The sequence below is a fragment of the Nicotiana tomentosiformis genome, chromosome 2 (genome assembly GCF_000390325.3).
Source record: "Nicotiana tomentosiformis chromosome 2, ASM39032v3, whole genome shotgun sequence".
In the NCBI taxonomy this organism is placed as follows: Eukaryota; Viridiplantae; Streptophyta; class Magnoliopsida; order Solanales; family Solanaceae; genus Nicotiana; species Nicotiana tomentosiformis.
The window spans coordinates 142653369-142797547 of record NC_090813.1 but is presented as its reverse complement, the minus strand read 5'-3'; the positions used below and the strand labels follow the sequence as shown (position 1 = coordinate 142797547).

The 144179-nt window shown below is 37.7% G+C and overlaps 7 protein-coding genes and 1 long non-coding RNA gene across 10 annotated transcripts in view; 1 reads left to right on the top strand and 7 right to left on the bottom strand.

Moving 5' to 3' along the window:
* Positions 1 to 41057: 41057 nt before the first annotated feature.
* On the bottom strand, positions 41058 to 50674 carry LOC104085644 (uncharacterized). The gene is made up of 7 exons (XM_009589735.4): positions 50513 to 50674; positions 42980 to 43289; positions 42414 to 42581; positions 42196 to 42327; positions 42030 to 42111; positions 41845 to 41958; positions 41058 to 41742 (listed from the first exon to the last, which is right to left on the bottom strand). The coding sequence occupies exons 1-7, from the start codon at positions 50574 to 50576 to the stop codon at positions 41614 to 41616; spliced, it is 999 nt and encodes a 332-aa protein (XP_009588030.1). The 5' UTR covers positions 50577 to 50674; the 3' UTR covers positions 41058 to 41613.
* On the bottom strand, positions 46566 to 50506 carry LOC117274061 (uncharacterized). Its single transcript, XR_004504127.2, has 2 exons — positions 49058 to 50506; positions 46566 to 48965 (listed from the first exon to the last, which is right to left on the bottom strand). It is a non-coding gene; the product is annotated as an uncharacterized lncRNA (long non-coding RNA).
* A 4926-nt stretch (positions 50675 to 55600) lies between the features above and the next one.
* Positions 55601 to 60706, bottom strand: LOC104085643 (eukaryotic translation initiation factor 6-2). The gene is made up of 8 exons (XM_009589733.4): positions 60614 to 60706; positions 59832 to 59882; positions 59658 to 59754; positions 59205 to 59290; positions 59059 to 59103; positions 57086 to 57216; positions 56388 to 56498; positions 55601 to 56060 (listed from the first exon to the last, which is right to left on the bottom strand). The coding sequence occupies exons 2-8, from the start codon at positions 59839 to 59841 to the stop codon at positions 55803 to 55805; spliced, it is 738 nt and encodes a 245-aa protein (XP_009588028.1). The 5' UTR covers positions 59842 to 59882; positions 60614 to 60706; the 3' UTR covers positions 55601 to 55802.
* Positions 60707 to 70478: 9772 nt separating this feature from the next.
* On the bottom strand, positions 70479 to 74391 carry LOC104118229 (plant intracellular Ras-group-related LRR protein 4-like). 2 transcript variants are annotated; one of them, XM_009629440.4, is made up of 4 exons: positions 73263 to 74391; positions 71968 to 72881; positions 71655 to 71846; positions 70479 to 70960 (listed from the first exon to the last, which is right to left on the bottom strand). In XM_009629440.4, the coding sequence occupies exons 1-3, from the start codon at positions 73915 to 73917 to the stop codon at positions 71700 to 71702; spliced, it is 1716 nt and encodes a 571-aa protein (XP_009627735.1). In that variant the 5' UTR covers positions 73918 to 74391; the 3' UTR covers positions 70479 to 70960; positions 71655 to 71699. The 2 variants fall into 2 exon arrangements, with proteins under 2 accessions (XP_009627735.1, XP_009627734.1); XM_009629439.4 differs by having other exon boundaries at positions 70479 to 70855.
* Positions 74392 to 86642: 12251 nt separating this feature from the next.
* On the top strand, positions 86643 to 87839 carry LOC138905762 (uncharacterized). The gene is made up of 2 exons (XM_070194284.1): positions 86643 to 86798; positions 86973 to 87839. The coding sequence occupies exons 1-2, from the start codon at positions 86643 to 86645 to the stop codon at positions 87837 to 87839; spliced, it is 1023 nt and encodes a 340-aa protein (XP_070050385.1).
* A 35466-nt stretch (positions 87840 to 123305) lies between these two features.
* Positions 123306 to 129131, bottom strand: LOC104094570 (AT-hook motif nuclear-localized protein 10-like). 2 transcript variants are annotated; one of them, XM_009600531.4, is made up of 5 exons: positions 128499 to 129131; positions 126492 to 126550; positions 124378 to 124509; positions 123857 to 124018; positions 123306 to 123693 (listed from the first exon to the last, which is right to left on the bottom strand). In XM_009600531.4, the coding sequence occupies exons 1-5, from the start codon at positions 128911 to 128913 to the stop codon at positions 123463 to 123465; spliced, it is 999 nt and encodes a 332-aa protein (XP_009598826.1). In that variant the 5' UTR covers positions 128914 to 129131; the 3' UTR covers positions 123306 to 123462. The 2 variants fall into 2 exon arrangements, with proteins under 2 accessions (XP_009598826.1, XP_018625747.1); XM_018770231.3 differs by having other exon boundaries at positions 128508 to 129131.
* Positions 129132 to 129636: 505 nt separating this feature from the next.
* On the bottom strand, positions 129637 to 135487 carry LOC138905761 (zinc finger BED domain-containing protein RICESLEEPER 2-like). Its single transcript, XM_070194283.1, has 5 exons — positions 135312 to 135487; positions 131386 to 131685; positions 131185 to 131285; positions 130706 to 131055; positions 129637 to 129747 (listed from the first exon to the last, which is right to left on the bottom strand). The coding sequence occupies exons 1-5, from the start codon at positions 135485 to 135487 to the stop codon at positions 129637 to 129639; spliced, it is 1038 nt and encodes a 345-aa protein (XP_070050384.1).
* A 5544-nt stretch (positions 135488 to 141031) lies between these two features.
* LOC138905760 (uncharacterized) overlaps positions 141032 to 144179 on the bottom strand; it is a 10332-nt gene continuing 7184 nt past the window's right edge. The window contains exons 4-6 of the mRNA XM_070194282.1: positions 142938 to 143073; positions 142834 to 142843; positions 141032 to 141319 (exon numbers count right to left, since the gene is read on the bottom strand). Of these exons, the coding sequence (XP_070050383.1) occupies positions 141032 to 141319; positions 142834 to 142843; positions 142938 to 143073 (434 nt within the window). The remainder of the gene's footprint in view (positions 141320 to 142833; positions 142844 to 142937; positions 143074 to 144179) is intronic.

The following is a 144179-nucleotide window of genomic DNA, read 5'->3' as shown; positions in this document are numbered from 1 at the left end:
GTCCATGCTCTTAAGATATAGAGGCATTATCTGTATGGGGAGTCATGTGAGGTTTATACTAATCACCGCAGCTTGCAGCACTTGTTCAAGCAAAGGGATCTCAATTTGAGGTAGCGCAGATGGCTTGAGTTACTGAAAGACTATGACATCACTATTCTTTATCATCCGGGCAAGGCGAATGTAGTCGCGGATGCCTTGAGCAGGAAGACAGAGAGTATGGGTAGCTTGGCATTCATTCCAGCAGAGGAGAGGCCACTAGCTTTGGACATTTAGTCCTTGGCTAGCAGACTGGTGAGGTTGGATGTTTTGGAGCTCAGCCGAGTCCTTGCATGTGTGGTTGCCAATCTTCATTATTAGAGTTGATCAAGGCTCGACAGTTTGAGGATCCGCACTTCGTAGTTAGATTGTCGCGGACTTTGCGGAAGTTCGATGCAGTTTGGGTCATTGTTGACAGGTTGACCAAGTCGGCACACTTCATTCCAGTTGCCACTACTTATACTTCATAGAGGTTGGCCCAGATTTATATTTGGGAGATAGACCGGTTAAATGATGTGCCTGTTTCCATCATATCAGATAGAGGCCCTCAGTTCACTTTGCATTTTTGGAGAGTCGTACAGAGTGAGTTGGGTACCCGTGTAGAGCTCAGCACTACGTTTCATCCTCAGACCAACGGGCAGTCAGAGCGGACAGTCTGGATCTTGGAGGACATGCTCAGAACATGTGTGATTGACGTTAGGGGCTAGTGGGATTAGTTCTTGCCTTTGGCCAGTTTTCTTACAACAATAGTTATCAGTCCAGCATTGAGATGGCTCCATTTGAGGCTTTATATGGTCGACGGTGTTGTTCTCCCATCGGGTGGTTTGAGCCCGGCGAGGCTAAGTTATATGGTACTGATTTGGTAAAAGATGCCTTGGAAAAGGTAAAGTTGATTCAGGAGCGACTTCGCACAGCACAGTCCAGACAGAAATGTTACGCTGATCAGAAGGCGCGCGATGTATCATTTATGGTCGGCGAGAAGGTTCTCTTGAAGGTCTCGCCGATGAAGGGTATTATGAGATTCGGAAAGAAGGGCAAGTTGAGCCCAAGGTTTATAGGCCCATTTGAGGTGTTGACGCGAGTTGGGGAGGTTGCTTATGAGCTTGCTTTACCTCCCAGCCTATCAGGGGTTCATCCGGTTTTTCACGTGTCTATGCTCTCGAGGTATCATGCCGACTTGTCACATGTGTTAGATTTCAGCACTATTCAGTTAGATGAGAGCTTGGGTTATAAAGAGGAGCCAATTGCTATTGTTGCTAAACAGGACTGCCAGTTGAGATCCAAGAGGATTTTCACGGTAAAGGTTCAGTGGAGGGGCCAACTAGTTGATGAGGCGACCTAGGAGTCCGAGGAGGACATGCGGAGCAGATATCCACACTTATTCAGCACCTCAGGTATGAATCTAAACTCGTTCGAGGACGAACGTTTGTTTAAGAGGTGGAGAATGTAACGACCCGGCCGTTATTTTTATTCTTAGAACCCTGTTCCCCTAAATAAGAATTCCCGTACTTGCTTTTACTGATTTATGACTTGCGGGAATGGTTGGTTCGGGATTTAGAAGAGTTTGGGTTGAAATCGAAACACTTGGTTCCTTAAAGTTGGCTTGAAAGGCCAAGTTTGACTTCGGTCAACATTTTGAGTAAATGACCACGGAATCGGGATTTGATGGTTTCAATAGGTTCGTATGGTAATTTCAGACTTGGGCGTATGTTCGAATTGGGTTTTGGATGACTCGGGAGCGTTTTGGTGCCTAATAGTGAAAGTTGGTTCTTGAAGGTTTTAGAAGTTCTATAAATTTAGTTTGGAGTAGATTTTGGTGATATCGAGGTCCAAACGGAATTCTAAGACTGGGAATAGCTCCGAAATGTAATTTAAGACCTGCACGCAAAGTTTGGTGTCAATCTGAGTAGTCTAAGTACGTTTCGGCGCATTTTGAGTGAATATAAGAACTTGAAGTTCATAAGTTTGATTCAATTGGTTTTGGGGTGTGATTCTTAGTTTTAATATTGTTTCGGGCGTTCCTAGAGTTCGAGCGAGTCCGTTTTATGATTCCAAACTTGTTGATATGTTCGGGCAGTGCCCGAGTGCCCCGAGTATCGATCGGACGAGGCTCGAACCATTTCGGGAGCTGAAGCTCCCCAGTTCTGTCATAACCGCACCTGCGGTTGGCCAGCCGCAGGTGCGAGCTCGCGGGTGCGAACCTAGCCTCGCAGATGCGGCCCAAGGAAGGCAGCCCAGTTTAGCAGGCACAGCCACTTTTCCACAGAAGCGGGAGCCCGTCCGCATAAGCGACCCCAGCCGGCCTAGTCAATTCCGCATAAGCGGACCCTTCTTCCGCAGAAGCGGGATCTGCAGATGCGGCCAATGCACCGCATATGCGAAAATTGTCGGGGCAGTGTCTTCATTTAATACGGGACTTGAGCATGTTTTCTCCCATTCTTTACTCACTTGGACGATTTTAGAGCTTCAAAATGGAGAGATTTCAACTTGGCTATTGAGGGTAAGTAATTTCTACCTTGATGTGAGTTTAATACATAGATTATGGGTAGATTTCAACATGAAAATTTGGTAGAAATTATGGGTTTAGGTGAGGAACCTAGGGTTTAATAAAAATGGGATTTTACCACGAAAATGATTATGAAACTTAGAGAAAACCATATATTATGTACTTAAGGTCATGGGTAACAACTTTCTTCAAAATAATTTCCGAAATCCGGGCGTGTGGACCCGGGGTGAATTTTAGGAATCTTAAAAATTGGATTGGGTAATCACTTTGATAGTGGAGATATAAACTTTTGAGCATAGATTGATCGATTTATGTAATGTTTGGCTAGTTCCGAGTCATTTGGCATCAATTTCGGAGGTTCGAGCGCATTCTTGAATTTGGAAAGTAGGCTTGAGACGAGGTAAGTCTCTTTTCTAACCTTGTGAGAGGGAATTTACCCTATAGGTGAACTCAATTAATATGTGTTTTTATTTGTGTGGGCTACATTCGCATGACGTGACGAGAGTCCGTACGTAGCTACTATCCCTGTTTATGTCCGGGTAGTTCTAGGTTTATACCATGTTCTGTGGACACCGTTATTTGATAATATTTGTTAATTGTATCGAATGAAACTAAGTCAAGGATTTCTAAGGATTTAAAAGCTTCTATGTAAAATTGTCTTTATTTTGAAAAGAATCAAGAAAGGGTTATGATTTATTGATAATTTATAATTGACCGCGTCGCAAGTATATTTTGCGAGCGGTGTAATTCTTTCTACTACTCTCATGGGAGCGGGTCGTTCGCCTCGGCAGGTTAATAGATGCATCTATGGTTCGAACCGTTTGACCCTCGGCAGTGCACAGTTTATATTTATGTTGGATCGGGCCGAACGTCCTTAGTGGAATTTTGTACGTGATAATAGGAATGAAAGTCCCTTTTTTTCTAATCGGTGCCAATTTCATTATTCGAAAGATTTATTGTTTTAAATGAAGGAAGTGATTTGAGCTCTTAAATATGGTGACGAATTTTTCGGTTATTTATTATTTCTCAGTTTCATTGTTATACATCATGTTTAATTAGAATTTCATATTATCTTATTGTTGGCCTTAGTAAATGTCGGAGTCGACCCCTCGTCACTACTTCTTCGAGGTTAGACTAGATACTTACTGGGTACATATTGTTTATGTACGCACGCTATACTTCTGTACTTAATTGTACAGGATCGGAGGCAGGTGCATCTGGTTACCAGTCTGGTGCGCAGTTTTGATACCCATCTCGAGACTTCATTGTGAGCTGCCTTCCAAGTTATTCTGCAGCAGTCAGGGTCTCTCTTATGCTCTATTTTTCTGTCTATTTCCTTTCAGACAGTAGGCTAGTACTCTTTTGTATATTCTACTATATTGCCCACATACTTGTGACACCAGGTCTTGGCACGTACTCTAGTAGACTTATGATTTTGGATTTGTTTACTTGAGTTTCATTAGTACTTGTTATTCCTGTTTAATTATGTCCCATTTGCAAATTTCTAAATCTTTTCAACAAATAAGGAAATGTATCCACTTAGTAAATTTATTTAAACGGGAAACCACTATTTTGATCAATGTCGGCTTGCCTGACAATGGTGTTGGGCGCCATCACGGCCTAAATTGGAATTGGGTCTTGACACCACCTGTATCACTCCATACATTCAACAATAGTAAGATTCCACCCTTATGCCTCACATGAAAACAACAATGGTGAAATGCCGCCCTTATGCCCCGCATAACAACAACAACAACAACAACAACAACAACAGTGAATTACCGCCCTTATACTCCGCACAACAACAATGGTGAAATGCCACCCTTATACTCCGCATAACAACAACCAAACCACACAATAATTCACATGTGTTATCATTACAACAACACAACACAATAACTCGTATCACAATTTCCCCTAGGCCACAACCTTTCCAAGGATTCAACGATATCAATATTTTCACAACAAATAGCCCACGGCTCAACACAATGTATATAGAATCTTAATAATAACAAAATGAATGAAAGTAACTCAACAAGGAATAACACCCCTTTTTAGACACAACTTCGATTAGAATAGATTAATAACTCTCGCAAACTTCAATTCCAATTAATTATTTACGGATAACCTCGATGGTGATAGTACTTCCATGGAATGGCAAACTTCAGACTCTAATGTATGAAGTAGGCTGACAATGAGAGAGATGACACGAACTAGTACTACGTCTATATGCATGGAAACAACCCGGCAACCAAAGATATCATGTGATAACAATTTCAACTAAGAGTAGCTCAACAATAAAAGAAATCACATACTAAAACAAAGTGATAACAACTCCAAATAAAGCATATAGAAGAAAACTCGACAACTAAAGAATGTGGCATGTAACGACAACTTCAAATAAAGCATGTGATAGTAGACATGACGAATAAAAGATATAACATGTGCTAAAAATTCCAATTAATTACATAAAGATGCCTAAGAGTCTAGACAAGTCAATTTCCACATATAAGCTCGAGTAAGTACTCGTCACCTCGCGTACACGGCTTTCACAAGACACAGATAGCACAAACGACCCAAGCCCTAAGGGATAGTTCCCCCACACAAAGTTAGGCAAGATACGTACCTCAAAGAAGTTAGACCGATACTCTAAAATGACCTCCTCGAGTGAAACAACCTCCGGACGGCTCAAATCTAGCCAAAACAACATCAAATCATAAATAAAACTCATAGGAAATAATTCCGGATACTAAAGTTTTGATCTTTAATTAAAACTAAAAAGTCAACCCTCGGGCCCGCACCTCGAAACTCGATAAAATTTACAAAACCCGAACACCCATTTCGATACGAGTCCAACCATATCAAAATTATCAAATCCCGATATCAATTCGTCCCTCAAATCATCATTTTAAATTTTGAAAATTTTTTACAAAGTTTTCCCTTTTCCTCAACTCAAACCACTAATTTAATGATAAAAATAAAGATGGAATCATGAAATATAATAAATTCCAGGTGAAGAAAACTTACCCCACGAGAAATCGCTCAAATCTGAGGTCAACAACTCAAGATACGATAAAAATGGCCAAACTCTCGATTTGGAAAAATATATTCTGCTGCCCAGGTATTTGCACACCGCGATCGCGGAAGAAATAAAGTGATCGCAAAGAAGAAACAAAAACTGCCAAAAACAATGCACTACGTGATCGCGTAAATCGCAGTGCGATCGCAGAAGCCAACGAACCAAAGCAGCACGAACGCACAACACCTTATGCGAACGCGTAAGCCAGCTAGCCATGCCTCTTCCCACAGCACTACGTGATCACGTTCTTCATGATGCGAACGCGGCTTACAACCAAGTCAAGCATCGCGAACGCGGAAGGAGTTATGCGAATGCGAAGAAGAACCATGCCCAGCTCCCACAACACATCGTGATTGCGACAGTAAACATACGATCGCATAGAGTACCTGCAGCATCAGAAAACCAGCAACTCTAAAACAAAACGAAATGGCCCGTAGCCTATCCGAAATACACTCGGGGCCCCCGGACCCCGTCCGAATATACCAACAAGTTTCATAACATAACGCGGACCTGATCGAGGCCTCAAATCACATCAAACAATATCGAAACTACAAATCGCACCTCGAATCAAACTTATGAATTTTCAAATCTTTCAACTTCCAAAACTCGTACTGAAACATATCAAATCAACCCGGAATGACGTCAAGTTTTGTATGCAAGTCCCAAATGACATAACGGAGCTAATCCAACTCTCAAAATCGCAATTCGAGCCCGATATCAACAAAGTCAACTCCTCGTCAAACCTCTGAACCTTCCAAAACTTCAACTTTTCATTTTTTGTCGAAATGCTTTAATTTACTCTATGGACCTTCAAATCCAAATCCGGACGCATGCCTAAGTCCAAATCACCATACGAAATTATTGAAATAATCAAAATGCCATTTCGGAATCATCTACACAAAAGTCAAACTCCGGTCAACTCTTACCGCATAAACTTCTAAAACAAGAATCCTTCTTCTAAATTGATCCCGAAGCATCCGAAATTTGAACTCGACTACACACGCACATCATAACACATAATACGAAGCTGCTTGAGACCTTAAACCGCCAAACGGGATGCTAATTCTCAAAACGAATGGTCGGGTCATTACAGATATCGGGTGTGGTAAAGCGACGCAACTCGAGCCAAGAATGAGTTCTAAGACTTCGAAAAATACGGTGAACGGTTACGTATAAAGGGCCATGATATTCGCATCCAACCGAATATCACCGTGCGGATCCCGCTCGATGTCGATTATGGATCAGTAATTACTAGGAAGGGAAGATTTTTACCTTTTTTAGATTTATACTATAGATGAAACTCCCCTACTATATCAAGAGGAAGTTTTCTTTTGTAAAACATATTATAACACACGAAACAAAGCAATACAAGTTTAGTTTATGCCTTTTAGCTATTGTTAAAGTTTTGCTCATTTGTTCTGTTCTTCATTCACGACCAGGCTTGAACCGAGGGTCTGACCGAGGACGAGGTCATTCATCAATCTAAGTTCAGGGTTGATCATAGTGTTGCAACTGGTTTGAACGTTTATTTCACTCCTAACTCATTTATTTGATATTCTTAATTGTTCATGTTAAATTAAATCACATATCCTTAAAACCACATACAAATTCAATTGTTACCCAATTTTGGGGTAAACAGTAGTGTTAGAAAATAATGGGATAAAATAAGCAAGGATAATAGCAGTCAGGATTTTACAAAGCTACTGAAATTCGAATATCAGTAATTATCGAATTTCCCACAAGAACAGAATATATGTAAGTTGTATAAATAAGTCTAAAAGAAAGAGATAGAAATCTAGAGTTAGTTTTGCGTTTTGGATATGATACTAATATTTATAATACCTCTAGGAGTCTGTTGGAATTAACAAACACATCCTATCACAAACATACACCTTTTAAAAATCAATAATCGCCTATTTTGAATTTTTTTTTAAAATATTAAAATCGTTTTGTGAAATTAATTTTAAAATATTTTTAATTAGTAATTAGTAAAATAATAGTTGACCAAACTATTAATTTCGGGTTACTTAATTAGCTCAAGTGCCCAATCTTATGACTATTAATAACATAGTCAAATTCTAGTTTCCCTCCAAAATATCTTTTAAAATATTCAAACTATATAAGACAAAAAAATACTTTTAAACACTTCTTTCTTTTTTATTACTTTTAATGAGGAATAAAATATCCTCTTCTCAAATACTCCATCAAACAATAACTAATCCAGCCGTTAGTTTTTGCTACAGTAGATTTAGTTGGTTATAAAATTAAATATCTAGACATAACATAATTAGTAATTGAAAGTGTATTTTTTTTAGCGCTTATATTGTTGATGAGATGGTCAAAGTTCAATATAGTATTAGAGCGAATAAGAACTCTTGGATTTAAATAACACAATTCAACATTAAGACATAATATTACGTGCGTAGTTAAGGCCGGTAAGTGGGCCAGTTCAGGTCCGGGACCGGCTCGAGACCACAGACCAAATGGACCTAACGGGCCAGGACCGTTAAGACTGACTTTAGTGGGTCAGGGCCGGTGGCCGGTCCTATGCTTTGGGCCTGCCAGGACCGGGACCATTTGGCCCGCCAGGACCCGGGACCGGTTCCTTCGCGGGCCAAACGGTCCCAACGGTCAACTTTTAAATAAAAAAAAATTAAATTTAAAAAATAGCCATTTAAATTTATATATATGTGTGTGTATGTATTTTTTTTTTAATTAGTTATATATTGGTGTGTGTGTTTTAATTACTTATAATAATATAATAATATCACCCCTTTATTCTCCCTTACTTTTTGTCCCCTTTATATAATAAAATAACCCATTTATTCTCCATTACTTCTTGTCCCCTTTATATAATAATATAATAAAATAACCCCTTTATTCTCCATTACTTTTTCTCCCATTTATATAATAATATAATAAGATAATAAGATAACCCATATTTAATTTTTTTTTTTAAAATTTGGTGGGTCGACTTAGCCCATTTAGCCCGCGGGACGGGACCGTTTAGCCCGGGACTAAACGGTTTTGTTTCCTAAAAAAGACCGTTTAGTCCGGGCCCGTTTGGCCCGTTTAATTTGGGACCGGCCCGGGACCGGGCCCGAGACCGTTTGGACCTGCCCACTTGTCCCGTTTAGGCTCGGGACCGGCCCACTTGCCACCCTTATGCGTAGTAGGTGTTATTTTTTTGATCGAAATATTGGTTGTAGTTAGATATATTTGTGTCTTTGTTTTCTTCTTATCCTGGGTTGAAGGTTAATACGTTCATTTTAGAGGAACTAGATTTAGTGTATGTGCGTTGCACGTGTGTTTTGTGTCTATCAATGAAAAAATATATAATATATAATATAGAGTAAGGATGAATTATAGATAATATTAGTTGTTGTCGAAATAAACGTAATATTCATTTAAATGGTAAAATGAGTATTACGTTAAAAATTAGCCAACCTCACTTATGAATTTCAAAATATCCCCACTAGTGAATTTTAAAATATCCCAGTCAAATATCTTCTATTTTTTTAATTTACCTTTTTCCCATCTTTTTCTTTCCACCACCTTTCCGCCATCAAAATCAATCTCAAGACTTGACAGTTTATTGTTTTTAACATTTTATTGTTTTTAACATCTTAATTTTCGTCTGATACTTTGGATCAATACATTTAGATACTGGTCAAAAAATCAAGAAAATATCATAATATTCACCAACTCAATAGAAGGAAAAAAAAATCAAGCTTGGAAAGAAGATAGAAAATATAGAGCCAAAGTTGATGTAAGAAGAAAACAGGAGTTGAGTCGTCAGAAATAGGGACCTAGTCGTAACTTTTAGATTTCAATTTTTAGCCAATATGTAAGTGTTATGTGTTAGTCCCGCCAATATTGCTGTTTATGTAAATAATAATTCTGCAAAATATAAGTTATCGTAATGAAACAATAAATAATTCGAGCCCACTGAATTCACAGTGTTTCCTTAAGGAATTTAATCCCCTCCTAGTACCCAATGTAATGGATTATTTCCTCCCAGGATAGAACGAATCACACACTGGTGTAGCGGTACTTCAAACCCCAGTGTTTAAGCGAACACAAAGTTCGGTAGCAAATCACACTTACAGTTGCTTTGTTTGAAGTTAAAACAATGCAGAACGAAGGAGTAGAAACTCAGAAAATCGTATGGAAATGCTGAGAGGAAGGAGTGCAATGTATAGCCAAATCTGTTGAGCGATTTCAGTTTGTATCTTGTGTGTTGTGTGTGTCTTTCTTCAACGGCTGCTGCACATATATATAGCAGTCAGTGTTGAAGAAGAACAATCGTCCACCCTCCATGGTGGAGCAAGCATTAGCTTGTTTGTGGAGCAAGCACAATCATGGTGGGAAGAGCATTAGGCGGCTGCCTTGTGGTCAATATACAAATTGAAAAATATCCGTTACAAATGCGGATAATCTTACGTTAATATTTACTATTAACAAATAAATTTGGTCCAAAAAATTAATCAATCAATCGATCATTTGACCAAATCCAAATCCAAATCCAAATCCAAATCCAAATCCGAATCCGAATCCGAAACCGAAGCCGAAGCCGAAGCCGAAACCGTAGCCGTAGCCGAGCCGAGCGAGCGACGACGACGACGGCACGAGGCTTGCTTTCTTCTTAACTCTTTAAGAGCTACAAGAAGAGCAATTATATATATACCCACCAAAAATCTCTTCCTCTTCCAATATGGGACAATGTCTCATTGTCAAGAGGGGGAAACTTAAAATTTTACTCAAAAATTTTATTTTCCCTCTATTTCCCATTCACCCTCATTTTAAGACTATTTCATCTTAAAAATAAAAACCTCAACAATCCCCCACATGAATGGGGAATGGCTATATCACGGAAGTATGCATGAAAAAACTGTGTGATTTGCAAGCAAGGATTAATCGCATCTGGATAAGTAGGTTTCCCTTTGAACTTTCCGTAGTAAACTTATGTCGGATATACTCGGTCAATCGGTAGATTTGATATCTTTGAACCGTCGATCTTTGGTGTATACATAGACAACCATAAGTCACACAATCATCCCTTAACCGTCTTTGGTTCTCATTGTTGTGTTCGTTTCAGCCATGAACACCGCCTGGTTTCATAAGTGCGTAGAGAACTGGCCTTACAAAGTTCTCCTTGAAGCGGCTAACACTTCACACTTACATAGGTGATTCCTAAACGTGTCATCCTGTAGATACACTATTTGATATACCCCGTATCAAATTTAGAAATCATTAAAAAGCCTTAATGCTTTATCCTTGGTACTGAACATTGTCTCATCACGAGAACGGACTAAAATTTTATTTGACAATGTTGAACCGTCATTAATGACTTTGTTTGATCTCCTTGAACCTAGATCTTGGGATCTCCAGTCTTCTAGGTAGAGTTACCGCCACAATGACTTGTTCTCGGCCATAGCCCCATTCCCCTTGATGATTTCTCAACTACCTCTCTAGTTAGGCCTTTTGTAAGTGGATCCGACACATTATCACTTGACTTTACATAGTCAATCGTGATAATTCCTCTAGAGAGTAATTGCCTAACGATTTTATGTCTTCGTCATATATGACGAGATTTACCGTTATACATAACGCTCCCAGCCCTTCCAATTGCCGCTTGACTATCACAATGTATGCATATTGGTGCCAACGGTTTGGGCCAAAATGGAATGTCTTCTAAGAAATTCCGGAGCCATTCAACTTCTTCACCGGCTTTATCTAAGGCTATGAATTCAGCCTCCATTGTAGAGCGGGCAATACATGTTTGTTTGGACGACTTCCAAGATACCTCTCCTCCACCAATAGTGAATACATATCCACTCGTGGACTTAGAATCAGTTGAACCGGTGATCCAATTTGCATCACAGTATCCCTCAATCACCGCAGGGAATTTACTGTAGTGCAAGTCAAAGTTCTGTGTATGTTCTAAATATCCCAAAACTCGTTTCATTACCATCCAATGAGATTGGCCTAGATTGCTCGTATATCGACTCAGTTTACTTATAGCACAAGCTATATCTGGTCGTGTACAATTCATGATATACATTAAGCATCCCAACACACGAGTATAATCCAATTGTGATATGCTTTGGCCTTTATTCTTTGCTAATGCAAGATTCACGTCAATTGGAGTCTTTGCAACTTTAAAGCCCAAGTGCTTGAATTTTTCAAGTACTGTCTTAATATAATGAGATTGTGACAATGCCAGACCTTGAAGAGTCTTATGGATCTTAATTCCCAGAATTAAATCAGCAACTCCCAAGTCTTTCATATCAAACTTGCTATTGAGCATATGCTTAGTAGCATTTATGTTGGCAATGTCATTACTCATTATCAGCATATCATCCACATATAGGCAAACAATGACTATGTGATTTGGAACATTTTTAATGTACACACATTTATCACATTCATTTATCTTAAAATCATTTGACAACATTGTTTGGTCAAATTTCGCATGCCATTGTTTGGGTGCTTGTTTTAGTCCGTAAAGAGACTTAACAAGTCTACATACCTTCTTTTCTTTACCTGGAACCACAAACCCTTCAGGTTGTTCCATGTAAATTTCTTCCTCCAACTCTCCATTTAAGAAGGCCGTCTTAACATCCATTTGATAAATTTCAAGACCATACACTGCAGCTAATGCTACTAATATCCGTATGGACGTAATTCTTGTAACTGGAGAGTATGTATCAAAGTAGTCTAGACCTTCTCGTTGTCTATACCCTTTGACTACGAGTCTTGCCTTGAATTTATCAATAGTGCCATCATCTTTGATTTTTCTCTTAAAAATCCATTTAGAACCCAAAGGTTTATTTCCAGGAGGAAAATCAACCAATTCTCATGTATGGTTGTTTAATATGGATTCTATTTCACTATTGACTGCCTCTTTCAAAAAACAATAATTTCGAAGAAGTCATAGCTTCTTTAAATATTTGAGGATCATTTTCCAATAAGAAAGTTGCAAAATCTGGTCCAAATAAAGTAGACGTTCTTTGACGTTTACTACGTCTTGGATCCTCCTGATTATATGTACTTTCTTTTGTTTCTTCCCGAGGTCGTTTAGATCCTTCACCAAACGACTCACATTCCTTTTTATACGGATATATATTTTTAAAAAACTCAGCATTATCTGATTCTATAACCGTATTATTATGAATGTCGGGATTTTCTGATTTATGAACCAGAAATCGATATGCTTTACTATTTGTCGCATATCCTATGAAAATACAATCAACGGTTTTCGGTCCTATCTTTACCCTTTTGGGTTTAGGAACTTGCACTTTTGCCAAACACCCCCACACTTTAAAATAATTCAAGTTGGGCTTCCTTCCTTTCCATTTTTCATATGGAATGGATTGTGTTTTGCTATGGGGCACTCGATTTAATATTCGATTAGCCGTAAGAATGGCTTCCCCCCACAAGTTCTGTGGCAAACCAGAACTTATCAACAATGCATTCATCATCTCCTTTAATGTGCGATTCTTTCTTTCCGCAATCCCATTAGATTGGGACGTGTAGGGGGCTATTGTTTGATGAATAATTCCATATTCTAAACATATTTCTTCAAAAAGAGATTCATATTCACCACCCCTATCACTTCTTATCATTTTTACTTTCTTGTTAAGTTGCGTTTCAACTTCATTTTTGTATTGCCTGAATGCGTCTATTGCTTCATCTTTACTATTCAGTAAGTAAACATAGCAATATCGAGTACCATCGTCAATAAAAGTTATGAAATACTTCTTTCCACCGCGAGATGGTATTGACTTCATGTCACAAATATCTGTGTGAATTAAGTCTAAAGGATTTGAATTCCTTTCAACTGACTTATAAGGATGTTTAACATACTTAGATTCCACACATGTTTGACATTTTGATTTTTCGCATTCAAACTTGGGCAGTACTTCCAAGTTAATCATTTTCCGCAAGGTTTTATAATTGACATGACCCAAACGTACATGCCATAAATCATTTGACTCAAGTAAGTAAGAAGAAGCTGAAATATTATTATTGTTTTCCACAACCATTGCATTCAGATTGAAAAGGCCCTCAGTGAGGTAACCTTTTCCTACAAATATTTTATTCTTATTAATGACAACCTTGTTGGACACAAAAATGCACTTAAAATTGTGCTTAACAAGAAGTCCAGTAGAGACTAAATTCTTTCTCATTTCGGGAACATGAAGGACATTGTTCAAAGTCATGACCTTGCCAGAAGTCATTTTCAGAAATATCTTCCCATATCCTTCAACTTTTGCTGTTGAAGCATTTTCCATATAAACTGTCTCTCCGGGTCCAGCAGGAGCATAAGTAGCAAAAGCTTCTTTAACTGCACAAACATGGCGAGTGGCTCCTGAATCAAACCACCACAGTTTAGGATTTCCCACCAAGTTACATTCAGAAAGCATGGCACGCAAGTTATCAATATCATCATGGTTTACTACCATGTTTGCTTGACCCCTTTTCTTGTCTTTCTTCGGAGCACGACACTCCGTAGATTTGTGTCCGGTTTTCCCACAGTTGTAGCAGTTTTCACTGAACCGCTTCTTGCTTGGGTTGTATTTCGGACCAGAAGCCTTCTTCCTCTTTTTGTTATCTTCAACAATATTTGCTCCCATTATTTGCAGAATAATAAGAATAATACAAATATAGAAATAAATATTAAATTCCTTAAGATTATTAGTCCCGCCAATATTGCTGTATATGTAAATAATAATTCTGCAAAATATAAGTTATCGTAATGAAACAATAAATAATTCGAGCCCACTGAATTCACAGTGTTTCCTTAAGGAATTTAATCCCCTCCTAGTACTCAAGGTAATGGATTATTTCCTCCCAGGATAGAACGAATCACACACTGGTGTAGCGGTACTTCAAACCCCAGTGTTTAAGCGAACACAAAGTTCGGTAGCAAATCACACTTACAGTTGCTTTGTTTGAAGTTAAAACAATACAGAACGAAGGAATAGAAACTCAAAAAATTATATGGAAATGCTGAGAGGAAGGAGTGCAATGTATAGCCAAATCTGTTGAGCGATTTCAGTTTGTGTCTTGTGTCTTGTGTGTTGTGTGTTGTGTGTGTCTTTCTTCAACAGCTGCTGCACATATATATAGTAGCCAGTGTTGAAGAAGAACAATCGTTCACCCTCCATGGTGGAGCAATATTTACTATTAACAAATAAATTTAGTCCAAAAAATTAATCAATCAATCGTTTGACCGAAGCCGAAGCCGTAGCCGTAGCCGAAGCCGAGCGAGCGACGACGACGACGGCGCGAGGCTTGCTTTCTTCTTAACTCTTTAAGAGCTACAAGAAGAGCAATTATATATATACCCACTAAAAATCTCTTCCTCTTCCAATATGGGACAATATCTCATTGTCAAGAGGGGGAAACTTAAAATTTTACTCAAAAATTTTATTTTCCCTCCATTTCCTATTCACCCTCATTTTAAGACTATTTTATCTTAAAAACAAAAATCTCAACATTATGTTCTATTCAAGTTTTAATAATTTAACTTTACAAGTCCTAATCCTAACCAAAGAAAAACTTAAAGAATCCTAAACCTAAATGCACGATAATTTTTTATATTTTCCCAAAATTAAAATTTATTTGTGATCACAATTATAATTATATCCAACTTAGAATGCACATAATACGGGCTAAAAGGCGAACAACATTTCGATAGAGGCTTCGTGTTGTGCGTGCCCACTATCTCAACGCGTAAATATTTTTTTTAAAAAAATCATATAAATATTATATCATAATATTATGTTTGAATTATAAAATAAAAGTATATGTATTCTTAAAATGATGAATGTTAATCCTATATACCCAATCCAATGAAAGAAGAAAATGTCCATAGTATCTCTCAGTCACCAGTCGATATATTCAACTAAAAGTTTGTTCCAGTTTTATAATTTCATTACTTCAAATTAAAATGTGTCTTTTAATCATATTTTCCTTGAATCTTTTTATCATATTGATATGAGAAGAATTGCTACTTATAACACTTTTCATATAATTTTTGAATATTTAAATTTAAAATTTTAAAATATTGAGTTGATCTAATCCAGTTTAGCTTTACAAATTGGTTAAATTGACTCCCGAAAAGCAAAAGTGTCGCATAAAATGAGATAGATGGAATACTTTTTTTCTCTCACGAGTATAATACAAATTGTTCTATTTAATTAATTACTAATAAATAATACATGAATTATCTCCAACATATTAGAAAAATAATAAATTATTATTGCTCGTTTTGTATAATCAAATTACAAATATACGAAGAAAAGGAGTTATGAAAAATAAAAGATCTACTTAAACTAAAATTTTAACCAAAATATTACTCGTAAGCATTCCTAAAAGTGTGAAAGAAAAAGGGAAACACGGACACCCTAAACAAAAAACTTTATACAGAAAAACTAATACTCGTAAACTTAAAAAATACTCGTAATATATATTATATTAAAAGTACGAAGACCCTTAGCGAAATGTCGTTCACATTTTTTACCCTTTAAAAATAGAGCTCACATTGAATAAAATAGTCATTTTATTAATTTTCTAATATCTAGGATTTTGAAATCAACTAAAACTTTATTTATTATAGTAGGAAATCACAATATTTAGGACATTTGAATAAACTAGAATTTTCCTTTTATAATTCAAAATCCTAATATTTAGGAATCAAATATAAGAACTATTTTTTTACGTTAAAATACATTTTAGGAATTCAAATTTCAAAGTTTAAATATCTTACCACTAAGCGTTAGATTTGGGTTCAAGACATACTAGTACTTTTTAATTTAAAGTATTGATTCGTCCATTTATTGTTTTTTGTCCAGTACTATTAATTATTCTAAAAGTAAAGCTAGACGAGGAATTAGAGTTAAAATAAGTCAATATACGACTAATATAAGGGAATTAATTTCTGCTTCTTCTGTCTCAAATTATTTATCGTAATTTCTAAAAATAGATAATTCAAATTATTTGTCATTTTAAAGGTTCAAGATAAAATTAATTAATTTTTTCCCATTTTATCCTTAGTAGTAATTTTTCTTGAAGATGGAGATGGCACATAAATAAAGTAAATGTTCAATGAAGAGAGGTTATATTAAAGGCATAAATAAGGATAAAATAATCAAATTCCTTCTAACTAATTTTTTTAAGGGCATATCAAATAGAAATACGACAAATAATTTAAGATGGTTGAAATATGTATTAGTAATCAAGAGCCTTTAAATAGGTAGAAAGATATTGAGTTTGTTAATGTTATGAAAGATTCATTTTAACAATAAGAACGTAACACCAACCAAACAAATAATTGGTCAATGGCAGAAATCTCATCAATTGATAAATGATGATGAACGATTAAAATTACAGATTTATTAGTACAGAAGTTGCACTCATCTACAATGTCATTCGTCTTTTTTACCTTTTAAAAATAAAATTTCGCATTGGACAAATATGTAATTTAAGTTACTTTTCCAATATTTAGGACTTTAAAATCAAGTATTTTTTTTAATCATTGCCTAATATTTAGGAGTTTGAGATCAACTAAATAAGAATAAAATATATTAATAAAAAATAAGAGAATATAAAAAGTAAAAAGTAAGTTTCTTTTCAACGAAGGACAAAATATATTATATATTCATGTAAAGTTTTGTGCCTATATTGTATAAGGAAAATTTTATCGTGCAAGATCAATTTTGATCCTTTATTTTTCTTTCCATAAAAAAATATTTTCTTGATTGTTTAAATTATATTTTATTAAATTGTTTCACACCTATAATTATTTCATGTGTTAATTTTCCTAATATTTACCTATTTAGGATTTTCAAATCAGTTTTATTTATCGAATATGTATTATTTGAACCATGTCAGAAGTCTTAATATGTAAAATTTAACATCAATTAAAATTGCTATTTTGATATAAATTTCTATTTTTTTAATAATTTATTCTTCTTACATATAAATATATTTATTAATTGACGCGGCACACACGTGCAACACATGTACACTAAAACTAGTTCTAAAAAATGGAGTAATAGTGAAGACTCCTAAAACCGGAAGGGAATTGAAAAAATTCGAATCAATAATATGATTTTTCATGTCAAAATCCTAAATATTAGGCAAAATAATGAAATGCTCACTCCTAAATTAGGAAAATAATTAAATAACAATTTTTTTATATTAGAAAAATCACTTAAATTACTATTTTATCCAATGTGAAATGTGTTTTTAAAGGGTAAAAAGGCAAACGACATTTCGCTAAGGGCGTTCGTGCTTTTAATATAGTATATATTTACATAGAATACAACCTTTTAAAGGCTTTTTTATATCTCCTACAACTACTTTTACAAAAATATTTTTTGTAGAATTTTTTTTAAAATCTTACGTTTTTAATTAAATTATGTACAATTTTTTATATCCTAAAATCTCTCCCTTGAGATTCTCTCTCACTTACAAGATATCTCTTTCTGATTATCTCTCACCTAAAGTATCTATCACTATCAATTTCCCCCCAATTCCTTCAGTAAAAGATATTCATGTATATCACACGCGTCTATCCCCTTTTCTTCGTCCCATATATTCTGTGTAGGTCAAAATGCATAAAAAAAGCTGAACTAGATCATCTCTCTGTATCATTTCCATCACAATTTCTCAAGCCACCATCTTTTCACAAAAACAATCAGAAGAAGAGCAAAATCAAGAAGGACAATGAAGAGGAAGAAGAATACCTCGAACTAGAAGGCAGAAGAGAAGTAGAAAGTTATTGTCCAACAATAGTGGGAGTTAATATCCACTGATTTAAAATTTAACTTTACTGTCATGTTAAAGCATTTTAAAATGGTGCAAAGTATTCGCTTCCAAGAACCTGCTTTTCCCCAAGTTCAGAAAAGATTCTTGAAGTGACCTCACAAGCATTTTTGTTTTAAATTCGTCCTAAGAAACAATGAATCTAAGCTCATTTAGTTTAAACTACAAATATACGATATATTAATTATTCTACAAATTAATTAACTTAAGTGCATCCCGTAAATAGATGGTTTTTCCACTTCCCATATCATTTGACGTTATTTTAAGATTTATTTTGCATACGGATGAAGATCGAATCCATCATCACCAACAGCGCCTATGATTTGGGTTAAAAAGGAAAAGAAGGTTAATGCTACAGTGTATAAGAATAATGCGAATTAAATATCGACTTGAAACAGAAACTATGATATTTGATTATCCTCATATGCCTAGTATACTAGCGCTCTTGATAAGTAATTGAGAAAAATATCCACTAGAACAACCAAATAGTAGTTAGTTTATCAAAAAGGTTTCGGAAAATCTCTCGTATCCATGATAGGAAAAAGTGCATAAATTTTTTCGCTTTTCACGTAATTAAATTGTAACAACTCGATCGGTCGTTTTGAGCTCTAGCGCATCATTCAGCGGTTTGAGACCCTGAGCAGCTTCACGGCAGGTATTATGACTTGTGCGTATGGTCGGAATTGAATTACGGGAAGTTCGGAGTTAGTTTGGGAAGAAAATTCTAAATTAGGAAGCTTTAAGAATTGACTAAAGTGTGATTGTGAGTAAACGACCTCGGAATCGGGATTTGAGGGTTCCAACAGGTTCGTATGATGATTTTGGACTTGGGCGTATGTCCGAATCGGGTTTTGGATGGCCCAGGAGCGTTTCAACGCCTATTGTGGAAGGTTGGCATTTTGAAAGAATTTCGTAAATTAGGGTTTAAGTGTATTTCAATGTTATCGATGTCCGTTTGGGATTTCGAGTCTGGAAATAGTTCCGTATGGTAATTCTGGTATTGGGAGCGCGCCCGGAAGTGGATTCGGAGGTCCGTAGGTCATTTTGGGATCATTTGGCGGAAGTTAGAAATTTGAAGGTTTTTGAGAAGTTTGACCGGGAGTGGACTTTTTGATATCGAGGTCGTATTCTGATTCCGGAAGTTGGAACAGGTCCTTAATGTCGAATGTGACTTGTGTGCAAAATTTGAGGTCAATCGGACGTGATTTGATAGGTTTCGACATCGAATGTAAAAGTTTGAATTCTAAAGTTCATTATGCTTGAATTGGGATGCGATTCATGATTTCGATATTGTTTGATGTGATTTGAGGCCTCGAGTAGGTCTGTGTTATGTTATGGGACTTGTTTGTGTGATTGGACGGGGTCCAGGGGGGCCTCGGGTGTGTTTCGGGGTGGTTTCGGACCAAATTGGAGCTGTATTGGACTGTTGTTGCTGGTGTCTGGTTTCCTTCTTCGCGAACGCGAAAGAAGTCCCACGTTCACAAAGAGGAATTTATGGGGCTGCTGGGTTTGGCCTTCCCGAATGCGAACCAGTGGACGCGAACGCGAGGTAAGAGCTGGGCAAGCCTTCGCGAATGCGGCCAAGGCGACGCGAACATGAAGAGGAAAGGAGGGAGCTGGGCCTAAGGCCATTTGGCCTACGCGAACGCTTAGAGGGGTACGCGAACGCGAAGGGGCAGGTCAGCTGGCCTTCGCGAACACGTTCAAAGGGTCGCAAACGCGAAGAGAGATTTTTGGGCAGTGAGTTATTTTAAAACGGGATTTTGGCCATTTTCACTTTATTTCCTCCATGGGAGCCGTTCTTGGAGCGATTTTGGAGCTCCATCATCATCATCTATATCAAGGTAAATGATTCCCACCTATTGCAAGTTAAATATTTGGATTAAATATGGATTTAGACATGAAAATTTGTAGAAATTTGAGATTTTGAAGAAAAACCTAGAAATTGGTATTCTTGGAATTTGATCACGAATTTGGGCATGAAATTGAGAATAAATTATATATTTGAGTTTATCGTGCTATGGGTAAGGTTTATCTTCGAAAATTTTTGAACTCCGGGCACGTGGGCCCGAAGGTGATTTTATCGACTTTTCAAGCGGAATTAGGAATTGTTATAACTTGGATTATAATAAGTATTAGATTATTTATTTATGGATTTGCATGTTTATTAACTAGTTTTGGAGCGTTGGGCATCGGTTTGAGTTATTGGAAGGGCTTGAGAGCCAGTGATGGAACTTCGGAGCGACGTAAGTCTCTTTTCTAACCTTGTAAGAGGGAATTTACCCCATATGTAGAGTTAATTAATATGTGTTGTTATTTGTGGGGGCTACATACGCACGAAGTGACGAGAGTCCGTACGTAGCAACTATCCATGTTTATGTCCGGGTAGTTTTAGGTTTACGCCATGCTTTGTGGACATCGTTATTTGATTATATTTGTTAATTATATCAAATGGAACTAAGTCAAAGATTTTAAAGATTTAAAAGCTTCAAGTTGAATTGTCTTTATTTTGAAAAGAATCAAGAAAGAGTTATAATTTATTGATAATTTATATTTGACCGCGTCGCATGTATGATTCGCGAGCGGGGTATTTCTTCTACTACTCTCATGGGAGCGGGTCGTTCGCCTCGGTAGGTTAATAGATGCATCTATGGTTCGCGCAGTTCGACCCTCGGCAATGCACATTTTACATTTATGTTGGATCGGGCCGAACGTCCTCGGTGGTATTCGTGTGTGATAATAGAACTGGAAGTTCCTTTTATAATTGGTATAAACCATTATTTGAAAGACTATTTGTTTTAAATGAAGGAAATGAGGGAGTCTACAAGACGTGTCTAGTAGAGTCTTGTTTATAGGTGTGTTGTGCACCACACTTATAAGTCGGAGGCTACGGGGCATTTAGGACTATCACTCTTTCTTTTTACTGTAGATCGTTTGGTAGAGCTCAGTTGTAAGAAATTCAAACTCCTAAGTTCTATTTTATTCGTTATACAACGACATCTACATCCAGAAAGACAGTTGGTAAGAGATTAAATGTGGCTACGGAAGAGTTGAGTCAGAGGAACTCGATTTTGCATCATGCTTATGATGAGTAAATGTGAGGTTTTCAGCAGATTATGTGTGTACTAATATGTATAAGCTTTTTTATAAGGAGCCCTAAGGCATGAATATCTATCTACCACTATGGTAAAAAGTAACGAGAGAATCAGAAGGTAGGTACAAGTTTCAACAAGTAAAAGAAGCTAGGTGAAGAAGGATCCCAGTTAGTGAAGATTATCTGTATTTACAATTCAGGCAGAGAAATATAAGCATTCCGAGTTACTTTCAACAATAAAAAAATATATTCACTTGACAACACCCATTTCAGTTATGCCCCGTGGGAGCTAACAAATATAATTTAAGAGAAGGATGGGATATCAACATCCAGCTAGGGTTAGAGTAACCCAAAATTGTGGACGGATTATTATCATTAGCTCATAAATCTGAAGTATATTGCAAACGTGGTAATGGTTCTCCTTGTGTGACACCCAGATGGTGCACTCTAGAATAGTACAATCGGATATGAATACTAGAATGTTCAGAAATTTCAGAAGATTGGTATTGGAATCCTAGAAGGGATAAATATTTACCTGTGTATGGCTCGTCCCTAATAAAGAGAGAGTGTTAGGCGACCCGACGTGCCAGTGGGTTGAATCAAGGGGGGCTAAAAGTGAAAGAATGTTTTGAAGAAGTTTTCATAATAAGGAGATAGACGGAAATATTAGCAGGAGAATAAGAAGAAAGTAAATGAAGCATTATGAGTAAGATGTGATAAATGGATGATAACGGTAAATCAAAATATGACAGGACTACAGATTATATAGTCAAGTGAAGGAAAAGACAAGAAGTTACAAGCCTTGAGACAATAAAAGAGTATAAGCCATAAAGTCATGTCCCCATTTCGAGAAATGAGTTGGTGACTCATACATGATTACCAGAAGGAAAAGTTAGACCCCCGGAGTAATAGAAATTAGTATGGGCTAGTGAATAAGATAAACTGAATATGAATTCGGGACCAAAAGATTTGATAATAGTTGACATTGTGAGAATTTCAGAGATCGCGTTCCGGGAGATAATTGAATGGACAATAGAACAATAACTTTTAAAGGTCATTTAGGAAGACGTTTCCCTAAAACAAGCGCTGTGAGCAGAGTTAAGCTTAAGAGACTAAGTGTGCGAGTTACACTAGGTGTCACCTTTATGTGTAAGAAATTAAATTATCTCTGGTACATAAGGGTTAACGCAAGGCAAGTAAGAGTTCGTGAAGATGTGAAAAGACGCCAAATATGAAGAGGTGAAACATTTATAGGTAAATCTTCATATCAATAAATGTTAGTACTCACCTAAAGGGGGTAAGATGGTGTGATATGGTATTAAGTCAGAGTTATGTGGTTAAAGTAACTATGGAATAGTAAAGTAAGAATGTGGTAGAAAGGCAAAAGGAATGAGATTGCATTTATTCAGATCCTACGGATATGATACGACTCCAAAACATTATGTAAGCATGACGATGGGGAGAGGCAGTAAGGGTTCCATCACTAGATGTTATTGATAAATAAGTGCAAATGAACACTGGATACATAAGGAGCCAGTGTGTGGGATAAGTTAAGACAAAGGATATAACCCAAGAGAGATTACGTAGAATATAGATATGAGAATGGACTAACGTGTAGTTAGTAATTGATTCAGGAAGAGCCTAGCCAAGGCTAAACAAGAGGATATAGACAAATCAGCAGGTTGTGCAAGATAAACATAGTGAAACCCAATATAGGGAATTCAGTCTCGCAAATATGATAACATCGTAATCCTTGAGAAATATTCATATAGGAGTTGGTGTTGTTAAAGGTACCGTATAAGTGTTACGAAAAAAATGGTGCCACTGAGAAGACAGTCAAAACTTTCAGTTCAGAATCAACCTTACGAGCTCAAGGGCGTGGAGGTAAGTAATTAAGGATAATTATAGGTGAGTAAGAACATCAAAAATTCTTTCGGGTATACGATGTAATAAGCTCGCAGCTTTACAGGAGTCAAAGGATCTCTCTTAAGTACTACAAAGAAAAACTAAGTGAGGGAATAAGGAAGAAGGCTTCAACTTAAGCATAGTGACATAAGGAAGAAATGGTCTTGTAACAACAGTCTCACAACATTGTATGCACTCCATAAGAAAGTGGCACCTATCGTGGCCAGTGAACGAAAAAAAAAATCAATCAAAAGATGATATTTGACATCATATGAGTTACAGAAAATTCCAGTATTTGTGGTCAATGAGATAAGCCATGTATTCATGCAACAAGTGGAAGAACGACCATGAAAAGTAATTGCTTAGGTTTAAAGACAACTAAGAAAGCACGAGAAGAATTATCCTACCCACGATTTAGAGTTAGCCGCGGCGATTAATACACTAAAGATGTGGAGGCACTATTTGTATGGCATTCATGTTGATATCTATACGGATCATAAACGCCTTCAATATAGCTTCAATCAAAAGGAATTGAATTTTCGCCAAAGGAGATGGTTGGGGCTACTAAAAGTCTACGACGTTGATATTTTATACCATCCGGGGAAGGCGAATGTAGTAGTCGACGCCCTCAGCCTACATCTATGGGTAGCCTGTCATATTTACAGCTAGAGAAGTGTGGGATAGCCCATGAGATTCATCAGCAAGCTAGTCTTGGAGTTCGATTACTGGACTCAGGTGATACCGGAGTTACTATTTAGGACACGGCAATATCCCCTTTAGTAACTGAAGTAAAGGAACGCCAGTATGAGAATCCTGTGCTAGCTCATTACAGAGATACATCCCCTCAAAAGGAGAATACACCATTTAAAATTACAGGAGATGGAGTGCTCAGATATCGAGGTCGATTATGTGTTCATAATGTAGTAGGGTTGCGCCAGCAGGTTATGGGAGAAGCTCACTATTCTCGTTATTCCATTCATGCAGGAGCGACGAAGATGTATCATGATATCAGGGGAATATACTGGTGGGACGGAATGAAGAAGGATATAGCAGAGTTTGTTTCTCAGTGCCCTAATTGTCAGCAGGTTAAGATTGAGCATCAGAAACTCGGTGGATTATTACACGCTATAAATATTCCGACTTGGAAATGGGAAGTGATTAATATGGATTTCATCATAGGCTTACCTCGTACCCAACGTAAGTTCAATTCTATATGGGTTATTGTCACTATACTTAAAAAAGTAATCATTGTTTGGTTGTCAGGACTACTTACTCAACAGAGGATTATGCAAGGCTTTACATTAGGCAGATAGTACGACTTCATGGTGTCCCTATATCTATTATCTCAGATAGAGGTGCTCAATTTACAGCTAATTTCTGGAGGTCCTTTCAAAAAGGATTGGGGACTCAAATAAGTCTTAGTACAATATTTCATCCCCAAACAGACGGTCAGGATGAGCGTACTATTCAGATACTAGAGGATATGCTACGGGCTTGTGTGATGGACTTCATGGGTAACTGGGATGATCATTTTCCACTTATTGAGTTCGCATATAATAATAGTTATCATTCCACATTCGGATGGCTCCATACGAAGCTCTTTACAGATGAAAGTATAGGTCACCTATCGGATGGTTCGAGGTTGGGGAAACTAAGTTAGTAGGACCAGAGTTGGTACAACAGGCAGTTGATAAGATTAAGCTTATACGGGAAAGGCTATTAGTATCTCAGAGTCGTCAGAAGTCATATGCAGATAATCGACAACGAGACTTGGAGTTTCAGGTAGATGACTGGGTATTCCTAAAGGTATCACCGATGAAAGGCATTATGAGATTCGGTAAGAAAGGAAAGCTTAGCCCTCGGTACATTGGACCTTATAAGATCATACGTCGAGTAGGCCAGGTAGCATATGAGTTAGACTTGCCTTCCAAATTGGAGTATGTACATCCAGCCTTTCATATGTCTATGCTCCGTAGGTGTATTGGAGATCCCTCTAAAGTCATTCTAGTTAATAATGTTCAGGTTACAGAGTAGCTATCATATGAGGAAGCTCCCATTTCTATACTAGATAGACAAGTTCGGAGATTAAGAACTAATGATGTAGATTCGGTTAAAGTACTTTGGATTAACAATAATGTGGAGGAGATGACTTGGGAAGCTGAAGAAGAAATGAAGACTGGGTATCCTCATTTTTTTTTGCCACTTCCGGAGGAGGATCAGACTGAGACATCACAGCCATTAGGTAAGCATATAGTACTTGATTCTTATGTTAGTTACTGTTATTGGTCGTGTGAGGCCATTGGTGTTATTGATGATTGTGGCCCTGTGTGGCTTTGTATTATTGGGTTTTCTGTGTGTCAAGTTGGTAGTAGTAACATTACAGAGGAGATTCTACCAAAATTTCTATAGATTTCTGGGAGTTTAACATTCGAGGACGAATGTTTCTAGGGGGAAGATTGTTACACCCTGTGCGTCCCAAGGTGACGTAATGAATATGAGACTTGTTAATCATGATTTAAATGATTTTAAAGTCATAATATGGCTATATATGATGTTTGGATAGAAAATATGAAGTTTGAGAAAAATCAGATTAAAGTTGCAGAAACACCGACTAAGGATTTGTCATGTAATAGAATTTTCTGAAAAATATATTTCGTGTGCTATATGAGGTATTTTTGGTACATATTATATATCACATTGAAGGTCTTGGAATTTAGTTTCCAATGCACTTAACCGTTCATTCATACGACACCCGGATAAAAGGTTATAAGCATTGGAAGAAGGGCCAATTAAAGGGTGCCAAGTATCACCTTTATGACTTTTAAAACAATTGGGATATTTGCATCCCATATCGTCTCTTTCTCCAATTTTCCAGAGAGCTCGCCCAAATAACACCCCTAACTTTACTCTTAAGCTCTCTATAAGAGCTTCAAACAATATTATCATCCTGGGTACGGAATCAAGAAGCGATAACATTAAAACGATCCCTACGGTGTAAGTATCGCTATATCGGCTCTCTTTTTCTTTGTGGTTTGAGTTTTGGAAGGTACTTCATAGTTAATAAAACGTGTACTTTCTGTATTTAAGTGTTTAAATATTAATGAAGGTTGATAAATTCATTTCCTAATAGTTAGAACTCACGGGACGCTGATCGGAAGCCGTGAGTTCGAGTTATTTAACTTGTAGTACTGTTTTGTGGGCTGTTTCGTGTTGCCTTTGGGATGTATATTTTTCTACTGTTTAATGGAGTTTTGGAGGATAAATTGTGTGGAGAGACACCACATAATGACGGAATGGTGGGCTGGTCATTCATCGTTACATTATTTTAAGTTGTTTGACACTACTTTGGTTGTCGTTTTATGTATGAAGTGATTAGGGTGTGTGGGCTGTTTTGTAGTATATTATGACGGTGATAAGGTTGGAAAATGATGCTCACATGTTGTTATTGTTGTGTTCTTCTTGTTGTTGGTATATGGTATTGGAGGAGGGCATAGTTACAGGGGAGATGCTGCCCAAATTTAGGTAAACGAACTACTAGTTTAAGATGCGGATTTAGCCTTTACTCAGCATTGATTTTGAATCTCCTTATGATGTGGTAAATTGAATTGAGTTGTTTGAAGAATTTCTTGGAAGGTATTAAGGACTCAGCGGAGTTAAGGTGTGTTAAGGCTATCCCCTCTTTCTTTTTGGAATGATCCAAATGATACAAACGAAATGAGCAAAATACGCAACTTTCATAAATGACTCTATTCATAGAAATATTAGGGGTGTCTATATTCTTGATTCCCTATGTGAATTATTATTATATCCTCTATTCATGGGTCTCAAAAAAATACGTATTTGATAAAGTTTGTCCGAAAGACATATTAATTTTATGATATTCGAGAAATCTTATTAACGTATTTCTTATGCATTTCATGAATTTATACATGTACATTGACCCATGACCAGAAGGCGTTATATACGCATATATTATATGTATATGGGATATGGGAAAAGGTTAAGGCGTTATATACGCACCACCACCTGATATGCTGGTATACGTTGATGATTTTGCCCACGGTGGTCGAGATGATATGATGGGATGCCCTCAGAGGCTTGATGATGTTATGCACGCATATACCTATGAATGGTATGACATTTATACGCACATGCATGACATTATAAATTTTCATGATTCACAGAGCTATTCAGAATTTTAGGTTAAGTTCTTTACTCCATGTTTCTTTCATGTCTTTTATATACTACTGTCATGCCTTACATACTCGGTACTTTATTTGTACTGACGTCCCTTTTGCCTGGGGACGCTGCGTTTCATGCCCGCAGGTACTGATAGACAGGTTGAGAGTTCTCCAAGTAGGCTATCAGCTCAGCGGAAGATGTTGGTGCGCTCCATTTGCTCCGGAGTTGCCTATTTGGTCAGTATGATTTGAATATGTATTGATTGGTATGGCGGGGCTCTGTCCCAACCTTTATGATAATTATGTACTCTTAGAGGCTTGTAGATAGATGTCATGTATACGGATACCGGTATGGCCTTATAGGCCAGTACGTCATATGTATAAGTCAGTATATCAAGTTCGGTCACTCTATATTGAGTATTTCCTAATGTTTTATTCTACTTATCTCATGACAGCCTCTCCAGCTCAGTTATCTATGATAGTATGATACGAAAAGATACGTCATGTTGGTACTCGGTTGAGTAAGGTACCGAGTGCCCATCGTAGCCCATCAGTTTGGGTCGTGACAACAAGTAATAGTCTGAAAGGAATACAATTGTTTGAATGAAAGAAAATAGTAGGACATAAAATATAGACGGAGACTTCAAGGTCTGTGAACACCGGCAAATCTACCTTGAGTCTCCGGACAGCGGACCAGTAGAAAATCTCGATCAACCTGAGCCGGTATCAAAATCTGCACAAAAAGTGCAGAGTGCAGCATCAGTACAACCGACCCCATGTACTGGTAAGTATCGAGCCTAACCTCGGTGAAGTAGTGACGAGGCTAGGACAAGACTCCCACATATAACCTGAACAGTATAATCATGCTAGTGGCAACAACAGTAAGTAAAGTAATAACGCAGAAATAATGGGAAGGGAACATACAGTGGGGGAATACAACATAAAGAGTGAGAATAATGAAAAGATAAAATTAAACAGAAAATCCGTAAATGAATTAAGCAATTGAAACAGCAAAAGAAAATTGCACGGCATCACCCTTCGTGCTTTTACTCTCAATCTCACCAAATAAATAAATAGAACAGCACGGCATTACCCTTCGTGCTTTTAAACCTCTTATAATATACACGGCATCACCTTTCGTTCTTTACACTCTTCCTCACAATATAAATAATGCATGCACGGCATCACCCTTTGTGCTTTACACTCCTCCTCACAAATCACAGAATCAATAACAACAGATAGATAAGAGTATCACAAAGAAACCAGTATTTTTCCCATAATCAATAGCACAATGTAATCTCAACCTCGAATCAATATTCGAAAGTTACCAAATATGAGTCACCCAACATTTCCAATAACCCTCTAAGCATGGATAGTTGGATTTAAGGCTAAAAAATAGACAAGAATAGAATTTCACTCGCATGCTATGACTCGACAATGACGCATAGATGCTCGTCACCTCACCTATACATCGCATTTAACAACCAATCACGTAGCAAATGAACACATAATACCTATTCCCTCAAGCCAAAGTTAGACATGGCACTTACCTCGCTTTGAAGGCCACTTAATTCTCAATCACCGCTTTTCCTTTGGAATTCACCTCTAAACCACTCGTATCTATTCAAAAATGACTCAATAATATCAAACATTGCTAAAGGAATCAATTATATTTCATAAATTAAACTTCCCAAATTTTTCTCCAAAAAGTCGGAAAAATAAAATCGACCCCGGGCCTGCTTGGTCAAAATCCGAGGTTCGGACCAAATCGACAGGGCACCCTTCTGGGTCAATCTGGTCAACGGGGCTGCTATGGATGAAAACCTCTCCACAAATCGACGGTAATAGCCCGCCAAACCCAGGAAACTACGGATCTTTGTAGCTGATGTGGATTCAGGCTAGTTCTGGACTGCCTCAATCTTCTTAAGATCCACCTGAATACCCTCTACTGATACAACGTGACCCAAGAAAGCAACTGAAGTCAACCAAAATTTGTATTTTGAGAACTTAGCATATAACCGGCTGTCTTTCAGAGTCTGAAGAACGATCCGAAGGTGCTGCTCATGCTCCTCTCGACTCTGGGAGGAGATCGAGATATCATCAATAAACACAACCACAAAGGACTCCAGGTAGGTTTTGAACACCCGGTTCATCAAATCCATGAATGTTGCTGGGGCATTTGTCAGCCCAAGTGACATCACTAGAAACTCATAATGCCCATATCAAGTCCGAAAAGCTGTCTTAGGAACATCGGATGCCCTAATCCTAAACTGATGGTAGCCAGATCTCAAATCAATCTTTGAAAACACCTTGTCACCCTAAAGCTGATCAAATAAATCATCAATCCTCGGCAATGGATATTTGCTCTTGATGGTGGCTTTACCCAACTGCCGATAATCTATACACATCCTCATCGATCCATCTTTCTTCTTCACAAACAACACAGGTACACCCAAGGTGAGACACTAGGTCTAATGAAGCCCTTATCAAGCAAATCTTGCAACTGCTCCTTCAATTCTTTCAACTCTGGCGGGGCCATGCGATATGGCAGAATGGAAATAGGCTGAGTTCCAAGAGCCAAATCAATGCAGAAATCAATATCACTGTCGGGTGGCATCCCCGGCAGGTCTACAGGAAACACCTCTGGAAACTCACGAACAACTGGCACTGAATCTATGGAAGAAACCTTCGCACTAGAATCGCGGACATAAGCCAAATAAGCTAGACACCCCTTCTCGACCATATGCCGAGCCTTTACATAAGAGATAACATTGTTGGCAGAATGGCCAAGATTCCCTCTCCTCTCTAATCGAGGCAACCCCTGCAAGGCTAAGGTCACTGTCTTGGCATGACAATCTAATTATAGCATGATAAGGTAATAGCCAATCTATACCCAGTATGATATCAAAATTAACCATGCCAAGAAGTAGGAGATATATACGAGTCTCAAGACTCCCAATGGTGACCACACATGAACGATAAACACAATTTACAACAATAGCATCTCCCACTGGTGTGGACACATACACAGGAGCATTCAAAAAATCACGGAGCACAACCAAATAGGAAGCAAAATAGGATGACACATAGGAGTAAGTAGATCCCGGATCAAACAAAACTGAAGCATCTCTATTGCAAACTGTAACAGTACCTGTGATAACAGCGTCAGATGACTCAGCCTCAGGCCTGGCTGGGAAAGTATAACACCTGGGCTGGGGCCCACCACCCTGAACTACGTCCCTGGGACGGCCTCTAACTGGCTGGTCTCCACCTCTAACGGCCTGACCTCCACCTCTAACAGTCTGGCCTCTACCTTTGGCTGCCTGACCCCTGCCTCTGGCTGGCTGAGCAGGTGGTGCAACAACTGGTGCCGGAACCATGGCACGAGAACTCTGATGCTGTGAGCTGCCCGTTTCCCGAGGGAAAAATCTAGCAATGTGCCTCAGATCACTACAAGTATAACATAACCTCGGTTGTTGTGACTGTTGGCCCTAAAACTGACCCTGTCGACCTGAATAGCCACCCAGATAACTCTAGAGTGGAGGTGCACTAATAGGAGCTGGTGGTGCACTGTAGGCTAGCTGGTCGGAATAATGCATCTGAGGGCCACGACGACCTAAGGCACCGTGGATGTCTGGAGCGCTGAATGAAACGGCCTAGGAGGATGGCCTCTACCAAGTGTACTCCTGCCTCTAGATGAAGCACCGCTGAACTCACCGGAATGACGAGGTCTCTTGTCAGACCCCTGACCTCCTTGAGTAAGAACCAGTTCGACTCATCTAGCGACATTAGCATCCGCCTGAAAGGAAATCTCACTCACAGTCTCCTTAGCCATCTGCAATTAGATAGGCTGAGCAAGTCCATCAATGAACCTCCTCACCCTCTCTCTCTCTCTCTCTCTCTCTCTCTCTCTCTCTCTCTCTCTCTCTCTCTCTCTCTCTCTCTCTCTCTCTCTCTCTCTCGGTGGGAAGCAGAATAATAGGATGACGGGCCAAATCCACAAAACGGGTCTCATACTAAGTAACAGTCATACTACCATGCTAGAGATGCTCAAACTGACGGCGATGTTCCTCTCTCAATGTGATTGGCAGAAACTTCTCTATGAAGAGCTGAGAGAACTGGTCCCAAGTAAGAGCAGGCGACCCAGTTGGTCTGGTCAACAAGTAATATCTCCACCATTTCTTGGCGGAACTAGTCATCTGAAATGCAGCAAAATCGACCACATTGGTCTCCACTATACCCATATTCCGTAGAACCTCGTGACAGCTATACTATTCTATACTATTAACTATTCTATACTATATATACATCTTATATATATCCTTTAACTTCGTCGTTTATGGAAAAACATTGTTACCCATAATATAATGTACAGTGAAAAGGAATAAGAACAACACAGTAACATGATTTAATACAGTTAAAATATATTATTTTTATAATTTCTATTAAAAAGAAGGTCAAACATATAGGCAGCCCCTTAAAGTTGACTCTAATTTTTATTTAGATACTTTAACTAGGACCTGTATTATTGAGCACTCCAACCCTAACAAAATTGTGCCAATTGAACACAATAGGCTGACATGGCAAAAAGAGTGCATTTCACATCTCTTGCGCGCGTGAATTGATCCAAAAACATATCATTCTTTATTTTCCTACATATCACTTTTTAAAACTATATCACCGCCTTAGCTTTTTTATCTGAAAATCTCCAAGCCACCTCAACCATCGCCGGAAAAATCACACACCACCTCATGAGAGCCATTGCATACAACTACTGTCAGCTAGCAAAGTAATATTCATCTTGATCTCAACTTGTATGGTTTAGCTCTAACAACCTTTACACAAATTGAAAACCACTCATTTCATCTTCAGCGATGCACCTTTATCCATTCACCACCATCTTTAACCAACTTTATACACCGGCAGACTACTCAACCCCAAAACGACACATTTAACCAGCTTTTTACACTAGCGTCCAAGTCAACTCTGTATAGTGGAACCACACCAGTTATTTCCCATCCTATGAAGTATTTATTCTTTACATTAATTTCAGGTATTCACAGTAGTTTTAGAGGCCTTACAGTGAATTCGTAATTCCTCATCGTGGTATTTACAGATATTATTTAGTATTGCTATCATCATCTCACCACCAATAAAATTTCTCTTTTAAATACTGAAGATTAAAAAAACACCATCCATCAATGGTGCCCACTTCATTCTCCATTCTTGGCTATCCAAATACTCCACAATAGTGGCCCTTATACTCTATATTGTGACATCAGATTATTGAATTAAATACAACAAGAATTTAAAGATTCCATTGCCTCAGATAATGAAGGTGATTAGGTGAAGAAAAAGGGTAACAAGTGTTATGTGATGTGAAATAAATTTTAGAAGACAAAAGAAAGCAGGTAAAGTTATAGGTTTTGGATAGAGATTTAGAAGAAGAGGGGGGAAAGATGAAATGAAGGAGAGGAAGAAAGAAGAAAAAGAAAAGGCAGAAGAGTAAAGGAAAGCAACGAAGAAGATAGATGAACGGCGGGGAAGGATATCCAATGTGGAGAAAAAGCTTTTTTTTTTACTTCCACGTGGCTATCATTTATTTGTCTGATTTGCCACATCGGAAGCAATTGTTGTCACGCGCCTAACTTATTCATACATATTGTCTGTGGTGCTCAATAGGCACAATTTTGTTAAGGTTGGAGTGCTCAATAAGTACAAGTGCTAGTTAGAGTATCTAAATAGAAATTAGAGCAAAACTTTAAGGGGCTGCATATGTATTTGGCCTAAAAAGAATAAAAATTTTATACAACTTGACCTAATTGAAGATAAAGACGCACACTTCCTATTCGGCAAAGAAACAAATGCCAAAACAAAGAAGCCAAACAATTTATAGATTATTATAAAATAACAAAGTTAGAATAAAATATCAATCTCCCTCTATACTTGTCTTCAATTTATTTCTTTTGTAATCTTTATTTTATAACACGTTATCAGCATGAGACTCTGCCATTTTGAGCACTTACATCGAATTTAATTTCTATTTCAGTGTTCATCTCCGATGTAAGGCGACACTCTTATGTCCGTGGTCAGATCTTGTTCATTCCGAGATCATAAGGCACATTATATCCTTGAGGTGGTGAGTTTTTCTTCTTGGTAGTAGTGATGTAGATATCACTTATATATGGAGTGGCCAAATTTGCGTAATTTAATTTGAGCATTTTGCTTATATTTTAATATCTTTATCATCGCTTGCTTGGTTATATGTTACGTATACAGTACCTATTTTGGTATTTGTTTTCATACTTATTATCTTAATAAAGGATTACAAAGTGGATATCATTGTTAGATCCACTTAAACTCCAGCAGAGTTTGGAAGAAATATACAATCACCAGAAGTGGTTATATTTCGTATATCTCATTGTAACTAAATTTTGTTAACCACGAGAAGTGGTATATGCCTATGACCACCAGAAGTGATAATTTAGACTTTCTATGGTTACAATTAAAGATAAGCTAGAGAAATATTCTCTATATTACATGCACGCCTCGATTTGCTCCTGAAGTAGTAAATATTTTAAAAGAGGTTGAAGCATCACAATTTGATGTGATTAACGCGCGTTCAGATAATCATGTTCGATTTCCTGAAGGGTGAGAAATTTCAATAAATATTAATCTATTCCCTGAAGTGAATGTGATAATATTAATAAAGTCATAAATATGAACGCGCTCTTATTGTAAATATATTACAATTCACCTCTAGAAGAGTTAATATGATTGAGAGAATATATACTCAATATTTCATATTTTTAATTTGCTCCTGAAGAAGTAACACAATTGAAATTTCCTCATGAAGTAGGAAAATATTTTGAAGCAGTATCTTTATGTGCTTAAACAAAATAATGAGCTATTCAAAGTTATTTTTGAAGCACATTTTTATTCCCTGGAGTGAATGAAGAAACACCACAACTCACATCCTAGAGAGGTAGAATAATAGAGGATACAAATATTATTTATATAGCATAAAGATCATTGGCACATGTACTTGTTGTACGTAAAATATCCTGGATAATTTTATTAAGTATCATTCTAAGGCAAAAGCATTCTTGTAGAATACTTTCTACTACAACCACATTAATATATTATGATTAGTTATTGAGTTCCCCGAAGGAAATAACAACTCGTGTATCTTTCCTTAAAAGATGCAATGACTATGTAGTTGCCGTATTGATACAAAATATTCAGATGTTAATGATATTTCTCCTTGAAGGAGATATTTGTCACAAAGTTAGTGGTAGAAATATTAAAATTCTTAATTTTCGTCATTTATAAATTTAGAATTAGCTTTATATTGTTCATTTGATTATGATTTTCTCTCATGACACCAGAAGTGTCTGAGCAATATTTAGTAGTACAACAAAAGCTCCTGAAGAGCTAACTGTTTGTCTAGAAGACACATGACACAAGTAGTGTCTGAATAATATTTGATTGTGGACAATAAATGAAAAGCTCCCGAAAAGCTTATTTGTCATTATTGTGGTCAAAACATATGTTATGATAAACCGAAGTTTACTAATACACATGACTATCATACTGAGACTACAAATGATTGAAAGATTGAAAATCTTCATGTTTCCACAATCATATTGGGTAAAATATGTATATGAGAAGATACCTACCTTATTTTTCAAATTCGTACTACATCATGTATTACAATATACCATAAGTTTACAAATGCAAAAGCAGTCACAGTAAATTAGAAATTTACCGATACAAAAGTAGCTACAGTAAATCAGAAGTTTACTGATGCAAAAGTTTATGCCATAGTAAACCAGAAGTTTACTTAGAGATAGCACATGCCATGATAAACTTGAAGTTTTCATTTGCTTAAATGAGCTATTTGAGAATTCAGATAAACATATACTGAAAAACTAGAAGATTCTTCAAGAATTCTCTTGTATTGCTTGTTCTCATAATAACTTGATTATACCAGTTAAAGTTGGGACTAAAATCCCCGAATTCTCGAATATATAAAAGGTGAATATGGGCTCATTCACCTATCTTGTAAACCACTTATAGATGCATATATAAGATGGTTACATGTATGTTTATTGTCAACTTGCAGTTTGGCATTTGAAATTGTCTTTCTCAATTAAGAGCATAATTTTCAGATTATGAAATCAAGATAGTTCATCTTGATGATGCTGGTTTATATCCAAGCTAGTTTAGCATTGAATACCTCCTATTAATAGCTAAAATATTGCTTATGAGAACAAAGCCTCATGTGTTAGTCTAAGATTTTCTAAACTGTATACATCATCACTTGTATGCATCAGACCAACAAAATATGATAAGTCCCCCCCTCACAATTGGTTTAGGATCAAAACCCAAATATTTTTACTATCTAATAACTTTTGATATGTGATATATGATTAATTTCTCTACCACAATGCACAAAAATATATTTTCTAAAGAAGATTGGGGATATGAGTTAGTTTTTCTAACATTTGGGGGATGGAATAAAACAGCCAAAAAATATGCTATATGAATCAAATTATCATTAATATGATCCTCACTTAGAAGATAATTCAAGTCAAATGCCAGAAGCATTTGCTGATCCAAAATTAAATATCATATTTCAGCTGCAAATGCTCCTATTAAAATTAAAGTCCCTGAAGGATAGAGTTAACTGTACGCATGAAGCGTGGTAGACCAATCGGTTCCAAATGTAACAATCCTTGAAAAGAATAGGAGCAAATGATCAAAATGAAGGAGGAAATAAGCTCTGGAAGAGCCCATGACATAACATTTCATGAAACTCCAGAAGAAGTTCAGGTACCTGAAAATAAAGAAAGTGATGAGATCTCAACAAGTTATGTCGCTTGCGAACTGATACGAAATGATCGTCGACGATATATTTGATACAATATAGTGCACAATATTATAAAAGATTGTGAGGATATGACCTATAGTCCAGACACTTGAAGATGTCATACCATTTAAGTGTAAGTCATAACCTATATGACTCATTTGATTAATTCTATATGAAGATCACTGAAGGATTTAAAATGCCTGAAGCAAATTCAAAATCTCGGGAAATGTATTCAATCAGATTACAAAGATATTTGTACGGTTTAAAGCAATCTGAGCGCATGTGGTATAATCGCCTTAGTGAATATTTGTTGAAAGAAGGTTACATAAATGATGTTATTTGTCCATTTATTTTTATAAAGAAAATGGCATCAGAATTTGTTATACTTGATGTTTATGTTGATGACATAAATCTTGTTGGAACTCCAGAAGAGCTCCAAAAGGTAATTAAATATCTTAAGAAAGAATTTGAGATGAAAGATCTTGGAAAGATAAAACTTTGTCTTGGTCTGCAAATTCAATATTTAGCAGACGGAATCTTTATCCATCAATCTGTCTATACATAAAGGGTCTTAAAACGCTTTTACATGGATAAAGCGCACCCATTGAGTACACCAATGATTGTTCGATCACTTGAAGTGAATAAGGACCTGTTCCGACCTCCAGAAGAGGATGAGGAACTCCTTGGTCCTGAAACACCCTATCTCAGTGCAATTGGTGCACTTATGTATCTTGCTAATACTACAAGGCTTGACATAGCATTTTCTGTTAATTTACTAGCAAGATATAGCTCTTCTCCTACACGGAGACATTGGAATGAGATTAAGCATATATTGCGATATTTAAAGGGAACTCTTGATATGGGTTTGTTTTATGCTAACAAAGGTAGTGCAGATCTTGTTGGTTATGCAAATGCATGTTATTTATCTGATCCCATAAAGCTAGATCTCAAACCGGCTACGTGTTTACATGTGGAGGTACTATCATATCATGATACTCCACAAAGTAATCTATTGTTGCTACTTCTTCAAATCATGTTGAGATAATAGCTATTCACGAAGCAAGTAGGGAATGTGTATGGTTGAGATTAGTGATTCATTTCATTCGAGAAAAATGTGGTTTGGAATGTGATAAAAGATCCACAATTTTATACGAAGACAATATTGCATGCATAACCCAATGAAAGGGAGGATTTATAAAAGGAGATAAAACGAAACATATTTTACCAAAATTATTCTACACACATGATCTTCAGAAAAATGGTGACATTGATGTGCAACAAATCCGTTCAAGTGACAATCCGGCAGATTTGTTCACTAAGTTTTTGCCAACTTCAACTTTTGAGAAGGTGGTATACAAGATTGGAATGCGGAGACTCAAATATTTGAAATAAGTTTTTCATCAGGGGGAGTGAAATACACACTGTACTCTTTTTTTCTTACTAAAGTTTTTTCCCATTGGATTTTTCTTGTAAGGTTTTTAATGAGGCGGCTAAAAATGCGTATTACTAAATATGTGTACTCTTTTTCCTTCATTAGGATTTTTCCCACTGGGTTTTTTCTAGTAAGGTTTTAACGAGGCACATTATCTTTTAATGAACATCCAAGGGGGAGTGTTATGAAAATATTATATTGTGGATGTCCATTCGTTACTCCGCTATAGATAATCTTTCTGAAGAAGATTATCCATTTAGTACTCTGTTGAAATTTATTTGCAAGCAGCTGATGCAGGCAGGTTGCAAGCAACTCAATGAAATGATTTGCAGCAGCTTCTTATTAAACAGGCAGGTTGCAAGAAGCTCATGCAGACAGTTTACAAGTAGCTAAAGAAAAGCCTTGCATCTGCTTCCTGAAAAGTCTCGCAGTTGCTTCCTTTCTTCTATAAATAGAGGAGTTTTCAGTTCATTATGAACATAATTTTGAAAGTTGAATAAAATATCAATCTCCCTCTATAGTTATCTTCAACTTATTTCTTTTATAGTCTTTATTTTATAACATCGACTAATTTGAGAGAATTCTAACTTGCAAAAAAATTTGAAGAGACCGACTAAAAATCAAGTTGAGGTCCTTGCTGTACTTTGTCGGATTACCTTCACAAAGAGTAAAGAAACACATAAATTGCTAGAATTAGCACATGTTCTTGCCTATATTTGGTAGTTTGCGGAAGATGAGAGCCGTTTGGTTTTGTTTTTGTGCTCTCAAAATTTAGAAAAGGAAGCCAATTCGGAACATAGCTAACTTATATGACCTTCAATTAAGTGTGTTGTTTTGATTCTCCGTGGCAGAGCGAAGAGGGAGGGAACATTATCATGGGGAAAACAAATCTAAAGAAGATGATGTTTGAGGAAGTTTTCCGCGACACAAATATGTAGTTTTTTTTATTAAAAAAAACATTTAATTAGACAAGGATAATTTCGTAATTTAATTTTTAACTTAATATAATATATTGTAGATTACTTTATTTACACGCGATCAATTACCTAAATACGTCATTTTCGTGTTTGTATTCAATGTTGATACTTTCAAAAAACATATTTATCAATAGTTTTCGACCAATCGATTATGCCTATGATTTCTTCGTTGAATAATGCAAAGTATTAAACTATACTAATTATACTTAATTTGTGGTTGAGCTTGTATTGCTACTGTGGGCAACATAGAATGCACTTTTTTTTCTTTAGTTGAACGAATGCACTTCAAATAGGAGTAGGCATAATAATTAGAGTTTTAATTAATGTCTTGCAATTATAGAATATTTTTTTCATGATTTTGACAATTTTAAATCCCTAAATATTAGGAGCTCAGTAGTTCAAATAAGGAGAGGAGTTAAATTTTTAGTTGATTTTAAAATCTTAAATATTAAGAAAATTATAAATGACTATTTTGTCCAATATAAACTCTATTTTAAAATGGTAAAAAAGGCGAACGACATTTCGTAAGGGCCTTCGGGCTTTTAATATAACCAGTATCTGGACACGCGCGTTGCGCGTATATCCTATATCGATTAGTAAATAATTTAAAATATCACACAAATATTAATATAAAAATAAATATTTGAGTTATAAAATAAAAGTTTAAAAAATATAAAGAAAGAAACCTTGCTCCACAAAAGTGCTTAGATGTTTTATTGCTTGAACTTTCATTAAGGATAAACTTAGATTATTATGCTGATGTTCCATTTAGCTATTTTAGACAGATCTAATCAGTCTCGAATTTGCATGCAGATAAATCAAAGCAGACTTTCATTTGTTATATATGAGGTGAAACTGCTACTTGGATTGTGCAATTAGTAAAAACAAAAAGAAATAATAATGATACAAATTTTCTATAGTCATGGCAAAATGGTTAAAAATAAATCGTAGCTACTCGGCAGCTTGATCATGTGCAAAGTAAAGTTATTTCATATCAGAAGGAAAATCTATCAGATAACTCAGTTAGCTAATTTTTAGGTACAAGATTTCACCTCAAATGATGTTAGAACTTAGGTCTCAGAATCCATATGTAAATTTCTTGAAATTATAGGTAGAAGCATAATCTCATGTATAAGTTGGACATATTCATCTAAGATAAGAAAATAATTGTGTCATTTAAAAAGGAAAAAAATGTACTATGAGATCAAACCAATAAAGTTATCTCAAGATGACTAAAAAGTAGCAAGTATAGAGTGAGTTCAAATATCTAAAGAAAAAAAGGCTCCAAAACAGCTAAAACAAACCGCACATATATATATATATATATATATATATAAATCACATTCTCGATCAAAGCGAATACATGTCGATCAAATAGTCATCATGTTAGCAATAATTTTAGTAGTAAATCCGCATACCTCATTATTAAGTGAAAATAGGTCTAAAATCTTAATGACCATAATGATTGCTTGAGGCCAAGACAATTGGATTTTGTATAAGAAGATAGCAGGTTGTTTCTTTAGCATCTGTCATGGCAAAAGCTGGTAATTACTAGTATTTTGTATTATGTTTTAATTGAAATTATTCAAAGGGGTAATTTACTTTAGATACCTACTTTATTTGTTTTCAAAGGGGTAATTTACTATTTTGTATTATGTTTTAATTGAAATTATTCACTTGTATAGGAACTCTTGTAAAAATTAGATTGAGTTTAAAGGATAAGATAATCGTTCAGTTTTTGATGGGTATTTTGGTAACTCAATTCTCAACGTTGGATTTCACACTTATAATATAGTATGATATGATATAAATATAGATAGATACTTCTTGCTATGTAGGTTAATTGTCTTCTAACTGTTTTACACTGAAATATTCAAAGAAAATTTATAATATTCCAACCAGTAAATTCCCACTATATATTGCTCCACTAAGTAAAGACCTAAAAGGACACAAGCTTCTCTCTTACTCATATGAAAATGATAGCAAACATTTAGAATTGACCAGAAATCCAAATATGAAGGTTACTTGAATCATCTCTCATCTTGCTTCTACCAACTACAGACTATACAGTACACCATTTAAGCAAATGCAAAACTGCCTCTTCTCTTTCACCATCAAGAAATAATAGAAAGAGAATCTGCGCATAAAATGACAGCCATGCCATGCCTTTTAGTTTTTACGAAATCATCATCAGTCAACTCCTAATCAGAATCGTTAAGAATTCTTAAAATAATAGGAGTACTAGATAAGAGACGAAAAAACAACCCAAAAACTCCTAATCAGTACTAAATCATTACAGAGCAGCTTTAAAAAAATAATAACTAAGAATTCTTAAAATAATACTACTAGTAAAATCTCACTCCATAAAAAACAGAAGTAGCAGCAGCTAGCTTCATACCCCTACTAAGCGAAGGCGCAAATGATAGCAGCAACTGATCCAAAGGCCATATAGGTGTTAAAGTTCAATGAACCAGCACTGGTGCAGGCTCCGCCTCTGGATACAGAATTGAACAAGGAGGGGTAGCAAGAGCTTCAGCTTCTGGAACTGGAGGAGAATGATCCATATTTGTACCCATTTTATCCTATTTTTATAGAATGATCCATATTTGACCCAGTTTAAAATTTAAATAAATCAATTATCCAACCCGTTTTTAATTGGGAGGGTTGGACGGATACTTGCTTATTTTCCCAGCACTATTCCAGACACACTACATCTCCGTCATCTAGGAGGCATTCATCAGAATCGGAAGTACTCATAATAGTAGATTGCAGTTCTTGGCAAAAGCATTCCAACCGTTCAACAGTAAACCAGTCTTCTGTCATCTATAAAGCAACACCAAATTGCAAAAAGCATCCAGCCACAACAAGGATTACATAATTTCTAGAAATGTAACAAGTATGAAACTTTCACAGTGAGGAACTTACGAAGTAAGGGTAACCCTTCGAAATGCTAAAATTTTCTGGAGCACTCTCTAAGAAGAGGTTTATGTAGTACAAAACAAAATTGCCACAGTCTTCATCATTTCTCTGCTGCGGAACCTGAAACCTTTTATATGAGCATTGGCATTGCAAAAGCACCGAGATTAAACAACGACACAAAATATTGTCACCTTTGGAATCATTAGAGGGATTTTCCTGATCTGGTCCTTGGTTTCTGGCCTCTGCTCTGCTTTGAATAAGTCTATAACAAATCTGCAACGAAAACACTGCTATATTAATGGATTATCATTTCAAAGTAAGCCCAGACTGGAACGGTAGGCTGAGAGAAAGAAATACTTTCTGATCCCAGGTTCAAGTCTCTCAGGGTTTGCCATCTGCAAAGAATCAAGTAACAACATGCAAGGACTTCTTGCTTTAGATTGTAAACTTTCATCAAGGTGACAAAAGATCAGGAGACTCCAGTGGCCCCTGGCAATGTGGGAACTCAGTCTATAGAGACATATCTAAAATGTAGAATTCTACATAATCATACAGCAAGTACATGAAATACTTACCACAGAACAATGGGAACAAAAACATACTTTTTCGAGAATATGTTCTTTTTCGTAATCCAATTCAACACCTTAGATTTGTAAAAACGTTCTGAGTACAAGGAGAACCACAAGCTGTCAAGGTAAGTAAATGAGTCCTTCCTATCTTCTGGATGCCATTTCCATATGCTCCTACAAACAAACCCCAAAAGTTAGGCTCACAACAGAAATTGATAAGTTTTGGGGTTCTTACACTCTGTTTGGTTCCATAAAGCTGAGGAGAGGGTAAAGGAGAGAAAGTTCTTTGGTAATAGTATTCACCATTTACTTCTGGTTGTTTGAAACAGATGGAAAGGAACTAATATACTTCCTCCTTAACGTCCAATCTTGGAGGGGATAAAAAAAGCTGACTTGGAGGGGCGCCGACCTCTCTATATTTACTTCTTTTCATCTTTTACTTCCTTACCAAACATGAGAAATAACCTTTTTAACCTCAATTTTTACTTTTACCCTTCATCAACCTTTCTCACCCCAATCAAACATAGTGTTAAATTAGGATATTTAAGAGAAAAAAAGTCATAAAAACTTACTCCAAGTACCGCTCAAACTTCCATGAGCCTAACCCCTTTTGACTGTTGTTCCTCCTTGATTGACCATGAAAACGAGAAGTATGCTGTGGGATAACCTCAGAATGCCTTGTATCAGCTGTTATCTTACTTTTCCGTCCTTTTCGTGAACGTGCTCGTGGTTTGAACTGCGAACAACAAGAAGCTTGCTCTGGGATAACCTCAGAATGACTTGTATCAGCTGTCACCTTACTTTTTCGTGTTAGTGCACGTGATCGTGGTCTGATCTGTGACGTACTTGGGAGTTCCGTATTAATCCTTTCCTGATAAGTTGCTGGGGTGGCAAATTAAGATATCAGCTTTGCAACTTTGAAATAATTAGCACAACATTGATTTCCATGTTCTAGGAGGGGGGAGCAATGGTGCTCCTTCCCACTTTCTTTTTCTTTGATCAGGTAAAGTTAGACATCATAAAATAAGCATCCAAGGGATGCAACAGTACAAAAAAAAAAGTTAGCTCCTGTACATTCCTGTAACTCCTATCTAAAAATTCAATACTCCTTCCCACTCTCACAAAACTGAATATGGAAAAACTGGGCAAACATATATGCGACTTTCAAGGTTAGAATGAACTATATCATTGGTCAGTAGCTAAATCATTGCTTTGAGTGCAATTGAAGAGCAACAGCTTGCCATATCACCCACCCCCACAACCCCCCCCCCCCCCAAATCCCCCTCTCTGTGTAGAATCTGCAAGGTTGACAGAAGGTTTCTTATCTTCTTCATTAAATGGTTTGTTATCTAATACCTTGGTTTCATTATTTTGATATCTTATGATTTTCTTAAGTAATTTATTCTTATGTAAAAGAAAAATGGTTCTGTAAAAATTAGGATAGAACTCAGTGATCTATGACAGTAGCAAGCAAACAGACAATATACGGTATTAATGTGCCAAGAAATCGTACGGGTGAAAAGGTGAAAATTACAAAATTATGAGGATAGAATGTACCTTACCCAGAAAACACAGAGAATCTTACACCAGAAATCCTAATTTAACACTCTGTTAGATTAACCTTCTTGTCCCAAACTTATATCAAATGCAAGGTCTTATTTAAGTCTTGATCTGACTTTGAAGAAAACTAATCTTCCATCAAATTAAATAGACAACATGAAATGAATAAAGGCGCAGACAAATGTTTATTCCAATGTTAAAGGACTTATGTAATTAGAGATAAAGATGCACAATTCAGCAAGCTGATAAAAAAATATCTAAGGTTGCAAGGTATTAGTAATACCAGAAGTTTGTAGTCTCCCCTTTGATCTTTGCCGTCGAGGGACATTTTTAAGCAATGAGCCGTTTTGATTGAAGCTACTTGTTTATAGGGTGATATAACTGTCCTTTAACTTGATTGCTTTTGACGGACTAAATTGGCAACTTTCCTCCAAATGAAGTTTCATGTATTTAGTGCATTTGCAACAACATAAGGAATGTATTCAGAATTAAGTTATATTTTCTATCAATCAATCAACTAAGCCACTTCAAACTAGTCAGTGTCGATTATACAATGAATCTTTAATATCCATAATGTTCCATTCATTCCAGTACTCAAGAATTTGTCTCAAATTGAGACAAATTAGGAATTTTCAAATACTAAGTTTTTTTTCAAATCTCACCCTTATCCTACACTACACTGACATTCAAATCTTTAATTAAACTAAAAATTCTCCGTAAAGCATGAAACTTAATGTAAGTGTAACAACAACTGAGTCCTATTTTTAATTAAATGGTACTCCTCCCGTCCCAACTTATGTGATACTCTTACTTTTTTAGACTGTCGCAAAAAAAAAAAATACCTTTCTACATTTGGAAAACGATCTAACTTTAAACTTCTCATTTTATCCTTAATGAGATGACTTATAAACACAAGAAAAAAAAAGAAAAAAAAAAGAAAAAAAATATATATATATATATATATATATATATATATATTATAAAAGTACGAATAATTTATGCTAAATGTTGAACGACAAGAGTGGGTTGCTCTAGTGATAAGCACCCTCCACTTCCAACCAAGAGGTTGTGAGTTCGAGTCACCCCAAGAGCAAGGTGGAGAGTTCTTGGAGGGAAGGAGCCGAGGGTCTATCGGAAACAGCATCTCTACCCCAAGGTAGGGGGTAAGGTCTGCGTACACACTACCCTCCCCAGACCCCACTAGTGGGATTATACTGGGTTGTTGTTGAACGACTAAAATATCCTTGAAACTTTAATAGACTTTTATGCCCTTAAAATTTTGAGTTAAAGATGGGTTTAATTGTAATATTCCAAATATTACCCCAAGAATGGAATTCTTTCCGGATTAAAACTCCACATCCGACATCAAATTCCTACTCTACCAATATCTAGAACTTCTAATACAACTACAAATTGGTAACGTTGGAAATAATTATGAATTGGATAAACTACTAATATATTTATACTATCCTATACTATATTTGTATAGATTATACTATACAAATTCTAATTTTATATATATATATATATATATATATATATATATATTATAAAAATACAAATGTTAAGACACAAAATATTGATTGATAAAAATATCAACACCCGCACATACAAACTTTAGAGTTGCATGGTAAGCATGAATAGGTTTAAATATGAGTGTTTGCCTAACAGAATGAATTTTATTCCTTCCAATAAATTATCACTGAGTTTTCACTCTATATCTAAGATAAATAGTTAAAAAGAAACATTTACAAGTCAACAGCAAGGATATGACGTTTGGTTTGGTAGGTATGACGATCTTTTAATATATATATACGCCAATTTGCAACTCAGAGACGCTAAATCTCAATTGGTGACTACTCCTAATAAATCAATCACTTTCAAAAATAGATATACTAAGTTACATCTCAAGGTTCTCTATGACGATTGGTTTGAATGGAATGATAAGAATAAGGGTTGAATAATTTCCTAGCGATAACTTTTGTATAATATGATTTCTTCAGTATAATAAAAGAAATGTGTTTTCAATGTGTGGCTAAGAATTTAAAATTTTTAGATATAAAAATGTGTAATAATTGAAACAGAATAACGTCCAACAAAAAAAAGTGTCATGAAAGACAGTGATAACTAAATGACTTTTAAGCTTAGTTTTCTCCATTATCAATATATTTTTATCTTGAGATATATGTTAGACGTCATATACCTAAAGGCTTAACTAAAGTAAATCATAACTTCACATAAAATAGTAAATAATAGTGCATTTGTTATATTACAACTTCAATCACATAACTTTGTGACTCCAGAATATTTAGTTTTAATTTGTTCTCTATATTATGTCAAAACACTATTTATGACTTGGTTTGTCTAATAAATTATATTTTTTATTTATTTAAGGAATTGATTTCATATTGTATACATATACAATTGAAAGTTAACTACTGTCAATACACATTCTCGTGCAACGCACGATCATAGAGGCTAGTATATATATATATATATATATATATATATATATATTATTTTTTTTTTTAATTATTATTATTATTATTATTTTTTATAATGGTAACATGTATATTAATAAATAAAAACAACACTAGGGCAGTGCCAAGCCATATTTACAAAGAAAACAAAAACCAGTTATATCCACCTAAGATTACAGTGCACCTATAAGGTCTACTAGAGATTATGCCTCCTCTACACAGCTTTCTTTACACCAGAAATGAAACAAAAGAAAACACTTCATCTTGATGTTCTGTAAAGAATTGCTTGTCTTCAAAAGTTCTTCATTTTCTCTCCTTCCAGATTGTCCACCATATGCACGCAGGAATCAATCTCCACCATTTCTTCTGTCTCACTATACCCCCATTATAATTCCAACACTTCAGCAGAACACAAGTGTTTGCTGGCATGCTCCATTTAAGTCCCGCAATATTAAGAAAGAGCTGCCACAATTGGTCAGTAAAAGGACAATGAAGAAACGAATGGCTATTAGTTTCTATAGTTGTACCACATAATAGGCACCTTGAGCATAGCTAAAAACCTCTTCTTCTCAAGTTCTCTTGGGTTAGACAAGCCTTTCTTGCGACTAATCATGAAAAGCATACTACCATGAGAGGTGCCTAGACTTTCCAAACATACCTCCAAGCCAATGTTCTAACTTTGGTTTGGAGTAGAAATTAAGGTATATGCAGATTTGAATGTAAATTTTCCATTCCTGCAAAGGTTCCAACAAAGTTTATCTTCAGTTTCTCCGAGACCATGAAATTCTTCCAAGATATTAAAGAAATTCACAACCCTCTCTAATTCCCGGTCATTCAAGGCCCTCCTAAAAGTAACATTCCATCCTTGTTGTCCCCAGCAGTGTCTAAAGTGGTTGTAGGTGATGTTGCAATGCTGAAAAAATCAGGGAATAGTTCTTTGAGAGGGCTATATCCTAACCAGTTATCACTCCAGAAAAGTGTTTTCCTTCCATTACCTACCTTTATGGTGGTATTATCAACCAAAGTATTCCAGTGAAGTCTGATTGACTTCCATAACCCAACCCCATATGGACTATTAACAATGTTAGAGTACCATTGTCCATTTTGTCCATACTTGTCGCAGATGACCTTTCTCCACAAAGCATTAACCTCCAGATTATACCTCCGAAGCCACTTCAAGAGTAAACTTTGATTGTAATGCGCCAGACCAGACCGCCTAACCAGTTGAACCGTTCTCTTATAGAACGGGTAAGCCGTCAAGTCAAAGTACGTATTTGAGGATTGCCTCTCTTGCTTTAAGGTTCCTAACCCCATGTCTTTGCTTGTGATAAGGGAATTCCATTTAACCAGATGAATAGCTTCCTTCTCGCTGTTTCCTTGCATATAAAGTTCCTTCTTAATATATTCTTTTCCTCACCTTACTTGGTAAAGGAAACAAAGACATTACATATGTCGGAAGTGCATCCAAGACACTATTAACCAATACCACCTTCCACCCAAGGATAAATACTGGCTCTTCCAGATTGATAGCCTTTTTCACATCTTTCAAGAAACCCATTCCATATTTCCTGAGCTTTATTCTTGGAGCCTAGAGATAAACTCAAATATATAGTTGGTAGAGAACCCACCTCACATCCCAGTATAGCTGCTAGGACCTGGATATTATCCACTTCTTTAACTGGGAACAACATGCTCTTCCTCCAATTTACATGCAACACTGAAACTGTTTCAAATATAACAAGAATAACTCTTAGGTATTTTAGTTGATCTGCTTTGCCTCACAAAAACTAAAGAATCATCAGCATTTAGAAGATGGGTGATCTCCACACTATCTCCTTCCCTGTTGAAGTATTAAAATCTTTCAGCCAACCATTGTTGTTTGCATTTCTTAACATTTGATTCAGTCCCTCCATAGCAAAGAGGAAAAGAAAAGGTGATAAGGGGTCCCCTTGTCTCAAGCCTCTTTCAGAAGGAATAAAGCCTCCTCTGGAGAAATTCACCAATATGGAAAATCTGACTGTTTTGGTGCAGAAAGATATCCAGTTAATCCACTTCCTACCCAAAACCATATCCTGAAGAACTTTGAGTAAGAAGTTCCAATTAACATGATCATAGGCCTTCTCAATATCAAGCTTACAAAGTATTCCTGGGACCTGCCCTTTAAGTCTAGAGTCCACACATTCATTTGCAATCAAAGAAGCACCCATGATTTGTCTGCCTCTTATGAAGGCCATTTCATGCTCATTTACTAGCTTGTCCACCACTTTCTTGAGCCTCTCTGTCAACAATTTGGAAATGATTGATCTTGTATATGCTTCTTATTAGACCAATAGGTCTAAAGTCCTTAAGTTCCTTTGCACCATTCTTCTTAGGAATAAGGGCTATGTAAGAAGCATTGAAACTCTTCTCAAAATACTCATTGTTGTGAAAGTCCTGATGGTATGTATGATATCTTCTTTCACAATCTCCCAACAATTATGGAAAAACCCCATAGAGAAACCATCAGGTGCCTTGTCAGCTGCAGAACAAATATATTTTTTTATAAGGATAATAAACACACAAAAACAAATTTTTCGAGAATATGTTCTTTTTCTTGATCCAATTCAACACCTTAGATTTGTGAGAACGTTCTGAGTACAAGTAGAACCGCAAACTGTCAAGGTATTGTAAATGAGTTCTTCCTATCTTCTGGATGCCATTTCCATATGCTCCTATAAAAAAAACCAAAAGTTAGGCTCACAAGAGAAATTGATAAGTCTTGGGTTCTTACGCTCTGTTTGGTTCCATAAAGTTGAGGAGAGGGTAAAGGAGAGAAAGTTCATTTAGTAGTATTCAGCATTTCTTCTTTTCCGTCCAATCTTGGAGGGGCTAAAAAAGGTTGACTTGGAGGGGAGCCGACCTCTCTACATTTACTTCTGTTCATATTTTACTTCCTTGCCAAACAAGAGAAATAACCTTTTTAACCTAAATTTTTACTTACCCTTCACCAACCTTTCCTCACCCCAACCAAACGTAGAGTTAGAGCAGAAAAGTACTCTAAGTAACGCTCGAATTTCCATGAGCCTAACCCCTTTAAACTATTGTTCCTCCTTGAACCACGACAGCAAGAAGTAGGCAGTGGGATAACTTCAGAATGCCTCGTATCAGCTGTTATCTTACTTTACGTCTTTGACGTGAACATGGTTGTGTTTTGAACTGCGAACAACAAGAAGCTTGCGTGGCATAACCTCAGAGTGGCTTGTATCAGCTGTCACCTTATTTTTTCATGTTAGTGCACGTGATCGTGGTTTGAACTGTGACATACTTGGGGATTCCATATTAATCCTTTCCTGATCAGTTGCTGTGGTGGAAAATTACGATATCAGCTTTGCACCTTTGAAACTATTAGCACAATGTTGATTTCCGTGCTCTAGGAAGGGGAAGCAACATTGCTCCTTCCCACTCTTTTTCTTTGATCAGGTAAAGTTAGGTTTCATTCAATAAGCATCGCGGGGATACTGAGTACAAAAAAGAGGCTAGCTCCTGTACATTCCATTAACTCCTATCTAAAAACTCATTGCTCCTTCCCGCTCACAAATCTTGATATGGAAAATCTGAGTAAACAGATATATGACCTTCAAGGTTAGAATGGACTATAGCATTGGTCAGTAGCTTAATCATTGCTTTGACAGCAATTGAAGAGAAACAGCCTGCCACATCACCCACCCCCCAACAAGAGAACCCAACCCTCTGTATAGAAGCTGCAAGGTTGATGGAAAGTTTCTTATCTTCCTTATCAAGTGGTTTATTATCTGATACATCGGTTTCATTATTTTGATCCATTATGTTTTCTAATTTGTTCTTATCTAAAAGGAAAAAGTAAAAGAAAAAAAAAAGTTCTACTAAAATTAGGATAGAACTCAGTGAATCTACGATAGCAGCAGCGCCAATAAATGTGATTCCGATCAAGCCCTAGTTTACCCTATAATTGAGAGAAGAAATATTTTTTTCAAAAAACAACTACAAGGTTGAAATTAAAACCTTCTCACTGGACGATAGAAGAAGAAGATTGAGTAAAGAGGTAACCTGAAGGGTTAAGAAGGGAGCTGTTAATGCTCTTTACCGTCCCTCGACGCTTGCGCTTCGACATTGTTGTTATACTATTATTCGCACTGGCTTTCACCGGGCTTTCGATGAAGGAAAGACCAAATACCTTAGGAGTGTCAAATGCACAAATTGTATTCAATTTAGAGGACCATTGGCTTCTGTAGACTGTTTTACCCTCTCTCATTGCTTATTCAGAGCCAATTTGGATTAATTGGGCCATGTGTGGTGATCCGTCATGTCATCCTGCCACATAGGAGCTATTTGACATATATTAATGTCACGTGGAAGCTTACATAAGAGTAAGGCTACCATTTGCGAGAAAATTTAGATAAGTATGGACATTTAAGGATCTGCTATGAAAGTCCTTGAAATCTTCTAGTAGGCTTGTAGAGAATTCTAGAAAACACTTTTATCTTGTAAATATTAAGTACTTGTGTAACAGTTAATATTTACACACTAGCCCCTAGGAGACTAGTATATAAAGGAGACCATTCATTTGTATTTTACCAAGCAAATAATTCAAATTCTCTCTAATACAAAGATTCCTTTAACAATTTTCTTGTGTTCTTTCTAACAATCTCTTAGCTATCTTGAGTGTAGTAAGGTTGATTTGGCATAGCAAGAACGTGAGTAAGTTGTGCAAGATCATGAACAAATTGTCAAGTGTCGCACGTGTACTTAGTTAACGACTAAGGACGTGACAACGTGGTATCAGGGCAAAGGTTGCAACTAAGGGAATGACGAACGACGGAGAAATTAACGCTGGCAATACCTAAGCCAGCGTCATCCAAGATGTTGCTGGCAAAAGTGGCCGTAACAAAATGAGGAATGCCACCAACAAGATCCAGGAGGTGCCATCCGAGGCTGTGTCAAACGAAGGGCTTACATCCCAAGAATCATTTGCCACTGAGGCGAGCGAGGATGAAGTGGAGGTCCTGCCCGAGGACGTCTCGCTCGGTAAATAGTGGGTGATGAAGATGAATGCGGGGATAGACGTCGTGGAGATCTTTGGCCAACGCTTGGGGAAGGTGGAAGGCACTCTTAGCGTTCTTGAGGGGCACACTCTTGAAGAGATTGAGAGTATCCGAAATTACTTGGAGGGACGTACACAGACCGAGATGGAACTGAGGTAAACCATCACTGCTTTCATGGAGGCTTTAAGTACTATCGATGCTATGAAGGCAAAGATAGAGTCACTTGAGGAGCATATTAGTGTTGGCGTGACCGAGGTAGCCAGCAATGTTGTGGTGACAAGGGAGGCCAAGATCGAGGCTCCCAAACCCCCCGTGTTCAAAGGTGTTCGTGATGCACAATAAGTGTAAAACTTCCTTTAGCACTTGGAGATCTACTTCAAGCACGGCAAAGTGAGGGACGACGAGGCCATGATCAACACTGCACAGTTGTACCTCTCAGAGACTGCCATGCTATGGTGGAGAAGGAAGATGGCCGGCGTGGATAAAGGTCTATGTACTATTAGCACGTGAAATTAGTTCAAAGCCGAGTTCAAGCGACAGTTCTTTCCAAACAATCTATATCCCGTGCTGAATTGATTATTTACAATGACATGTATTTTATTCTTTTCTATATCATTATTAACTCAAATCTTTATTTTAATACTATTGATATTATTTTATAAAAGTGTGCATTTCATGACTCGCATACATGTGCAACGCACGTGGCGAGAAACTAGTATTAAAAAATGCACGAAATCCCTTAGCGAAAGACTTTACACTAGATAAAATAGTCATTTAATTATTTTCTTAATATTTAATAATAATAATTTAATTTTTTTTTTTTACATTCAGAAAATAGCCATTTAGTTATTTTTTAATATTTAGGGCATTTAGTTATTTTTTAATAATATGATTTTGATATAAGAAAATTGAAATGCAAAAGGTATGCATAACTTACGTCTCTAATTGAATGAGTTTATCTTAGTAAAAGTTTAAAAAAAAATAGAAGACTATGTATGAAAAATATGTCTGATTCTATAAGGGTACAATAGTATTTCCATTACCCTTTAATCAAATAAACCTTCTATAATATTTATGTACCAAAATATAAATACATATTCTAATAATATTAAATTATCATATATTATTATGATTTCTTTAACCCAACATCAAATTTTAGAAATATTTCCAAACTAACATTTAAAAAGCACGTTAAGTATACATAGTTTAATAGTATTTAATAATTTTTTAAAAGTTTATACTTATTGAATGGGATACACGCGCAAAGTATGTACCTTAAACTAGTATATCTATATCTATATCTATATTATTATAAAAGCACGAATGTTGCACGCTAAATGTTGAATGGCAAAAATATCCTTGACATATTGATCGACTCTTTTAACCTTAAAAAATTAAATTAAGCTTCATTGCATCTAGGATAAAATAGTAACAATCGCTAATTGAATTCCTAATATTTATGGTCTTTGAATTAAGGCAAGTATGATTCAATTTGCACGGGATTCTAACACCAATCAAGTGTCCTACCTATTAGCGAAGACACACAAATCTCACGCCATTAAACCACTATATAAAGTGATATGAATTACATTTCTCTTGTAGTTTTATATGGTGCAAGCTGTAACGATCTCTCCCCCAATTTATACGAGACCAAAGAAGTAGTTTATGTAGTGTTATAACTAAACTTCATATTATGTCCTGTTATCTAAAACTTTCTTTCTATTGATGCTGCTAATTATAGCTACTTATGAGATTGTACTATGTTGTTGTTATTATTGTTGATACTGCTAATCATAGTCCCTTGTCACTTTATTATTATTTTTATTTAACTAATTTTTGTTAGAGTATTTGGGACTTGAAGAACTTCTTCAATTGTTCACGGCCAAAATAACTTTAGCAATAAACACGTCGTATAGCAACGGAAAAATCAATCTCTAAATAAATAAACTTCCAAAGTTACTATTCATATGTATAATTACATTACCAATTTTGTCTTCATAGAAGTAGTATTTTTTAATAAATTCACGTAATCAAACTGTCTTCGCAGAGAGTACTAGAATAAAAATTACTATAATCACAAAATGGAATGAAAGGTCAAAACAGTACATTGACCTCTTTATAGTATAGTCTAAACTCTAAAGTAATAGACAGAAAGAAAAACTTAAAATTACTTCGGATGAAAAAACCAAGCTCTACAGGGCAACGATTTTGACGGGACTCTTTTTGTAGAGTCACTATTTTTCGTTCTCTTATTTATATTTAGGAGCAAATATTTGCCTTTCTTTATTTGTTATGTTCTTAGGAATGGAACAAAATTGATTCTTTCTTAAGAAGGTAATTTCCTCTTTTATTTGCATTACGAATAAGAATTCTCGGAATTGAAAATATTTGATTCCTTCGTTAAAAATACATTTTCCTTTTTATTTGAGTTAGAAATTTTAGGGATGCTTTTAAAACCTTTTTATTCAGTTTAGGTTAGGAATTTTAGGAATGTATTTTCTTACTTTAAACACAATTTAATTCCTTCTTGAAAAATGCTACTTTATTAAAAAAAAAATCTTCTGCGAGTTTGCCTTTAAATATCCAAGATTAATTTATCTTTTTATATAATTTTGTGCTACCTAAAATTTAATATTACTTGATCATTGCATGTTTTTAAAGTAAATAAATATATTAAATAAGATATGACCATATTGCATATTTCTACACTATCAATAAATATAAATACTATCTAACTTGATTAAATTGATTATATATGCAAGTTTAGACGATGTTTGATTTTTTCCCCCCATGTAATGACAATGATTTTTTGCATTTAAAAGATTTTATTATTTTTTCCATATTAATTGCTTTACAACAATCCATATATACATCTTTTATAGAAAATAATGCTTGTATTAGGGTAGATTGTCTACATCACACCCGTTGAGGTGCGATCCTTTTCTGGACCTTGCGTGAATGCGGAATACCTTATGCACTGAGCTACCCTTTAATTGATTAAATATTTACGTGCAACGCACGTACATAGAGATTAGTTATATTAAAAGTACGAATGCCCTTAACGAAATGTCGTTCGCCTTTTTTACCCTTTAAAAATAAATTTAGCATTGGACATAATATAATAGTAATTTAATTATTTTCCTAATATTTAGGAATTTGAATTCAAGTAAAATATTACATATTAAAACCTTCCTTATTTAACATACTATATATGGAATATAATATTTAGAACTTTAAAATTAATTAATTTTACCTAATAAAAACCTTTTCAAATGTGAACTATTACATGAAACCTTAAATCATTAACGTGGTGGTAAACAAAAGCACTTTTTTCAGCTGTATTTTGAATTCAAGTTTATGTGACATTCAAATATTCAATCAGATAATAAATAATTGATTTTATTCGGTTGAATATTTCAATGATTCGTAGGCACAACAGTAGCACTTTGGTCCAAACTATAATATGTTGAGCTTTGTCGTAAGTTTACTCATTCATATAATATTTATTTTACAAATTAAAATTAGAATCTATAGCTCATTATTCATTTTCTAGTATTCTTATGAAGGATACAAGGAAATCAAGGTTCAATATATGTGTTTTTTTGCTTTAAATTTATCATTCATATTTTCGTTCAATTGTTTGTGTTTATTTTATTAATTAAGTTGACGTGTATACATATGTTTGAGTACTATATATTTCTCTACAATTATGATGTTCGTCTAATTTTTTTATAGTATAGGTGTTGTTGGATCAAATTAATATTAAGAAAAAGATTGGATGATGAGAAGAAAGACAACCCAAAAAAAAAAAGTAGAGTTAGAATCAAGCAACCAAGAGTTGTGGTTTCATGGATTAATTATTTTACGTATACTGAATAAATGTAGAAAAGACTTAATGAAAGTGAATAATCAAAATGATTGAATTATCTCACAATTGTTTGAACGACTTAATGATTGATAATAACAACAACGTTTTGAATTTATTAAATACCACCCGAAGTTAGTATTATAGCGTTCAATTTCCCCCTCTGTAAAACTTATGCAAAATCTAATACCAAGTACGAAGATTAAGTTAGTTATTGCAAAAACCAAATGCTGTATAAATAACGAAATTTTATAAGGAAATTAAACTCCACATCAAACATTATACACTTGAAAATTGGAAATCGCAATTAAGATTAACCATAAATCTGTGCTTTATCAAGACAGACCTTTTAACACAGGAAACACAAAATTAAAGCAGTAGGTCATACTGTCACACAACTCCATAGTACATGCAACTTGAACCATATAACTCAAACGTAACTGTCGATCAATGACTTCCTCATCTCATCAACAATAGCACTAGGTTGAGCCTCTCTCAACTTGAATACGCTTTCAATAACGGACAACTCTGTAGCAGTAGTGTCTGAGCCACAAAAGGCAGTCCAGTCATTGACAGTCAATCCAGCACCTATCACTTCACTACCGCGGTTCACTGTTCCCGCAACAAGAGGAACCTGAAGGAGAGTTGAAAGTTCGTCCAAGTCTTCAATGGACGTATGAGGATGTACCTGCTCCAGCACGACGTTTTAGCAAAATGAGGCAACAAAACAACACATTTCTAGTTTAGCCCCCAGACCTGTAACAAGCAGCAGTCATCACATGGGCAAATACTACCAACACCCGATGTTTACACTAAACCAGATTAATTTATCATGGGTAAGCGACAAACTGAGGTGAGAATGCACATCAATTAAATATGGCTTAATGATACAAGTGTATGTTAACACATGTTACTCATTCATTGGTGTATAAGCCGTGTATGTTCAAACGTCACCCATTCCCATTATTTAAGAATGTAAACTTTTTTGACAAGGCTTTAAAGAATGTATACTTACCAAGCCTCCCCTGTTTGAGAAAGAACAAAAGCTGCCAACAAGAATATTCCCTGCTATTGTCTGCCTAAAAACTTCCACACCAAGAACATCAGCGATCATCTCTTCAGTTTCCTGATAAAAATAACATTTGACAATCTTAGGTGACCGTACCCCATTAATCAATAATAATAAGAGTAAATGCAACAACTAAAGCTCTATGACAATAATGTAGTGAGTCTGCGTTGGTTGAGGTAAAACAATAGGATAGAAGAAGGAAAAGTAAAGGATGAGGGTTTAGCGCTAATATGAGGACGATAACACTTGATTAGGAGTAAATAAACAAGTACCTTTTTCCATAAACAAAGTTTAGCACAATATAAATAAGGCCAAGAAACTCTACAGATAGTGTAAACTGTACTGCAGTAATAGGATATAATATGTAAGAAAATTCTCCTGTTGCACATTCATGAACATTGAAACAACTCACTGATGCAGTATTACATGACGAGGATTAACTTGCTTAAACTCAAGAGAGTTGTTCAGTTCTCTACATAAAACAAACTATAGACAAGACGCCAAGGAATGGATAACCACGTGCTTCCAAAAGATATAAAGTTCACTTATGCCTTGTCATTTATAAACAGGGAGGGGAATAAATATCAGAGATCTATACAACATCATACCAATTTGTAGCGGAAAGTAGCCAACGGATTGATTACCTTGTCAAGGTCTGTATGCGTAAGAGCCACATGATCATTGCATGCTATGCAGTTCCCCAGGGCCGACAATCGCTCGTCAATGCGCTGAACCACAACTCCATCCGGCAGACTGTTCCTCAAGTGCTGAAGTTCTTCCAGCAGAAACATAAACAAAAAGGCAGAACCAAAGTCAAAGATGTGAGCAGAGTCAATTCAACTTTAGTGGGGGAAGCACTGTATATCACAAAACACTTCTGTCCCACTAATGAGCATGGGATTATCGAGTGATAATTAAACGCTGGTCTGTTGAAATTTCTTTTTACGCATTTTTATCTTTACTATTGTCGTTGATCAACTATTATTTAAAGGAATAATAATCACACGATCATCTTCCATCATACATCATTAGAAATGCTCGCACTACCTCCCAAGTAACTAAAACAGAAATAGTTGCCTTTCCTGGTGAATCTAGCCAACTGTTACGATCCCAAAAACACTTGTTTCGCGCATCCTAGAACCACAGTAGGGGCAACTAGAAAGGGAATCCCAGAATGAGCTAATATGTAATTATTATCTCAGGTTACCCCTTAGTGCGGGTATGGGGCACTTCGTCAGCAGTGGTTCGTTTAGCAAGCAGTCTTATTGCTAGAAAGCACACACAGCAAACAGTAGGAGAGTTCGAGTGTGAATAACAGGTCCTAAAAACTACTCCCAGAATGTACATTGATATGGATTCAAATAATGAAGTTAAAAATAACTTATCAAGGCAGTTTTTCTGATAGGCAACTTATCAGGGCAGTATTGTTTGCCCAAAGATAAGTTACAACTTACAACTCAAAGTAAATAGCTAAATTGGTATCATTTGCACAAAGATGAGTTACACATTGTTTAAACTGTTTGTAGTTAATATGATTTTTGCAGTCATCAGACAGGCTCAAGCCTAGTGCAAGAGTTCAAGGCCTGCGGTGCTGTAGCCAAAACTTCCTTAATACTCTTTTCCTTCCTAACCCGCATAATTGGATGTAACATGTGACATAATAAAATTTCTCAAAGGCTCAGTTTGAACAAAGTGATTCAAAACAAATCCATTTGCACAAATCACAATAAGTTGCAACTTTAATAGTCAAGACAGAAGCATATTTACCATATTTAATGGGTTCATATTTCCTTCAATTTAGGTGGGTATCTGAAACCCTTTTTTAGATATAAAACTTTTACATATTGCAAGGTTAACATAGGCATTGATTTTGGCATGATGATGATATGAGTTGAGCTTAAAGAAAGAAATGAGGATTCATATCGCCGATCCTAATTCTGTTTGGGACTGAGGCGTTGTTGTAGTTGTTGTTTAACATAGGCATCAAAGTTGTTATTAAATTCTCCAATTTGAAATCAGCTGATCCAAAATGACCCAAGTCCTCATCATAAACCCAAATGCAAGACAAATAAGTCAAGAAAGGTACATACATAAGATGAAAAAATATAGGTACTAAATACTAAAACATATGTAGGTGACATATGTGTAAGAGATGATTAAACCACAAGAAGAAGCTCCAGAAGTGGCAATCTAAGACATGCCAGCATAACCAACAATGATACAACACACAAAGGCACCCAAAGGTGTTGCCTAATGCCTAGTGGTCAATGAAGTGGATGCGAACCTCTGAGACAAAGGTTCAAATCTCAGATGGGACAAAAACACAAAACACTAGCTGATTTCTTCCCATGTGCCTAAGCCTTGGTGGGTAGACTTACCCGTTACCTGTGCTAGCAGGATATGACAGGTACCTAGTGGAATAATAATGGAGGTGTGCGTAAGCTAGCCCAGTCACCACCATTCCAAATAAAACAAGGATTTCTATATTGGAACACTCGTCCAATTACAAATGTCTAACTCAAGGATTTACAAATGAAAAACTTGCTCAAATATATGGTTAATCACAGTATAGTGAGTAAGGAAGATGTATCTACAGCATGGTTGATTATATAATTACCTTGATCTGTAGTAGTGTGAGGCAAGAGAAGCCCATTTTTGTTTCCTGCACAAGATCAGAAAAGTGAGGAACTTAATTATTCCAATAAAGATCAGTTGGCAACAGGACCTTAAAGTTCCAAGATAGCTAGAGTTGTTGCCACGTACCAGCACAGAGTCTTCCAATTATCCTCGTTCCTCCAATGGAGGTTTTGATCACTGGGATGATGCCTGCTAACTCCGACTCAAACGTGCTGGAAAAAAATACAGATCACATCATTTTCACTGAGTTCAGAACCTGGAAACTAGATTAAAACATTGAGGTACAGCTTTTATTTTTGTGATAAAGACATAGGTCAATTTTCAAAGGTGCTAAATTGGGAAGAAGGAAAAATTCAGGAAGAGGGCACACAAATCCTTTCCCTTTTCCCACTTTCTTCATTGCCATTCTCCACACTCCTCACTTAAGTATATATTCAATCATTCTCTTGTTTCCGCTGTTTTCACTAGGAAATTCTGAAAGCGCAGCTCCAGTATTTTCTTTTTCAAATCTTTTAGTTTCAAACTACATAATTTTCCAATATTAAGCAACAGATGATTCGAAGAGCCAAAAAAAGGAACCTGTAGAAGTTCTCAGAACCCCCAATAGCTACCAAGCAATATGCATTGGTCAGCTTTGAGAAAACTCCAATTTCACATGAATTTTCAAACTGAAGCCCTGCAATCATATTAAAATCATTACAAAAATAACCTAATAAATAAATTATCCAATTTGACAATCGACTAATTACTCACTAGTAGCCATTGCTAGCTGGAAAATACAGAATCGCTAGGAAATTAGAAGACCTGTCAATAGCCAAAATGACACACACATATGTTAACAAAGAAAAATAAAGATAGCTACACACAATTCTCCAATAATACATGCTATTCAATTAATCGACTATGCTGTGTTCAGCTTTATGAATCCTCTATAACCATTCCCTGTGTATTTTACTAAAGTTGAAAATATTCAATATCAAGTTCTTTGATTGCTAATATGATCTATGCATACTTGATTAGATTAATTTGAACCCAACTTGCAATCTCAAACCAACTCTGGCAAAACCGACGTTTGGATAAATAAGAATCACAAACTCAATAGATATTAACGTGCCAAGACCTAAATAAATATTTCATCTTTGACCTCAATATTTTCTATGTTTTTTATTCATTCGAAAAGTAAGCACTTTTACTAATAACCAGACAACAAAATCATCTAATTAGGAATCAGAAAATCATCATATATTTACGTGCCTGCTAGGATGTAAATAAAAATTCATCTTTGAACTTAATCTTCTTTTCTTTTGTTCATTCATTCGAAAAATAATTAATAACCATTAATACTAATCACCACTCCAGACAACAAAAAATCATCACAATAAAGGAGATACTAGAAGAATGCAAATTAATATGTTAAATACTTCCGTATGTAGTAGGAGCAGACACAAAACCCTAATCATAGTTCGTATACTACAACTAAAAAATCAGGATTAGGTTTTTGCGGCGTGATAAAGAGAGAAAGAGGGGAACTTTACAATTGGATTGCGCCGAACAGAGAGATATTTTGCAGGAGAACTCGGCGGCTGAAGAGAGGTTCGTAGCTGCCTGTGATTTTATTGGCACTGAAGAAATAGACACTTTATTTCAAGGTGGGCCGAAATTAATATCATCTAATAGAGTATTAAAAAGGTTTGGGCCTGGGCCCAAATGAAATAGAATGGAAAAACAAGAAAGATTTATCCTAAATAGCCACACAACCGGTTGCTTAAACTAAAAATAGCCGGCGTGTGTATAATATATGTATATAATCATATATAATTAGTATATAATATGTATATAAATTAGGAAAAATAAATAACGAATCTTACCTGCTATTTGTATGAAGATTCCAAAAAACAAACCAGTGACCCCAGCCTGATGGTATTTACCCGATGTCTGGTCTCTATATATGGGAAAATAATGTAATATTACTTGAAGCCCAAGTAATTCTTAGATTTCTTAATCAACTGAAATTTGCTTATCAAGAAAAGTGAGGCTAATTTTGTCAACCGCATGAGAGAACTTGCCGAGAAAGAGAAGCAGTGCAGCCTAAAAAGGTCCGATTAGTAAACTTCAATATCAAAGTGAATATTGCACAACTAAAAAACAAAAATATAGAGGATTGACTTAACAAAAAATCGCTAGAAGGGGATGCTTTAACAAAATGAACCAGTTTTGAACATAACCCCTCCTATTTTTCATATCCAAAGTTACTTTTTGGTAGTCGTACAGACTCATACTAAATTAACACTCTAATTAAATTGCACATGGAGGTAATGCTCAAGTTTATGTCATGGAGTTTAAATTGCAGTAAAAAACTGTTTGTCACTAGCTATTTTTATCTGTGACAACTGATCGTTTATATTGGACTTACAACATGCTTTTAGTTTAAATAATCAAAGTGAAAATCTCATCACAGGTCTTTTGCTCTTCTTGTAAACTAGTAGTCGTACCCACGCGATGCACGGTCGATATTAAAAAATATTAATAAAAATAAATTATAACCGGGCTTGTTTGAACATATTAGATCATATTACTATAATAAATTTTAATTTTCATCTTATTTGTCAATACGATATACCCAATAATAAATCTCTATTAAATTAAAAGAAACTTATATAATTATCGAATAACTTTTTTGTTATGTATTTTTTTAATTATATTATCCAATCTTTAGTATTATTATTACATTATTAATAGAAATTTTTATTAGCATATTACTTTATTTAATATTTTTGTCTGCTACTCTCATTCTAATATAATAGAAGATATATTTTTATTACTCTTGAAATATTTTTTTATTTTAAATTATTCTATTGTTCTCAATAATATTGTCTGAATTTTAATGAATAAATATATTTTTTATTGTAAAAAAAAAGAAAATGATTTTAAAAAATAAAAAATTAACTAACATAAACCAACCTTCACCCACATTTGAGTAGTTAATTTTAGGTAAGTCAATTGCTTTGTGTCATTTTTTTTTTCTTTTCTTTTTTTTAAAATAAAAAGTGTACTTATCTGTTAAAATCCTAGTTCCACGTGAAAACTACCCACAAAGTTGCACTGAATTAATATGCTCGAGTTACTAGTAAGATGAAGGGAGGACCAAACAAAAATAAAATGAACGTACTTTTAATATGAAATATTTTCTAAGTTACTAAACATGTATCCAATTACCAAAATTTTAGTAGATATAATCAGTTTTTAATATTAATTGCATTAAAATTTTATTAAAAAGATAGCCAAATGCTGCAAAAAATAAGTTAGTCCATATTTATCAATTACCAAAATTTTAGGAGATGAAATCAGTTACCACAATCTTAGGAGATATAATTTAATTTTTAATTTTATGGCATTAAAAATCAATTAAAAAGATAGCCAAAATCTATGGGGGAAAAAAAGCTATCACATATGTATCAGTTGCCAAAATTAAAGGAGATATAATTAATTTTTGTTATAAAATAAAAGCAACTTAGTAAAACATGAACAAGACATGTTGTTATGAAATAAAAGCAATTTAGTAAAACATGAACAAGAAATTGAGATAGAGAGAAGGAAGAGATTTTCTTCTTCAATTGTGTGTATTTTCCTATCTATTACAAGGCCTTTATATAGGCATGAAAAGTGAAGAAAAATATGTCATTGAATATGTCATTAAGCATAGAAATATGTCATTGAATATGTCATTAAGCATTTGAGAAGATCATGGAGGAAGAGTAGACATCCACCATAATTTGATTTTTCTTATAACACTCCCCCTTGGATGTCCATAGACAATGTACCTCGTTAAAACCTTATTAGAAAAAAAAACCCTATGCGAAAAAAAATTCCTAGTGAGGGAAAAAGAGTACACATATTTAGAAATACGCCTTTTGGTTGCCTCGTTAAAAACCTTGCAAGGAAAACCCAGTGGGACAAAACCTTGTAAGGAAAAAAGAGTACAACGCATATTAACTCCCCCTGATGAGAGTATCAATTCACATCCTTGAGCCTTCGCATCCCAATCTTGTACACTAGTTTCTTGAAGGTTGACGTCGGTAGAGATTTGGTGAACAAATCAGCCATATTATCACTTGAACAGATCTATTGCATATTAATATCACCATTCTTTTGAAGATCATGTGTAAAAAAATAACTTTGGTAAAATGTGCTTTGTCCTATCCCATTTTATGAATCCTCCCTTCAACTGGGATATGCATGTTGCATTGTCTTCATACAAAATTGTGGGTGGTTTGTCACACTTCAAACCATATTTGTCTCGAATAAAGTGTATTATAGACCTCAACCATACACATTCTCGACTTGCTTCATAAATAGCAATTATCTCATCATGATTAGATGAAGTAGTCACGATTGATTGCTTAGTCGATCTCCAATATATGTCAGTGCCTCCATATGTAAACACATAGCCTGTTTGAGATCGAACCTTTTGTGGGTCATATAAATACCCAACATCGGCATAACCAACAAGATCGGGACTGCAATTATTTTCATAAAATAATCCCATACCGATAGTCCCTTTTAGATACCGCAATATGTGTTTGATTCCATTCCAATGTCTCCTTGTAGGAGCAGAGCTATATCTTGTTAAGACATTAACTGAAAAAGTTATGTCAGACCTTGTAATGTTAGAAAGATACATTAGTGCACCAATTGCACTAAGATATGGTACGTTGGGACCAAGAAGCTCTTCATTATTTTTATGAGGTCGGAATGGATGTGCTTTATCCATATAAAATCGCTTTAAAATCATTTTAGTGTATGTTGATTGATGGACAAAAATTTCATCTTTCATATACTCAATTTGTAGACCAAGACAAAATTTTGTCTTTCCAAGATTTCATTCCAAATTCTTTCTTTAGATAGTCTACTACTTTAGGAAGCTCTACTGCTTTAGAAAGCTCCCTAGGAGTTCCAATGTTAAATCATCAACATACACGGTGATTATAACAAATTTAGATCCAGATCTTTTTATAAAGACACAAGGACAAATTGAATCATTCTTGTACCCTTCTTTCAACAGGTACTCACTCAGGCGATTATACCACATGTGCCCTAATTATTTCAATCCGTATAAGGATTTTTGAAGCTTTATTTAATAAATTACTTGGAAACCTTAATATGCTTCAGAACAATTTAAATCCTTCAATGATTTCCATTATACGCATATCATGTTTTTCTTGTATTGCCAGATTAAAACCTAAAATGGCGACATCCACCACAGGAGAACATGTCTCTATATAATCAATGCCAGGATATTTGCAAATCTTCTTGTGGCACAAGTCGTCTTTATGTCTATCGACTTGACCTTTTTTTTTTTCCGCACAAGAACACATTTATACCTCAACTGGCTTTATACTTTCAGGTGTTGGGACTATCCGTCCAACTTCATATTTTTCATGTGAAATCAATTTTCATTGCGTATTTTTCATTTGGCCAATTATTTATCTGTCCAAATTTCATGACAGATTTGAGCTCAAGATCCTCGTCAATATTAATAATATTGAGCGCTATATTATATTAACAATATCGTCGACGATCATTTTATATCGGTTCTACTATTATTCAATAAAGACATAACTTATTGAGATCTCTTTATCTTATTATTTTCAGGTACCTGAGCCTCTCCCATGAGGTCTTATGAAGTGTTATGTCGTGGTACTCTTCTAGAGCACTTGCCTCCTTATTATGACCATCTTGAACATTTGCTCCTCTCATTCTTCAAGGAGTTTTATCTTTAGAACCGATTAGTCTATTATGCTTTATGCATGCCATGGACTCTATTCATTATGGACTTTATTTTATTTGGAGTATTAGCAGCTGAATATGACATTTAGCTTTGGGTCAGCAAATACGCCCGACAATATTTTACAAATAAATTATCACTTGAACTTCAAGTTCACATTTTCTCGTACGAGGATCTCGATGTACTCATAATAATTCATTACATGCATTACTTTTTTAGCTGCCCATTTTTTCCCCCTATTGTTGGGATCACCAACACATATCCCTAGCCTTATTTGGGGATCTATCTTTGTGCACTGTGGTGGAACAATTAAATCATATAGCACATTCATATTTCTAGATGAAAATTATTTGGTTCATGACCCTGAACCGATTGTGATAGGGAGAACTTATCATAACTTGGCTAGATGCTTACAAGTGCTGTTGTATATTAAATAATACATCAAATATCAAATTTTATTTTGGCAATTTTGTTCTCATAACCAATAGTTTAGATATAATTGGAGGCATACAATTTCTACTAAACCAACTTGGATTTAAACCAGTATTATCAAGATAAATCATCATAATTTATATTCTGAAACTGTGCTCTAATAATTTGAGCAATCAATCTTGCAAAAGCCAAACTACAAGTTGATAACAAATGCACATGTGACCATAAAATAGATGCATCTATAAAAATCATATAATAGTAAACGGTCCACATGGAAGGTGACTGGGCCCATATATTTATCACCTTTTATTCGTTCCAGAAATCAAGGGATTCAATCCCTAACCTTAACTGGTATATCATGAGAATAAGCAGCACAAGAGAATTCTTGAAGAATCTTATATTTCTTCAATATATGCCAATGTAATTCTCAATTAATTTTTTCGCATCATAATTGAACTGAGATGGTCAACCGGTCATGCCAACTAATATTTATTTCAGTAAACCTCTAGTTTACTTGTGGCTTGTGATTGCATCATCATGCTTATACTTGTGTAGTACAAATAAAAGAAAAGTCAGGTAACCTTTCATATTTACCCGGTATGATTATAGTAATATAAAGATATTCAATCTTCTTTTCATTTATAGTCTCAATATGCCAACCACTTTGGCTAATATATTTGTAAATCAAAATATTTCTTTTGAGACTTACTACAATATTAATGTTATGAACAATTTCATTCATCCGGGTAGTAACAAATTAGTTCTTTCAGAACTCTTAACTGTTTTTGTACCACAAGATCCTTTGTCACACCATCCATATAATGAATGTCTCCTTCACAAAGAGAATCATATCATAATAATTGTAATGTTCAAAATCATCACAAGCAAAATAATTTTTTTGCTTTAATTTTGCTTTTAATAACTTTCATAAGGCATGACAAAATATATTTTGGCGTATCATATGCATGCGACCAATGATATATTTATGTAATTACACAATAATATTCATTATCTTTCTTTGTCTCAAACCTCCCTTAGAGGTGAGTTGTAGTATTTATCCAACTATGCACAAATACATTATTATGCATAATCTTTATCATATATATATTTTCACATTCACTTTCAGGAATGAGTATGCAATCTCAATATTTATCACAAGTCACATTCTCTTCAAAGAATTTTTCCCCTTTTATAATTACTATAGTGATAACTATTATTATTTTGGCCTTTCGCACGCCCACATTCATTGGTCAACCACTTGTCTTTATTTAGACTTATCATGCACTGCTATCATATTCACTTCAAGAATGGAGCAAATCAAGTGGGACAAGCTTCATGCTTTTTCATGAAAATTACATTATTTTTTCTTTAGTTATTATTATTATCAATACGGTGCATTAGGACTCAAACCCAATGTCTTACCCATATAAAGGCATGCTAGGCCATAATGCGTTGGAACTTGAATCCAACATCTTTTTATCAACATAGTGCATTGGGACTTGAACCCATTGTCTTACCCTCAAACTTTGGCATAATGGGCCAAAATTCACTAGGACTCGCACTCGAGCCTTTAAAATATTATTACTTTATAATTATAGGCATAAGTAAATTAACTTTCAGGAAGACATATATAACTATTTCAATCTTGAAACAATTCCTCTGCAACAAAAATGCTAGTTAGGATATATGCCATTTTGTTTTCAAATGATACAATCACTTTTACATTTTAATAAATTAATTAGGGGAAAGGTGCCTATAACCACTTATATTTCAAAGACTATAAGAACTTCACCAAAAAAATCCAATACGGAAGAATGAGCCTTATGTTTCCAGCAAAAATATTTAAGGCTTAATGCATAACTATGACTATTATAAATTATAACTATATTGAGTTTATATTGATTGTATATTCGAATGCCAAATTTGCAAGGTACTGTAAAATCGCCTACATATTTGATAATTTTGCTTTTAATGAAATACATCATGTGATGGTAAAAATATTATAACTAAATTACCTTAATAATTATCTATCATAGTATGTAACAGGTCAGAACATATATATACGTTAGAATATTATCTTTGTCCTATAAGAGATGTAGCAAATAAAGACATACCTTTCCAGTTCTTTATTTCACTGGATACAATTGAAAAAAATATTTTTACTAAACACTGCACATAAAGTTAATGCAAAGATATGAAAATATGAATGGGTTTAGATGGATGTAAAACTTATCTTTGTATTATCATCCAAGACATTTTTCATTGTACTTGATCTCATTGCCTGCTTATAACTTACATAGTCTTGACATAGAAGATTATGAAATGAGCAATTCGTGCTGATAACGTGTTATAAAATAAAAGCAACTTAGTAAAACATGAACAAGACATGTTGTTATGAAATAAAAGTAATTTAGTAAAACATGAACAAGAAATGGAGATAGAGAGAAGGAAGAGATTTTCTTCTTCAATTGTGTGTATTTTCCTATCTATTACAAGGCCTTTATATAGGCATGAAAAGTGAAGAAAAATATGTCATTGAATATGTCATTAAGTATAAAAATATGTCATTAAGCATTTGAGAAGATCATGGAGGAAGAGTTAATTTGATTTTTCTTATAACAATTTTCACTTTTTTGCATTAAAATGTAGGAGATTTTTTTTTTCCAAATAACTTTCTAATTCCTAGTTCTGTGGAGCAATCTCTTGAGCCGAATGGCTTATTATTAGGCTATCTCTTCGCTTAATGTGAATGCTTTTGCTTCTTTTTGACTATATTGATAAAATAACTGCCCAAAACATGTGGGAGTCCATTCATGTTAACTGAATTGGAGTAAAAAAAAATAAATATTAAAATATATTAATTAAATTAAATTATGATCGTGCTTGTTTGAACATATTAGATTGTATTGCTTTAATAAATTTCAATTGTCATCTTATTTGTCAATATGATATACCTAGTAGTAAAATCTCTATTAAATTAAAGGAGACTTATATAGTCAACGAATAACTTTTTTATTCTGTATTTTTCTTTATTATATTATGCAATGTTTAGTGTTATTATATTGTTAATAGAAATTTTGATTAGCATATAATTTTGTTATATATATATATATATATATATATATATATATATATATATATATATATATATATATATATATATACACACAAGTGAGGTATGTGGAAGGTATTGTATACACAAACCTTACTCCTACCTTATACAGGTAGATAGACTGATTTCGATAGACACTTAACTCAGGTAAGCACAGTATTAGCAGTAAAAAAATATAATAATAAAAATGAACAAGCCATGGAAAGGAAACATAAGAAATATCGAGATATCAACAAATCGAAACAAAAACAATATTAGGTAATAATATGAAACTAAGGATAAGCCATAATTAGAGTAATACTAAAGATAACGGTATGCAAGGAATATCCGCTATATAACCTACACTCAAATCTTCGACCTCCACAACCTCCTGTTAAGGGTCATGTCCTCACTAAGCTAAAGACACGCCATATCGTGTTTAATTACCTTTCTGTAATACTTCTTAGGCTTTTCTCTACCCCTCCTTACATCCACCGTGCGTAATCTCTTTACTGGGGCATCTGGGCATCTCCTATGGCCATACCATCTCAGCCTCACTTCCCACAACTTATCCTCCACGGGGGCTACCCCCAACTTGTCCGAAATATCTCCATTTCTGATCCTATTTCTCGTAGTATGTCCACACATCTACCTCAACATCTTCATTCCTATTACTTTCAACTTATGAACATGAGTTTTCTTAACTGACCAACACCCCGCCTCATACAACATAGTCTAACCACCATTGTGTATATCTTACCTTTAAGTCTTGGTGGCACCTTCTTCTTACATCAATATGATAAAAAAAAATTTATGTTAAAATATTGGTCAAAGTTCATGCAATTTTACTTTCGAGAAGCGAAATGTAGTATCTTTGTAATAAAATTATTATATCACCGAATGACTGTACCAGCACTCCATTTTGGACTAATGCAAAGTTTAAATGTTAATTTATATTATCATTTCGAACAAAAAAGATCTGTCTTGTATGGAAATTCCACTTCCTCCAGCAAATTACCTGCTTCAGTTGGAGCCTTGCCCAGATGATCCTCCCCAGTTAGTTCCTAGTGTGGTCCATCCATTTATCAACAGCGGTCTTAGTACCTTTCTTTCTTTATATGTAGAAAAAACAAGTCTATATAGACTATGGAATTAAGATCGCACTCTTGTTTTAGTTTGTGTTAAGATAATACACACATTCAGAGTTGGGATCCACCTTGACAGTGTAGTTCACATAGGGACAAAAGTTGGTAGGGTTAGTGTTTGAGATTCTACTGATTCGTTCTCTGAATTGATCTTCACACAAAAATATATACAATCCATTTAATTTGTAGCAATATATTAGTCATGTCGTTGAAGTTTTGGGTTAATTCTTCAATTATTTTTGCACCACTGAAGTTGTAGTAGAAGACATCTACATTAATAACTGTCCATCTCAAATCTAACTATCCACAGCTTTAAACACACGCCTTAGGCTCTAAAGCTTGTTATTTTATATACCCACTAGTTCTCTTAATATATGATTTGTCGAGAGAGTGTTACATATCGAATCAATAGTAATGTATTAGGAGTATTTTTTTATCCATCACATTGTATCTTAATTATCGTTGTTGCCTGTTGCCTGTTGCTGGCACCAGCCTTAATAGGAGCTTTGACAAATTCCGTAGGTTCTGCCGTTTTAGCTAGCTGATGTAGTGATGTTTATTTTCATCATTATATTGGACGATCAGGGAGGGGAAATCATTTCTGCTGCTGCCCACGAATTTATACAAGGATCTGCCTCTCTTCTCGCATCTCACTGTATTTTTTGGTATAGGGGTTTTGCCCCATTGCTCTAATATTTGTTGCTTTGCTTTACGTCTCTCTTAAAAAGTTCCACTGATATTGTAATTCAGTCATGGTAAAAAGCTGTAATTATTGGATTAGTTTAATCTCTCTTTCTCTAAAAGCATCATTGTAAGGTCTAACCAATATAATGACATTTACCGAACAGAGTAATGGCAATTGATTAGTCTGAGCTCTGAGATTCCCAACTGGATAATGACAATTGATAGATAAACAATACTATAATTTTATAATAATACAATAATGATGATCATAATGAATCAGAGGTAAACTCATAATCATTAACATTGAGGCAAGTGGACAACAGATATTTCTCCCTCTTCATTTCCGAGTGAGATCGATTTTTACCACTGATTTTAGAACATAAACGTAAAATTACAGATAGTCGGTAGATACAACAAAGAGGATCGGATCCCTAACTTGTTTGGGACTGTTGATGTTGCGGATACAACAACGAGGATGAAAGAATTACAGGAAATGAAACTAAAGGGAAAAAGAAACATGTGGTAATTAAGGATTAGAGCCATATCTGGAACAACCCAAAAAACTGATGATTTTGTTGGCAATCGAGGATTTCAAGAAGAATGGCAGCTCTCTTCCAGCCCAATCACAGCTCAATTTTCCCTGTATGACGGATAACAAAGCATGTGAGGGGTTCCCTTACAACCCAACATTTTATTATTGTAATTAACGCAGCAACATGTCTCGTGCACTATGTACATTTATTAGCTGAGGAAATCAAAGGACAAGAATTGAGAATAATTAATGGACAGAAAATGTGTATCTATGTAAGAGATAAGAACTATCCACGGAAACTGCTGGATCAGTGCCATGAAAACTGTGATCTAGGAATCATCAGCTGGTTACTGAATACTTTTTTTATTTATAACGGTGGTGTCTGGATCAGTTGGCGTGCACCTCGACTAATTCATCGAGTACCAGCTATCTCTCACCAACACAAGTACCAGATAACTCTGTCCACCAAGGCTTAGACAGTTGAGAAGAAATAACCTAGTGCATTAATCTTCACTGAGATTTAAACCTGAGACCTCATGGTTATCCACCCACTTTATTGACCACTAGGCTACACCCTTAGGTGCAAGCTGGTTACTGAATACTTTCTCTTGCCCATATTATCTGTCTCATAAAACTTTTGCACACCCCTTAAAGAAAAACATTTAAAATAACTTCTATCATAAATTTTTTATCTAAATTATCCTTTACCTCTCCTTAAACGTCTCACCTAACTAACACTACACTAACCGGAACAATAAGGGTAGATTTGAAAAAAAAGAATGTAATAAATGAATTCTTGTTTTTATAAAACATCAAATATTTTAAGACAAATGTTTGCTAAAACAACAAATATTTGGAAGCAGAGGTAGCATCAAATAGAGAGTTGCAAGGAGGAGAAATAACATACCAGATAAATACAGGGTCAAAAGTTTTTTAGCCAAGCAGCAGTACATCATGCTTGGACATAGTCCATACCGTTGCGCTTACGTTTGTTGGACCTTGAAAAGAAGCATATCTGAGCCCACGATTTCTTCTGCTTAACTGGCTGTGGTTTCACATCCCTCTTGTCAACAATATCAGCCATATACTGCACAATAGCCTGAGGAGCAAAACAAAATTACCGAGCCATCTATCAAAACTAATTGAAATAATTAGTTCCAAAAAGAACACTAATTAAAATCCAGAGAGCATAATAATAGTATAAAATAAAATTTAAACACCTGTGCTCCCATCTCAACAATGTTTCCTGGTGGCACTTCCAAAGGATTTCCTTCTGTTTTTAGGATGCGTAAATGAGAAAGCATCCTGAACGAATCTGGAAGAATTCGTATCTGGTTGTTACTCATATCCAACTCCTCGAGCATCTCAAGGTTTCCTATGGACCTAGGGAGTGATTGCATGTCTGCAAAATTGTTGCTAATGTTCAGCTTTACCAGTGTGGTGGCAAAGCACAAGCTCTCAGGCACTGACTCAAGTTCATTGAAACTAACATTGAGCTCTTTCAAACTTGTTAAGGATGCCATAGTAGTAGGCAACTGCCTGATGTTATTGTATCGCACGGACAGAATCTCCAAAGAACCCATTCGTCCCACAGCTTCAGGAAGGGCTTTAAGTCGGTTATAGTCAGCTCGAAGCTCCTTGAGCGAAGTACATTGACCAATAGAGTGAGGAAGCTCCTCAAGATCATTAGTCTCGACGATCAATTTTCTGAGACTGACAAGAGATCCCACTGTCTCCGGCAGCACCGACAGCATGTTAGAGCTCAGATCAAGTTCCTGAAGGTGAGCTAACTTCACAAAAGTCGACGGCAATGACTTCAGGTTGTTTCCATTTAGGTCAAGAAAGACCAAGTTAAGCAGATCTCCTATCAAATTGGGCAGCTCAACAATTCTATTTCCATGGAAATCTAGTTTTTGCAACGATGAAAGACCTCCTATCGTAGTTGGGAGAACAGCAATTCGATTCTCAGAGAAATCCAAAGTCACCAAGTTTGATAGCTTCCCTAGAGAATCTGGAACCCATTCTACTTGGTCCGATAATTTTCTTCGAAGAATAAGCTCCTTAGTTCCTTTTTTGGCAGATACTTCTATCAAACTAGCAAGCTTTATCAAGCTCATTTTATCACCATCTTGACCTACAGACAAAGTGCTCCTCGATCAAACTAAGAATTTCGAATCAACAGAACCAAAACAACTACAGACATAATTTTTACATTCTAGGCAACAAAATTCTTCATCAATTAACCTAAGATTTCATGCAGTCCTAACAGGGGCGGATGCATATTGAAGTTATGGGTTCATGCAAACCCAATAGTTTTGCCTAAGATTGTGTTAAAAATCCACTAAATAAGTACAAAAAGTAGATTCTGAACCCAGTAAATCAAAAAGGTTGTGGTAAAATTTCAAACTCGAACCCGTAAAGTTGAGTCCCAACACACATACACATACTGACACACACAAAAAAATGATAGGAGCCTTAAAGGCAAAATATGGTGCAGGAAATAGATTAAACTCACCAGTACTGGGCTTCAAACTGGAATCAACAATCTGGGGCGCTGAAGAAGCGTTCCCAGATTGAACCCCAAAGCTAATTCCATCCAACTGAAATGTGGTTTTCACCTTCTTCAAGTAACTATCATCTTTCGTAACCAATTCAGACACTTTAGCAGGCTCTTTCTCGCTATAAAAGCTCGACGAAGACGTCGTAGTAGTGGTCGTTGCAGTCGCCGGAGAACTGAAGCTGCTGCCAGAGAAGGACGACGAATTCGCCAAAGACAAACCACTCGAATTCCTCGAAGAAGCTGAAGATGTATTATTAGCTTGAGAATTCGATGACAAACATTTCGAAGCTCTCTGTATCAATTCGTCGAACAGGTAGTGTGCATTCTCGAGATCTAAAAGTTTTACTGCTTCCCTCTTCTGTTCTCTACTCTGAAAATCAACTAAATTCCTCTGCATCTCTTGCAGTATTTTGAACAGTTCTTCTGGAACATCTTTTCGTTTGTTTTGTTTAGCAATAATTTCCATTCTCGTTTGTTCCTCTTTCTCCACGTTTTTTATTAACGCTTTTGCTGCTTCTACTTCATCAATCCCTGGCCTTATTGGTAGAGATTTGTTAATTTTCATGAGCTCTTCCACTACCTCGTCAATCGACATTGTTAAGGATCCCATTTCTACACAGAATGTAAAAAAGCAGCTACACACAGAAACGCCTACAGTTAACAAAAGTAAACAGAACAAAGACAATTTCGCTTTCTCAAATCAACTACAGATCAAGTAACGTAAAAAGAAATTGAGAAAGCCATTATTGAGTTTTCCTTCTAATGAAGTTTCTAGAAGCGCCAATCAGTGTTGACAAGAATACTACAAACATTAATCACATACAAAATTAGGAAACAAAAGCTTATTTTTCGTGTTTTATATATACAGTTAAAAGAACGACTGTTTAGAAACACGCAAAGAACACGCATCGAAAAAGGCAAACCCCACTTGGGAACAGAGCTCACTCACACTATTCAATGGTTTCTTTTTTAACAATGTGTATGAATTATGAAGAGGAAATGGAGTGAAGAAGAAGAGTTTTGTGAGAGAAAAAAAAATGGACAGTTTGGTTTGATGGAAAATCCAAGTATATATCAGGTTTGAGGGATGCCTATTTATTTATAGTTTTATACAGATAAAGAATAATACCACTGCCGATGGTTTTGTTGATGCATTATTAGCTTATAGCACTGAAGAATGAATTTATGATAAATAATTAAGATTTAATAGTTTGATTGAAAAATAAGAATATACCACTGCCGTTGGCTGTTGCCTGTTGCTAATGGTTTTTAATGAGTAATTAACACTCCCTCCGTCCCAATTACAATTCATGTGATTTTGTTTAACTATCAGCAGACGTTCAGAAAAAAAGAATATTATGATGTTTATGTGTTATATTATTTGCGTGACTATAAATATTCTAATTAAGTATAAAATTAACAGTTTAAAGTTAATGTTTACCCGAAAAACGAATACAGTTAAATTTGTCGTAGTTCTAAGGGTACGTGATTTAAATTGACACAAATCGTAAAAGTAAGTAGAAATATCGAATATTGACGGTAAAGAATGAAATACAAACCAAGTTGAATGGAGAATGATTTATGGATAAACTAGATGAATCAATGTATAAAACTCAAAAGGATAATTTTCCAAAATGAGAGTGTCTCTGTAGTATCTGAGTTATATTGTATGAATGCCTTGATGATCCCTCCTTACATAAATAATAGTCATCCTTCTTATAGTGGAGGGATTCTACTTTGGATATAATTAAAAATACATAGTGGGGAACCCATGATAGATTAGCTTTTCCCTGATTCACGCCGAGATTCTCTCCCTTAGTGCGGCTGTAACGGCTCTTGTCCCTTGGCTCGATCTTGATCGGCCTCGATATTGACTTGAGCTCGATATTGACTCGGGGCCCAGTATTGACTTGAGCTCGATGTTGGTCGGTCTCTTAAGCTCGATAACTCCGCTTCACATCATAGCTCGATATTGGCTCGAGCTCGACAATGGTTCCGAGCTCGGAATTCGATTGGTTCCTAAAATATGAGCTCGGTGACCTGGCTTCAGATCTCATCATGATATTACGAAGACGCTCCTCGGTCCACTATGTTCCAATCTTGACTAATCATATGAAGGTCGAAACCGGTTTGACCGTATACAGATAGTCCCCTAGTTTCTCGGGAAGGATGTGGCGAAAAACGACATGATTTTTCAACGGCTTGACTAGCTATACACTGACGTTTGTATCGAATTTGACCATGACATACGTGATAGATGTCCCGTCGGTTCAGTTACCAAAGCATTAAATGCGTGTCAGACGACGGTCGGCCACTGCTGATATTGAACAGTCATTGCCCAATCTATAAATAGCTCCTCTCATCACTATTTTTCACTTTCAGATCTTCAAATCTTCTAAGTTTCTTTTCGCATCTTCTGAGTTTTTCGTCTGTAAATTTGTGATTTTCACTGCAAATTCCTTTTCTAAACACCAAATACTTCCGATCTTCGTCCACATAATTATAGATGGCAAAAATGTCTAAAACCGTTCCGCAAAAAGAGGACGCTTCTTCATCTCGACCCGCTGGTGGCGAAGATGTGGAGGAACCTCGCTCTAAGGAATTCGTTCCGGTGGGGTGTTCAACTGTAGGTGATTTTAAAATTGAAAAGCCTTCTCCGGTACCGGACCGATGTGAGCCGATGTCGAGGTACCAGTGTTCGATTACCGAGAAAGTTCTAGAGAAAGTCATACAAGAATGCAATTGGGATAATAAGCTCGTAGTAATTCCATCGCCTGACGAATCCAGTACTACTCACGTGGAAGGGTTCTTAAGTATTTACACTTATCCTTTCACGTTGGGTCCTCTAGACCCCGCCATCGTCGCCTTTTGCAAGAGGTACGATGTGACCCTTGGCCAGATCCATCCTTCCTTTTGGAGGATAGTGATTCTTCTCCGATTTTTCTCGAGCAAGATCGAGGGGCGTATCTTCACCATCGATCACCTTATGCGCCTTTATAGTCCCCGACTTTACCGAGGAGGGTTAATCAAGCTTGCTCGCTGAGCATCCAAAGCACCGTTCTCGAGTATTGATGAGACTCGCGATCGAGGTTGGATGGGTCATTTTGTCCGAATCAAAACCTCGGACCTGATCCCTGCCGATGACTTGCTGTTTCCTGAGAAATGAAACACGAACCGTGAGTAAACGTTTCCCTTTGTTCGTTTTAATTTTGTGACTACCTTTCATTTTGTTGATCTATTTTTCTTTTCTTGTCACAGTCGTAGCTCGGATGCCAGAATCGATTCCGGATCTTAAACAATGGGTTGAAGGTCTGGTGCTACAGAGACTGTACTTCGAGCGTGCTTGGGTCGAATTATCAAAGGGTCGATGGGAGGCTCGTAGTCATGGTAAGTCTCTTTCTCGATTCGTCTATTATTTGTTCTTCTTTATTTGCTTATTCCCTTTTTTTTAGGACTTGGGAATGATGTAGCCATGAGGACCCCATCTGGTGATGAAGAGGTTCCTGACCTGAAGCAGGTTAAAGAAAGGAAGAGAAAAGATGTACTGAGCTCCCCGAGCTTGGAAAAGAAAACACCGGCTAAGAGATCTCGCAAGCCAAAGGGGGGCTCCGGTGTCATGCCTTTGGAAGTAGTCTGCCGATTAAGGGACGAGCCCGAAGGAGGAGAAAAGGATTTAGCATGTGTACGGGCTAATGTTGTGATTCAACATTCTTCCGAATTGGCGGAAGCAAATTAGGGAATCCTGGCCGTAATCCCAAAACAAGAAAAAGCCGAGATTATTCCTTCTCTAGCTAAGATGATTGAAGGGGAGACTAAGGGTAGGACTTCTCGGGCAGTAGAAGATATTTTGAGGGATGAGCTCGGGATAATTGATATTAGTGGATCCCCTCAAATTTCGGATGTCATGATCCGAGAGGCCAACATGTTGGAAGGTCGGTCCTACGAGGGCATTCAAGAGTCAACCGATATCCACGGTTTTCTGGATGGGCTTGGGTCAACTGCCTCGGACAAGGTTAGTGGTTTTGGTGGAATGCCGATACCAAAGAAAGCATCATGGCCGGGTCCTGCCGAGCCTTCATCGGTTCACAAACTGGTGGACCGATTCCCAGCCCCGAGTGTCGATCCTGACCGTAGGCGGAAGATAGTGCTCTTCGTGCCTGAGGATACCCAAATTTTTTATCCCCCCATGGGGATTGCCAGTTACCTTCGGTCTTTGGTGACCGAAGAGGATCAATCAGTGATGAATGCGGTGGGGCCCGCCTGTCTTTTCAACGAGGCCCAACATGCTTTGAATCGGGTAACTCTGATGACATCTTTGTTGTTTCTTTTATACTTAGAATTGTAGGTAATTCTAACATTTTTCCTTCTGTTTGTAGGCTTCGGTGTTGCATCACGAGGCATTCCTCCGAATCCGAGATGAGCACGATGCTGAGGTTCGGAGCCTCACTAAGAAGAGTAACTCTTACAAGCTCCTTAGTGAAAAACTTCGAGCAAATTTGACAGCAGCTCGGGAAGAGCATGAGGAGATGGCTTAGTAGGTATTCCAGATTTTCCATGATAGTAAAGATGAAAAAGAGATAACCACTAACGATCCGATTCTGCAGGTTCGGCAGAGGATTGAGCAGATCAGCCGACTTAACTCACATGTAGATGGGCTACTGGCCGAGACAGAAGAATTTAAAAAGAGTATCGATATCCTTGCCTCGAAAAAGGAAGCCGTTCAAGCTCAGTTGGAGTTGTCTGCTGCCCAACTTCGATCTGCGAAAGAAAATGCATCGGGGCTGATTGAGAAGATAAAAGAGCTTCAGCATCGGTTGGATTTGGCCATTGCTGATAAAGCAGGCTTGGCTAATGAACTTGAAGTGGCCAAATTTTAGGTGATCGAGGCCAATAAAAGAGCCGATGCTAAAGTGGCTCAGTTCAGGATCGATGTTGAAGTTAACCAAGCCAAAGCCAAGAGTATGGTCGAACATGCTAAATGACAAGCTCGGAGAGAAGCTCTCGAGGAGGTCAGTGCTCAGGGCTTCGATGTTGGGGCCGAGATTGAAGTTGCCAGGGCGGAAGAAAACAAGGCTCGAAGGCTGGCCTTTCCTGAGGAAGACTCCGATAACTCGAGCGAGTCTGAAGGTGAGGAAGATGCCGAGGATACGGCCTCTGAGGAGGATCAAGCCATTTAGGACTTTAGGTAGTTGTTGCCTCCGAGGCTGTTTTCAGTTTTTTGTAAAGAACTTCCGAGTTGCCTTTGTACAAGATTTGCATATATATAAAACTTTCTTTCTTTCCAGCAAAATAGCCTTTTAGGCTAAATAATTTGAACTTTGAATTACCGTTGCCTTCGGGCTTTGTGGGTAGTCCCTTTCATTTATCGAGTACGAATTGAGGTAGCCTTCAGGCATAAATGGATGAATGAATGTTTGTTTGAACTTGAAATAATGAGCAGCCCTTAGGCTTAGTAGTCGAGTGAGTGATTGCTCGCACTCGAAGTAATGTAGCCCGTAGGCTTTATGGTCGAGTGAGTGCTTGCTCAAACTCAAAGTAGGAGTAGCCCTTAGGCTTAATAGTCGAGTGAGTGCTTGCTCGAACTCAAAGTAGGAGTAGCCCTTAGGATTAATAGTCGAGTGAGTGGTTGCTCGAACTCAAAGTTGGAGTAGCCTTTAGGCTTAATAGTCGAGTGAGTGATTGCTCGAACTCGAAGTAATGTAGCCCGTAAGCTTTATGGTCGAGTGGGTGCTTGCTCGAACTCGAAGTAGTGTATCCCGTAGGCTTAGTGGTCGAGTGAGTGATTGCTCGAACTCGAATTAATGTAGCCTGTAGGCTTTATGGTCGAGTGAGAGCTTGCTCGAACTCGAAGTGATGTAGCCCGTAGGCTTAGTGGTCGAGTGATTGCTAGAACTCGAAGTAATGTAGCCCGTAGGCCATGGCATGGTCGAGTGAGTGCTTGCTTGAACTCAAAGCAATGTAGCCCGTAGGCTTAGTAGTCGAGTGAGTGATTGCTCGAACTCGAAGTAATATAGCCTGTAAGCTTTATGGTCGAGTGAGTGCTTGCTCGAACTCGAAGTAATGTAGCCCGTAGGCTTTAGTGGTCGAGTGAGTGATTGCTTGAACTCGAAGTAATGTAGCCCATAGGCTTTATGGTCGAGTGAGTGCTTTCTCGAACTCGAAGTGATGTAGCCCGTAGGCTTAGTGGTCGGGTGAGTGATTGCTCGAACTCAAAGTAATGTAGCCTGTAGGCCCTGGCGTGGTCGAGTGAGTGCTTGCTCGAACTCGAAGCAATGTAGCCCGTTGGTTTAATAGTCGAGTGAGTGATTGCTCGAACTCGAATTAATGTAGCCCATAGGCTTTATGGTCGAGTGAGTGCTTGCTCGAACTCGAAGTAATGTAGCCTGTAGGCCCTGACGTGGTCGAGTGAGTGATTGCTCGAACTCGAAGCGATGTAGCCCGTATGCTTAGTAGTCGAGTGAGTGATTGCTCGAACTCGAAGTAATGTAGCCCGTAGGCTTATGTGGGGCTTGATCTCGTTGATTTTTCGGTTGGCATGTTTGCATAATAGATCAAAAAATAGAGGATGGATTCTAAGATATGAGATATCGACAAAGAAGAAATTTTCTTTATGTCATTATACATGTGTTCATGTTTTGTACCAGGGGTCGAGCAAACTACACGAGCATGGTTCATTTTGACCATTTGGCTCTTACAATTTTTCCTATCGAAACCCTGTTGTTATGAAGTAATTTCCTTGCATTGAACTTGATAATCGAACTTGATATATTTGAGGGTAATTCCCCCGGTATTCGAGGTTGATTGTAAAGAGGCCTCGGATACTGTTGAATTATTCTAAGTTAGCACGATCAATGGTTGCCTCATTAAAAACCTTGCCGAAAAACCCATTTGGGACAAAACCGGTCTAAGGAAAAAAGAGTGCAACGCGTGCTTTCAGGCCTAAAGGCTCCAAGTTGAGTGATCCATCCCTATTTCTGATCGAACGCCTGCAAGGGTTAAGTTCGAAATATAAATTAATATAGGAGGGTCGTACCTTAACAGTAGTATCATTTTAGGTGCGACACGTTCCAATTGCTTGGTAGTTGTTTGCCATTTATTACACCGAGCTTGTAGGATCCTTTTCCTACGATTTCGAGAACCTGATACGGTCCTTCCCAGTTCGGACCCAGTTTTCCTTCATTTGAATTTCGGGTGTTGAGGGTGACTTTCCTTAGCACTAAGTCCCTGATTTTAAAATATCGAAGATTGGTTCTTCGATTATAATACCTTTCAATCCGCTGTTTTTGGGCGGCTAATCGGACGAGAGTTGCTTCTTGTTTTTCGTCCAATATTCTAGGTTCGTCTTCATCGTCTCGTTATTTGATTCATTTGTTGCATATCGAAACCTGATGCTGGGTTCTCCAACCTCAACCGGGATAAGAGCTTCGGCGCCATAAACCAACGGGAATGGTGTCACTCTGGTACTCGATTTCGATGTTGTGCGGTATGCCCATAGGACTTCGGGTAGTATTTCTCTCCATTTTACTTTAGCGTTGGTTAATCTTTTCTTAAGATTTTGGATGATGGTTTTGTTGGTTGATTCGACTTGTCCGTTTCCGCTGGATGATAAGGTGTCGATAGGATCCTTTTGATTTTGTGGTCTTCGAGAAATTTGATTACTTTGCTTCCGATGAATTGTTTTCCATTATCACATACAATCTCGGATGGCATCCCGAACCGACATATAATGTGGTCCCAAATGAAGTCTATCACCTCCTTTTCTCTGACTTTCTCGAAAGCCTGTGCTTCAACCCATTTAGAGAAATAATCAGTCATAAACAAAATGAACTGAGCCTTACATGGGGCTGATGATATCCATTCCCCATTTCATGAAAGGCCAAGGAGATAGGACCGAGTGGAGAAGTTCCCCGGGTTGATGAATCATGGGCGCATGTCTTTGGTATTTGTCACATTTTCGAACGAACTCCCCGGCATCGTTGTCCATATCGATCCAATAATATTTCGCTCTGATTATTTTGTGGAATAATGAATCGGCATCGGAATGATTCCCACAAGTGCCCTTGTGAACCTTACGTAGGATGTAGTCGGTATCTCCCGGTCCCAAACATATTGCCAGTGGACCATCAAACATCCTTCTGAACAACGTTCCATCATTGGATAAGGTGAACCGTGCAGCTTTTGTGCGTAGAGCTCTCGATTCCTTTGGATCCGATGGAAGTTTCCCGTTCTTGAAGTATTCTATATACTTGTTTCTCCAATCCTAGTTTAGACTCGTGGAGTTAATCTCGGCATGACCTTCTTCTATTACCGATTTCATGAGTTATACGATAGTCCCCGAGTTGAGTTCGTCATCCTCGACCGAAAAACCTAAGTTCGCAAGAGCGTCAGCCTTACTGTTCTTTTCTCGAAGCACATGTTGCAAAGTCCATTTCTTAAATCGATGTAGAGTCACTTGTAATTTATCCAAGTACCTCTGCATTCGATCTTCTCGGACTGCGAAAGTCCCGTTGACTTGATTTACCATGAGGAGGGAATCACATTTAGCTTCCATGACCTCGGCTCCCAAGCTTTTAGCTAGTTCGAAACCTGTGGGCGATTTTAGTACGATGCCCAGTCCGGACCCCTTTGCGTTCGAGGCTTCGATCGTAAAGAGGGTCCAAATTACCGAAGACGTATCCGATTTTATCAGTAATTCCTTTTCAATTTTGGGTACCAAGGCCGGCATGAAGTCATCCACGAAGTCCGCTAAGATCTGAGATTTGATAGCGGTTCGAGGCCGATACTCGATGTCGTACCCGCCGATCTCTATGACCCATTTGGTCGATCGACCTGAAAGCTCAGGCTTGTGTAAAATATTTCGTAGAGGATAAGTTGTCACAACATGTATCGGATGGCACTGGAAATATAGTTTTAGTTTCCTAGAGGCACTTATTAAAGCAAGCACTAATTTTTCTAAGTGTGGATATCTAGTTTCGGCCTCACCTAAAGTTTGACTGATATAATAAATAGGGAATTGCTTACCTCGTTCTTCTCGAACTAGGACTCCACTTACCGCTATCTCTGAAATAGCTAGATACAGGTAGAGCTGTTCGTCTGCCTTCGGGGTATGAAGCAATGGAGGGCTCGATAAATACCGTTTTAGCTCTTCCAAAGCCTGCTGACATTCTGGAGTCCATGCAAAATTGCTTTTCTTTTTAAGCAGAGAGAAAAATCAGTGGCTCCTATCCGAGGATCTCGAAATGAATCGTCCCAGGGCGGCTATCCGCCCCGTTAGCCTTTGCACGGCCTTTACATTATCTACCACTGTGATGTCCTCGATTGCTTTGATTTTATCGGGGTTAATCTTGATTCCTCGATTGGACACCATGAAGCCGAGAAACTTGCTCGAGCCAACCCCGAAAGCACATTTTTCGGGATTGAGCTTCATATTGTACTCCCTTAGTATGTCGAAAGTTTCCTGCAAATGCTTTAAATGGTCCTCTGCTCGCAGTGATTTAACTAACATGTCATCAATATAAACCTCCATTGTTTTTCCTATTTGTTTTTCGAACATTCTGTTTACTAGGCATTGATAGGTTGCACCAGAGCTGTTTAGGCCGAATGGCATTACGTTATAACAGTAAGTCCCGTACTTAGTGATAAATAAGATCTTTTCCTGATCCTCCGGGTTCATCTGTATTTGGTTATACCCGGAATTGGCATTGAGAAAGCTGAGAGTCTCGTGGCCGGCCGTGGCATCGATCATACGATCGATATTAGGCAAAGGAAAAGAATCTTTAGGGCATGCTTTATTCAGGTCTTTATAATCTATACACATTCTAAGCTTGTTCCCCTTTTTAGGGACTACCACCACATTTGCCAGCCAATCGGGGTACTTTACTTCCCGAATAGACCCTATTTTAAGAAGTTTGGTTACCACGTCTTTGATGATGGCATGTTTGACCTCGGACTGGGGCCTTCTTTTTTGTTTTACCGGGTGGAACCTTAGGTCCAAGCTTAGCTTATTGATAAGTAGGGATTTCAGCCTATTAATTGCTCTCTTTTACTTGTGTTTTGGGCCAAAAATGCGTGAAGGTATTCCCGGAAACTAACTTAATATGCTTGCTTACATGGATTATTCAAAATGAGCCAAATGAGCCATAATCAACTCATAAAGGAGTCAAAACTTGAACAAAAATCAAGATTGGGCCAAGAGATGTGGAAGCGGACCGCGATAAAAAAAATGCGGCCGCGAAAGTATTAACGCGGACGCGGCCATTATTTCAAGGTCCGCGATATGAAGAATCAGAGAGATAATTGTTTGGGCACAAACATGAACGCGGACCACGACAAGAAGATACGACCGCAAAAGTACCAGCACGGCCGCAGTGGGAATTCTGCGGACCGCGGTTGCTAAGGTTTAGATAGTGCATAATTCAAGCAAAAATGAGAAGGGCGGTCCGCGTCAAAGTTACGCGGCCGCGAAAGTTTCTCATGCGGATGCGGTGGAAATTATGTGGTCCGCGAAACAAGGTTCAACCGAGGTCCAGATGTGAAGAAACACGGACCGCGATCAAAATTATGCGGCCGCGAAAACAAGTGTGCGGCCGCGGTCAGAATTACACGGCCGCGAAACTTTCGCAGGGGTATTTTTGTCCGAAATTTTCAGCTTAGTATAAATAGATCTTTTTGTCAATTTTATGTTATGTTATGTTTTTGCTGAGTATGTGAGACGGCTAGGTTTTCCCTTTTGGGCAATTTTGTACAAGATTTATCTTATAACATTAGATTTTCATCTTTTAATTTAGTATTATGGATTATATCTTCTCTTTATTTTTGATTTCTGCTATTATTATGAGTAGCTAGACCCATAGCTAGGGTTGTGACCCAACCCTAGTGTGGGTATTTAATGGGTCTTGAATTTTAGGGCTTGATTGTTTATAGGTTAGTGATATTTAGCCTAGTTCATGCTAGAATTGTAGAATTAGTGGTTGCAAACACTGATTCATGCCTTTGCGACTTAGGCTCTTCTTGAGAAAGAGGGACTAAGTCTAGGAAAACTAGGCTAACAAGGAATTGGGGTGAACTCAAGAAATTGATAGCCCCAATAAAAGGGTTAAACCTAGAGATAGTGATACCCGACTTGAGCTAATATCACTTGTATTACATGAATACCCATTTGGACTTGAGAAAGCCAAATCGGGCAAAATCACTCAAACTACCGAGAGGTATAGAGTGAGTACTTGGGTGTAATACCTATAGTACGACCCCAATCAAATCAAACTCGCCCTAGATTCTTGATACCCGTTAGATATCCACCTAGGCGGAAGTCACTACCTTAGTCCTTTTAAACACTTTAAAGCTATCATCAAAAATATTGTACTTAGCTTTAATCTTAGCATACAATAGGAATAGAAATAGAAGTAGAATCAACACCATCATGTTTGGAAGTGCAATTAGGAATAACACACACATCTAGATTTAGATAAATACCTAATTCCAAATCAATTAAATCCCTGTGGAAATCGATCCCGACCTTGTTGGGTAAAACTGCATCGACCATCCTCTCTACTCAATAGTGGTGTAGGTTTGGCCCCGATCAATTTTTGGCGCCGTTGCCGTGGAGTTAGACGGTTTTAGCTATCTATCTAACTATTTGTGTGTTTTGTTTTTCTTTCCTTCCATTTTCTAATTTTTGTGTGTCAATTGCTTTAGGTACCAAATGGCTCATAATGAAGTTCTCGGACATATTCCTCAGGGGGAGGAGGTAGATGAAAATGATGTGGATGAGGTCAACCTAGAACCTCAAGTACAAAGAAGAGGCCGCCCACCTCATGACAACGTGCCAAACCCTCCCCCACCTCCTCCAAGGGAAGCACATCGAGTGCTACCCAATGAAGGTTATGCAAGTGCAATTGTCTCGCCCCGGATTCAGGCGGGCAATTTTCAAATAACCAATGTCATGCTGACTCTATTGAATCAAAGGGGTTTCTTCACCAGAGCTCCACATCAGAACGCATATAAAAATCTCGAAGGTTTTGTAGACACATGCTGGGGGAGCAAGCAGACGAATGTATCTGAGGACACTTTGAGATTGTGGCTTTTCCCATTTTCACTTAGAGGGAAGACTTTGGATTGGCTTGAGAGGCTTCCCAACCATTCCATCACCACGTGGGATGAGTTGGCTGAGAAGTTCATAGTAAAGTTTTTCTCTCCGGGTCATATGGAAACATTGAGGGATGAGATATTAGCCTTTAAACAAGAGCCAAATGAACCCTTACATGAAATCTGGGAGCGGTACCGGACAATGGTAAAAGAATGCCCCAACAATGATATGACTGAAGCAATGATCCAACAAACATTTTATAGGGGTATCAACACAACCAACCAATGTGTGGTGAATCAGTGGCAGGGGGTAACTTCATGAACATGACATATTCAGAAGCATGTGAAATTCTAGATGAGATGGCAGACACCTCCTCAGCTTGGCAAAGTCAGGCAAACGTCCCTCAGGGTGACCCTAATGTCATCCAACTTCACAAGGAACTTCATGATCACGGACAAGCCATAGCAGAATTGACAACTACTATGAACCAGTTAGCAAAGGCTTAGCTTCAGTAGGTTCAGGGGCCAAAGCAAGTAAACGCCATGGAAGGAGTGAATGTAATGGTCAACAAGAGAAGAGAACGTGGTCAACAAGTGCAAAGCAATCAAGAACAATTTGAGCAGAGTGGTAGTGGCTACAATCAAGACGATTCTTATGATGATCAAAGTGAGGAAGTTTTATATGCCAATAATTACCAAGGCCAACGGAGCAATGCTCCAAATTAACAATGGAGATCACAAGGAAACAATCAAAATTGGGGCAACCAAGGCCAAGGGAATTGGAATAGTGGAAATAACAATAATCCGAACAATTGGGGGAACAACAACCCAAATTGGGGTAATCAATAAGGCAATTGGGGAGGAAACAATAATAGCAATTGGAGTGGCAACAATAATAATAATTGGGGAGGCAATGGAAACTAAGGGGGTTGGAGCAACAATAACCAAGGCAATCGGGGGGCGGGCTTTCAAAGGCCCCCGATGTATCAACAACCCAATAACCCGCCTCCATATCCGTCTCAAGGGCAAAGTTCTTCAAATAATGAGATGAGGCAGATAGAAAGTATGTTCAAGCAAATGATGGAAAGAAATGTCGACTCTGATGCCCAAATAGCCTCCCACAATACTTCTATCCGTAACTTGGAAGTACAAATGGGTCAAATTTCTCAAGCATTGAATACTCGCCCTAAGGGGGCACTACCAAGTGATACAGTAGTAAACCCGAAGGGTGGGAACAACACAAGCCATGCTATGGCGGTGACCACAAGAAGCGATAGAGGTGGAGATGCAAGTACCTCCAATCCAAGAAAGATTGTGAATGATGATTTGGTTGTGAAAGAAGATGATGAGATCCAAGCCAATGATGAGAATGTGAATGATGGAGTGAGGATAGACATTGATGATAACGTGGAGGAGACACAAAATGATGTGAACCCGTCTAGGAAATACGTGATAGACATACCGGAAATGGTAGTGCCCAAAGCCAAGGCCCCTTTGCCAAGGCCTCCTCCACCGTATCCTAAAAGGCTTGCAAAGAAAAATAATGAAAACCAATTTAAGAAATTCATTGATATGATGAAGAGTTTGTCCATCAATGTGCCTTTGGTTGAAGCTCTAGAACAAATGCCGGGATATGCCAAGTTCATGAAGGGCTTGGTAACAAAGAAGAGGTCAATGAATTGTGAGACGATCAAAATGACACATCAAGTGAGTGCCATTGTGCATTCCATGGCTCCAAATCTAGAAGATCTCGGTGCCTTTACAATTCCACGCACTATTGGTAGTGCCGATTTTGCCAAAGCCTTGTATGATTTGGGAGCGAGCATTAATTTGATGTCATATTCTGTGTTCAAGACATTGGGTATTGGGAAACCAAGACCTACTTCCATGAGGTTTCAAATGGCGGACCGGACAATAAAGAAGCCGCTGGGGATTATTGATGATGTTCTAGTTCGGGTCGACATGTTCATTCTTCCTGCAGATTTTGTGATTCTCGACTGCGAAGTTGACTATGTGGTGCCAATCATATTGGGGAGACCTTTCCTAGCAACAGGGAAGGCATTGATTGATGTGGAATCTGGGGAGCTCACCTTCCGGGTGGGCGATGAAAAAGTTGTGTTCAACGTGTGCAAGTCAATGAGGCAGCCTAATAGCAATGAAGTATGCTCTTTTGTGGATCTTGTGACAGAGGTGATTGTTGATGACACGAGTGCTATGATCAATGTGGAAGACCCTCTGGAAGCTGTGTTGAATCATGAGGATGATGAGAAGGTAGGCTTGATAGAATGTGCAAATGCTTTGCAAGAAATAGGATCCTACACATATGGACCCCGTAAACGTTCCTTGGACCTTGAGAACCGGAAGACTCTGCCAACAAAGCCCTCAATCAAGGATCCACAAACATTGGAGTTGAAGCCCTTGCCTTCACACCTCACTATGAATTCTTAGGCCCTTGTTCCACATTACCTGTTATTCTTTCTTCGTGCTTAACTAACGTGCAGGTAGATTCCACCCTTGCGGTGCTTCAAAGAATGAAGAAGGCAATAAGATGGACTTTGGCTGACATTCGGGGTATAAGCCCCGCCTTTTGCATGCATAAAATCATACTCTAGGAAGATGCCAAACCATCCATGGAACATCAACGGAGGTTGAATGAGGCCATGCAAGAAGACGTCAAGAAAGAGATAATCAAATGGCTAGATGCAGGGGTTGTGTACCCCATTTCGGATAGTTCATGGACTTCGCCGGTACAATGTGTCCCGAAGAAGGGGAGTATGACTGTGATCACAAATGAGAAAAATGAGTTGATCCCCACCAGAACTGTTACTGGTTGAAGGGTATGCATGGATTATAGAAAGCTGAACAAAGTGACCCGCAAAGACCATTTTTCATTGCTATTTCTTGACCAAATGTTGGATAGACTTGCTGGGCGTGCTTATTATTGCTTTTTGGATGGGTACTCTGGGTACAACCAGATTCTCATTGCACCTGAAGACCAAGAGAAAACCACATTCACCTGTCCGTATGGCACATTTGCATTCTCACGGATGCCGTTTGGTTTGTGTAATGCATCGGCTACCTTTCAGCGGTGTATGATGGAAATATTTACGGATATGGTGGAGGACTTCCTCGAAGTGTTCATGGATGATTTCAGTGTTGTGGGGGATTCATTTGAAGAATGCTTGGATAATCTTGACAAAGTGTTGGCCCGATGTGAAGAGACCAACTTAGTGCTTAATTGGGAAAAATGCTACTCTATGGTCGAGGAGGGCATTGTCCTCGGCCATAAGATCTCAAAGAACGGTATTGAAGTGGACAAAGCAAAAATTGAAGTGATTTCAAAACTCCCTCCTCCTACTTCCGTCAAGGGAGTGAGGAGCTTTCTTGGTCACGTGGGGTTTTACCGAAGATTCATCAAGGATTTCTCAAAAGTGGTGAACTCTTTGTGCAAGTTGTTGGAAAAAGATGCAAAGTTTGTGTTCAATGATGATTGCATGAAAGCTTTTGAGCTTCTCAAGTATAGATTGACTACCACTCCCATCATTACCGCACCCAATTGGAGCTTACCATTTGATCTCATTTGCGATGCTAGCGACGTTGCGGTATGAGCGGTTTTGGGGCAAATGATCAACAACATAGTTCATCCAGTTTATTATGCAAGCAAAACAATGAACGACGCCCAAGTCAACTATACGGTGATCGAGAAAGAGTAATTAGCCATTGTCTTCGCCATGGAAAAGTTCAGGCCGTACCTCATGGGTGCCAAAGTGATTGTGCACACCGATCACGTGGCACTTCGTTATTTGATACATAAAAAGGACTCTAAGGCTAGGTTGATGAGATGGATTCTTCTTCTACAAGAATTTGACCTTGAAATCATAGACCGAAAAGGGAGTGAGAATCAAGTGGCGGACCACTTGTCCCGCTTGGAAGAGGAGGGAAGGCCCCATGATGGCCTCGAAATTAATGATTCGTTTCTGGATGAACAACTCCTCTCCGTGTCTGTGACTGGGATACCTTGGTTCGCTGGCTAACTTTCTTATGACCGGCATTGTCCCAAATGAGCTCTCTTCAAACCAAAGGAAGAAGCTCAAACGGGACTGCTTGGATTATTATTGGGACAAGCCATATATTTTCAAAATTTGCAATGATGGTGTTATCCGGAGATGTGTTCCGGAAGAAGATCAATTGAGTATTCTTGAAGCTTGCCATTCCTCGCCCTATGGTGGTCACCATGGTAGGGCGAGAACTGCTACAAAAGTCCTAAGCTGTGGATTCTATTGGCCTACCTTGTACAAAGACACTAGCGAGCTCGTTAGACATTGTGATTAATGCCAAAGAGCCGGTGGAATTTCCAAGAAGAATGAAATGCCTCTCACCACTATCATTGAGATTGATATTTTTGACGTGTGGGGCGTCGACTTTATGGGGCCATTTGTGAGTTCATGTGGGAACACTTATATTCTGGTTGCTGTTGATTATGTTTCCAAATGGGTTGAAGATGTGGATTTTCCCAACAATGAGGCACGGAGTGTGGTGGATTTCTTAAAGAAAAATATCTTCATAAGGTTCGGCACCCCAAGGGCTATCATTAGTGATGGGGGTTCTCATTTTTGCAACAAAGCCTTCGACACTTTACTTTCTAAGTATGGTGTCAATCATAAGGTGTCAACCCCTTATCACCCATAGGCTAGTGGACAAGTTGAGGTCTCCAACAGGGAGATCAAGAGTATATTATCCAAGATTGTCAATGCAAACCGGACTGATTGGTCAAGGAAACTTGACGATGCTTTATGGGCCTATCGTACAACTTACAAGACTCCAATTGGTATGTCTCCATACCGGTTGGTATTTGGGAAAGCATGCCATCTTCCGATTGAATTAGAGGGCGCTGAAGAAGTTGAACCTTGAATGGGATGTAGCTGCCAATCTCCGGGTAGAGCAACTAAATGAACTTGATGAGTTCCGGTTCCATGCTTATTCCAGCTCGTCCTTGTATAAGGACAAGATGAAGTACTTACATGACAAATATATCCGAAACAAAGAATTCTAGGAGGGTGACTTGGTTCTTCTATTCAACTCTCGGTTACGGATGTTTCAGGGAAAGCTCAAGTCAAAGTGGAGTGGCCCTTTTGAAGTAGTGCATGTAACTCCGTTTGGTGCTCTCGATTTGAAAAACAAAAATGGTGAAATCTTTAGAGTCAATGGGCACTGAGTGAAGCATTACCTTGGCAAGATTGATGATAGCCACGTGGTGGCCTTGATCCATTTCAAATGATGATGGTAACATGCGTCGCGCCGCGACGTTAAATCAGGCGCTTCTTGGGAGGCAACCTATGTGTTTTCTTTCTTTTGATTTTCTTCTTAGATTAGGAATTGTTTTGGACTAACTGGTTGTGAAGTGTATATAGGAACTGGTTGTACAGTGCAGGATTTTGACAGGGAAAAATATGGCTAAGTGTTGGAAGTTCGCGGACCGCGCCCAATATTTTGCGGTCCGCGTGAGCATTTCACGGCAGCACATTTTTTTCCGTGGACGCGTACTTGAAAAGAGCAAAATGCCAACTCTCTGAAGTTGGACTGTCAAAAAAATCCTTCAGAGATCGCGGCCGCGTTCCAATTTTCGCGGACCGCGCCCATGTGCTTGAAGCTGGTCTACATAAGGTAACATAGCGCGGACCGCGATAGAATTTCACAGCCGCGCTCAGGTAAGGCGGTGGGTTCCCCAGTTGATTAGTATAAATAAGGGTTACTTAAATATTTTACACTTTTCGAACCCTAACATTTCACCGCACAAAAAGCACTGTTCAGCTCATCATGCTCTCAATTTTCATCTCATACACATTAAGAGTTCATTTCTTACTATAATTTTACAACTGGTATGTTCAATTCCATGATGTGATTTTATCTTTTTCTTTTCTTTTCTCTTTGTTTTAATTTTTCTTTTTAGTTAGGGTTAGATGCATGCCATGATCTCAAATTAATGCTTAATTGATACTTAAATACATGTGGGTAGTGTTTATATGCCTAATTGGGGCTGGGGTAATTAACTTTGCATGGTTAATTGAACTAATTTTTGCACACTTAGTAAAAACCCTAGTTATTAGTGTTCTTAATACCGATCTTCTTTGAATTTCACGTCTGCAGTCCATTTTACGCGGTCCGCGATAGGGTAGGCGGCCGCGTTCATTTTTTTGCGGTCCGCGCTACCCCAGCTTTTTGTTACTAAGTGATTGCTAAGAGTTCGCGGCCGCGGTCACTTTTACGCGGCCCGCGGTTAGTCCTTCACGGTTGCGTTCAAGTTTTTGCGGTCCGCGCTTGTGAACTTCAAAGAGTCTGTTAATTGCTTTCGCGGCCACGTTCATTTTTTCGCGGTTCGCAATTGGTCACTCGCGGCCGCGTTTAATTTTTCGCGATCAGCGTGTGTCCAAGATCAGAGAGTCAGTAGTCTGAACCTGACCTCTTCGCGGCCGCGTTCACTTTTTAGCGGTCCGCGATGGGCATTCCGCGGTCACGTCCACTTTTTCGAGGTCCGCGATACCCTATTTTGAGAAGCACTGTTGTTGATTTCATCTGTACTTCTTTAAGGCATAATTGAACCCCAATTCTAATTATCTTTCACTAATTGTGTATTGAAAAAATTGGTGCGATCTCGTGGAGGAGCAAACAAATCAAAAGGGAGGGCAGAATCCTCCCGAGGTCGGGGCAAAGGAAAGCATGCTTTGCCCTTAGCAGCTCAAAGAATCATAAGCAAAAAAGCAAACCCTCACTAGACCTCCTGCCGAATCATCAGACACAAGTGAATATCTCCCATCCCGGGAGATTTCTGAGGGGGAATTTGCCCAACCTCAAGAAGAGGCCCAATCACAACCCTACCGCCTAATCAATGAAGCTACCTTCTCTTCTGGGTCGTCTGATGGCTCAGAGGGAGGTAGTGAGGAATCAGAGCCATTTTCCCCACATGCTGTAACTCCGGCCTCAACATCTGCTCCTATCAATGTAGATGAGGATGACGAGGTTCCGAATGACGGGAGATGGGGTGATACCAATGTGGGTGGTCTTGCTAGATCAAGGAAGCCCGAAGTGTGGGCAGATAGATTCGTGAGCGAGAAAGTGTACCTCAAATTTGGGGAATGGTGGCCCCAAAGGTCGCTCACCCTTGAGCGACAGTTTATAGAAAGAGATCTCCTTCCTCACAATCCAAATGTCAAGAGACAGTTTGAGGAGAGAAAAGGGTGGAAGTACTTCACCAGCAAGGTTCCGGATGCCAATGAGTACCTTGTCAAGGAGTTCTACGCAAATGTTGCCCACATAAAAAAGGGCACCACTGTGACAAAGGTACGAAACTTGAAGATACGATTTGATGGCGACACCTTGAACAAATATGCCGGTTTTGAGGATGTGGAAGCTGTACAGTATTTGGAGAAGATGGCCCTAGATGAAGCTGCCTGGCCTTGGCTAGCAGAAGTAATAGCCATCCCAGGGACAATACCGGCATGGCTCGCAGCTGGAGTCCCAATAACCAGAAACACCCTCAGCTTTGAAGCCAATGGGTGGTGCACATTTGTATGCAGCCGGCTTGATCCTAGCCAGCATGATAGTGTCATCCCACTCTCCCGGGCGATCCTAATAGCTTCCATCATGGCGGGGTATCCAATCAATGTGGGGAACCTCATGTCCCACCACATCTCCAAAGCAACCGGAAAAGAAGAAAGGTCCTACCCCTACCCCAACTTCATCACTATGTATCTCGAGGACCAAAGGGTAGAGGGAGGCACTATGACACGAAGGTGAAGCCGAAGAAACCTTTCTCCTAGTATAGCCTCCAAGGACTGGACAACCCTAAAGTAAAGGGTAAAGCCATTACGTCCACTAGCTAGTCTGAATAGCCAAGGGTAGTGGCCACCAGGTCAGAGCCTTCCACAATAAAGGGACCTTCAGCTGCCATGCCTCCTCCTTCATCCGGGCCATCCATCACTGTGCCACTACCTGTGCCTATATCTTCTATTTACCCCCAGACTGCAATGCGGGTTTCTCAGACCTTATCCAGCATCAACAACTGGATGCAGGCAGCTACATCAAAGCTGTCTGTCTTATCCAGTGCATTAGCAGCACAGTCAGCCCTAGCACAGCTTCAGGTACCTCCATCAGTGGAGGATTCATTGAAGGAGCTTCTGGACAACCAGAAGAAGCTCCTGGACAACCAAAAGAAGATCCTGGAGACTTTGGATACTCATGGCAAGGTGATCAAGGATCTGGGCAAGCAGGTAAAGAAGATGAGAAAGACTCAGGCCTCAAAGGAGTCAGTGGGGAAACTGAAGAGGGAGGTAGAGAAGTTCACTTCTGCTGGAGATATCCCACTTGACTTGCTTATGGAGGAGACTGCCCCAGCAACACAGGCAGCAAAGCATGAGGCAGACAGAGCTCCAGTTAAAGGATTTGTGGTCCCCCAGTCAGAGGATTTGGAGATCCAGTTAGAGGACCCGGAGGGAGCTGATGATCCTATGCAGTCCGAGGACCCCACTCATGTGCCTGACCCCATGCAGACAGAGACCACATAGGGAGTTTTCTTTACTCTCTAACCCTTCCCTGATCTTATTTTGATATTAGCATTGAGGACAATGCTATCTTTTATTTGGGGGGTGGTCCATTTTGATTTGGTTATGATTTGATGACATTGGTATGTAATAACTATGATACTATTTTTCTTTACCTTTATTTATCGTTATTTTCACTTTCGGTATTTTTCACTTTTGGTATGTATATAACTTCACCATTCGATGTATATATTCATTTCTATTTTGTTTATATTCATTTCACTCCATTATTGTACATATTCATTTTACTTTCCGTAGTTTACTTCATAACTTCTTTCGTATTTTTCCTTAATAGCTTAGCTTCTTATTTCCTTTATTAGCTTATTTTTTGAGTTTTTAGCTTCTTTTTACATTCTGCGTGATCAATAAGCCTTTGGTTTTCTTAATGCCACGGTTCTTTCCAAAGGTGGATGTTGTGTGAACCGGGTGGCTCTTCCCAACGATGGATGGCGTGACAACCTTCTTAAGGGATTGAGTCCGTTTTCTTTTTGCTTTGATATATAGTAGTAGTGAATAAAAGTGTCTCAAGTAGGCTTCACTTGGTACTAACACATTTACCTTCGACCTCATGGTTAGAGACAAGTTGATTGACAAAGAATAGCTCTAGTTGTGACCTTTAGACTCTTGAGTTGACTAAAACAATCATCGAGTGGTTTCTTTGAGCCATTTGTGATCTTCAATCTAAGCTAGGGTTATTGTGGGACCTCGACTCTGTTCTCTTTAACAATCCAGTAGCTTGAGAGGTGAGGTATTGAATTGCAAGTCCAAGTCCCATGCCAATAAGTCTAGAACTTGCCCTGAATGTTTGTCTAGGCGAAATTCTAAGTGTAGCTCGACTTGAGAAGTGATTGTAGGCTCTCCTTGGTCCAATTTGAACTTTGAAAGCTTCCGTAGCCTACAATTATGATATCTCTAGTCAACCCCTTTGAGCCTAAGCCTTTTTCATTCAATAGCCACATTACAAGCCTTTATCCGTTTTATAATGACCCTCTCTTGGCACCCAATCTTTCCTTAGCATTCATGATGAACAATTGGCAAAAGCATAAGTTTGGAGAAGAGACGAAAAAATTAAAAGTGATAAAAGGTTAAAAAAGAATTGATGAAAAGGAAAGGCAAAGAAAAGGAAGAAAAGCCAAAAAGAAATATGTCAAAAAGAAGAGAAGGTTGAAGGGATTCAAAGAACATAATGATGAAAGGCAAGGAATGATGAGAAAAGGAGAAAAATGATTGTCATGAGTAAGAAAGAGTGATGGTTTGTCTCTCTAGTTCCCCTAAGGAAGAAGAAAAATGACTCAAAGAGTCAAGAAAGTATGAGCCGAAATGATAAAATGGAGTGCTTAAGGAAAGATGAAACCATCATAGTTCGTTATGTCCTACCTTGATCCAAAAGCCTTCATTACATCCCTGCTAAAGCACTATATGATTTCAAGTTGAGGGAGCTTACATTAGTGGTGATTTACATAAGGGGCAAGCTTATGGTACTTAGAGTCAGACTTGTGGCATTCTTTTGAGAGTGATGAGCGCACTTCTTCACAATCCTTGTTTTGAGTGTTACATTCTAAAAAGTGAGATTTGCTCATGGAGAGTAGATGAGGAGGAGGAGTTTGGGATCCACAATGACCTATGTGAGAGAGCGAGCTTCCTTGATGAATTGAGTCAACTCTTGATGCTCTAGTGTCACATTAGAACTATGGAACTCAAAAGGTCATAACATGACGTTGTTGATAATTCATTTGTGTTGAGGGTAATTGTTAGTCCCAATTGATGCTTGATGAAGTCACCTTAGGCCAGTTGAAATATCCTTTTCTTTTTCTAGTGGAGGTGGGAATTACCTTATTTGCTTGAGGACAAGCAAAAGCTTAAGTTTGGGGGAGTTGATAAGTAGGGATTTTAGCCTATTAATTGCTCTCTTTTACTTGTGTTTTGGGCCAAAAGTGCGTGAAGGTATTCCCGAAAACTAACTTAATATGCTTGCTTGTAGGGATTATTCAAAATTAGCCAAAGGAGCCATAATCAACTCATAAAGGAGTCAAAACTTGAACAAAAACCAAGATTGGGCCAAGAGGTGTGGAAGCGGACCGCGACAAAAACAACGCGGCCGCGAAAGTATCAACGCGTACGCGACCATTATTTCGAGGTCCGCAATATCAAGAATCAGAGAGATGGTTTTCTCGGCACAAACATGAACGCGGACCGTGACAAGAAGATGCAACCGCGAAAGTACCAGCATAGCCGCGGTGGGAATTCCGCGGACCGTGGTTGCTAAAGTTCAGAGAGTGCATAATTCAAGCAAAAATGAGAAGGACGGTCTGCGTCAAAGTTACGCGGTCGCGAAAGTTTCTCACGCGGACGCGGTTGAAATTATGCGGTCTGCGAAACAAGGTTCAACCCAGGTCCAGATGTGAAGAAATACGGACCGCGATCAGAATTAAGCGGCCGCGAAAGCAAGTGGCGGCGGTCAGAATTACGCGGCCGCAAAACTTTCGCAGGGGTATTTTTATCCGAAAATTTCAGCTTAGCATAAATAGACCTTTTTGTCAATTTTAGGTTATGTTATGTTTTTGCTGAGTACGTGAGACGGCTAGGATTTCCCTTTTGGGCAATTTTGTACAAGATTTACTTTATAACATTAAATTTTCATCTTTTAATTTAGTAATATGGATTATATCTTCTTTTTATTTTTAATTTCTGCTATTATTATGAGTAGCTAGACCCATAGCTAGGGTTGTGACTCAACCCTAGTGTGGGTATTTAATGGTTCTTGAATTTTAGGGCTTGATTGTTTATGGGTTAGTGATATTTAGCCTAGTTCATGCTAGAATTGTAGAATTAGTGGTTGCAAATACTGATTCATGCCTTTGTAACTTAGGCTCTTCTTGAGAAAGAGAGACTAAGTCTAGAAAAACTAGGCTAACAAGGAATTGGGGTGAACTCAAGAAATTGATAGCCCCAATAAAAGGGTTAAACCTAGAGATAATGATACCTGACTTGAGCTAATATCACTTGTATTGCATGAATACCCATTTGGACTTGAGAAAGCCAAATCGGGAAAAATCACTCAAACTACCGAGAGGTATAGAGTGAGTACTTAGGTGTGATAGCTATAATACGACCCCAATCAAATCAAACTTGCCCTAGATTCTTGATACCAATTAGATATCCACATAGGCGGAAGTCACTACCTTAGTCCTTTTAAACACTTGAAAGCTATCATCAAAAATATTGTACTTAGCTTTAATCTTAGCATACAATAGAAATAGAAATAGAAGTAGAATCAACACCATCATGTTTGGAAGTGCAATTAGGAATAACACACACATCTAGATTTAGATAAATACCTAATTCCAAATCAATTAACTCCCTGTGGAAATCGATCCCGACCTTGTTGGGTAAAACTGTATCGACCATCCTCGCTACTCAATAGTGGTGTAGGTTTGGCACTGATCACTTATGAGTGGTGATTCCTGGTGGGATCCCTGTCATGTCAAGATGGGACCAAGCGAAACAGTCTATGTTAGCTATAAGAAATTGAATAAGTTTTTTCCTGAGCTCGGGATCTAACCTCGTGCCCAGGTATACCTTTCGTTCGGGCAGATATTTGATTAGTATGACTTGCTCTAATTCTTCGACCGTAGATTGAGTAGCTTCGGAATCATCGGGGACCACGAAGGATCGAGAGATCCCATGTTCATCATCTTCGTCAGTCTTCCGATTCTCTAATTGGGTTGGAGCTGACGTTTGTGATTGCTATTTGGTATTCCGTTCTTCCTTCGAACCCGATCCCTTTGCCGATGATAGTGAAGATATCATAGTTGTTTCTTCGATGACAAAGATTTCTCTTGCGGCCGGTTGTTCTCCGTAAACTATTTTGACTCCCTCCGATGTTGGGAATTTCAGAACCTGGTGGAGGGTCGAAGGTACAACTCTCATATTGTGGATCCGCGACCTTCCAAAAAGGGCGTTGTACCTCATATCGCCTTCAATTACATGAAACTTTGTTTCCTGGATGGTTCCGGCCATGTTTATTGGCAGAATTATCTCGCCTTTGGTAGTTTCACATGCCATATTGAATCCGTTTAGAACCAGGGTTGCAGGTATGACCTGGTCCAGCAGGCCGAGCTGCTCTACGACCTTCAATCTACTATTGTTGGCCGAGCTACCTGGATCAATTAACACACGTTTAACTTTAGTTTTATTCATAAGTACAGATATTACCAGTGCGTCATTATGAGATTGCATGATTCCTTCTGCATCTTCTTTATTAAAGGACATGGTTCCTATGGGTGCGTAATCTTGAGTTCGAGATTGTTTTTCTCTTATAACCGACATCTTAGTGCGTTTATGCACCAGCCCCTGATGGGTATCGATCCCACCGACGATCATATGGATGATGTGTTGTGGCTCTTCTTGTTCATTCCGTATGTTGAAATCCCTGTTTTTGAAATGATTTTTGGCCATGTCACTTAAAAATTCTTGAAGATGCCCTTTATTGAATAACCGGGCTACCTCCTCTCTTAATTGCCTGTAATCTTCCGTTCTGTGGCCATGAGTGCCATAATATTCGCACATTTGATTGGGATTCCTCTGGGCAGGATCAGTCTGCATAGGTCGAAGCCATTTAGTATTTTTGATGCATCCGATAGCCGACACGATAGCGGATTCATCGATGCTGAAGTTGTACTCCGATAACCGAGGTGCTTCCCTGAGTCCGGTATGCCTGTCGAACCCATTCCTGTTCATCAGCCCCCGAGACCTTTGGCCTAGATCATTTCTCTTTTCACCTCGTACGGGGTTATGTGAAGGTTCGCTACCCTTACGATCTCCGTTATATGACCGATATCGATCCTTGTTTGCCCTTGGTTCTCGGTCGATATCCCTTTTAGTATCGGACCTAGAACCCAACTGGTCATCTTCGACTCTTATTTTGGATTGATACCGATTATGCACATCGGCCCAAGTAATAGCAGGGTACTCGATCAAGTTATGCTTCAGCCGCCGTGAAGCCATCGAGCTTCGTTCGTTTAGACCTTGAGTGAAAGCTTGAATAACCCAATCATCTGTGACTGGTGGTAGGTCCATTCGTTCTATTTGGAAACGAGATACGAATTCTCTTAGCATCTCGTTATCCTTTTGTCTTACCTTGAATAGGTCCGACTTCCTGGTTTTGACCTTTATGGCCCCAACATGTGCCTTTACGAAAGAATCTGCAAGCATAGCAAAAGAATCGATAGAGTTAGAGGGTAAATTACGATACCATATCATTGCTCCCTTTGACAGGTTTTCACCGAATTCTTTCAATAATACAAATTTGATCTCATCGTCCTCTAGATCGTTCCTTTTGATGGCACATGTGTAAGATGTGACATGTTCATTGGGGTCGATCGTTCCGTTATATTTAGGAATCTCGGGCATGCGAAACTTCTTTGGGATCGGTTGAGGAGCCACGCTCGGGGGGAAAGGATTTTGTATGAATTTTTTGGAATCTAAGCCCTTCAATATCGGTGGTGCCCCCGGGATCTGATCAACCCTAGAGTTATATGTTTCCACTTTTTTGTCGTTTGTCTCGATCCTCCTTTCTCCTGACTCTATTCGTTTTGTCAGTTCTTCGAACATCTTAATAATTTCGGGATTAGTCCCCGATTCTTGCTCATTTGACCTTACTATAGCTGGCCCCGTTTTGTGGGTGACTTCTTGGGGTGGACTGGGCTCGAGTCTGGTCGGTGCCTGGGTCTTAAGCTCGATAACTATGCTTCACATTATAGCTCGATATTGGCTCGAGCTCGACAATGGCTCCAAGCTAGGAATTCGATTGGTTCCTAAAACATGAGCTCGGTGACCTGGCTTAAGATCTCATCATGATATTACGAAGACGCTACTCAGTCCACTATGTTCCAATCTTGACTAATCATACGAAGGTCGAAACCGGTTTGACCGTATACAATTAAATTCTTTTTATATTAATATAAGCAAATAATGTCACGTAAAGAAAGCCAAAGAATTAACAATGAAGAACGAATTTATGATAAATAATTTAATTGAAAACAAGAAACAGTGAGACTGATCGGTTATTAACGATATCTGCTGAGGCGTTCGCTTGTCTTAATATTTTGGTCGAGCACTGTGGCAGCATCCAAATGGCAAAAGGTGAAAAAGCTTGGACGTATTTGGACTTTTGGATCCGTCTGGATATCTAAGGAATAGAAAAAACAGCCATTTCCAGAACTATAGAACTACAAAATTGATTAAAAAGTCATGAAATTATTGCTTTTAAACTTGCTTTCTTAGATCTTGTTGAATATGTGACCAAAATTGGTAAAATGTTCTCTTTAATCCTTTTCTTTTTCCTTTACTTTTTTCTAGGGGGTGGGGTGGGGTGCAGGGGATATTGAGATGCTTATTTCACCTTGTGAATTGTTAAGGTCTAATAGTAAAAATAGTTACTGTTGTACCTGAGTAAAAGAGATAATTGTGTCTATTTTGAAGTGTTGCCTCGCGTTTTTTTTTTTGTTGTATACGGACAATACCGAGTTTGCCATTCGTGTAATTAGTCAAGATTGGAACATGATGCATCGAAGTTCGTCACTATAATATCGAGATGAGATGTGAAGCCGGGTTATCGAGCTCAAGATCCAGACCGATCAATACCGAACTCGAGTCAATATCGAGCTATGATGTGAAGTGGTGTTATCGAGCTCAAGATCCAGAGACCGATCAATACCGAGATCGAGTCAATATCGAGCTCGAGACCCAGAGACCGACTAATACCAAGACTAACCAAGATCGAGCCAAGAGACAAAGAGTCGTGGTAGCCACACTAGGGGAGAGAATCTCGACAGGAATTAAGGAAAAGCTAATTAACTAATCTATCATGGGATCCCCACTATATATTTTTAATTATATCCAAAGTAGGATTCTTCCATTATATTAAGAGTGGCTATCATTTTTGGAAGGGGGCATCCACAAATTGATACACTCTCATATTTCAAAGATTATTAAGATTTACACATATAGTAAAGATTATCCTTTTTCGGTCTTTGGAAATTGATTCATCTTGTTTATTTATAAATTATTCTCTACTCAATTTGGGTTTGTATTCATTCCTTTTTACAATCAATATTCGATATATTTCTACTTATTTTTCTGATTTCTACTAAGTTATGCCACGTATCCTTAGAATTACGTATAAATTCAACTCTATCCATTTTTCGGGTAAACAGTTTGGCGCCCACAGTGGGGCTGAAGATAACAATGGTTATTTGGTACGAATCTCTGCAAAACACACCATTTTACACTTGCTCTTAGAAGTGTCTTTGATTTTAGGTTAAAAACGACGAACTCTCAATTAATGGCCCTACCTATCGACAACGAAGTTGGCCTTCAAGATGAGAACAACAACCTGACGACCGGGGATGAAAGGCCACTCGTCGATCCCGTTGAAACTCAGGCCGCAGATCCAATCGACGTTTATTCACATGTGGCCATCGAGGCGATCTAACATTCTGACCCAGAAAACATCATTCATGGTGGAACCCGACTTGCATTTTGAAATACCCAAAATGTTGGAGAAGACGGAATCAACTTGCGTATGATTTTCGTAATATTGCAAGCTCAACAGGTAGCAATAGCTCAGTTGCAGAGCCAAACCCTGGCACCGAGCAGGGCCGAGCCCGGTCCACCCCGAGAAGTCACCCACAAAACGGGGCCAGCTGTAGTAAGATCAAATGAACAAGAATCGGGGACTAATCCCGAAATTATTAGGATGCTCGAGGAACTAACAAAACGAATTAAGTCAGGAGAAAAGAGGATTGAAGCAAACGACAAAAAAATAGAAACTTATAACTCCAGGGTTGATTAGATTACGGGGGAACCACCGGTATTGAAGGGATTGAATTCCAAAACATTCGTACAAAAGCCTTTTCCCCTGAGCGCGGCTCCCAAACCAATCCCCAAGAAGTTCCGCATGCCCGAAATTCCTAAATATAATGGGACGACCGACCCCAACGAACATGCCACCTCTTACACATATGCCAGTAAAGGGAACGATCTAGAAGACGACGAGATCAAATCCGTATTATTGAAGAAGTTCGGGGAAACCCTATCAAAGGGGGCAATGGTATGGTATCATAATTTACCACCTATCTCTATCGATTCTTTTGCTATGCTTGCATATTCTTTCATAAAAGAATATGCCGGAGCCATAAAGGTCAAGACTAGGAAGTCGTACCTTTTAAAGGTAAAGCAAAAGATAACGAGATGCTAAGAGAATTCGTATCTCGTTTCCAAATGGAGTGAATGGATCTACCACCGGTCACGGACGATTGGGCTGTTCAAGCTTTCACTCAAGGACTAAACGACCGAAGCTCGATGGCTTCACGACAGTTGAAGCAGAACTTGATCGAGTACCCGGCTGTTACCTGGGCCGATGTACACAATTGATATCAATCAAAGATTAGAGTCGAAGACGATCAGTTGGGTTCTGGGTCCGTTATTAAAAAGGACATCAACCGAGAACCAAGGTCTAACAGGGACCGATACCGGCCATATAATGGAGATTGTAAGGGTAGCAAACCTGCACGCAACCCCGTACGAGGCGAAATAAGAAGTGATCGAGGCCAAGGGTCTTGGGGACTGATGAACAAGAATGGGTTCGACAGGCATACCGAACCTAAGGAAGCACCACGGTTATCAGAATATAACTTCAACATCGATGCATGCGCCATCGTATCGGCTATCAGACGCATCAAAGATACTAAGTGGCCTCGACCTCTGCAGTCCGATCCAGCCCAGAGAAATCCCAATCAAATGTGCAAATATCATGGCACCCATGGCTACAGAACTGAAGATTGCAGGTAGTTGAGAGAGGAGGTAGCCCGATTATTCAATGAAGGGCACCTTCGAGAATTTTTAAGTGACCGGGCCAAAAACCATTTCAAAAATAGAGATTTCAATAGACAAAACGAACAAGAAGAGCCACAACACATCATCCACATGATCATCGGAGGAATCGATGTCCTCCAGGGACCGGTGCTTAAACGCACTAAGATGTCGATTGTAAGAGAAAAGTGATCTCGGACTCAGGATTACACACCTAAAAGAACCTTGTCCTTTAGTAACAAAGACGCGGAAGAAATCATGCAACCCCATAACGACGCACTGGTAATATCTGTACTTGTGAATAAAACTCAAGTTAAGCGTGTGTTAATTGATCCAGGTAGTTCGGCCAACCTCATTCGATCAAGGGTCATATATCAACTCGGTCTACAGGATTAGGTCGTGCCCGCAACCCTGGTACTAAACGAATTCAATATGGCATGTAAAACTACTAAGGGCGAGATAATTTTGCCAGTAAACGTGGCTGGGACTATCCAAGAAATAAAGTTCCACGTGATCGAGGGCGTTATGAGATATAACGCCCTGTTCAGGAGGTCATGGATCCACAACATGAGAGCAGTGCCCTCGACCCTTCACCAGGTTCTGAAATTCCCAACATTGGAGGGAATCAAAACAGTCCACGGGGAGCAACGGCCGCAAAAGAAATGTTTGCCGTCGATGAAGTGATTTTGATATCTTCACTATCATCAACAAAGGGATCGGATTCGAAGGGGGAACGGGATACCAAATAGCAATCACAAACGTCAGCCTCGACCCAACTAGAGAATCAGAAGACTGACGAAGATGATTACTATAGGGTCCCTCGATCCTTCGTGGTCCCGGATGATTCCGACGCTACCCAATCAACGGTCGAAGAACTGGAGCAAATCACGCTAATCGAATATCTGCCCGAGCGAAAGGTATACCTGGGAACGGGGTTAGATCCTGAGCTCAGGAAAAATCTTATTCAATTTCTTATAGCTAACATGAACTGTTTCGCTTGGTCCCATCTTGACATGACAGGGATCTCACCGAAAATAACCACTCATAGACTAAGCTTGGATCCGAAATTCCATCCGGTAAAGCAAAAAAAAGGCCCCAGTTCGAGGTCAAACAAGCCTTCATCAAGGATGAGGTAACCAAACTTCTTAAAATAGGATCCATTCGAGAAGTAAAATACCCCGCATGGCTAGCAAATGTGGTGGTAGTCCCTAAGAATGGAAACAAACTTGGAATGTGTATAGATTTTAAAGACATGAATAAAGCATGCACTAAGGATTCTTTTCCTTTGCCTAATATTGATCGCATGATCGATGCCACTCCCGGCCACGAGACTCTCAGTTTTCTCGATGCCTATTCCGGGTACAACCAGATATAGATGAACCCGAAAGATCATGAAAAGACCTCGTTTATCACAAAGTAAAGTACCTACTGTTATAACGTAATGCCATTTGGTCTAAAACACGCTGGTGTAACTTATCAACGCCTAGTAAACTGAATGTTCGAAAAACAAATAGGAAAATCAATGAAAGTTTATATTGATGACATGTTAGTTAAGTCCCTGCGAGCAGAGGACCATTTAAAGCATTTGCAGGAAACTTTCGACATACTGAGGGAGTACAATATGAAGCTCAACTCTGAAAAATGTGCATTCGGGGTTGGCTCGGACAAGTTTCTTAGTTTCATGGTATCCAATCGAGGAATCGAGATCAACCCCGATAAAATCAAAGTTATTGAGGACATCATGATAGTAGATAATGTGAAGGCCGTGCAGAGGCTAACGGGACGGATAACCTCCCTAGGACGATTCATTTCGAGATCCTCAGATAGGAGCCACCGATCTTTCTCACTACTAAAGAAGAAAAGCAACTTTTCATGGACTCCGGAATGCCAGTAGGCTTTGGAGGAACTGAAGCGGTATTTATCGAGCCCGCCTCTACTTCATACCCCAAAAGTGGACGAACAACTTTACTTGTACTTATCTGTCTTGGAGATAGCGGTAAGTGGAGTCCTGGTTCGAGAAGAACGAGGTACGCAATTCCCTATTTAATATGTCAGTCGGACCTTAGGCGAGGCCAAAACTAGGTATCCACACTTAGAAAAATTAGCGCTTGCTTTAATAAGCGCCTCTAGGAAACTAAAACTATATTTCCAATGTCATCCGATACATGTTGTAACAACTTATCCTCTTCAATGTATTTTGCACAAACCCAAGATTTAGGGTCGATTGGCCAAATGGACCATAGAAATCGGTGGGTACGATATTGAGTATCGACCCCGAACTGCTATCAAATATCAAATCTTGGTGGACTTCGTGGTTGACTTTACGCTGGCCTTCGTACCCGAGGTTGAAAGAGAACTACTAATAAAATCGGGTACCTATCCGGGAGTCTGGACCCTCTTTATGGACGGAGCCTCGAATGCAAAGGGGTCCGGACTAGGCATCGTACTAAAATCGCCCATAGGTAATATAGTTAGATAGTCTATCAAAACTACAAAATTGACTAACAATGAGGCCGAGTATGAGGCCATGATTGCAGGTTTCGAACTAGCTAGAAGCTTGGGAGCGGAGGTCGTAGAGGCTAAGTGTGATTCCTTCATCGTGGTAAACCAAGTTAACAGGATTTTCAAAGTCCGAGAAGATCGAATGCAGAGGTACTTGGATAAATTACAGGTGACTCTACATCGATTTAAGGAATGGACTTTGCAACATGTACCCCGAGAACAGAACATCGAGGCCGACGCCCTTGCAAACTTAGGTTCATCAGTCGAAGATGACGAACTCAACTCGGGGACTGTCGTACAACTCATAAGATCGGTGATCGAAGAAGGTCACATCGAAATAAACTCCACGAGTCTAACCCGGGATTGGAGAAACAAATATATAGAGTACTTCAAGAATGGGAAGCTTCCATCAGGTCTAAAAGAATCTAGAGCTCTGCGCGTAAAGGCAGTACGGTTCACCCTATCCGAAGACGGAATACTGTTTAGAAGAACGTTTGATGGACCATTGGCAATATGTTTGGGACCGGGAGATACCGATCACATCCTACGGGAAATTCACGAAGGTACCTGTGGAAACCATTCTGGTGCCGATTCGCTGGTCCACAAAGTAATTAGAGCATGGTATTATTGGACCGATATGGGTAAGGATGCAAGGGAGTTCGTTCAAAAATGTGACAAATGCCAAAGACATGCGCCCATGATTTATCAACTCGGGAAGCTACTCCACTCGGTCCTATATCCATGGCCTTTCATGAAATGGGGAATGGACATCGTCGGCCCCCTCCCATCAGCCCCAGGTAAAGCTCAGTTTATTTTGTTTATGACTGATTATTTCTCTAAATAGGTTGAAGCACAAGCTTTCGAGAAAGTCAGAGAAAAAGAAGTGATAGACTTCATTTGGGACCACATCATATGTCGATTCGGGATGCCATCCGAGATTGTATGTGATAATGGAAAACAATTCATCGGCAGCAAAGTAACTAAATTTCTCGAGGATAACAAGATCAAAAGGATCCTATCAACATTGTATCATCCCAGCAGGAACGGACAAGCCGAATCGACCAACAAAACCATCATCCAAAATCTTAAGAAGAGATTGACCGATGCCAAAGGAAAATGGAGAGAAATACTACCCGAGGTCCTATGGGCATACCGCACAACATCGAAATCCAGTACCGGAGCAATGCCATTCTTGTTGGTTTATGGCGCCGAAGCTCTAATCCCGGTTGAGGTCAGAGAACCTAGTATCAGGTTTCAATATGCAACAAATGGGTCAAATAACGAGACCATGAATACAAGCCTAGAATTGTTGGACAAAAGATGAGAAGCCGCTCTCGTCCGATTGGCCGCCCAAAAATAGCGAATCGAAAGGTACTATAATCGAAGAACCAATCTTCGACATTTTAAAATCGGGGACTTGGTGCTAAGGAAGGTCACCATCAATACCCGAAATCCGAATGAAGGAAAACTGGGTCCGAATTGGGAAGGACCGTATCAGGTTCTCGAAATTGTCGGAAAAGGATCCTACAAGCTCAGTGTGATGAACGGCAAATAACTACCGAGCAATTGGAACATATCGGACCTAAAATGATACTACTGCTAAGGTGCGACCCCCCATGTTCATTTATATTTTAAAATTAACCTTTGCAGGTATTCGACCAGAAACAGAGATGGATTCTTCAACTCGAAGCCTTTAGGTCTGAAAGCATGCGTTGCACTTTTTTTTCCTTAGACCAGTTTTGTCCCAAATGGGTTTTTCGACGAGGTTTTTAATGAGGCAACCATTGATCGTGCTAACTTAGAACAATTCAACAGTATCTGAGGCCTCTTTATAATCAACCTCGAATACTCGGGGGCATTGCCCTCAAATATTTCAAGTTCGATGCAAGGAACTTACTTCATGGCAACAGGGTCTCGATAGGAAAAATTTGTAAGGGCCAAATGGTCAAACGAACCATGCCCGTGTAATTTGCTCGAGCCCTGGCACAAAACATAAACACATGTATAATGACTTATAAAGAGAAATTTCTTCTTTACTGATATCTCATATCTTAGAAAGATTCTTCTACTTTATGTTCTCGATATATTATGTAAGCATGCTTAAGGGTCGACCATGACCGGAGTTCGAATAATTACCCCATAAATCAGGGACTGCCATCCGAAAAATCAACGAGATCAAGCTCTATAAAGCCTAAGGGCTACCTTAATTCGAGTTCGAGAAATCATCCCCACTCCACTACAAAGCCTAAGGGCTACCTTAACTCGAGTTCGAGCAAATACTCACTCGACTACAAAGCCTAAGGGCTACCTTAATTCGAGTTCGAGAAATCATCCTCACTCGACTACAAAGCCTAAGGGCTACCTTAACTCGAGTTTGAGCAAACCCTCACTCGACTACAAAGCCTAAGGGCTACCTTAACTCGAGTTCAAGCAAATCCTCACTCGACTACAAAGCCTAAGGGCTACCTTGATTCAAGTTCGAGCAAACACTCACTCGACCATAAAGCCTAAGGGCTACATTGCTTCGAGTTTGAGCAAACCCTCACTTGACTGCAAAGCCTAAGGGCTATCTTACTTCTAGTTCGAGCAGATACTCACTCGACCATAAAGCCGAAGGGCTACATTGTTTCGAGCTCGAGTAAACCCTCACTCGACTATAAAGCCTAAGGGCTATCTTACTTCAAGTTCAAGCAAACACTCACTCGACTATAAAGCCTAAGGGCTACATTGCTTCGAGTTCGAGCAAACCCTCACTCAAATTCAAAGCCTAAGGGCTACCTTACTTCTAGTTCGAGCAAACACTCACTCGACCATAAATCCTAAGGGCTGTTATTTTACTTCGAGTTTGAGCAAACACTCACTTGACCATAAAGCCTAAGGGCTACATTGCTTCGAGTTCGAGCAATTCCTCACTCGACTACAAAGCCTAAGGACTACCTTACTTCGATTTCGAGCAGACACTCACTCGACCATAAAGCCTAAGGGCTACATTGCTTCGAGTTCGAGTAAACCCTCAATCGACTACAAAACCTAAGGGCTACCTTACTTCGAGTTTGAGCAAACATTCACTCGATCATAAAGCCTAAGGGCTACATTGCTTCGAGTTCGAGCAAACCCTCACTCGACTACAAAGCCTAAGGGTTATCTTACTTCGAGTTCGAGAAAATACTCACTCGACCATAAAGCCTAAGGGCTACATTTCTTCGAGTTCGAGCAAACCCTCACTCGACTACAAAGCCTAAGAGCTACCTTACTTCGAGTCCGAGCAAACACTCACTCGACCATAAAGCCTAAGGACTGTTATTTTACTTCAAGTTCGAGCAAACACTCACTCGACCATAAATCCTAAGGGCTATATTGCTACGAGTTCGAGAAAACCCTCACTCGACTACAAAGCCTAAGGGCTACATAACTTTGAGTTCGAGCAGACACTCACTCGACCATAAAGCCTAAGGGCTACATTGTTTCGAGTTCGAGCAAACCCTCACTCGACTACAAAGCCTAAGAGCTACCTTAACTCGAGTTCGAACAAACACTCACTCGACCATAAAGCCTAAGGACTGGTTTTTACTTCGAGTTCGAGCAAACGCTCACTCGACCATAAAGCCTAAGGGCTGTTTTTTACTTCGAGTCCGAGCAAGTACTCACTCGACCATAAGGCCTAAGGGCTACACTAGTTCGGTTTTGATCAAATTATCTGAACCAGGGCCTTAGGATACAAACTTCACAATTCTATAAGGCAAGAAGCAAGAAAGTTTTTATATACATGTCAAAATCATTTACAAGGGCAACATGGCCCGATCAAATTTCTTTACAAAAGACCAAAATGGTCTTATAAGAAATACAAAAATACTAAAAGACTTAGTCCTCTTCGGGAGAAGCGTCTTCACCCTCGAGGCCCCCTTCACTTTCAGATCCGCTCACACTCCCGATATCATCATCATCAGGAAAGGCCAACACTCTGGCTTCGGCTTTAAGATCCTTAGCTTTCTCGATCTCGGCTGTTAAATCGAAGCCACGAGCATGAATCTCTTTGAGAATCTCCCTTCGAGACTGGTATTTAGCATGCTCGGCAACCTAGTTTGCCCGAGCCTGAGTAGCCTCAGCAACCTCCTTTGCTCGAACTTGAGTAGCTTCGGCATCAGATCGATAAACGGCCACCATTGCATCAGCATTGGCCATGGTTTTCTCAACTACAATTTGGCCGTTGCAAGTTCTGTGGCCAATCTCTCTCGATCAAAATTTGCTGAGCTCAACCGAGACTGGAACTCCTCGATTTTCTTGGCTTGCACCAAGGCTTTATCTTTCAAGCTTCGGAGTTGGGACTCAGTCGAAGCCAGTTGAGTTCAGGCAGTCTCCTTTTCTGAGGCGAGGCGGTCTATGTTCTTCCATTCCTCGGCCTCCGATTTCACTACGTACACTTCAGCACAAAGCTGCCTAATCATATCGAACTTTTGCTCGACCTACGAGACCAAATTATTAGCCATCACTCCCGAGTCAATATCATTAAATTCAAAGATTCTTTGTACCTGCTTGGCCAGCTCAGCTTGTTCTTTCTGAGATGCTTCTAGCTCAGCCCGAAGTCCTTTTACTTCTCCTTCTCTCTTCTCACTGAGAAGCTTCAAGGCATCTCTCTCCTCAGTAAGCCTTCAAACTTCAGCCTCGTACCGGTTCAGCTCCCCTCGGGATTGGAAAAATGCCTCGTGATGAAGCACAGAAGCCTACAAAAATAAGAAGGGATTATACAAGGAAAGAAAAACACAAGTATGAAAATTGGCAAAGAAAGTATGAACTTACCCGATTTAGGGCTTGTTGGGCTTCGTTAAAAAGGCAAGGCGCTCCCACCTCGCTCGAGCTCTTCTTCGGAGCCTCCAAGTCACTCGGACCGGTGACATCTTCTACCCCAATAAAATAACCACGGAAAGGATCCTCCCCTCTATGGACTCCTTCCCCGTGACAAGTCTCCACAGTTTGAGTGTCACGTATCATCGATTGGGAAAAAGAAGGGAAAGAGAGGGAATCCCCGATCTCTATTTCCCCGAGTAGGTCTTTTTAAGCGCCGCCTCCGTCTTGGGGAGCCTCAAGCTCGGTTTGTGCACTGGCATCCACCGCCTCTTCGACGGTATCTTTACCCCGAGGTAAAATGTCCTCGGTCTCCCTCGGCTCGGGAACTTGGGTCGAAGTCTCCTTCTCGACCTCGTCAAGCCTGGTCGGAGCAGTATCAACTCCCACTGATACCGAAGTATTCTGAGTATCGGTGCTAGCCCGTGCACGGGCCAACAGCCCGAAATCACTTTCTTCTTCTTCTTCTTCATCCCTTAAACTCAGGACCGACTCCATAGCCAAAGGGATTGTGTTCACCTTGGGTTTACGAGCCGCTCTCTTTTTGGGTTTTTGACCCTCGGAGTCCGAGGCCCTTTTTCTCTTAATCACCTTCTCCGGTTTTGAGATAGGCGGTAAAACTTCTTCATCACCTGATGGAGGTCTCATAACCGCATCTTTTCTAAGACCTACAAAGAAAGAAAAGTAAGTAAAACTTATTCCTGAAAAAATACTTAAATAATAATCAAATCGGTAAGCCAAGAAGAAGGTTTACCATGAGTACGAGCCTCCCACCGACCCTTTGACAAATCGCGCCATGCGCGCTCGGCATATGTCGACGTCGAACCAGGCTCCTGACCTAGTTCTCGAGATGGGGAACTGCACCCGGCATCCAAGCAACGGTTGTGTTAAGAAAAACACTGATAAGAAAAGATGAAGAAGTAAAAACAACAAAAACTGAAAATGGAATTACACTTACGGTTCATATTCCATTTCTCGGGAAATGGCATACTCTCAGCCGAGATTAGGTACGAGGTCTTCACTCGAATAAACCGGCCCATCCAACCCCGATCTTTGTCTTCATCTATGCTCGAGGTGAATGCCTTGGTGGCCCGGCGTTGAAGCTTTATCAGCCCACCTCGGTAAAGACGAGAGCTATATAATTTTACGAGGTGGTCGAGGGTGAAAGGAAGCCCGTCGATTTTGCTCACAAAGAAACAGAGCAATATTACAATCCTCCAGAAAGAAGGGTGTATTTGGCCGAGGGTCACCTGGTACTTCTTGCAGAAGTCGATGATGACCGGATCGATGGGTAGCGTAAAAGGATAAGTGTAAATACTCAAGTACCCTTCTATGTGGGTAGTGATCGCTTCCTCCGGTGTCGGTATCATAACTTCTTTGTTTTCCCAACCACAATCTTTCTTCACCAAATCAATAAGGCTTTGGGGTATCGAGCAAATATATCTCGATACCGTCTCACATCGACCAGCAACCGATGATGGTTTCTCGATCTTAAAGTCGGAATCGATAACACATCCCCCGAAAACGAGTTCTTCGAGGCGTGGCTCCACCACCGGTTTCTCACCGACCGGCCGAGAGTAGGAAGCAACCTCCTTCTGAGGAACGATTTTAGATATCTTGGCTATCTAAATTTTCAAGAACAAAGAAGATGGGAAATTGGAATATTATGATGTTTGGTGAAGAACAAGCAAAGAAATTTCTAAAACTGAAAATAAAGAACTGTGGAGAAGGCGAAGAACTGTGAAGGTTGGAATGAAAAGATTTGAAGGTAAAGGTTTGAAGTGATGGAGAAGGGGGGTTATTTATAGATTTTACAGTGACTGTTCAAAATTGGTAGTGGTCGACCATCGTCTGACGCACATTTAATGCCTTGATAACTGGACCGACGGGACATTTGTCACATACGTCATAATCGGGCTCGATGCAGACGTCAGTGTGTATCTAGTCAAAAGTTGAAAAATCATATCGTTTCTCGCCACATTTCTTTCCGAGAAACGAGGGGACTATCTATATACGGTCAAAACTGAGTTTGCCCGTCGTGTAATTAGTTAAGATTGGAACATGATGGACCGAAGGTTGTCATTATATTATCGAGATGAGATGTGAAGCCGGGTTATCGAGCTCAAGATCCAGACTGATCAATACCGAGCTCGAGTCAATATCGAGCTATGATGTGAAGTGGTGTTATCGAGCTCAAGATCCAGAGACCGATCAATATCGAGCTGGAGTCAATATCGAGCTCGAGACCCAGAGACCGACCAATACCAAGATCAACCAAGATCGAGCCAAGAAATAAAGAGCCGTTGTAGCCGCACTAGGGGAGAGAATCTCGACGGGAATTAAGGAAAAACTAATTAACTAATCTATCATGGGATCTCCACTATGTATTTTTAATTATATCCAAAGTAGGATTCTTCCACTATATTAAAAGTGGCTATCATTTCTGGAAGGGGCATCCATAGATAGATACACTCTCACATTTCAAATATTCTTAAGATTTACACACATATAGTAAAGATTATCCTTTTTCGATCTTTGGACATTGATTCATCTTGTTCATTTATAAATCATTCTCTACTCAATTTGGGTTTATATTCGTTCCTTTTTACAGTCAATATTCGATATATTTCAACTTATTTTTTCGATTTCTACCAAGTTATACCACGTATCCTTAAAACCACGTATAAATTCAACTCTATCCGTTTTTCGGGTAAACAGTCTTAACTTCATTTCCAACTGGAGTAATAAGCATGAAATTCAGCCTCGAAAACACCCTTTTGTGTCGGGCCATTTCATATATACATGTAATATTTATTTATTTTTTAAAAAAAATACTACGTATATACATCTAGTAGACATCACTTAAAGAATACAAATTAAATATTAGCTATGATAAGAAGGTGAAAAACAGTTACATAACTATTCTATCCCCAAATTGTCTAAACTCGATACATAGACAAGTTGTAACAATTATAGATCGCTCGAATGCTTATAATGTAAAGTTATGTGTTAAAAAGTGTTTATAAGCCAATTTCACCGGTTTATATATAATATTAGTCAAACACCTTATAGCTTTATGTTAGAATAAACGAAAAAATGTTAGCTTTACTTTAGTAAAAAACATATATACTCGTATGTGAAATAATATAATGGAAAATTTTCCACGTATGTGCTCTTGACCAAAATATGCAGAGAGAGAGAGCCTTATCGGAATCACAGGACTTCAACTTCACAACAAATAAAGAAGGCAGGAATCACGAAAAGATTCAAAGTCTATCAATCTCTTTCAGTATTCATGGGTTTAACTTCGAAAGTGCACTTCGAACTGCATTTCATGACACATTCTCCACCCATAACAGTGATGACATAGCTCCTACTTAATTTATGTTCACATATAAGTAGGAGGAAATGAGTTGCCGTACCATGTTTATCTGAATATAGTGCTTTGCTCGGACCATGAATTTATATATACGAATTTACTAAAATCGTAATAGTAAGTCTGGGCCTACAAATTTTATCAAATATAAAATGTTCAATACTAACATTTTTAAATGATAGCCCATAAAACTTAAATCCCGTAGCCGACTTTGAGTTATCGGCCTAGCAAATTACTTTCCGCTTTAATTTATAGAGATGCTCTGGCTACGTTGCATGAATTTCGTACAAGCACGTATTCCATAAGGGTGTGTGAGTTTATTATGACTGCCAAATATGCTCCTTTTAAAATATTTTTTGGTTTTTCTTCATTTAAAAGAATATGAAAGCCAATTACTATAATTCTTATTAAGAAATTCAGACGTCACTCCTTGATTTTCAGACGTAAAATTTGCTTTCTTAAAACCTACATAAAGATAGTAGACGTATAAGTTACTCCACTATTTTGATGTAAATCCTAAGGAAAATAGTGTTCCCGTTTCAATTAATGTACTATAATTTGACTTGACATAAAGTTTAAAAAAATATTACTTTTAAAATTAATAATTTTAATCTGTTTTAATATTTGCGTGCCTTAAAAAAATTTCATTAAGGATAAAAAAGATGTTTAGATTTATTTTTTTTCAAATATCATAATTTAATTTTTTTTGAATGAACTAATAAAAAAATATGTATACATGAACTGGAACGAAGAGAGTGTTAAACAAACAGGAGGCCATTGTCGTTATTTAACACGGTAAGGTTACTGCAACAATAACAATCCAGTATAATCTTATTAGTGGAGTATAGGGAGGGTAGTGTATATGCAGATCTTACCCCTACCCTAGGGTAGAAAGACTGTTTTCGATAGACCCTCGGCTCCCTCCCTCTAAGAACTTCCCATCTTGCTTTTGGGGTGACTCGAACTTACAATTTCTTAGTTGGAAGTGAAGGGTGATCACCACTGTAGTAACTCGAGAAAAGAGATAGATAATTAATGAAGTGGGGTCCAGCGTAATAAATAAAGCCCAGATGTCCACGTTTAATTGATGGACACGTGTAAGAGATAACAGCCACGTCCAACCATATCCAGCCTGGCAATTACCAAACTCACGCCATAACCGTTTCTCCGGTTATGATTTTCTTCACTTTTTATGATTTTCTTTTGTATGTAAAAAGTTTCTAGTTTATCTGGGCTGGCGACTCTAATTGGGCCTGCTGGCGACTCTGTCGGTTTGTCCGTTTAGTAGAACGACAAAGAATCAAATATATCTATGTGCTTTTGAAAATGATCTAAAATAACTTCTCATTAAATTATTGGGTTATATATGTCCCTACCCTCATAATTTAAAATAAAAATACCCTTATTTTGAATAGAGGTACACGTGGCAACAGGTTAAAATGATCCATTTATTTTTTCCCCAAATTTAAAATAAAGGGATCAGTTTTGTCTTCTCTCAGATTCCTTCCAAACCCTGAACCCAAACTCTGAAGTTAGTCAAAATGATGTTACTTTCAGCAACTTTTTTTATATGTTGAATTTCTTTCGTATAATGGGTGTTACACTGAGTGTTGGCAGAGACAACTAGTCTATTGCAATAATCTTCCCCCTCCGCCGCCACTTCCGAGAACTCAAAATAGATTAAAGTACCAAATAATTTGCCGTTATATTGCTTTATGAAGCCAAAGTTAAGAAAAGATGTTACAAAAACAAAACATAAAAGAAGAAAGGAAAGACAACGAAGGAATTAAATGATTAAACTTCAATAGAATAAGTTCTCCAGAGATGTGAATAAATTAGATGATAATCATGGGAAATAACAATTCAGAGCTGTAAAATGGGGTTCAACTTCATAAATTTCTCTTCTAATTTTTTGCTTCTTTCTGTTTCAACGGAGGGTAAAGTAAAATGGGGTTCTTTTTTAGGTTGTATTTTACGTGGGGTGAAATTTGGGTCGGGTAGTGGGTTTCTTTTAAACAGGTCGGGTAAAAAAAGAAATGGATCATTTTAATCTGGAGCTGACACGTGACACTCCATCCAAAATAAGAGTATTTTTGTTCCAAAGTATGACGGCAGAGGCATATATAACACAATAGTATAATGAGGGATATTTTAGATCATTTTCGTAAATACATGGGTATATTTGGCCCTTTGCCGTTAATAGAACGATGTTGTTTCCATGTGGGCGCCTTCACATGCCATGATATGAGTTGTCCCTCCCTCATTAGTGATTATGATTGCCATTAGAATTAGAAGAAAGGAAGCTTACATATATGTCCCATATAAATTCCAACTTACTGACCGTAATCATACACTTATCAAAACTAACCAGCCACATATAAAAATTGAAAACCCAAATAAATAAGATTCTTTCTCTCTAAGAATCACACGCAAAGATCTCCTTCCATATTTTTAAACGTGACCAGTAACATTAGATGCAAGACGGAAAGCAAAATTTTATGGATGAAGTAGCAAACAAGGTGATGAAATACAAAAAATATATATACAAGATTCCAAAAATTTAAGCAAAAAAGAACCTTTTTCAATGGGTATGATTGAAATTCATTGAAAACATATAGATGAGTCAATATACAAATTTTGAGTAAGATTGTAGGTGATTTGGAATCAAAATTCATAATTAAAATCGAGTTCAAAAAATTCTTCTGTGACATATGTATCATGCATGTATCACACATACAGGTATACGTGGATATACATGTGATATACATTTGATACAAATATGATACATATGTGATACAAAAATAATACACAGTGTGATACATATATCTATTTTTCATGTTTCATCTTCTGCTTCAAATTTTCAATTCAAACCACCTCAAAACTCTGCCAAAATCATCACAAAACTAAGATTCAAACTCCTTAAAATGTACCCAATCTATTCTAATAACATACACTAAAAAAAGTTAAAAATTGATATTTTTTTTTGCTACAAACAACTAATTGGCTAATATTAGTTATATTTAATGAATTGGATAATTTTTATCATAAGCTACTTATGAATGAACATAGTTGGTGTTTCCCTGGAAAGAATTAACATACATAGCCGTCCATCCAATCCCTTGAATTAAAATAATCGGTTAATATATAATAATGAATCTCGACGATCATTTATATTATATGTTAAAATGGAAATATACATCAACTTAATAATAATTAGTAAGAGTTTATATAAATGCATTATATAATGGGGTTTTTTCCTTCCTATACAATATTTAAAACTTATCTACTAAAATTGTCCTAATTTTGTATATTACCCGCCCTAAACAATTTTGTATATTACCCGCCCTAAATAATTTTGTATATTACCCGCCCTAAACAAGGATTACTTATAAATTATATATATTCTACCTTAAAAGGCTCCCAATCTATTATTAGTGCCTTAAATTAGAGGATTCTTTGCTTGAAAAAAGCCATAACTGAAGGGAACAATGGTGTTAACCATGTTTGAGTATCTGATGGTAGCAATAACAACTCCTGTCATCGGAAAAGTATAGGCCCGGAGTATACAATCCTAGATCGTGCTGAGTTGTTGGAATAACTTGAGTGATTGGCAAGATTGGCTTGAACATCAAGTGGGTTATGAGCCTCGGAATGATAAACTTTGGCTACAAAATGCCTGAACCAGTCACAAATTAAATTTGGTATTGAACTCTTTGAAAATGATTGGCTTTTCCATTGAATGGATCTATTAAAGCATTGTACTATTGTCCAAAGTTGGATGAAATGAGCTGGATGAAAATCCTCCTCGACGATGAGCAGTAAAGAGTTTTTAGTATTCAGGTGTTTGACTCTCCACCATTGACAGCCATTAAAAAGTTTTGAAGCTTTGAGTTCGAATTTGAGTTTTCAAAAATCATTATTTGTTTGGATTGGGTGTTGTTGCAAATAATTGGGAATATTGTTTGGAGTTTATATCTCAATTTTGAGGGTGTTTGGTCAAGATTAGACTTGATTTTGGCTGAATTTCAGATTGAAACTCGAAGAAGAAGAAAAAGAACACATGACATACCATATACTTACGAAATTGTAGTAAAGTTGTAGTATAATTGTATGTAAATTGTATTCTGTTGTAGTTATATATATATATTTGAATATTGTATGGAAATTGAAAAATAGTTGTATAATGTATCGTTGTATAAAATTTGTATTTAAGTTATCAATACTATCTTTTTGCATAAAGTTGTTGGTATGTATCAAAATTTGTCCAAAGATTTTACGAGGTTAATAACTATCGTGCAAGGCTAGAAAAGTATTATGCTTCACTTGATTGGTTAACTTACCCAATACACTAATCTATCACAAATTAACGAAACCTATTTAAATCAGCACTAAAATGGATACATCGTACTTACAATTAATATTATACAATTTGATGGTACAACAACATACAAATTTAAAAATAAATTTCGTATAAATTTGATACAAATTGATATATCTACAACAACATACATACTAAAAATAATTTCATACAACTAATTATGTAGTATACACTTATTTACAATTTATCTACAACTTTCATACATTATTTTCACCCAGTTAAAATACATCTACGACATCATACAACTTAAATACAATTTTCATACAAATTTTATACAATATGTCTTTTTGTATATTTTGTATCTAATTTGTCTATATTTTGTATGTGGTGTGTGTTTCTTTCTCTCTAAAATTCCAATCAAAACTTTCTCTCTTAATACAATTTCGATACATATCAATAACTTTATGTAAAAAGATTGTATTGATAACTTAAATATAAATTTTATACAACAATTCATATATTATACAACTATTTTTCTACTTTTATACAACATTCAAATTATATATATATATATATATATATATATATATATATATATATATATATATATATATAACTACAACAGAATACAATTTACATACAATTATACTACCACTTTATTACAATTTCGTAAGTATATTGTATGTCATGTCTTCTTCTTCTTCTTCTTCTTCTTCTTCTTCTTCTTCTTCTTCTAGTTTCAATCTGAAATTCAGCCAAAATCAAGTCTAATCTTGACCAAACATCCTCAAAATTGAGATATAAACTCCAAACAATATTCCCAATTGTTTGCAACAACATACAATCCAAACAAATAATGGTTTTTGAAAACTCAAATTCGAATTCAAAGCTTCAAAGCTTTTTAATGGTTGTCAATGGTGGAAAGTCAAATACCTTCAAAATTTATTGATTGACAATTTCAATTTGAACACCAATTGTGCAATATGAAAGGAAATTGCTAAGTTAAAACTCTATAATAAAACGATTGAAATCCATTGATGAATTCCATTAAAAATATATACAACATGAAAGGATAAAAAATAGAGGACATCAGAGGAAGAAAAATTGAGAAAAGAATAGAGAATGAGATATTGAGAGACAGAGAGTGACAGAGAGAGAGAGAGAGAGAGAGCGACAGAGAGAGAGAGCACAGGAGGGAGAGAGAATAAGGATGAAAAATAATTGATTCTTTATTCAATTCCTAATATAAAAAGATACTCATTTAATTCCTAAAGTGTATATAATTGGTAAATATATTGCTGGCCTTAGTATCTCTGTGTACAATGTGTTGATTCACTTCTTCATGTAGATATTAAAGTCCTTTTGCCATTCCTTTTGAAATTTCTCTTCCAAGTGACCATGTAAATTTACTTCTGTTTTGCTCTTCCCCTTGCTTATCAAAACAATCAATTTGAGCCATCTCAGTGTGATTGGACTCTTCCAAAAATTTAATATGAGAGAGATATTAAAGAATGCGTTTATATATGCCTATGTAATTAAATTAAAACTTGAGTAAGAAAATTAATAAAGTTTCAAATAGTGTATAAGAAGGTAAATTATATGAGAGAGACCGATACTAGTCGATGGGCGAAGGAAAAGGTGTGATTTTGATCTAGCAAAGAGAGACATGCTAACAGTTAATAAAAAATAAAACCCTAAATTAAAGGAGAGAGAGGATAAGCATTAGCTTTTTAAGGTTTATCTAAATATACTTATTAAATTGTTTAGAAGAGTTAAATCGGATAGTTTAAAAAAAGTAGGGCTTTTTCCGGTTTATTGCTAACATGAGCTGCTATTCTAGTTAATTGTTCTAATACCGCTTCACTGGGCTCAATTCTTCATTTTGCCAACTGTTTATATCTTAATTTGAAAAGAGACTAATTGTATGTGATCCCTTTCTCGTGGAAACTCCGCCTAATTATTATTTTACAAACTAGATGGGCGGTGCTAAAAGATAACCAAGAGAAATTAGTGCTGAGAATTTGTACATCTATCAATCGTTTAGCAAGGCTGCTGTGAAAGGAAGCTTATTTTTTCGTAATAAGAAATTTAGATATTATCATAATAAAAACTTAATAGCCATTACAAAATATTCCTTATTGTTGGAATATATACTATTAACCATGAGTTTGGTTTAGATATAGTATTTATTATGAAATAATTGTTTATTCAGTTTTAATAAAGTTTTAAATAGATCATATATTAGTCTGTGTCCTTTGCTTATATAGTAAATGATTTAATGTATAGAGTTTAGCTTATACACGGAAGATTAATTCACATGCAGTAAATAAAATATATTTAAATGCAAAACCTACTCAATAAGTATCTTCCTTTCTTTCAGATGCTTCTTCACTTGTCAACTTTAGGATCGAGCTTATTCCGTAACTAAAAGAATTAGAAAGACGATGAGTACGCAAGCTACACAAAAAATAGGGTGCAATAACTACTATAGCACATTATAAATTATTTCTATTTAAAAAAGGTAAGACAAAGGTAGTTTATTTCCTTCAGTTGATTATCAAATGTTAAGTTAATGCAAATCAAAACACAAGCACATGTAAGAAGCCATTTGCAAAGAAGACACTGAAAGATACATTTGACAGAGGTTATTAGTTTATGCTTACGGGAATAAGCCAATTTCTAAAATGAAACTGACAAAGTGCACTGTCATTAAACAACACATGTATACAAAATGATGTTAGCTGCTCTACGCAAACTCAAAAGAGAAATTAGCATATAGTATTCCTCCAAAATGAATAAAAAGAAAAAAATATCAACCAGGACCAGGAGGGCATCATCCTCGACTCTGATTTTCCATTGATACTTGTTATGGACGTCGGCCCGGGTTACCGCCGGGTATTCTATCAAATTCTATTTCAGCTGCTGTGAAGCCAAGGAACTTTGGGAGGTTGAGTCCCTGCGTAAATGCCTAAACGGCCTAATCATTCGTAACCGAAGGCAGATCCATTCGTTCCATTTGAAACCTCGACACGAATTCCCTGAGCATTTCGTTATCTCTTTGTTTTACTTTGAAAAGATCCGATTTTCTGGTCTCGACCTTGATGGCTCCGGCGTGTGCTTTTACAAAAGCATATGCAAGAATAGCAAATGAATCAATAGAATTAGGGGGTAAATTATGATACCATATCATTGCTCCTTTTGACAGGATTTCTCCGAACAGTTTCAGCAAAACCGACTCAATTTCGTCATCTTCTAAGTCGTTTCACTTGATGGAACACGTGTAGGAGGTCACGTGAGCTTGGATCCGTGGTTCCGTTATACTTCGGAATTTCGGGCATACAAAACTTCTTCAGAATTGGCTTCGGTGCCGCGCTCGGGGGAAAAGGCTTTTGGACAAATTTCTTGGAATCCAAGCCTTTCAATATCGGGGGTGCTCCTGAAATTTGATCAACTCTAGAGTTAGGTCTCATCTTTTTTGTCATTGGCTTCCGTCTTCTTCTCCCCCGATTTCACCTGCTTTGTTAGTTCCTCAAGCATCTTTATTATTTGGGGGTTGGTCCCGAGCTCAACTTCACCCAACCTTCCGTGACTTGTTCATTTCTTCGGGCATTTTCCCGGTATCGTTCGGGCTCAACTTTGCTGGAGGCACAGCTTTGATTCTGCAACTGGGCTATCGCCGCTTGTTGAGTTTGTAATATTTCGAAGATCACCTGCAGGTTAATCCCGTCGCCTTCACCATCGTGCGTACCCCGAGTTGTTGGTCGGGCTCCTCCGCAAAACACTGTTCTCGGGGTTGGTCGGCAGGTTTGCATCGATGGCCACATGTGAGTTGGCATCGAACGGATCCGCAACTGGGACTCTGTTGGGGTCAACAGGGGGCACCTCGTTGCTAGGTACTATATTGTTGTTCTCTCCATGGAGGCTAGACTCAACATCAATATTCAAGTGAGCAGGTTGAGAGTTTGACATTCTTAAGTTGATCTAAAATTAAAATCTCAAATAATAAGCATAAAACAGAGTGCGTTACAGAAATTTGTATCAAATTACCACTATTATCCTTAGCCCCACGGTGGGCGTGAAACTGTTTACCCTTAAAAATGGATGACAATTGAATTTATATGCGGTTTTAAGAATATGTGGACTAATTCAATACAAGTGATTAATAACGTTAAATGAGCAGATTAAAGATAGAATAAATGTCCAAACCAGTTGTAAGACCGGGTTCGGACTCGGTTGTGATCCAAACAATTAACCTGCCTTCGATTCGGAACCAAACCCTTATGAAGGGTTATGAACAAAGCTAAGAACTTAGAATAATCTTTAGAAGCAGAGAAAACAAATGTATATTGCCTTGATATGTGGTACAATGTGTCTAATGAATAATTAGCTTCCCCTTTATATAGTATGAAAGTTTTACCCTAAGTACAACTCTAAGAAAGGTAAAAATCTTCATTTTCGCTAATCACTGATCTACAAGTGATATGGGTCGAGATTCACGCCGTGACATCCGGTCGGATACGGATATCATGGCCCTTTGTTAATCGTGTGTGGTCGGACGCTTGGAGAAATTTAAACTCGGACATCGTTACAAGGTCTGTCGACTTCGAATTTAATATTTTTTATTTAAAAAAAGAATAATTGTTGGGGATTTGTTGTCATCGTCGCGATTGGAATGTATGTTGGAAATTTGAAAATAGTGACTTAGCATAGTCGTGATTTGATGTTTTTTCCTATTCCTATATATGCATTATATAATTACATATATATAGTTTCCATAATGGTGAACTCATTATATTCTCCATCTTGGATACGGAAAGTGCGTTTCACATAAACCTTTTTCATATCAAAATCAAATTAGGTTCCTATATTTTTAGGCATTCAGGTGGCAAGAGGAAACCACACCAACGAATATTTATCTCACCCAATCTGTTTACATGTCGGACGACAGGTTCTACGAAGAAATTTCAAAACTTATAGGAAATTGGAATAGTGTCGAGTTTCAAGATGAACGCAACTCTATAACAGAAAATACAATGAGGCAGGCGCGTCATCTCATTAAACATGATTCTAACAAGGGACGTCGAAATTAAAGTTGGAGGTATGTGTGGATTTAGAATTGGTGAATGTTTGTATGGGAAGGAATTTGGTTCCAGAAGAGGAAATAGCGTTATCACATCGTATGGTGCCAGCTAGTAAGTCATCAATTAAATTACTAAAGAAGATGGAGATTGACGATGAATGTGTAGTGTGTTTAGATAAACTTGTGAAGAAATCTGATGATGATGAGGCTCTTTGCATTACCAAGTAGTCATTATTGCCCTATTTGTCGCTTTGAGATGCCCACGGAACAAGATTAGAATTTTAATTTACTTCGTTTTGAGACTGTACCCATATATATAAAAAAATGACAGCAATAGGGTCTGTTTAATATCCAAAATTGTCTACACAATAAAAAAGAAATTCTAAACCAACAAAATGGTTGGCTTCCTAAATATCGAGGGATTATCAACACAAGTACTCAACAGTGTAATTGAAATAAGGGAAATCACTCCTATTATTAGATTATCTCCAGGGCAAGTTATTAGCAACTACAGGAGTACTATTATTTGAAGTTTCAACAAGCTGATTATGAGGGCTCACAGGCTCACCACTGGACTCGCTTACAGTTCCAAGTGATGATGGGCTTTTAGCCGCTGATGCTCCAGAGACCATTGTGGATGGCGTACCAAAAACATCAGAATGATCCAATTTTAACTGCTTTTGACCTTGCATAGTGAAACTACCAACAATAACCTGCAACAAAAGATGATGACATTCTTCTTTTGACAATTCTGAATATCAAAGGAAATAAGAGACTATCACAAACAGAATGTAAGGAGAGGAAAGCTAGGAATTAGTACCAAAGATTTACAACATAATTAATTCAGAATATATGGAGTTTAATTTAAAGTCATACCTGTACAGCGGATGCTGCTGTAAGAACTCCTGCCACACCACCACCCAGAACATGGCCATCTGGTCCAGCTAGTAACACACTCAAACCACCTGTCCTGCTGCGCTCACCACCAGTTTCCGAGAGAAGAAAGTAACCAGACAGAGACAGGATCTCGAACTGTCCCTGAGGAAGTAGCAAGTAATAACGCCTTAAGAAGGGAAAAAATACATCTTCAAAGCCGTGGGAAGAATAAAGCAACTGTGAATTATTTCCACTGGGCATTTGAGGCAAAGTGTTTAACACTTCACTAAGTGATTCACATCTGACTAAAAAGACACAACACAGGTCAGCCATAGACCATTTTTTTTAATTTAAAAAACAGGTCAACGGTAGACTCACCTTTGAAATTTGTGTGGCAAGTTCATATCAGGTTTAATATATCAAAGCTATGTCCATCGCTAACGTATATTAATAAGATACTGTTAACTGCTTCCAACCATATAAGAAAAAAATTAGTATAAGCTGCACAAGGCAATACGAACCTCATATGTTACAGTTCCACCAGATATTGCTGCTTGCTGAAGTGTCACATTAGATATGGAGCCATTTGCTGACAGAATGCAGACGGCTTGTGAGGTACTATGAGAGAATGACATCAGTTTTGCCAATACATCCTGAGAAGAAAAAAGAAAATAAACTGGATCTTCAAACATATAAAAGCAACTAATTTTAGAGTTATAGTATAAGGAGAATCACAAATACTCCCTCTGTCCCACTTTATATGACACCTTTTTCATTTGGGACATTCTGAAGTGTTTGAGATGATTCAATTTCTATACAACTTTCACAATTTCCAGGAACTCAAAATTCATTAATTTATTAAAATTTTAAACTTTTATGTAATGTTTTCTCTATAAAATCTCACTTTAAAATTACTTTCTTTTCCCCCCTGTTGTTCGGACCAGCTTGCGTTCACCTTGACTATTCTACCAGATACCTACATCTTCCCACCAATATAGATACCGGGTATTTCTGTCCATCAAAACTTAGACAGATGACACGAAATCACCTAGCATTTTGGTCTCTGTTGACAATCTAGCATCATTGTGCTACATAAAACCGAATCTCCGCAAAAGCCAAGAAGATTAGACTTAGATGCTGGAAAAAAAAAGCCATCCTTGGTTACCTGGTCCGTTGTTTATGTTTAAAAGGATCACTAAATTTAATAGTCAGACAGTTTAAGAAAATAAAGTGGGACCACCCCAAACAAGTGGAAGATAATATCCAATTTGTTGGATGACCGGTCCTTACCTAAGTTTTTTTCTCCTTGTTCTCTTCACATTTTTATTATTTGAACTGGAATTCCACGAAGAGTTATATCACACGGAGCTTTAGTTCCTGATTATAGATTTGGTATCCAGATTTGAAGACCATCCTATCTGGAATACTGGGGGTGTTTAAGGAAAACAGACTGAAACAACACAAAAATAAGGGGACCACCAAGTAATGGCTCGATAATAAAACAAGAGGGTCCGCTAATGGTTATCTCCGGTGAATAATTTAGCAAACATTCATGCAGAACCGCGCATGCGCACACACACACACATAAAAGACGACAAAATGTAATGTTCCTGATAGATAAAGAAAGAAAGAATACTGGTGTAAAGACTACAAACTCTGTTAACTAGGACAAAACTACAATCAGGAACTAAAAGATTAGTCCTAACAGATCAAAATAAACACGTTAAATGAATTTCAACTCTTAAAAGTCTAGTCAGAATATTATTGCTAGTAAAAGAGCGTCAAACATTGTAAGATGTACAAAACAGAAAATTTGCTGAAGAAATTGGGATTTAGGAGTATAATACTGTTATATTTTTAAGGCAACTATAAAGTATCAGTAAAGCATTCAGCATTGAAGCTTTATTAGCATGTAAAACATCAATTTTACGCAAAAAAGAAAAAAGAAACAAAAAGAAAACAACAGAGGACACCTTCAACTTGTACACACCGTTATCTTACTAATTCACCAAGAAAACAATACATTACTTAAAAAACTAATATATGTGCTGAAAAATATGTTTATGAAGTTTGTATGGAAGCAGAATATACTAAGAAATCAAAGCAGGCATATATTCAGGTTAAAAGGAAAGCAAACAAAATACAAACATAAAGTAATGATAGAAACAGCAACATCCAACGTACTTTAACAGAAAATAAATAGTGGGTCAGGGAGGTCACAAAAGCATCTGTAAGGGAATAAACTAAGTGGTACATTACCCCTCTGATTAATTTACAAACAAGAAAGAGAGAGACCGTTCAGCTACTTTCTTATGTCGAAAGCTATATTTAATGACAAAATCTAAACGCTTACATAGTCAGACAACAAGAAGCTCCCTAAATTCGTAACTTCTATAGTCAAATGGAAAGTACATTCGAGAATTTAACTCAGAAAATCAGCTTCTTCTGTTCTCTTTTCTTAAAATTAATCTAGGATTAAATGAGTATGGACATGAAGCAATGACAAATAAAACAACAAGCAAGGCTCATACCATCCCTCTCCAATCTACTAACAAATGAATAAAATGGAAAAAGGAAAAAGAAGAGCAATACACGCACTGAGACAGAGAGATAAAACAACAAATTAAGACCGCACCTCCCCTGCTCTTAATGTGATAACATGGGGTCTAAATCCAATCCCTGCACCTGCTGATCCTGCAAATAATATCTTATCAGTAACTCAAGTTTTAGTAAAATGAAAACAGCACAGTAGCTGAGCATAAATTGTCAGCATTCAATCACATCAAATACCAAAAGCATGAGACTAAAAAGAATGTTTGTTTGTTTTAGGATCGGGAAATCGGATAGTGTGGAATTTAGCCAAACAATGTTATAATGACAACAACAAAGACAATGCAAGTTGATAATAACGGCAATTAAAGAAGATAAAGAAGACACAAATTTAACGTGGTTCGGTTAAGGTGACCTACGTCCACAAGCGGAAAATGAGCAATTTTACTATACCAACAAGAGTACAAAAAGAGAGTACAAAATTAGAGTAAATACTCTAATTAACCCCAAATAGCTCAAGAGAATAACCTTACAAGATCACTCTAAAAAAAGGATTCACACAAGTGTTTTCCAATACTCACTCTCTTACAAAAACTCTATAATAAAATAAAGGAGGAGAAAGAAAGATAAGAGTGAAAAGCTCTTGAATTGATGTGTTTACAAATGGGGAGAAACTCCTCTATTTATAGCAAGAAATCTTTGGCCTAATAGTGGATATTATGTCATGGCAAATGTCATGAAAACTTGGTCTACATATTTTGTTATAGTGGATATTATATCATGGCAAATGTCATGAAAATTTGGTCCACAAATTTTATTATGGTTGATATTATGTCATGACAAATATCATGAAAATTTGCCCCCACTTGAAAAGAAGCCAAATTAATGGCCATATTACAGTTTGCTTGAAGTCCAAATTAAAAGAAAAGTAGCAGGAAAGCCAAGAATTTTAAGAGTTTTTTCCCATGAGTAACTTAGGCAAATTAGCACAGAAGAAAACAGAAAAATTAAATTTCCAAAGTTGAATACACAGCCTTAGCAAATCATAATCACTTCTGTTAGCACTGACTTCCGCTGCAAAATGACTCTAATAAATAGAATGCATCCCCTTTTTTCAAATGGCCAATAATGCTAGCCAGATAATCAAAAGAATTAAAAATTAAGCATCATAGAATGATTTCTTGACACAGGAAGATAACAGAAGGATAACCAGAAAAAGAAAGAATACAATCATTTTGTACTGCATAATTTATGAAGCAGATATAACCATTTCTGCAGAAGAAATTTTAACAATGAAAGGGTTCCTCCCTCTATCTTGGTAAGTTAGAATGTGACAAAATCAACAAGAATTGTGAACCGAAAAGCAAGGGTTCATCTTGTGCATGAAGTCCTCCCCCCTAGTGCGAGGTAGGGGAAGAGTGGAGATGTATGGACTAGAGATGAATCCAAAATTTAAGTTCTGATTCAATATTTATGTTCTCGCTAATGAAATCATTGCTCTTTTGCAATTAAGTCTTCTAAACTTATTATTGGTGAAATTTTAGTCATTTTGACATATAATTTATATCCTTTTTTTTTTTTTTTGATAAGGTATAATTTATGTCCATTATAAAAAAAATATTGGTTTCAGTTGACGATCACACTGCACCCGTCCTCTTGCCTTTTTGCAAAGAGACGGTCTCTACGTATAAGTCACATAAGAAGTAACTCCACCACCGTTGCGCCAATGCTTGTATTTAGCAAATAATTAGCGTCATTAATGGTATTTTTATTATTTCTTTTTCTTGTTTCCTCTTATATCAATTGAATAATTGATGGACAAAAGTGAGTCTTTGTAGTATAATATATACAATTGAAAGCAAAGGAAAGAGAGACAAGCTAAAAGAATACTAGTGATCATAAAATTAGATAAGCAATAATTAAATAGTATACATGTGAAGAGATATCAGCTATTTATATAAGCAATTGAAAGGCAAGGAAAAGCTTAAAAGAATATTAGCGATTTATAATATAATAAAATAAAAAGCAACAATTAAATAATATACATGTGCAGTCTGCAGAGACATATATTATATATAGAGCTGTATATTACCTAAATCACCAAATTGCTGTTTACGCCCAGAACCAGGTCCAGGTGGTCTTCCCCTGCCCTTTTTCACTCCCTCCGGCGGCGAAAATCCACCGCCGGACTGCGCTGCCGACAATGACTGAGGAGAGATTATACCATCAGGAGGAGCATACTTCCTTGGCCTTCCGCGCTTTCTTTTAGCCGGCTCAATTGAAGTAATAGGGTCCACACTCACCGGCGTAACTGCCGTAATCACTGACGTGTCTCCGGCACCGGCAACGGGAAGAGAAACGCTATCGGCGGGAACTTGATAGGTTTCCGTCGGAGAAGGTGAGGAGGAAATTGGCGGCATTAGAGGGTAGTACGGTTCCGTACTACCTTCGGACGCGACGGATGATTGCATAGGGGCGTGAACTCCATTGGATTCTGCAAACGACATTCTCCTGCTATTTTACTTTTACTGAACCACTTTGTTTTTACCTGTCGGTAATTGTTGGGAATTGTGAAATAAAGTTTTTATTGCTTCGCGGTAAATATATATATTTCGTCAGAACCCTAATGTGAAAACACCGGAAAAATCTCTTTAATTAGATTCAGATATGAAAAGGAAAAAACAGATCACAGATTTATAATTCTCGAAACAATTTCTTTAAAGAAAAAGATCAATAGACAAGTTTCTTTTTCTTAGATATTGAATGTAAATTTAGAGGAAACGTGGCCTAGCACACAAACACATTCTATGGTCCATGTAAGTATCAATAAAGGTTTAGATCAGGGCACGGGCGACGGTTATTTACTCTTAACGGTTTAGCTTATTGGTTATCAGTTTTTAAATATATTGATCCGCCCGATAAAATATCGGGCAGATTGGTATCGATTTAGCTATTATCGGGTGATTATCGGGCGGTTATCGGTTTAGTTTCAGTTGATTGAAATTTAACATACTTCAACACAGTGTTGGGGAGTACATCCCCAAGACAACAATATAATCAACATTTCTCATACATATATATCAACTAAATTACACAATGAGGCCATATTACTAGAATCAAATACTCGATATCAAAAGAGAAGTAATCTATAGAGATCCATCACTGTACCCATGATGAAAGATTACTTTGGGCGAAATACCTTATTGGAAAATAAACTGACAATACTTCTTTTATCTTCTCATACTACATTCAAGTGGATGATAAGGGATTGAGAAGTGCACAACATAATACATCAACAATATCATTTGAACAGATTTCTTACTGTTTAAGAAGATGACAAACTGTTAAAAAACAAAAACACAACTTGGTTAAGATTGAACTTAATGTCAGTAGTTCAACACATCCCTTCAATCCAAAAATAGGCCGCTGTATATTCTTTCTGGTACCTGAGAATCGGTTTTCATAAGAAACTCCAAGATCATACAACAGAACAAAGTTAAAATTGGGCATTGGAAACTCTTTGCATTAAGCGCATTGTATTATCTACGCTGTAGTCAAAATCAGGAAGTTCTGATTAACCCTTTACTATTCTCTGAAAACCTCATCCTCTCTCTGTCGCTTCTTATTTCTCCAAACATGGCAATTACATCTATCAAAAATCAAAATGAGTTTAGAAATCAGATATCCTGTCAAACAAAGTAAACCATATGGAAGGAATATGACTGATGCATATCCATAATTCGAATTCTTACTAGATATATTAACACTACACGTCAATTACGGAAGGGTCTTTTCCATCGCTAGCTAAATTTGAAGAAAAAAATTAAAATAATGAGTCGTGCATATCCACAATATTTATATACAACAAATATAGTAACAATATTATTACCTTGTTCAAGCTGCTCGAATTTATCAAGATCTTCCTCAACACTAACAGGTTGTTTTAATTTTTCATTTCGAAACCAATCTTGAAGACACACTAGAGCTTGCACCAATGTAGGAGTTCATGCACTCCTAAATGAATCAAGAAGACGTCCTCCCGTACTAAACGCACATTCGGATGCCACACTTGAAACCGGAATATCTAATACATCACGAGCCATCTCCGCAAGAACGGAAAATCTAGTTGAGTTCAATTTCAACCAAAGAAGAACATCAAATTCTTTAGTGTCATCCTCAGATTTTTCACCAAAATATTTATCTAACTCTGTTCTAGTATCCATACCTCCACTCCCACTTATATATTTTTTTTATATCTTGCATGAGTGATTCTAAAAGTCCTGTATTTTGGGTGCTTACTTGACTGCCAGAAAGCCCGGAAGTAGAAGTGTCCAATGAAGAACAATCTAAAGATGAAGCAAGCACGACACCTTTTGAGCTGGACTTTACATACTCACTAAATAATGGAGTCATGTACTTCTTCACTTCTACTTGTATAGTTGCCCCCATATCTTGACCAAACATCTTTACAAGTGCATAGCCAACTGATTCGAGCTTGTAACGTGGATCCAAAATACATGAGATAAAAATTATCTTGTTCATTTTCCCTAGATCACCCCAATACTTATCAAACTTTTCTTTCATCTTCTTTGCCATTTCACTTAAAATTGTATCTTGATTTGCTATCAATTGCTTCAAATAAACAACAACTGCACAAATTTCAAGAAAATAAATATTCGATGTAACATAACGTGATCCAGACATTTTCAAAGTAAGAAGATAAAATATTTCAAGAAACTTTGTAATTCTTTTTACACTCTCAAAACTCAAAAGTTCACCTGTAGGAATTTCAACTTCAATATAAGAATGCTCAAGATAATGTCTCAGGCCTATTTCTCTAGAAGTAAAATGTGAAAATGCACTTTCAAATTTAACAACCCTACACAACATCAAGTAGGTGGAATTCCACCTAGTTGGAACATCTAAGCATAAAGTTGTTTTTACAATTTAGTTGTTCATTATCAAAATATTCTTGAAACCTCTTCAACCTCGCAGGAGATTGCCTAACATATCTCACTGCATGCCTAACACGTTCAATAGACACTGAAGATTCTTTTAAACTATCCTGGACCACAAGATTCATGATATGAGCCATACATCTCACGTGAAAGTGATTACCGTTCATCAAATTAGTTCCCATTTTTGTTAATTGCTTTGACAATTCTTTTACTGTCACATCATTTGAGCTTGCATTATCAACTGTGACAGTAAAGATCTTATTTATCCCCCACTCACGTAAGCACCTACCAATACCATTTGCTATATCTTCGCCTTTATGACTAACAATAGGACAAAAATTAATTATTCTCTTATGCATATTCCATTCACTATCAATCCAACGGGCAATGATACATATGTAATTGATTCTTTGTATAGAAGTCCAGGTATCAGTGGTAATACATACTCTTTGTTTCGTTTCTATAAAAGACCTCTTCAACTTTTACTTTTCTTCATTAAAAAGATCAAAATAATCCCTAGTTACAGTACTACGGGAAGGGATCCGAAAATAAGGTTGCGCCACTTTCATAAAGTCTCTAAAACCTTCTTTTTCAACAAAGCTGAAAGGAAGCTCATCAACTATTACCATATGACATAACACCTTCCTACACTTTTCTTGATCAAATTTTCAAGTAACAACAACTAAGTCACCCTTGTCACGCCCCAAAACCAGGGAGCGCGACTAGCGCTCAACCGAGTGAACCCGACCGAGCAAGACTGTTAGATTTTCTTCTACCCAACTCATCCATGAATGGAGATAATACATATTTTCATTAATTAGACTAAAAGGTGTTCATGTCCAAAATACCAATTCATTACCAATAGTTCCCTCATTTTAAAGTCTTAAATAGAACAAGTAATACAACCACAACACAACATAGTTTGACTTTCTCAGCACCAATACACAACCCACACTATGTCTACGGAGCCTCTAATAGATACAAAAGAGTACTATGATAATGCCGACAACAAGGCTCCGACTATACCTCAAACACAATACACCATAAACAAAAGATACATGACCCCGAAATGTAGTTGGGCTCACCAAGTCAGCCAGGAAGAGGATGTACGCTATCACTGATCAATGTCTCCGGCTGTGGAACCACCTGCATCCATTGAAGATGCAGCGCCCCCGGCAAAAAAAAGGGACATTAGTACATATGGAATAGTACTAGTATGAATGACAAACACCCTCTCAATAGAATAATAAATAATACAACAAGAATATCATAATATCAATGGAAGCCTTAAACAACATCAAACCTCAATTTAGGATCAAGACAGTGTTCAAATTGATTTCCATATCTCACATTGGGAGATTTTTAGTATCGATATAATTCACAATACCATTATTCACAATACCAATACCACCGAACTCTTAGCACAGAGTCCGATCACGATCCGATTAGCTAGGATATCTCATTAGAGATATCAACCACAATTACTTTCAATATCAATACCACCGTCTTTAACATAGAGTCTGATCATGACCCGATCGGCTAGGCTATACATTAGGGACATAGACCACAATCACAATTTCAATTACAATTTCTAGCACAATCACCACCATGTATGCGACATGGTATCTGATCATAACCCGATCGGCTAGGCTGTCTTATTCGAGACATCAACCTTTTTATATCAATCGTCGCATTTCATATTACTTTCACTTTTTTTCATTTCATTGGCACTAATGGCCAAAATTATAAGATCATTCTTGGAACGTTGGCCGTATTTAGTATTTCATGCTCACCTTTTTACTTTCTAACATCAGCGTCATCATCAACAACAACAACAATTCAAATCAAGGCATGTAGTACATATATGAGCAATTAAGGATCTAAGACACATAGAGATTCTTCACAAAATTTGGCATAATAGCCTTCGTTTGAACTTGACTTGAAGTCGAATATTTTTAATGCACAACCCATATTCTTAACACATCTTCAATTGATAACATAACATAAATAAAGCATTTGGAATACTTATTGAGCATATATCTTTCAACCCAATCTTACTCGGAATAGCCAATTTTATAATGAACCACTCGGGACTTAGATAAATTACATGAATATCGTGGGATTCAGTTCTAAGAGAAGAGTTTAGCCAACATACCTCAATTGAGTTTCCTTAAACTCTAAAATATTCTGAAATTCTTAGCAACTTCAATCTATTGTAGAAATATAACAAATTGAACCAAAATTAGGAAGATGTTTATGGTTCTAGCTCATTTGAGCATTTTATCAAACACTAGGTGTGCATTAAGGTTTCAAGGTCCTTTAACGGAGGATTCCATAATCCCACAAAACAATCTTTACCATTTTTAGATCAACAATCTTCCTATACCTTTTGATAACACATGCATGTTAAATAAACAACTCTCATGCCCAAATATTATCTTGCTAATTACCCATTTCTAGACAAATTCGAAATTGAGGGTTAGGGTGTAGAATCTTACTCCTAGGATGAAGACCTAGTGAGTTTTCCTTCTTAATCTTCCAAACATTTGAGTAAGAATTAAAGAACAATTATTGAGGAACACCTTCTCACTCTAGGACACTCTCTCTCACTCTAAAATGTTAGATTTTAGCTCAAAAATGACCCAAAGCATGTATTTAACGAAGTAGGGTCGGGTTTTAAAAACCCAAAAATGAAACTCCGGAACAGGTTCTGCGGTCGCATATGCGATCGCATAATGGTTATGCGGTCCGGGAAATGACCACGAAATTGGGTGCCAAAACTGGAAAGGAACTGACTAGGTCTGCGGCCACTATTCGACCCGCAGACCTGTTCTGCGGTCGCATAATGCACCGCAGAACGGTTATGCGGTCGCATAGTGCACCGCAGAACCTCTGTCCGAAAAATTCCAAAGCGGGATATGCGACAAGAGTGCGGCCCGCGAAATAGTTATGCGGTTGCATAGTAGCCGCGAAATTGACATCCAAATTGGCCCAATTAACTGCCTCATTCTGCGGCTATTATGCGGTCCACAGAGTGATTCTGCGGTCGCATAATGGACTGCAGAAATGCATTTCGGTGCCAAATATTTTCCTTTACTATCCAGTGCATTGTTCAATCCAAAAACTCCGAGCCTCGACAGGCAAGCTCGTCGCGAAGAATTTATACAATCCTCAAACACGTAAACTCAATTCGGCACCATGAAACATTATTTTCTTTTGCAAATTTTACTGTACTTTACACTTAAGTACTTCAAAACTTTTTCAGGGTGTTACATTCTTCCACGCTTAGGATCATTCGTCCTCGAATGAGGGTCAAGGTTCACGATTAGCATCTTATGAAACTCAGTTTTTCATACCCCATACCAGTAGCCCCAAATTTCCAAAACATTTTCCAGAGTTTCCTTTGTATCTGGGCCTATCCAACTGTTAGAGAGCAAGAGAATCACATCCTAAAAACATGTACACAAACCAACGATGTAACATAACTCATAACAATACCAACCGTGGCCTCATGTAAACAATATATAATCAAAAGAAACACCTTTACATTACCTGAACAAGTGATACAAAATTCATAGGCGACAAGTTCATAAAAAGGATTACACAGCTATTCAAACAAGTAAGGATACTTTTTCTTAATTTCTTCCTCGGCCTCCCAAGTAGCCTCTTCAACTTGTTGGTTTCGCCATAGCACTTTTACAGATGCAATTTCTTTATTTCTCTACTTTCGGACTTGCCGATCAATAATAGAAACTGGAATCTCTTCGTTAGTCAATTTCTCATTAACCTCAATAGTCTCAACTAGAACAATGAGTGTCGGGTCTCCTACTACTTTATTCAACATAGACACATGAAACACCGAGTGTACTAATGACATCTCTGGTGGTAGATTAAGCTTGTACGCCATCTCACCAATCCTCTGAATGATCTTGTACGGTTCGACATACCTCGGACTCAATTTCCCTTTCTTACCAAACCGCATCACACCCTTCATGGGGGAAACTTTCAAGAATACCCAATCATCTTCTTTGAACTCCAAATCCCTACGACAAACATCCGAATTGGATTTCTGATGACTCTGAGTAGTCTTCAACCGCTCCTTAATGATTTTAACTTTTTCCATAGCCTGATGCACAAGGTCTGGCCCTATCAACTCTGCTTCCCTAATTTCGAACCACCCAATAGGAGATCTGCATCTCCTTCCATATAAAGCCTCGACCGATGCCATCTGAATGCTAGCATGATAGCTGTTGTTGTATGCAAATTCTATGAGTGGTAAATGATCATCCCAGCTACCTTTTAAGTCTAGAACGCAAGCACGCAACATATCCTCAAGTGTCCGAATAATCTGCTCTGCCTGCCCGTCAGTCTGCGGGTGAAAGACTGTACTAAGATTCACCTGAGTACCCAAACCTTGCTGAAATTTCTTCCAAAAATTAGCAGCGAATTGTGCTCCCTGATTAGAAATGATAGAAATTTGAGTGCCATGCAGCCTGACTATTTCCTTGATATACAATTGAGCATACTGTTCCGCTGTGCCTGTAGATTTAACTGGCAAAAAGTGTGCTGATTTCGTGAGTCGATCCACAATCACCCAAATTGAGTTAAATTTGCGCGGAGTACCCGGTAGTCCTACCACAAAGTCCATATTAATCATTTCTCACTTCCACATTGGAATTTCTATGTTCTGTGCCAATCCACCGGGCCTTTGGTGTTCAGCCTTCACTTGCTGACAATTTGTACACTTCGCCACAAATTCCACTACATTCCTCTTTATATCATTCCACCAATAGACTTCCTTAAGATCATGATATATTTTCGTAGAACCCGGGTGCACGGAATACCTAGAATTGTAAGCCTCAGTCATGATTCTTTCCCTGAGATCACCTACATTTGGAACACATAGCCGCCCTTGGTACCTTAGTGTACCATCATCCATGCTAAGGGTAAAAGCCATAGTTTTATGTTTTTGAATCCCCTCCTTCAATTGTACCAACAATGGATTGTCGTATTGCTTCTCTTTGACTTCCACAACAAGCGATGATTCAGCCCTATTTTGCACAATTACTCCTCCTTCACTAGAGTCCGCAAGACGAACTCCCAAACTATCCAATCGGTGAACTTCCTTGGCCAATGGCCTTTGATATTCCTCCAAGTGAGCCAAACTACCCATAGATCTTCGGCTAAGAGCATCCGCCATAACATTGGATTTCCCCGGGTGATACAGAATATCGATGTCGTAATCCTTGAGTAACTCAAGCCATCTTCTCTGTCTCAGATTCAGCTCCTTTATTTTGAAAATATATTGAAGGCTCTTATGGTCCATGAATATATCCACATGAACCCAATATAGATAATGACGCCAAAATTTTAATGCAAATACCACCGCCGCAAGTTCTAAATCATGTGTTGGATAGTTCTTTTCATGATTCTCGTATTGCCTAGAAGCATAAGCTATCACCTTGCAATGTTGCATTAATACCACCCAAGCCCAATTCTTGAAGCATCACAATATACCACAAATCCATCTGCACCCTCTGGTAAGGTCAACACCGGTGCCGTAGTCAATCTTGCTTTCAATTCTTGGAAACTTCTTTCACATGCATCTGACCATTGGAATTTAACCGCTTTCTGAGTCAATTTAGTCAACTGAGAGGCAAGAGTAGAGAATCCCTCCACAAACTTCCTATAATACCCTGCAGATCTCGGTTAGACTCTAAAATATTCCAAAATTTTTAGCAACTTCAATCTATTGTAGAAATATAACAAATTGAACTAAAATTAGGAAGATGTTTATGGTTCTAGCACATTTGAGCATTTTATCAAACACTAGGTGTGCATTAAGGTTTCAAGGTCCTTTTATGGAGGATTCCATCATCCCACAACACTATCTTTACCATTTTTAGCTCAACAATTTTCCTACACCTTTTGATAACACATGCATGTAAAATAAACAACTCTCATGCCCAAATATTATCTTGCTAATTACCCATTTCCAGACAAATTCGAAATTGAGGGTTAGGGTGTAGAATCTTACCCCTAGGATGAAGACCTAGTGAGTTTCTATTCTTAATCTTCCAAAATTTTGAGCAAGAATTGAAGAACAATTTTTGAGGAACACCTTCTCACTCTAGGGCACTCCCTCTCACTCTAAAATGTCAGATTTTAGCTAAAAAATGACCCAAATTGTGTATTTAACGAAGTAGGGCCGGGTTTTAAAAACCCAAAAAGAAAACTCCGAAACAGGTTCTGCAGTCACATATGTGACCGCATAATGGTTATGCAGTCCGCGAAATGACCGCGAAATTGGGTGCCAAAACTGGAAAGGAACTGACCAGGTCTGCGGTCATTATGTGACCTGCAGACCTGTTCTGCGATCGCATAATGCACCATAGAACTATTCTACGGTCGCATAGTGCACCGCAGAACCTCCGTCTGAAAAATCCCAAAAAGGGATATGCGACAAGAGTGCGGCCCGCGAAATGGTTATGCGATCGCATAGTGGCCGCGAAATTGACATCCAAATTGGCCCAATTAACTGCCTCATTCTGCATCCATTATGTGGTCTGCAGAATGATTTTGCGGTCGCATAATGGACCGCAGAAATGCATTTTGCTGTCAAACTTTTTCCTTTACTTTCTATTGCATCGTTCAACCCAAAAACTCCGAGGCGCGGCACGTAAGCTTGCCGCGAAGAATTTATACAATCATCAAACACGTAAGCCTAATTTGGCACCACGAAATATTATTTTCTTTTGCAAATTTATTGGGCTTTACACTTAGGTACTTCAAAAAATTTTTCCGGGGTGTTACATTCTCCCCCGCTTTGGATCATTCATCCTCGAATGAGGGTCAAGGTTCACGATTAGCATCTTATGCAACTCAGTTTTTCATACCCCACACCAGTAGCCCCAAATTTAACTAATTCCCCAAATTTCCAAATATTTTGCCAGAGTTTCCTTTGTAACTGGGCCTATCCACCTGTCAGAGAGCCCCAGAATCACATCCTAAAAACATGTACACAAACTAACGATGTAACATAACTCATAACAATACCAACAGTGGCCTTATGTAAACAACATATAATCAAAAGAAACACCTTTACAATACCTGAACAAGTGATACAAAATTCATAGGCGACAAGTTCATAAAAATGATTACACAGCTATTCAAACAAGTAAGAATACTTTTTCTTAATTTCTTCCTCGGCCTCCCAAGTAGCCTCTTCAACTTGTTGGTTTCGCCATAGCACTTTCACGCATGTAATTTCTTTATTTCTCTACTTTCGGACTTGCTGATCAATAATAGAAACCGGAATTTCTTTGTAAGTCAATTTCTCATTAACCTCAATAGTCTCAACCGGAACAATGAGTGTCGAGTCTCCTACTACTTTATTCAACATAGACACATGAAACACCGGGTGTATTAATGACATCTCAGGTGATAGATCAAGCTTGTACGCCACCTCACCAATCATCTGAATGATCTTGTACGGTGCGACATACCTCGGACTCAATTTCTCTTTCTTACCAAACCGCATCACACCCTTCATGGGGGAAACTTTCAAGAATACCCATTCATCTTCTTTGAACTCCAAATCCCTATGACGAACATCTGAATAGGATTTTTGACGACTCTGAGCAGTCTTCAACCGCTCCTTAATGATTTTAACTTTTTCCATAGCCTGATGCACGAAGTCTGGCCCTATCAACTCTACTTCCCCTATTTCAAACCACCTAATGGGAGATCTGCATCTCCTTCCATATAAAGCCTCGAACGGTACCATCTGAATACTAGCATGATAGCTGTTGTTGTATGCAAATTTTATGAGTGGTAAATGATCATTCCAGCTACCTTTGAAGTCTGGAATGCAAGCATGCAACATATCCTCAAGCGTCTGAATAGTCCGCTCTGCCTGCCCGTCAGTCTGCTGGTGAAAGGCTGTACTAATATTCACCTGAGTACCCGAACCTTGCTGAAATTTCTTCCAAAAAATAGCGGTGAATTGTGCTCCCCGATCAGAAATGATAGAAACTTGAGTGCCATGCAGCCTGACTATTTCCTTGATATACAACTAAGCATACTGTTCTGCTGTGTCAGTAGATTTAAATGGCAAGAAGTGTGCTGATTTCGTGAGTCGATCCACAATCATCCAAATTTAGTTAAACTTGTACGGAGTACGCGGTAGTCCTACCACAAAGTCCATATTAATCATTTCCCACTTCTATATTGGAATTTCTATGGTCTGTCCCAACCCACCGGGCCTTTGGTGTTCGGCCTTCACTTGCTGACTAAGGCTATGCATGGATCAGATCGGATTTAGAATATTTCGGATCGAATTTCGGATTCGAGAAAATGCAATCTGAATCCGATCCGAATTAATATCGGATCGGATCAGATTTTAAAGTTTGGATCGGATCGGATTTTCGAATTTCGGATCAGATTATTATGCTTCAAAGTTGCAAACTCATATGTATATTTTCTTTGTAAAGGAGGCAATACAGTAAGAAAAATTCATGTTTCTGCAATTATGAGAGTACTAAGGATTCCAATATAGCTAAATCCATCAATTATAAAGGTAATAACTTGGAGGGAAATGTAAAGGAAGTACTAATTATCCGAAATTAAAGTTTAGTATTTATACACGCCCTAATAATTTCGGATTTCAGATCGGATTGGATCAGATCGTACTAAAATTATACCAATCCGAATCCGATCCAAAATCTAAAATTTTAATAAACACAATCCGAAATCCGAAATTGAACGGATCGGTTCGAATTTCGGATATCCGATCCAAATGAACAGCCCTATTGTTGACAATTTGTACACTTCGCCACAAATTCCGCTATATTCCTCTTCATATCAATCTACCAATAGACTTTGTTAAGATCATGATACATTTTTGTAGAACCCGGGTGAACGAAATACCTAGAAATGTGAGCCTCCATCATGATTCTTTCCCTGCGATCACTTACATTTGGAACACGTATTCGCCCTTGGTACCTTAGTGTACCATCATCCATGCCAAGGGTAAAAGCCATAGTTTTATGTTTTTGAATCCCCTCCTTCAATTGTACCAACAATGGATTGTCGTATTGCTTCTCTTTGACTTCCACAACAAGCGATGATTCAGCCCTATTTTTCACAATTACCCCTCTTCACTAGAGTCCGCAAGATGAACTCCCAAACTAGCCAGTCGGTGAATTTCCTTGGCCAATGGCTTTTGATATGCCTCCAAGTGAGCCAAACTACCCATATATTTTTAGCTAAAAGCATCTGCCACAACATTGGATTTCCCCGGGTGATACAGAATATCGATGTCGTAATCCTTGAGTAACTCAAGCCATCTTCTCTGCCTCAGATTCAACTCCTTTTGTTTGAGAATATATTGAAGGCTCTTATGGTCAGTGAATATATCCACATGAACCCTATATAAATAATGACGCCAATGTTTTAATACAAATACCACCGCCGCAAGTTCTAAGTCATGTGTTGGATAGTTTTTTTCATGATTCTTGAGTTGCCTAGAAGCATAAGCTATCACCTTGCCATGTTGCATTAGTACACACCCAAGCCCAATTCTTGAAGCATCACATTATACCACAAATCCAACTGCACCCTTTGGTAAGGTCAACACCGGTGACGTAGACAATCTTGCTTTCAATTCCTAGAAACTCCTTTCACATGCATCTGACCATTGGAATTTAACCGCTTTCTGAGTCAATTTAGCCAATGGAGAGGCAAGAGTAGAGAATCCCTCCACAAACTTCCTGTAATACCCTACTAAGCCCAAGAAACTACGGATTTCGGTTGGCGTTGTAGGCCTCGGCCAATTCTTCACAGCTGCAATTTTCTGAGGATCAACCTCAATTCCTTCACTAGAGACCACATGACCCAAGAATGTGATAGATTCAAACCAAAATTCGCATTTCGAAAACTTTACATTTAACTTGTGCTGATATAGGTAGAACAGCCATGAGATTATCAGCATGGTCCTCCCTACTCCGCGAATAAACAAGAATATCGTCAATGAACACTATCACGAAGGAGTCGAGGAAAGGTTTGAATACTTGATTCATATGACATCACCAAAAATTCAAAGTGCCCATATCGGGTTCTAAAAGGTGTTTCGGAATATCTTGCTTCCTGATCTTCAATAGGTGATACCCCGATCATAAATCAATTTTGGAGAAGTACTTAGCACCCAACAATTGATCAAACAAGTCATCTATCCTTGGTAGTGGGTACTTATTCTTGATTATGACCTTGTTAAGCTGCCGATAGTCAATACACATTCTCAGTGATCCATCATTCTTTCTTTCAAAAAGGACCGGTGCGCCCCAAGGCGACACACTCGGCCGGATAAAACCCTTTTCTAACAAGTCTCTCAATTGTTCCTTTAACTCCTTTAATTCTATCGGTGCCATTCTGTAGGAAGGAATAGATATAGGATGTGTGTCTGGCATCACATCAATCCCAAAATCAATCTCCCTGCCAAGTGGGATCCCAGGGAGTTCATCCAGAAAGACTCCAGGAAATTCATTTACAACAGGCACAGAATCAAGTGTAGGTCCCTCAGACAAATTTGAAATTGAGGGTTAGGGTGTACAATCTTACCTCTAGGATGAAGACCTAGTGAGTTTCCCTTCTTAATCTTCCAAACATTTGAGCAAGAATTGAAGAACAATTACTGAGGAACACCTTCTCACTCTAGGTCACTCTCTCTCACTCTAAAATGTCAGATTTTAGCTTAAAAATGACCCAAAGCATGTATTTAACAAAGTAGGGCCGGGTTTTAAAAATCCAAAAATGAAACTTCGAAACAGGTTCTGCGGTTGCATATGCGACCGCATAATGGTTATGCGGTCCGCGAAATGATCGCGAAATTGGGTACCAAAACTAGAAAGGAACTGACCAGGTATGCAGTCACTATGCGGCCCACAAACCTGTTCTGTGGTCACATAATGCACCGTAGAACAGTTCTGCGGTCACATAGTGCACAGCAGAACCTCCGTATGAAAAATTCCAAAGCGGGATATGCGACAAGAGTGTGGCCCGCGAAATGGTTATGCGGTCACATAGTGGCCGCGAAATTGACATCCAAATTGGCCCAATTAACTGCCTCATTCTGCGGCTATTATGCGGTCCGCAGAGTGATTCTGCGGTCGCATAATGGACCGCAGAAACGCATTTCACTGCCAAACGTTTTTCTTTACTTTTCAGTGCATCGTTCAACTCAAAACGTCCATCGTTCATCTCAAATACGTAAGCCCAATTCGGCACCACGAAACATTATTTTCTTTTGCAAATTTTACTGGGCTTTATACTTAAGTACTTCGAAATTTTTCCGGGGTGCTACAACCCTGACTACCCCCGGAACAGATTCAAAGCCTAAAGTTGATTGTTTTTTGTCAACAATAGCAGGGCGTTCAGGACACTTAAACATATGAGAAAGAAGTGTCGACGTACCGTCTTTGGTCTTAAAACAATATTCAATAAAGCAATAGTCACATTTTGCTTTTTTACTCCCTTCGGAAGTAATAATTTCTTTAAAATAATCCCACACAACAGACCTTTTTTTCATTATCTTGGTTATATTAGACTGCGTTGTTTCAGCTTGACTTATTGCATTTGAATTAGAAGTCCCACTTTCACCCATCACCTTATCACTTTGTATATTTTCATCCATGCTACAGATTAAAGAACTATCTGCAGAAAGACACAAGATCAAATTAAGACGGAAATAATAGTTAGTTTGAGGAAATTCAGTTAAAGATCTTGCTAATAAGTAATGGAAAAGCTATCCCTATTTATCAACTCATATAGAAAAACTTCATTCTTTAACTGAATATCACCAAATATTTATCAACTCAAATATTATCCAGGCTTGCGTTATAACATTCTTTAACTGAATATCAACCTGATTTTCAATTGATGTGAAGAAAAGAATGATTAGAATAGATTATGAAACTTTAACTTGCAAAACATGGCCATACATTTTTTGACTTCCTCTTTCCTTCTTCCTTGCTATGCTGGTTATGCGTGTGTGTGCGTGGTTGTTATTTGAGAATTTCTTGACATAGTAAGGAAACGTCACTGATGAAGCTATTCATTGAAATTTGAAAAGGAAGGCCCGATTGGCCACCCTTATTTTGAAAATTAGTTCAAGACCTTATGTTTCCAATTCAAACTTGTACCAATTAGGACTAGTTTAAGTATTGAAAAGGCAGGCGAGTCCGCGAGAGGCGAGACGGCGAGAGGGAGAGGGAGAGGGAGAGGCGAGAGGGTTGGCTGCTGGGTTTAGATGCTAGGGTTTCTAAAGTGTAAATGTTAATAGTTTAATACTGATTATTGGTCTCCAGTGGGGAAGAGACTCAATGGCCAATTAGATACTTCCAAGCAATCAGTACAATTCACTTTACACAATTGTCCAGAGCAGTAATATGGATAAAAATAAATTATATATATATATATATATATATATATATATATATATATATATATATATATATATATATATAATGGGTTAACGGATTATCCGTTAAGAAAATTGAATAATCCGCCCCCAAACCGATAAACCGTTAATAAAAAAATTTCAATCCGTTTTTCGCCCGTTAAACCGTTAACCCGATACCAATAAGCCATTTAGCTTCGGTTCGGTTCGATTTTGAACACCCATAGTTTAGATTGGATTGAAATATAAAAGAATTTTATTTTCAATTAAAAGATAAATAACTTTATTAAAAGTATAAATAATAATGACAAAGGGTATTATTTTAAACAAAAATTTTTAATTAATAAAAATTAACATTCTT

Bases quoted from the DNA above. Each gene is read 5' to 3' on its own strand.
- LOC104085644 (XM_009589735.4), bottom strand. From the start codon at position 50,576: ATGTCGAAGCGCAAGCGTCGAGGGACGGTAAAGAGCATTAACAGCTCC. The intron at 41,959-42,029 runs GTGACAATATTT...AAAAGGTTTCAG, and splicing joins TCCCTCTAATGATTCCAAAG to GTTCCGCAGCAGAGAAATGA. The intron at 41,743-41,844 runs GTAAGTTCCTCA...GTTGCTTTATAG, and splicing joins CGAAGGGTTACCCTTACTTC to ATGACAGAAGACTGGTTTAC.
- LOC104085643 (XM_009589733.4), bottom strand. The intron at 59,291-59,657 runs GTTCCTTTTTTT...ATTTTTTTCCAG, and splicing joins GGTTCTGAGAACTTCTACAG to CACGTTTGAGTCGGAGTTAG. The intron at 59,104-59,204 runs GTACGTGGCAAC...GATCTTGTGCAG, and splicing joins AATTGGAAGACTCTGTGCTG to GAAACAAAAATGGGCTTCTC.
- LOC104118229 (XM_009629440.4), bottom strand. From the start codon at position 73,917: ATGGGATCCTTAACAATGTCGATTGACGAGGTAGTGGAAGAGCTCATG. The intron at 72,882-73,262 runs GTGAGTTTAATC...CTTTGTCTGTAG, and splicing joins CAGTTTGAAGCCCAGTACTG to GTCAAGATGGTGATAAAATG. The intron at 71,847-71,967 runs GTGTTTAAATTT...TTTGCTCCTCAG, and splicing joins TTGTTGAGATGGGAGCACAG to GCTATTGTGCAGTATATGGC.
- LOC138905762 (XM_070194284.1), top strand. From the start codon at position 86,643: ATGGCGGTGACCACAAGAAGCGATAGAGGTGGAGATGCAAGTACCTCC. The intron at 86,799-86,972 runs GTGGAGGAGACA...GATATGATGAAG, and splicing joins GGATAGACATTGATGATAAC to AGTTTGTCCATCAATGTGCC.
- LOC104094570 (XM_009600531.4), bottom strand. From the start codon at position 128,913: ATGTCGTTTGCAGAATCCAATGGAGTTCACGCCCCTATGCAATCATCC. The intron at 126,551-128,498 runs GTAATATACAGC...TATTATTTGCAG, and splicing joins ACAGCAATTTGGTGATTTAG to GATCAGCAGGTGCAGGGATT. The intron at 124,019-124,377 runs GTTCGTATTGCC...CTACTTCCTCAG, and splicing joins GTGGAACTGTAACATATGAG to GGACAGTTCGAGATCCTGTC.
- LOC138905761 (XM_070194283.1), bottom strand. From the start codon at position 135,487: ATGGAAAAAGTTAAAATCATTAAGGAGCGGTTGAAGACTACTCAGAGT. The intron at 131,686-135,311 runs GTATGTCGAACC...TCCTATTGTTAG, and splicing joins AAAGGGAAATTGAGTCCGAG to TCATAAAGGCGAAGATATAG. The intron at 131,286-131,385 runs GTTTCAAGAATA...GATGTTGTGTAG, and splicing joins TCTCCTGCGAGGTTGAAGAG to GGTTGTTAAATTTGAAAGTG.